The sequence below is a fragment of the Euwallacea similis genome, chromosome 25, assembly GCF_039881205.1.
Source record: "Euwallacea similis isolate ESF13 chromosome 25, ESF131.1, whole genome shotgun sequence".
Lineage (NCBI taxonomy): Eukaryota > Metazoa > Arthropoda > Insecta > Coleoptera > Curculionidae > Euwallacea > Euwallacea similis.
In genome coordinates this window covers 327,241-471,419 of record NC_089633.1, presented here as the reverse complement: position 1 = coordinate 471,419, position 144,179 = coordinate 327,241, and the positions used below count along the sequence as shown (strand labels likewise).

At 34.9% G+C, this 144,179-nt stretch overlaps 3 protein-coding genes, 1 long non-coding RNA gene and 3 pseudogenes across 4 annotated transcripts; 5 read left to right on the top strand and 2 right to left on the bottom strand.

Moving 5' to 3' along the window:
• The first annotated feature begins 36,909 nt into the window (after positions 1–36,909).
• Positions 36,910–37,930, top strand: LOC136416949 (histone-lysine N-methyltransferase SETMAR-like; annotated as a pseudogene).
• An 18,796-nt stretch (positions 37,931–56,726) lies between these two features.
• LOC136416796 (uncharacterized) lies at positions 56,727–57,659 on the top strand. The gene has a single exon (XM_066402154.1). The coding sequence runs from the start codon at positions 56,727–56,729 to the stop codon at positions 57,657–57,659; it is 933 nt and encodes a 310-aa protein (XP_066258251.1).
• Positions 57,660–60,318: 2,659 nt separating this feature from the next.
• Positions 60,319–112,917, top strand: LOC136416950 (uncharacterized). The gene is made up of 2 exons (XR_010752752.1): positions 60,319–60,385; positions 112,759–112,917. It is a non-coding gene; the product is annotated as an uncharacterized lncRNA (long non-coding RNA).
• Positions 60,577–63,116, bottom strand: LOC136416938 (piggyBac transposable element-derived protein 3-like). Its single transcript, XM_066402382.1, has 2 exons — positions 62,754–63,116; positions 60,577–62,642 (listed from the first exon to the last, which is right to left on the bottom strand). Exons 1-2 carry the CDS (start codon positions 62,839–62,841, stop codon positions 60,922–60,924), a joined length of 1,809 nt encoding a protein of 602 aa, XP_066258479.1. The 5' UTR covers positions 62,842–63,116; the 3' UTR covers positions 60,577–60,921.
• LOC136416782 (piggyBac transposable element-derived protein 3-like) lies at positions 70,854–71,928 on the top strand (annotated as a pseudogene).
• Positions 76,903–77,920, top strand: LOC136416920 (histone-lysine N-methyltransferase SETMAR-like; annotated as a pseudogene).
• Positions 112,918–120,905: 7,988 nt separating the features above from the next.
• On the bottom strand, positions 120,906–125,397 carry LOC136416795 (uncharacterized). Its single transcript, XM_066402152.1, has 5 exons — positions 125,303–125,397; positions 122,927–125,031; positions 122,769–122,857; positions 122,037–122,366; positions 120,906–121,541 (listed from the first exon to the last, which is right to left on the bottom strand). The coding sequence occupies exons 1-5, from the start codon at positions 125,395–125,397 to the stop codon at positions 120,906–120,908; spliced, it is 3,255 nt and encodes a 1,084-aa protein (XP_066258249.1).
• Positions 125,398–144,179: the final 18,782 nt, after the last annotated feature.

The window sequence follows — 144,179 nt, the reverse complement described above, 5'->3', positions numbered from 1 at the left end:
GCAGCACGATAATGCTCGACCCCATGTTGCGCAAGTGGTCAAGAAATACTTGGAAACATTGAAATGGGAAGTCCTACCCCACCCGCCATATTCTCCTGACCTAGCTCCTTCTGATTATCACTTGTTTCGATCCATGGCACATGGGCTAGCTGACCAACACTTCCGGTCTTATGAAGAAGTAAGAAATTGGATAGAATCGTGGATCGCTTCAAAAGATGTCCAATTTTTTCAACACGGGATTCGTATGCTGCCCGAAAGATGGGAGAAAGTAGTGGCCAGCGATGGACAATACTTTGGATCCTAAAGGTATAATTAGTTTTTTACAATAAAATCGCGAAATTCGGAAAAAAAACGGCGGAAGCAAAGTTGTACACCTAATAATTTTTTAAAGAAACTTTCACATCCTGTATTTCCGCAAGGAACCATTTTTGGGATATAGTTTATATAACAAAATTACCTTTCTTTTTGCTGTAGAATACGTTCCCGAAGTTATGTACCGTACTTAGGAAATACCCTGTATAATACAGGGTGTCTGTAAAAGGTCTGTACAAAGTCCTACCACATATTCCTGGGGTGAGAACATGATGATTTAACCTAATTTGTCTAATCCAAAATTAGACGGTTTTCGAAATAAAAGGCGTCATAGTTAAGATTAAAAAAGCGTAAAAAATTAATTACTTCCTTTGTAATGCTACTATCTGAACAAAATTTCGTATCGGGGGGTTTTTGGGGGCGAGAAATTAGAATCCGTTAACATTTTCGATGCACATTGTAGAGGGCGCTGTCAATGCTAGATGAACTCTCTTTAAAAGGGCATAACTTTCTTATACCCGGTATAAAATTTATTTTTTACTAAATTTGTGTTTTCCTACATGTTTTAGGGAAAAAAGGTCTCTTAGTAGAAGTCTCTACAAGCACTCATTCTTGAGATATTTGATTTTTTAAGTTTGCCGCATCTCTAGTGCAGCAACTATTCGTACAGTTGAATACCTCGTGAAGTATTTGAAAATGCGGGTTTATAACACATTAGGTCAACTCAGAAGAATGTTTTTTTTTTTTTGTTCAGGATGCTTCCTTATCACCGTTAGAAGTCATCTAGGTGAAGAAAAATCGAATTTTTCTAAAAAAAATTTTTGAAAAAATTACTCGGAAAAGTGAATTTTACACTAATTTCAATACTAAAGTGTCTTACGGGACTATAGAGCAAAAAGGGGTGCTGGGTGAGGCAGCTAAAACGGGGTTTTGATGTATTTTTAGAAGTTTTCCAAAAGATGACATTACTTGCATGGCCCCTGCGCAAGGAACATATTTAATACAAGTGATGTCACCCTTTGAAAAACTTCTAAAAATACATCAAAACTAACCTGAACTACTCTAAAAATACATCAAAACTCCGTTTTAGCTGCCTCACCCAGCACCCCTTTTCGTTCCACGGTCTCGTAAGACACTTTAGTATAGAAATTAGTGTAAAATTCACTTTTCCGAGTAATTTTTTCAAAAATTTTTTTTAGAAAAATTCGATTTTTCTTCGCCTAGATGACTTCTAACGGTGATAAGGAAGCATCCTGAACAAAAAAAAAAACATTCTTCTGAGTTGACCTAATGTGTTATAAACCCGCATTTTCAAATACTTCACGAGGTATTCAACTGTACGAATAGTTGCTGCACTAGAGATGCGGCAAACTTAAAAAATCAAATATCTCAAGAATGAGTGCTTGTAGAGACTTCTACCAAGAGACCTTTTTTCCCTAAAACATGTAGGAAAACACAAATTTAGTAAAAAATAAATTTTATACCGGGTATAAGAAAGTTATGCCCTTTTAAAGAGAGTTCATCTAGCATTGACAGCGCCCTCTACAATGTGCATCGAAAATGTTAACGGATTCTAATTTCTCGCCCCCAAAAACCCCCCGATACGAAATTTTGTTCAGATAGTAGCATTACAAAGGAAGTAATTAATTTTTTACGCTTTTTTAATCTTAACTATGACGCCTTTTATTTCGAAAACCGTCTACTTTTGGATTAGACAAATTAGGTTAAATCATCATGTTCTCACCCCAGGAATAAGTGGTAGGATTTTGTATAGACCTTTTACAGACACCCTGTATATCTAAAAGAAGGTTAATGGGAACGGCAATGAAAGGAAAACAAGAAATCGTTTCGAAAAGGCTGAAACCCCTATAGACCTATTAGACAACAAAATCAAAATCAAAAATAAAATATACCATAAGAACTATCTTAAACCCCAACGGTTTATTTCAGGAAAACAAGAAAATGAAGATTCTTCAGGTAGTTGTGATTCTGACAATCCCCTAGGTGAATACCTTAAAAACAAAACCTGTAGGAAATCCCGTTCTTCCCGTCCTCGAGAGACAAAACTAAAATCATAGTATCACAACAAAATTTTTATATAACATTAACACTACAAACATTCTAAATATCCTTAGTCAAAGTAGACTTTTAATTAACCATATTACTAACCACCTTAAGACAAATAGCTCCGTAGTTACTAATATGCTAACCTTCAGTCAAAAACTTAGTCAATGTAACTTTCTATTGATCACCTTAATCGACAAATCAGTATTTTTAACAATTCTAAAGAATCCCGTAAAGAAAGACGTGATCTATTTAACATTATAGGAAAAACTTCCAAATGACTTTTTGGCATTTTAGATTGTGAAGACAAGATTTATTTCGAAAAATAAATGAATAATCTCAAAGAAAACGATTAACATATTAGACTCCAACTTTAACAAACAACAAACATTGCTAAAACAAATGTCCGCTAGCTATGAAAGTAAGTTCCAACTGTTCATTATAACCAACAACAATTAATTGCTGAAATAAAGACTACATCTCGCAAAATAGATGTTGAGCAAAGTACTCCTGTTCTTTTCAACCTAATTGATACCATTTTAGTCAACTGCTAAACATTCAACACCTACTTGACAACATAGAAAGTGTAATTTCATTCGCTAAAGCAAACATACTACACATATAAATTTGATCTTTAAAATATTTACATAACATTTTGAATACACTTAGTAAAATCTATGAAGCTAACAAAATTATAGAATTTAAGAATAAATTTAGTTATTGCAATTTTTTCGGTACTCAAGTAGAAATAAATAATCATATCTTATTATTCAAAATTCATATTCCTATCACTATGTTTCACTATAATTATTTCAAAGTATATCCTATCCCAATCCAAAATCGCACAATTATCCTAAACCAGGCATATCTACTGCTCAACAGTGAAGATTTTTGGACAATTTCCGAAAAATGTTTCTGCCATCAAAGGTCTCTAACTAAGGATCAGTAATGCCTAGCCGACCTTATCTGCTACGTAAAATCCATCTCCCTTGGGAACATATTTCCTTGGAAGAAACAATAGTCCAACAACTTAACGGAAATGAACTCTTAGTCTTGTAGAGATAATGAACTCGTAAGAATATCCTAACCAATCACCATAATTTTAGAACAATGTACGGTTCTAAGAAATGGGAAGAGTTATCACAAGGAACCAACCACCAACGAAGAATATGTGATTAATCTACCAGATATTGAAGCCCAAGGTATCCCAACCGGATCACCGTCAATATACCTCAAGAATGTGAAATTAAACGACCTAAAACACTTTAAACAACTAACAGATGGTCTTCAATTAAAGAAACTGTCTCAGAAGAGTCAACTAACACACTAATGGACAAAATCGTTCCTAATTATCCTCTTCTAGTTATGTCAGCCTACATTATTAAGAAACATCAAGATAATCCTGTAACGCGTCAGAAAATCTGCGAGCCCTCATTTTCTGAACTTAGGGAGGGAGGAATCATATAGCCCATACAGCCCTATCTAATAACTTTGTCAACATAAACCATTGAACACTCAATCGAACCCATTAAGGATCCAGCGATAATCAATAATATAAAGGCCATCCTTAAATAGTCAAGGAGATCATTCTTCTCCATAATTTTCTGTTAAGCAGTTATGCTGCAAGTTTGAACACTTTGCATCTTTCCTTAGAATAATAAAGTAGTTGTTTAACAAAAAGTAAATTCTTAAGAAAGAAAATATAATTCACGACAAGATCAGATTATTATTGGAAAAGTAACCATAGGATGTAATTATCCTTAATATACAGGGTGGCCCATCGAAAACAGTCCAGCAAACTTTACTTCTTTGTATGTGAAAATTTAAAAAAAGCCTCGGATCCGTATACTTTTGTTTTCAGGGGGACAAATTTCCACATTAATTCTATCACTGTAACTTCAACCCCTTAGCGGGGACGGCATCCACCCTTATTTTTTCAAATAGAAAGGGGTATGTTGTGATACATCTTTTGAAAGGGCATTAAATTGTCTTTCAAATGGCGTTTCGTTTTTTATATTTGAGCTACGCGTCGCCGATAAATATTAATTTAACTTTATTGATTAGTATTTACATGTTATCTTATTAAGTGTTGAAAATGTCCCCCGTTCACCTCCATACAATAGTACAGCAACTGTTCAAAGTGTTCCCGGACATTTTGAAGAATATCTGGTGTAATTTGTTGACATTCATTAGTGATGCGATTCCGTAAATCTTCTAAGGATTCAGGCTGGGTGGCATAAATTTTCGATTTCAAATGTCCCCACAAAAAAAAATCAAGAGGAGATAAATCGGTGATCTCGCGGGCCATTCGACAGCACCCCTTCTCCCAATCCATTTATCAGGAAACATTTCATCCAGAAACTGCCGTACAGGTATTGCATAATGGAGAAGAGCTCCGTCTTGTTGAAATATCGGATTTTCTTCATCGTAACGTTGGTCGTTTTCCATAATTTCGATCAGCGCTGGGTTGACGGCATTCTCCAACAAGTCTAAGTAAGTATCTCCAGTTAAATTTCCCGGTAAGAAAAATGGTCCAATTATGTGATCACCAAAAATATCAGTTCAAACGTTTAATTTTTGAGGATGTTGAATATGGACCTCATGGTAGATCCTTGCATTCGTGTCGAACCAGTAACGACAATTATGTCGATTGACTGTGCCATTGAGAAAAAATGTACATTCGTCTGAGAAGCAAACATTAAAAAGGTAGTTGGGATTATTTATAATTTTTTTGGACATTATTTCACAAAATTGTAAACGGCGGTCATTATCATCTTCATTCAATTTTTGTAGAAGTTGAATTTTATATGGGTACCATTTATTATGTTTCAGAATCCTTTATACAGTGGTCCTTGAAACTCGCGTTACATCAGAAAGTTTTCTGGTACTTAATGTAGGGTCCATACTAACTTGGCCCAGAACAGCTACTTGTACTGCCTCATTTCTCATCGGATTTTCAATATTCCATTTTTTATTTGTCACTGAACCAGTTTGCCGGAATTTTGCTACTAATTATCGGATGTAACCATGATGTATATGTCTATCTGCATGCCTTTCATTAAACAAAGTTGCCGTTACTCTTGCGCATTGATTGTTTATAAAATACAATTCAATAATTTCGACTCTCTCCGCAACAGAATAAACCATTTTTATCCAACCGAAAGAAAAGAATAGCACGGCAACAACGAACTACCCACATCAACTACTTTACTGAAGATAAAGTCGAATTGTCCACCGATATTTGTTAGTTTACAAAAAATTTTTATTCACAAACTTATTTGTAAATAAGAAGTCTAGTAAAATGTTTAAAATTCCATTTTTCGGCGACGGGTAGCTCAAATGTAAAAAACGAAACACCATTTGAAAGACAATTTAATGCCCTTTCAAAAGATGTATCTCAACATACCCCTTTCCATTTGAAAAAATAAGGGTGAATGCCGCCCCCGCTAAGGGGTTGAAGTTACAGTGATAGAATTAATGTGGAAATTTGTCCCCCTGAAAACAAAAGTATACGGGTCCGAGGCTTTTTTTTAATTTTCACATACGAAGCAGTAAAGTTTGCTGGACTGTTTTCGATGGGCCACCCTGTATGTACTTTTGTATCAATTAAATATTCGTTTTTAAAAATGGTTTTGCCATATCTGGAAAGTTAACTAATGAAAAATTTCAACTATGATCCTTTTGAAATTTTGTCAAAAATTGTCATTCTTCAGCCATTGTGAAGAGAAATTTCAGTTACTATTTGTTTTCAACACAGCACTCACTACCAGGTATGCTACTCGACAATAGTGCAACTTTGCAAACACAAAGGCAAAGGAGACGCTATTCCCGGAATTAGTAAATAAAATCCTATTTTAAAAGTGTCATTTTTACCTGTTTTCAATCGAACACTAATTATGTTTCTATTTAATTAATCTTCAAATCCGCATTCCAAATTTTTTGCACCTTTTTAGTTGAAGTTTGATAATTTTCGCGTGCGCCACGGGAGGAAACGCAGGTCGTCATCAACGCTGACAGCTAAAGACAGTTATGCTTTTGTGTCCAAAACTTTCTTAACCTAAAGCGTCACTTCTTGGTGGCGTTGTATCGCAAAACTACATGTCGATTTATTTGTGCTGAAAAATCTACGAGTATATTATAACGAGCGACCCTTCAGCAAATAAAAATGGCCTGGAAAGAGATCTTCTCAAGTTTAGAAATTTAGTATTTGACAATAAAAATTCGATAAAATCAGTTGTTTCTTTTATAAGTTGCAGTCTAATTGTGCATATTGTTTCACCCAGAGGGAGAAATATGCCTTAAGAGAAAAAAGTCAGTTTTTCGAACAAAAGTATACCAGATTTTTAGTTTATTCCATATTACGAAAATAATATAGAACGGTAATCGAATTGTATTCTTTAAGGCATCGCAACGCTTTTATATGAACCGTTTTCCTCAATCACTAGTTCTTTACGACCTGAAGGTGAGTATCGCTTCATCTTATAACTCTGTGTATTAAACAAAGCTACATGCGAGAGTTTCCGATGACGGTAAGAATTCGGGAAATGTCGCCTTATTTTTGGATTTTTCTAATATCATTAGTTTCTAAGACCGTTGAACCAATTTTAATTCTAAAAATTTCTCTCAGGCGAAAATTTCTTATCATTTAAAATAATCGTCGTTTCCTACAATCAATATTAATTAAAATTTCAAGTCATTTTTAAAATTTGATATAATCTCACTGCAATCAACTTTAATTATTTCTTTATTGAATATTCAGTCTTTTCGATTATGCAATTACCTTATTAAACCAATTTAAATACTTAAATATATTTGTGTTATTTAAATTAAATAAATTAAAATAAAAAAGATCTTCTGATGTAAACAGTAATGTATCCCATCCGCAAGGGTATACCCTTCTATGGGAGCCTTTTAGTTTTAGGCTTATGGAGGGCTTACCCGTTAAAGGATCAAAACAAAAAGCAGTTTTATATAATTTTATTCTTCTGGACATTCTTATGGAATGGTATATTCTTAACGAATAGCATAGCTGGAGTCACAGTCAGCTTGAGCAGTAAGCAACACTTAATACATAGCAGAGTCTAAAATTCACCATAATTATGCATTGATTATGTCAATTAATTAATATGTCTAGTAAAGCACCTCCGATTAGTTCTTTTAATTGATTACATATACAATTAATTTCTAAAAAAAACATCTCAAATGGAGAAGTCAATTATGGTTAAATCCAGCAATCAGGGAGACAATTTAAAATACCCTCATAATTATGGACGAAAGGTGTGTTGTCAATATCTTGTAACAGTTCTTTATCTAATAAATGTTGATTTTTTTATTGTATAACGAATTTATTTATGACAGAAAAAAGTTGTCGCGTATAATCTTTGTTTGTCAAGGAGTACCACCTAAGTTTTTCTAAAAGGTCCCTTAACAGTACTTTTGCAGCTTAACCTGGGAAACTTTGGAAATTAACCAGATTACAAGAAAGAAAATTCTCTCTAGGGCACTCTACAACCTAAGTCTAATTGTACAATGCCGTTCTTATGCTAGATAAACCACAATTAACCTATGTGTCTCTTCTCTGTTGCCGGATATAGCACTAACACTCCCGAACTCACTGTTTTACGGCGTGTCGACTGTGACCTTTCGAAGAATCCGTCGTGAGACCAGCCAGTCGGGATCAGATACTTCCTCCGGGAACCACTTCACACATTCATTTACGGGAAGCACCTTTTAACGAGTAAGAGGACACGTGAGTCGGTAGTTGAGAATCAAGAGCAAGGTCCTAAGGTGCGGGGGTACAAAATTTCAAGAGAGCGCTATCCCATGATGCAAATTCTTAAATACCCCATCAACTGGAGAACGACTATAGACGTACTTAGACTATAGGGTAGCTATTGGTCCAATAACTACTGGCCGCGTTAAAGCGTAACACTTGGGAGACATGATTTGGCCTTTTTTGGGTCTTTTGGTAATCGTGATTGCACCATAGTACTAGTTCCGACAGAGAAGCCGCTGGAAATTCCACCACTTAGTTCATCCATTATTCAAAGATAATGAGTGAAAAAACCCTGTGCTTGGCGGGAGTTACTCTCGAACTAGTGACGCTCATAGGCGTATCATGAAGATGCTGGACTCGACAATTGCACGTTTTAATTCTAAATTATCCTATCTGTAACTACCTTAAATTAACAAGAATTTACACTAAAATTCTGAAAAACACTAGACGGTACCCTGTAGCGAGCATTTTTCTTTAGCCTTCCATTAAAGTTACGATTATTTAAGACCTATAGATTCTGTGGCAGGCATATCCAGAACAATCCATGTACAAATCTAGGTTCGACTCGTTAACCCTGGCCTAGGTCTAGGTTCAAAAGAAAGTGACTGACAAAGAAACCTGACTGCACACGAACCTCTTTACTAAAAACGTAATGCAGCAGAACGTGTGTTCCATTCTCGGTTCTAATACAGGATGTCCCAGAAATAAGTGCCATAATTTGAATCAATAATAGAACTCGTAAAAAGGAACATTTTTTTCAAGTACATTTTTTGCGTAAGAGATATAGTTTTCTAGTTCAATTAATTAAAAGACTTATTACAATTCCGTTACCCGCCTATGGCATATAAAATTGTTTATCCTATTTCGGATTCTTCGCATAAATACCTACCAAATTTTTTGCCTTCTTTCTGATGTGCATGTCTTTTTTGCGAATAGTCAATAAACGCGTACAGCTAAGTAGGAGTTACTGGTTATTAGGGTTTTACGTTATTTACTGTTAAAATAATTTCAATTTTTGACTTACCTACAAAAGAGTCAAACTTCAAAATGTATTCCATTATTCTCAAAGCATAATTGTATTCGACATTGGAAATTTTCTTCTACCCTCAGTAATGTTTACCTATCATTTCGAATCATTTTGGCGGCATTTTCAATGCGTCCTCGTAGTTCCTCAATTGTATCAACTGGAGTAGAAATACACTATTTGTTTCATATGGCCCCATAAATAAAAATTGCAAGGATTTAAATCCGGGGATCGAACGGACCATGCAACAGGACCATTTCGACCAATCCACCTACTGGAAAAGTGTTCATTTAGCTATTCTCGTACATTTCGGGCATTATGGGAAGGAACACCGTCATGAAAATACCACATGTTTTTTCACGAATTTTCAGCAAAATATCTTCCAATAAATGATTTAGCTCGTTATTTAAAAACTGTAAATAACTTCTACCATCTAATCGATCTGGTAAAAAGTAAGGGCCGATGATCCGACTGTTTATTATTCCAGCCCATACATTTATTGAAAATCTCTCTTGAAAATTGCGAGGCCTTATACCAAGAGGATTTTCATGTGTCCAAATGTGTTGTGCATATTAAATACTCCTTCCCGGTGGCTAATACATGTTAGCGCGCGTCGCTCCAAAATCACCCAAAACCACAGTGGCGTGCGCCGCCTGTCTCATAGAAACTAACCCCTTAAGTCTTTGGGGAAGCAGAGGGATAACCCTGAGAAGGTGGCAAGCCAGTAGTTTTTCGAGAACAAAAGAAAAAGGAATATCGGGTCGGTCGAGAACAAAAAGTACGGGTGTCAGTGTTACAATAAAGCAGATTGTTACCGATAGTTTTTATTTTAATTGAAAACAGAAGGTCTCTCAGATACCTTCATTATATCATACATAGCTAAGAAAGTTTGGAACCCGTCTTAGTTTTCTTAAAACCCAGTTGTAGAAACGCTGTCGATGATAATCCTCTAGTTGTAAACACTGAACTTTTTGTACATGGTATGGGTATAATTATTGTTGTTTTAAAGTCCTCCAAACTGAACTTTTTAACACATTGTGCTCTATTGCCAGTCTACGAGTGCTAGTCCCAGGATTATTTTCAACACTTTCCAAAATTGAATTTTCAACATTTGCAAAACGATTACGCCGTTGTCTGCCGTGATCTTGATATGCACCTGCAAAAGTTCCACTATTTCGAAGTCCTTGAATAACACGAACAAACGTGCGCCTATTGGGTGTAGGACGATCCGGGAAACGATGTGTATAAATCCTACAAGCCCGATTAAAATTTCCACGAGCTTCCCTATAAGCTAACACCATATCAATGTATTCATTATTTGTAAAACGCGGCATTTCACACGAAAATTTCTTAATACTTTCAAACGCTAACACAATAACAGAAACGACACGTATCAATCGTAAACAATATAAGCCTTGCGGTGCATCGAGCTTGACTCACGGTTAGTAAAAAACTTTACGATGAGAAAACATCAACAAAACATCCAGTGTGTATTTGGATTTTTTTAAAAATCCATAATCGGTGCCATAGAGTGGTTTTAATAGGTAAAAATACCGGAAGTAAATGTGACTTAAAAAAAAACTTCTTTGACAAAAGTTGTTACTATTGATGAGTTCTGTTACTTGTTGAAATTATGGCACTTATTTCTGGGACACTCTGTATAATCCGTATTTAAGGGCATAAAAACATTAATAATTCAATATTATATCAATAATTTATCGCCTGTTTAAATTTATTCTTTTTGTTTTAGGGCATGATTACTTTTTGGCCACAACCGCTTTACCAGTGGCCATAGGAACCTTAGTTTTATCGGCAACAAATCTAGTTTTCTCAATGAATCACGATTTATGGGCTAAGCTCCTGAAAGATACTGCAGATTGCAGTAAATTTGGAACATCCCCAAACTTCGATTCTCTAAAACGGCAAGGAGACAAGATTGGGATTGTGTATATGGTTTTCATAGTTTCGGTAGTGGCTATTAGTGCAATTTATGAGCTTATCAAGGAAAAATCCTGCATGGCAGTAAGTCTTATCATTATTAATGAGAACTTTTTTTCTCCTTTTTTTTAAGGAAAGTGGTAGAAATGAAGTATGTGGATTAATTGCGGCAGCTTGGTTCCCACCATGGTTTGAAAATTCTTTAATTTATAAGCGCTTGCTGCTGCTATACCAATTTTTATGTGTAATAGTAATAGCTACATTTGCTATCGTGGCAGCATTACAGTACCAAGTTTGTCAGTTCATCGAAGACAAAAGTGAACATCTCTCGATTCTCTTCAATGAAATGAATATTACTGGAAATATGAACCTTCAAAAGAGAAAATTTGTAGTTTGCGTCGAATATCATCAGTATATGCTCTAGTAAGTAGAATATTAGTAAAATATTAAAATATTATAAGAATTCTAAACATTGTCGCCTAAAATGGTACCGGTACCAGCATACCTTCAGAAAAATATCTTAACTTGACACTTACTCATGCGCAATTGAGATTCGCGCCACCTAAGGGTAGACTGCAGCGCTAATTATTCTCAGGTATCAGTCAATTTGTAAACGAAAAAATTAAGTGAGAAGCATAGCTCAGAATTTTTCACATTTGTAGATACATTTTCAGCAGGCATTTCACTGGACATTTTAACCTATTGAGCACCTGCCCCGCGATAATGCGGATTTTTTATTGGTATGGATGTCTTACATATCGACAAAAACGAATAAAATACACTAAAAAACCAAACAAGAAATTGTAAAACCGCATTCCGTCATACACTATAACAAATATACAGGGTTATTCACATCATGCTACAGGGAATATTGCGGCTAAAGTATTTAATATTTCGAATTTTTCTTTTTTGCGATGTGTAGAACTCATATAGGTATATTCTAAAATTATTTTATTTTTATACAGGGGGTTGTAAATAAGTGAAAAATGTCAAAGTTATGTTTTTTTAAATGGAACACTCAATATATTAGTACCGTTTTAGATTCCTTGAGAAAAATAAATGTAAGTTTGATTAAGGTTTACCTACCCTAAACCTTAAGGATTTTGAAATAATTGAGATTTTGTAAAAATATATTGCAAATTTAAAAACTTTGCTTTAAAGGAAGTTTAAACTGAAGTAAGCCGAAATTCACATCATGTCTCAAACATGAGGCATATTTCATGCCATAGTCATGAAAATTTAGATATCTTATACATTGTGTCCAAAAAATAAATTTAAAAATGTATTTACTTTGAAGTGTATTAACTTAATTTAAATGGAACACCCTATATTTTATTACTCCAACTATCGGATTGAAATATTACTGATCGAAAACTATTATACTTTCCTATACCTAAGTGTACAAGTTTTTCTTGAAAATTAAGATTTTTAAAGAAAGTAGAAAATCCTATTACTTTTTGTATCAGTTGCCACAGTGACATCTAAAATGTCAATATAAAGAGTCATATTTATGCATTCTTTTTTCGGATAATTCTCTATTTATGATATTTGCAATATTACTTGCGTAACTTACAAGATAACTTTTATATTTAATCAAATCTCCGAATTAAACTTCCTTTAAAGCAATGTTTTTAAATTTGCGCTACATTTTTACAAAATCTCAATTATTTCAAAATCCTTAAGGTTTAGGTAGGTAAATCTTAATCAAACTTACATTTATTTCTTTCAAGAAATCTAAAACGGTACTAATATATTGAGTGTTCCATTTAAAAAAACATAACTGACATTTTTCACTTATTTACAACCCCTTGTATAAAAGTAAAATAATTTTAGAATGTACCTCTATATGAGTTCTACACATCGCAAAAAAGAAAAATTCGAAATATTAAATACTATAGCCGCAATATTCCGTGTAGCATGACGTGAATAACCCTGTATGATGGGTGTAGATTTGGCTGAACAATATTTATCATGTTATTCCATCATGAGAAAAACAGTAAAGTAGACAAAGAAGATAGAATTGTTTCTTTTAAATTGCGCAATGTTTAGTGCATTTAAATTATATATTGAGTTGAATGGCAACATTATAAAATATAAAAAAAATTTACATGCTGTTGAACATTGTTGTATCGAAATTATACTTCTAGTACTTTTGATTCAAATACTTCAAGTACTTCTCTACTTCTTTCTACACCTTAAACACCAAAATTTAATTGCCCCCAGAGACTTTTGGGTGATACGAAGAAACACAAAGTTACCAGAATTGTTGGATCAGGGAAAACAAACAGATATGCATAACGTCTGTGTAAAGTTTGCTCTGTTAGTAAAAAAAGAAACGAGAGTAGCTTTATGTGTGCTGAATGCTTAGTACTCTTACATCTTGGACAATGTTTCCAGAAATACCGTACTTGCCTTAAATATTAATATTTTTGTTTTCTATTTACAGCCTTGGCCAAAATTATTTGCCACACCTCTCAATTCTTAGACATTTTTTTTTTGACTCTGAGCAATTATTTTGTATTTTATTATTAATCGGTGCGATCACCTGAATAACGTAAATAAAGCATCCCATCATAAACATGCGAGAACAAATCGCGACACGATTACAGCAATGAACTTGAATTATACTTATAGATATTCATTTTACTCGGTCACTCGTAGTGTGCACATCGATTGACAATTATTAGCTTATAGTCGTTTTTTTAAAGTTAGCATTTTTTAAAGTTGGCATTTAAAAATTGCCAAACCTCGCGATGATAATGAGGCGGAGCTCCATCCAATTGAAGCTACATGGTGGTTCTAATAGTTAAAGGGACTTTTTCTAATAATACTGAAAATTGGTGTAAGAGGAAATTTAGAAACATCACACCATTTAAAGGTCCTTCAAAAAAATACGGTCCAATTAAATATGGGCCCAGTATAAAAACTGACAAATTAAATAAATTATCTGACATTTTGAAATATCATAGGCAACTAGATGTTATACATTGGAATTTTGAACTAAATAATACCAAATGGCGCAAAGAACAATTATTTAGCGTATTCTGTAAAAACGCGAAGACTTAGTTATGATACCTAATACCATTCAATTGTCTTTTGAAGATTTTTTACCTCGTAAAAAAAAATACCATTCAATAGGTAATTAAAAATTACATATCCTGGTAAGTTAAAAAATATAGCTTTTGTCCTTTTGGTTAAAAGATGTTGACGATTGCGAATGTAGTAAAGAACTGTTTTTATTTCATCTTGACAACTACTTAAATAAACTAATTTGACAAAAAGTAACTAATCGCAAATACTCTAAAAAATAATAATAATTGGTGGTTTGCCAGACCTATCTATGACAACAACCAAATTATAATACACCTGTGGTGCACGTAATTTAGTTCAGGTGCTAATTGTTAGTACCTGTTTTACGTTATTAATAATTAGTTCATTATAGGTGTATTATAATCTGGTTGTTGTCATAGGTAGGTCTGGCAAACCACCAATTATTATTATTTTTTAGAGTATTTTGTGAATAGTTACTTTTTGTCAAATTAGTTTATTTAAGTAGTTGTCAAGATTAAAATAAAAGAGTTCCTTACAACATTCGCGATCATCAACATCTTTTAACCACACAAGGACAATTGGTGACCCCGATTCCGAACTCAACACATCAACCCTCTAGAACACAAGCTATCTCATCCAATCATGCCACGTTCTAGAACCATTCAGCCAGAAGCTAACATCATCGAACCCTCTGTAGACCAAGAAGCTCGAATCTTCATTAAAGCTCCACCATTTAGTAGAACAGATCCAGAATTGTGGTTTTCTCAATTGGAATCACAATTTTTTATCAATGGAGTGACTTCAGACGACTTGAAATTCCACACTACTATCGGAATTATGGACACAGAAAGTTTGATTTGTGTTAGAGATCTAATTATTAAACCTCCCATGAACAACAAGTTCCAAACCCTTCGTCAAAAGGTATTGGATGCCCTCGTAGAATCACAAGAAAAAAAGTATAAGAAACTTTTTTCGCAACTTCAACTTGGAGACAAAAAACCTTCCATACTTCTATCCGAAATGAACAGTTTGGGAGGCTCTTCACTTCAAGAAGAGATGTTGAAAACCCTTTGGATGCAGAGATTACCTCACAATATGCAGACCATTTTAACGGCATGTTCCTTGCCATTATCAGAAGTGGCGAATATAGCAGATAAAATTGCTGATATAGAGTTTTCCCAAGTTTCCCAAATCAAATCAGAGATATGCACAAGCAGTCCCACAGAAATCAACAAAAATACATCTTCAGAAGAATTCAAACACATCACTAAACGTTTGGATAAATTAGAGAGGCAAATCAGATCCCATTCAAAATTAAGATCTTCTAAATTTCGACGCAATTCACCCAGCAGAGATCGTCAAAATTCTTCATGATGCTGGTACCATCAAAATTACCAAGAAAAAGCTCGCAAGTGTGTGTCTCCTTATGATTACAAGAAGGAAAACTAACGATCGCGTCGTCGTGGGCAGCAGACGGCGCGGGTACAAAGGACTGCCAAGTGAAGATCTCCACGAACACCAACGAAGATAGACAAAAAAACATTAATATAATTAGTCACAGGTTAGTTATCAAAGACCCTTTAACTGGTATTCATTTCCTTATAGATACTGGTTCTGATGTTTCGTTGTTACCCAAATCTTTTCAAATACAACAAAATCAATCTCAATACACCTTATTTGCGGCCAACAACACATGTATTTCCACCTTCGGAACCAAGACTCTTACAGTTAGTTTAGGTCTCCGAAGAACGTTTACATGGAATTTTATTGTGGCACAAACAAATCATGCGATTATTGGAATTGATTTTCTTCACTATTTTAACATAATACTAGATTTGGGCAGTAAACGAATTATCGACAGCACAACTAATCTGACAAACAATGGTAAAATTTCTTGTCTTTCTACATCATCAGTTCATGCAATTCCTTCTTCATGCAAATATTTTGACATTTTGGTTCAATTTCCAGAAATTACAAAATTCTCATCTACTCCCTTATCACTAAAACATAGCACCTCTCACACTATTTTCACAGAAGGTTTTCCTATTTCTTCCAAACCTAGACGCCTTTCAGCAGAAAAGCTTAAATTGGCAAAACAAGAAATTCAACACCTCATTAACTTAGGTATTTGTCGTCCTTCAAATAGTCCTTGGGCCAGCCCTCTACATATGGTTCCCAAGAAAAACTCTTCCGATTGGCGACCGGTTGGAGACTATCGCAGACTCAATTCAATTACTGTGGTAGACAAATACCCAGTCCCCAATTTACATGACTTTTCTTATTTTCTCGAAGGAAAAACAATTTTTTCCACGATTGACCTCATCAGAGCTTATCATCAAATCCCAGTTGAAGAGGAATCCATTCCAAAAACAGCCATAATCACACCTTTTGGATTGTTCGAATTTACAAGGATGCAATTTGGATTGAAAAACGCAGCACAATCATTCCAACGCTTCATCAATGAAGTACTTGGAGATTTGGATTTTTGTTTTTCTTATATAGATGATATCCTAATTGCATCAACAAACGAAGCTCAGCACAAAGAGCATCTCAAAACAATTTTCGAACGTCTCCACCAATATGGGTTGACAATAAACCTAAACAAATGTGTTTTTGGCGAACATAAAGTTCAATTTCTCGGATACCAAGTTTCTGAAAAAGGTTCTTCTCCTCTTCCCGAAAAGGTATCCACCATTTCAAACTATCCTCTTCCTAAATCAATTTCAGATCTCAGACGTTTTCTAGGAATGCTCAATTTTTATCGTAAATGCTTACCTCACGCTGCACATCATCAAAGTGTTCTTCATGACTTACACAAAAACTGTAAGAAAAATGACAAAACACCAATCAAGTGGACTGACGAAACTGTGAATGCTTTCAATGAATGTAAACACGACTTAGCAAACGCTGCTACATTAAATCACCCCAGTTCATCAGCCCCACTTTCTTTAACAGTGGATGCATCAGATTTTGCTATGGGAGCAGTTGTAGAACAAATGGTAAATTCCTCATGGAAACCCTTAAGCTTCTTCTCCAAGAAATTTTCAAAAACTCAATGTAATTACAGTACTTACGATCGCGAATTACTTGCACTGTATTCAGCAATCAAATATTTTCGTCATTTTCTTGAAGGAAGACCTTTCACAATTTACACAGACCACAAACCGCTCATTTATGCATTCATTCAAAAATCTGATAAAGCATCTCCTAAACAAATGAGACATTTAGATTTCATTTCACAATTCTCAACCAACATACTTCACATAAGTGGCAAAAACAACATTGTAGCAGATACTCTATCTAGAATTCAAACCATTTCTTTTCCGAATTCCATAGATTACGATGAAATAGCAAAAGCTCAAACAACAGACCCAGAATTTCAACACATTTTTAGAAATCCTCAACTTACATCACTTACCTTAAAACAATTTCAAGTTCCTAATACACAAAATTTGATTTACTGCGACGATAGTAACTCTAGAATTCGCCCATTCATACCGAAACATTTTCGACAAGCTATATTTAATAAATTTCATAATCTTTCTCATCCAGGTATTAAAGGTACAACAAAACTTATTTCATCCCGTTTTGTTTGGCCTTCAATGAATAAAAATATCCGAGAATGGACTCGTTGTTGTATTAACTGTCAAAAAGCCAAAATTCATAAACACACTGTTACCCCATTCAAACAAATTCAAATTCCGGATTCCAGATTCTATGATATTCACATTGATATAATAGGTCCTTTACCTCCCTCAAACGGTTTCACTTATTGTCTCACAATTATTGATAGATTTTCTTGTTGGGCAGAGGCTTATCCCATGACCAATATATCATCAGAAACCGTTGCCAATTGCTTTTATAGCAATTGGATTTGTCGTTTTGGCACCCCTATTAAAATTTTTACAGATCAAGGTCGTCAATTCGAAAGCTCTCTTTTCCAATCCTTAACCCAAATTTTAGGCTGTAAACGTGCCCGTTCTTCTCCTTACCATCCGAATACAAATGGCAAAGTAGAGAGATGGCATCGAACATTAAAAGCAGCTATCAAAGCTTATGCAACTGAACGCTGGACAGAAATCTTACCTACTATCTTACTCGGAATACGTTCTACCTTACGAGAAGAGATAGGAGTTTCTCCTGCTGAAATGTTGTACGGTACAACGTTAAGACTACCAGGTGAATTTTTTCAAGACAGCAATATCGTTGACCATCCTTCTTCTTTTATACAAACCCTCAAACAAAAAATGCAATCTCTTCAACCAGTTCCAACTACTCATCATTCTAACAGAAAAATTTTTATAACTCCTGAATTAAACACTTGTACACATGTTTTTCTTCGGAATGATACCATAAAGAGATCTCTTCAACCTCCGTATGAAGGTCCCTTTCTTGTTAAAAAACGTGAAGACAAATATTTTACAATTGTTGTCAGAGATAAGGAAGTGAATATTTCCATGGATAGGTTAAAACCTGCATTTTTAATCTCACAAGATCCAAAAATTAATAATCAATTCGATTCTCTTATCAACCAACCAATCATCCATCACCATACAAAGAAGAAAGATAAAACCGTACGTTTTGCTAAAGTATAAATTATTAATCATAATTAAATTATATTTTTATATTGTAACGATTAATACCCTTAACATTATACCTCCGTTATTGGGGGGGGAGTATTGTGGTGCACGTAATTTAGTTCAGGTGCTAATTGTTAGTACCTGTTTTACGTTATTAATAATTAGTTCATTATAGGTGTATTATAATCTGGTTGTTGTCATAGGTAGGTCTGGCAAACCACCAATTATTATTATTTTTTAGAGTATTTTGTGAATAGTTACTTTTTGTCAAATTAGTTTATTTAAGTAGTTGTCAAGATTAAAATAAAAGAGTTCCTTACAACATTCGCGATCATCAACATCTTTTAACCACACAAGGACACACCTATAAATAAACTAATTATTATCAATTAAAAAGGAACAAGTAAGGAAGTAAATTAGGTACTCACAATCAGCACCTGACCTAAATTACGTGCACCACACTTTGTTTTTAAATTAATCAAGTTATAGTCACTTAAAGTTCTTATTTGATTGGTTTTAATTTTTGCACATCCTGTATAAAATGGGAAGTTTATCATGATTGGGATATAAAATATGATCTATTGTTACACTACACTGTAAATTACACTTGCATAACTTAAATACTACTTAAATGTTTAAAACATAAAAATTAGGTCAAATTTTGATAAAATTCAAATTATTTAAAAAAGCTTAAGTTTTAGGTATAGTAAACCTTATTAAAACACACACTTATTTTGATCGGAGAATCCAAAAATGCAATAATATACAGAGGGTTCCATTAAAAAAAACACAACTTTGATACTTTTAGGGCTTTTGGGACACCCTGTATAATATGAAAATAATTTTAAAAAGTAGCCATAATAGATCCCCATATAGCCCAAAAGTGAAACCTTTTGAAAGCCTCGTATTTTAGCCACAATATTCCGCGCTGTATAGCGTGAATAACCCTGTATATATATAACTTCAGCCTTCGAGATCTAAGGCACTCGAATATTTCTGAATACAGTCGTAGAATGCATGAATGTCCATATTACGACTGGGAAGTTTTCGCATGACTATTGGTTATTATTTATATATGTATGTAGGATCGCGTCCCTTGTAGATAGGCGTTACTTTTAAGCTGGATATATGTTAGATAGTAGGAATTAACTTTAAGATTGATATACCCCTGAGGTACAACCCTGGTAGGTATTAGTGAGAGCATAGGAATTTCTCACACTATGCCTTGTCGGCATTGGAAATCCCCACAATAAACTTGATTGGCATTTAAATTGCCCATGATAGATTCCGTTGGCCCTATAGTTGCAGTTCCAATTCCCAGCTTAAGACGTAACGGTTTGATGCGGCGGGTGGTGCAGATGGCACCCTAGCCAGGGTACGCCCATGGTTTGTCACCATGGGTTTTAGTATTTAAGATTTAGCAGGGCATGTACAAGCTCTCTTTTCTTCTGGGTTCGGTTGTCGTTATTAACTCAGAAGTCGCGTCCGCGCTCGCTAAACTCACAAGTTATTTTATACTCTCTTTTGTTCACTTTACATTAATAAACGCATACTTATAGTCCTTTCCTATCTGTGATTTTATTATAAGATATAAACACCATCCTATATCTACAGTAGTATCAAAACCCGATACTACTTTGGGGGCTCGTCCGGGATCACAGTAATAGAAAAGGCATAGATTTGCGCGAAGTCGTATCGGAAGTGCGTGTAGAAGTGTTAATCGAGTACAAAGTAGTGAAGCATGGAAGGTATAATCGACTAGGTTGCAAGAGGTGTCGCTGCGGTAGAGCTGGAAGACGGCCAGCTTCCGCGAATGAGGATTTCGGAGCTCAGAGAGGAGCTCAGGCGACGGAACCTAAGGGTAACAGGTCGAAAACCAGAATTGTTGACGAGGCTAAGAGCGGCACTTCTACTTGAGCGGGACCGCATGGCCGACCACGAAGAAGGAGCAGACCCCGAGGACGACGAAGGGGAAAACGATGAAGACGCCGAAGCTGTCAATAGTTTCAGAGGGAAAGATGCAGATAATAGGCACAAAGACGCACGTGTCCAGAATCCTGCGATTGGCGGCCGAGGAAATTACGACGACGAAGATGATGATGACACTGACGACGAACATGCCCGTTATACACCAGTGACACAAAGACGAAATATGTCACAGCCGGTATTGTTAACCTTCAAAGACGTTGAAGGATCTCTGGAAAAGTTCAGCGGCGATGGCCACTCGAATATACAACAATGGTTGGATGACTTCGAGGAGATGGCTGTGCTGTGTGGATGGAATGAAGTACAGAAGATTGCGTACTGCAAACAGTTGCTAGAAGGATCAGCCAAATTGTTTGTGGACTACGAGCGATGCGCAAAAACTTGGGTAAAATTAAAGAAGGCGTTAAAAGACGAGTTTGAAGAAGTGGTAGACAGCTTACAGGTGCATAGAGATCAGACCAAGAGGAAAAAGAAGCCTGACGAAACGCTCCAGCAATATGCATATAAAATGCTACAGATTGCGGCGCCAGCAAATCTGGAGACGCGAGCGGTCATTCAGTATGTGATAGAAGGTATTCCTGACGACGCTGTAAACAAAGCAGTATTATATGGCGCGAAGGATATCAAACAGTTAAAGGAAAGGTTTGTCCAGTATGAAAGGATGAAGCAGGAGATGACGAAATCCAAGACGCGACAAACTGAGAAAGTAGTTGATATGACAAGCTGTACAGACAACCAAAGCAGAACGAACCATAGGATTCCAGTGGATGCCGCGAAGAAGCGCTGTTTCAACTGCGGCTCAGAAGACCATGTGAGTGCAATGTGCTATGTATCTTTTGCTAAATTGGGCCATGAAAAATGTTGGAACTGTGAAATATTTTTTCTTCATGAAAAGAAATCTTCACATGATAAATATAATTTGGAAGCTAATTGTAACCTCTGTCAAAAATGGGAGAAACACCAACATAAATATAAACATGCCAGGATTGAATATTTGAAAGATGCTGAGACAAATGATATCATAAATTCTGCAAATTTACAAAAAGTATTCATTATAAAGCCGATAATTGAGTAATTTGATTAATCGGTTTTTTGTTTTATGTTGTAATGTTACCAAGATGTGACACATTCAAAGAAATTATCTTTGTCAAAAGAACCATTGTATTTAATGAATCTTTTGTTATTTAGAAGAAAATGTGGGTTCAAATGTTTGCAATAATTTTGCATGAAGGCGTAACAGGAAGAAAAAAACAAGATTGGATCTCGAGCTTCTGTTCTTATTTTCTTCAACCGCAAATTCGTGATTATAATAAGGTCACATTTTAGTTGGACAACTGCGCTGTTTAAAATAAAAATTGGACTCTTTTTTTCTTTTTTTATATACTTGGTAAACTGTTCACTAACTAATTTATCAACACTAGAAATTAAATATTTTGAACCGGGGCATACTTTTATGTGAACGGATTCTTTCCATCATCAAGAGAAACTGGAAGTTAAGAAAAAAATTTGTACAATTTTAATGATTTTAAAAAGTGCGCTAAAGATACTGTATTGAAGACTGAAACAGTTGAATTAACAATTGAAAATATATTTGAGTTAAAGAATTTTACTTTATAGTAAAAATTAAATTTCTTAAATCGGAGATCGCATTTCACTGATATGGTTCATGTAAAATTTGAACGTGGAAAACGAGCCTCGCAATTAAAAAAATATTTTGGCTCAGATTTTGACGAACTCAACGTTTTGATAGCAAGATATAGCAACTTTAAAAGAAAACTTCTAGACCCCTTTAAAAAAACTAAAACGATGGGTATTTTTATTGAACGGAAAGTGTCTGTTAAAAACTCTATCAGTCATCCTCTTAATAAATCGGCTTAATTTTTGGAAAGAATTGCCTGTCAGCAGTTGTGAAGTCCCAAATAAAATTTAATTGCAAGTGGTTTTCAGTTCATTGATCATTATCTAGTTCTAATGGGTCTCGTCAAATATTACCTATTTGTTAATAAAAAAAATCTATATATATCTAACGTAATTTCAATTATTATCAAACACCTCCTGAGAAACCCAAGTTAATACAATTTAATAAGCGTTTTATAAAAGGATAATTTAAATAAGAGGGTAACATCTTAACAGTATTAGAATGTCATTAGTTCATTAGTTTAATGAAGTTTTGGCAGTTACGTTGTTTTTGCTAAGTAAATAGTATAATTTTATTACTTCCATATGGCGTAAGAATCCCTAACGGCGCATTAGCTGATTTATATTAATTTTCTATCAGGGGGTGATGAATTACTTATTATTTCGCTCTACAACATGTGGTTACTGAATTTTTTATACAAAGTTATAAAAAAAATCATCCTAAGATAAAACAAAAAACGCTGAAATCTTGGAAAATATATTTTTGGAATTACGTGCTTTTGGCTAAGCAGGGCAGAATAGATATAAATATATGAGCATTCCTTGCTTATGTTAAGATTATCGAGTAATACCATGTGAGAATGATATGGGGGTTAGTTGTAAATTACTTCTAAGATAAGCGTGAGAAAACGATAGAGGGTTGTTTATGAATTCCTTAACCCTAGAATACTAATACTCGTAAAATTTACGACGCCCAATTATTTTCTCTCAAATTTGGCAACAACGGAAAATTTTGTAGATATGGGTTTTCCAGTAGCTTCCTCATTTTTGCTGTACTAAACGTTGGTCGATACGCTTCAATTAAATTTTGTGCACAACTTTGTGAATCACCCATCTCGTCGTAAATATTACGACGCTTTAGTGTTATCGTCTTGTCGGCAATAAGACAAACAGGAGAATTGTTTCGATCATATGAAATTACGTTTCTTACGGTTCTAGTTGCAATATATATTAAATAATAGAGTAAAGCTAAGCTTTTTTTTATTTTGTATATTGCAAAATGTCAAATAAGCCACTTACTCCATTGCAAATGCAACAAGAAATAGAAAGGATTATGAATGGAGAAGATGACTACAATGAACCATACGAAGATAGTGGAAGTGATTGGGAGGAAGACCACTTAGAGAAGGAATTGCTGCATTCTGACAGCAGTTTAGATGAATCTGACGTCATTGAGGAAGAATATCTCGTTCCAATAGAAGAACCTCAAAATGAAGCTTCATCGTCATCATCAGACTATCAACCTTTTTATACCGGGCAACAAAGGCGAATCTCGTAACTGTTCTTCTATAAAGGAATGCTTTTTGCATTTCTTCCATGATAATATCCTTGAAATAATTATTCGTCACACCAACGAAGAGATTGTCAGACAGAGTTCCAAATACGCTACCAGTTCCGCGACTGTGACAAACATTTGCAAAGATGAGTTACTAGCCTTACTTGGAATACTGATTTTTTCTGCGGCCAAAAAAGACAATCATCTAAATACTAAACACATGTTTGAAGGGACGGTTTCGGGAACTTTCTATCGTGCCTGTATGAGTAGAGAACGTTTTGCGTTTCTAGTAAACTGTCTCAGATTTGACGATAAAATTACCAGAGAGGAACGAAAGAAAAGCGACTCCTTCACTCATATTCATCAGATATGGAATATGCTTATGGAGCAGAAACTCCTATACTCCAGCATCTTATCTGACGATAGATGAACAACTGTTAGGATTCAGAGGAAGGTGTCCATTTCGAATGTATATACCCAACAAGCCATCAAAGTACGGCATCAAGATAGTCATGTTATGCGATTCGTCATCGAAATATATGATTGATGCCTATCCATACTTGGGAAAAAGCACCAATACTGGTGGTCTGCCTCTTGCTAATTTTTATGTGAAAGAATTAACAAAATCGATCCATGGTAGTAATCGTAATATTACCATGGATAACTGGTTTACGTCAGTTCCTCTGGCGGATGAACTTCTGGAACAGCCGTATAAATTAACAATTATAGGGACTCTTAGAAAAAATAAAAAAGAAATCCCACCAGAACTACTGAACACTGACAATAGACCACGAGGAACATCCATGTTTTGCTTTGATAAAAACAAAACATTAGTTTCTTATTTACCAAAACCTAATAAAATAGTGATGTTACTTTCTGCAATGCATGAAGGTACCACAATTAGTGAAAATGGAAAACCGGACATAATTATAAATTATAATGAAACAAAGGCGGGAGTAGATACTTTCGATCAGTTATGCAGTAATATGAACTGCTCCAGAAAGACACGAAGATGGCCACTTTGTGTTTTTTATGGAATGATTAACATAGCTACTATCAACTCATTTGTTATATACTGTGATAATTCATACAAAGCTAATAACAAACCCGTTTCTCGATTCCAGTATATGTTTGAATTGAGAAAAATTTTTGCTGAACCATTGATGCGTCAAAGATTAGATATATCTAATTTACGTCGCAATATTCGGGAGAATATACATGAAATCTTGGACATAAAACCTGTTCCTGAATCCTATTGAATTGAATCGAAATTGGTTGATCCTATTGAAAAGAAACGAACCGTATGTTTCTTTTGCCCTAGTCGTCTGAGAAAAATGACAACAAATTTTTGTGTACAATGTAAACGAGCAATTTGCAGAACACACAACAGAAATTGTTGCCCGGAATGTCCATTTTCTTAATATTTAAAACTTTTTTTGAACTATATGTATTTTGTTATAGCAGAATTTTGTTAATCTCTATTGGAAAATAAATTTTCTTTTTGAAAGTTGTACATTATTGTGAAGTCGTAAATTTTACGACGTATTAGTATTACAGTATATACAAAACATATTAGTATTCTAGGGTTAACATAGGCGAGAGAAAAATTGATGATGGTTCTGGGAATCGTGGCAAAAAGCCTGGAATGTGGCTTATCAATGCTCTTAAAAAAAGAGGGATGCGCTCGGGGGTGAATAAGACATGTGAATCGGGGGGTCATTCTGGCCTTGGTTCTTCACAAGTAAAGGAATACCTCAAAACTTGCCTTGTTTTATTTTCTCATAACCATACCGAAATCTTACATATACATACATACACTACCGCTCATAGAAGTATGGACACTTGATGAAAAGTATACTTAAAGATTTTCAAGTAACAAAAACATTTAATAAGGAAAATATTGTTATATAATGCGTAAAAGGAAACACAAATGAATAAGAGTAATAGAAAAAATTACCATAAATATTAAACTTTTTTTCGTCAAAAAAAACACCTTTTCCATTTATTACTGCTTTTACGACCTTAGGCATTCTTTCAATTAATTTTCTTAACTTATAATGCTGCAAATTTCTCTAAGCCTCTTGAAGAAGGCTCCACAAATATTGTTTGGACGTGAGATGCTCCTTTCTAATTATTCGGTTAAGCTCATCCTATAGAAACTCAATGGGATTGAGATTTAAAGTCTGCGGTGGTCATACCATCATTTTAAGCATTATTTGTTCTTCTTGATGTGCTAAATAGTAGTTGCAAAGTTTTGAAGAATGTTTAGGATTGTTGTCTTTCATTATTTCGAATCCCTGTCCGATTAATCGCAGCCCAGATGGTATGGCGTTTCTTGTTAAAATGTTTTTATAACCTTCTTTTTTCATAATGCCTTCAATTTTTACTAAGCCTCCAACACTAGTCAAAGAGAAGTAGCACCATGCTAAAACAGCCACCTCTGTGCTTGACTATCAGAACAATGCAGTCTCAGATTATTTTTCCAGTCTTAGACCGACATACGAAAATTCTTCGTTTCTGACTGAAAATTTGAAAGATGGTTTCATCGGTTCATAATACATTTTGCCAGTGTTTAATTGTACAGAAATTATATTTTTTTGCTCATTGAAGCCGTTTAGCCCTATTACCATGTCGTAGCAGTGTTTTTTTGGTCGCAATTCGATCATGAATATCACCCTCTTGTGGGCGTCCCTTTATGGTGCTAACTGGCATTGGTTTATAACGACCCCGATTAAACTCTGCAGCAATATCTGGACCGGTCAATTTTTTATTTCGTTTACTTGTTAGTCTAATGAACTGATCCTGTGCATTAGATGTTATTTGCAATAGTCCAGGGCGATGATGATCCTTAAGACTGCCCGCCTCTTTGTACCGTTATAAAGTAAGATTTACTGTTGAAGCACAAACTTTTTATTTTTTCGTAATATTATGCACTGATAAGTTTTCACGGTGTAAAGTGAAAATAGCTGAACACGTTTCTATGGAGAGGGGCTTATCATGAGCTATTTGTAGCAACAATTTAAAGTTAAGATGTTAAAAAACCCAGAATGAACAGTACAAGATCAACAGTCGAATTAACGAGTAAATGTAAACAAATCTCTGTATAACCATGGATACAGACAAAAAACAAAAAAATTCTAAGTGTTACATGACGATTGAAAAACGTAAAAGCGTTAAATCTTCTTTTCTTATTTTTTTGTCATAACAAGTAATTATAAAAAATAAACTAAAAATGACTGATTATGCTGATTCAAAACAATATTGTCTAAGAAAATGGTACAGAGTTATATTAAATCAAATTTTGTTGGATAATGCTTTTTTTCATAAGACAAAATTTATGAAAGTATCACTTCCATCAGACACATAAATTATTTTTCGATAGATATGTTTGATCTAGTCCCTCCAGGATTAAATATATAAACACACAGGTTCGATGTATGGGTGCCTGGAGCGATGCTTGATAAATTTATTCTTTTTCTACTCTTGATATAATAAGACACTCTTTTAAAATCTATCGGACCGCGCATATCAGAAAATAGAAAATCATTAGTAATTAGTGTGTTTTCTTTTTATCCTCATAACCCAATAAATTTAATATGAAAAACGAAATTATTTATTGCATAGTGGAATTTTAAGCAGGTGTCCATACTTTCATGAGCGGTAGTGTATATCCTGCGCCTGCGCAAAACGCAAAAAATAAAAATTACGAATATACAAGGTTATCCAATTGCAAAATTTACGGGGATCCAGTTAGTACCAGTTACTTACGAAAAAATCCGTTATTTTCGGAAAGAGTTTTTATTTTTTCTTGAACTCTTATGAAGATATTTCGCCATAAAAATGCTTTATAATTTTTTTACCAACAATTTTAGATTTCATTGAGTACCTGAGAACTAATAGCGCAGCCGCTTAAAAATCCAATTCTTTCGCAATACATAAAAATGCCTCTGTGCAATACATAAAAAATGCCTTTATGCTATACTGTTGAAATAAATAATACTCCAAACGCTACTTCAATAGCCGTTAATTTTTTGTTTATTTCTTTTTTAATTATTTATGAAGGCAACGAGCGATATACCGAGAGGCCATAATGTAAACAATTAGCTCATGCTTTCGTAAGATGATAATAGTCAATTAAAAAGTTAGTCACCTTCTTGCCTTTTAAAATTTCAGTCGCCGCGTTTCTATTTTATCCCTTTTCTTTGTTTTTACTTATTCCTTTATTACATAATTTTTATTTACTCTTCAACTGTGTTTCATCAAAATCCGCTGATAAAAACAACAAATACATTAAAATACCATTGCGCAAATACTGCTTCTTTTTACATACATTTTCCAGTTTATGCAAGAAGCTAGACCACATATGCAAAAGGACTTTCGGACACGTAACCTTGTCGACATCAGTAGTGCTCTCTTTTCTGTTATATCATGGAATGAACGTAAATTGCGTACAAAGTATATGCTGCTTATAACAGACTAAAACTTGCATTTTCAGGGCAACTATAAATTTTTCATTTACGCTCCTGCGTATGTTCTAAACCTCTGGTTTATGTGCCACACTGGACAAAAGCTGGAAGATGCGGTATCATTTATTTGGCTTTAGACATATTTGTGGTATCAATGGAAATTATTTTCAGATGGCCAAAGTAGGAGATTTCTTGTATTTAAGTCATTGGTATGAATGCTGCAATAATGTCAAATATCTAATACCTTTGGTCATTCAAAGATCACAAATTTCCATCGGATTACAGGCGGTACCAATCGGCAGACTAAACTACGTCCTATTTGCCATGGTAATTTATATTTTTTTATTTGCTAGCGTAACACTACTTTCTAAAGTGTTTGGGGCATCAAAATTTCGAACTTTTAAAATGTTAAAGTTTTAACGCTTCGCGAAGCTGTAACTGTCAAATACTTGGGTTGAGTTGAAATGAAATGCCAAGAAAGTTAAATTGACAGCTATTAAAATGTAAATTATGTTGATAATGTATATTTTGATATTGATAAAAAACAGTATTCCTATTTTTTAATATAATTAAATACCCACTTAATTTTTTTAGGTCGTCAAAACTACGTATACCTATTTAAATCTATTAACTCATAGTTCACAAACATAATACGTGAGATCACATTCCTTTCTTCTATTTTATATACCACAAATTTAAGACAATAGATAGATGTGCGGCTTCAAAAAAATGCTTTTTAATCTCCAGTAGCCGATTAATATAGAACAGGTTGGTAGTCTTGCAGCAACCTTTGTCCAGATGAGGCGTGAGTAGAAAAAATGCAACAAAACGTTTTATCGCTTCGAGTTCATACAACTAAAAAATATTACGTAGTACCAGTTGCCTTTAAGAAAAAAGACCAACATTAGATTAACTAAAATTTCAAAGTGTTTTATCACTTTGAAAATACACAGGGTAATTCCATCTCAAACGAGCCACCCCGTATATTTCTTATACCGTAACAATTGGAAAAATTTCTCGAAATACGTCGATTGATTTTGTTTGGGGGACATGTTTTGACGCACATTTGAGGCTTGAACGAGCAACTTCCCAAGAAAGGGAGCTTCAACCCCTCGATATTGAATAGGGAAGAGGGATCGAGCGATACCTCATTTGAAAGATCTTGGAAACTTCTTTATAACGGTAAATGGGACATGAATTAACGTATCGTTTTCGCAAAAAATCTACTCTTTATTTCAAACTAAAAGCAAAACAAAAATAAATAAAAACATTTCTTTAGTTTATGTTAATTTTTTGTTTCTAGAAGCAAGGTGTTTACCTGATATGTACGTTTGTTCGATCGTTTGATGCATTATCAAAGAATCTGTCAAGTTGCTTCTTTACTGATTTAGTTAAAATTTTAAAAATTAATTATGGTGTACACATTGCAAGAACATGTTCAGCTGGTAAGCCTTTGTTACCAAAATCAAAAGTGTGTCCGAGCGGCTGCAAGGATATTCAATTAAAATCATCACGAACGTAACGTTCGCCATAAGTACGTAATAGAATTGATTTCAAAATTTTGAGACGGATTTTAAAAAAAGAAAACCAATAGTTAAAAAAAAGAGCACCCATTGGAATTGTGAATGATGAAGGAGCAGCTTTGACAGTATTGGGACATGTCCACCTTATGCCAAATCCTCAATCTGTACGGCAAATTGCTGCAGATTCCGGTATTGGCCAATCTAACGTGTTTAGAATTTTACGTAAGTACAAGTTCCATTCGAACAAAATTAAATTAATTCATGAATTAAAAAATGATGATTTCTATCGAAGGCAAGACTTTTGCGAAATTATGTCCTAGCGTATCAACCATAACCCGAACTTTTTATACAAGTTTGATTTTCTTGTGTATGCACTTTTTCACTTCATGGGGAGATTAACCGACATAACTGTAGATTTTGGAGCGTCACAAATCCTCATGTATTCCGAGAAGTTCATACTCGATATCCGGAAAAGCTAATTGTTTGGGTAGGAATTTTGGGAGACAATCTAATTGGACCTCTGTTTATTCCTGATAATTTAAACGGTGAAATATATCTTGATATGTTGGAAAATGTGATAGATCCGTTGATAGCAAAAAATTAGAAAATGATCCTCTGCTACTTGAACAGCAATTGCATTTTTAACAACACAGAGCTCCTCCTCACCATGCCGCAGCAGTTCGCCAATACCTTAATTTGCAATACCCTGGTCTTTGGATTGAAAGAAAAGGTCCTATGGAGTGCCTGCCCGATCTCATAATCTAACCCTTCTGGACTTTTTCTTGTGGGGACATCTTAAGTCGAAAATTTTTGTGACTCAGTCTGAAAATTTAGACGAACTACGCCAACGAATTGTAGATTAGTGTTGTCAAATAACTCCAATTATGCTGAACCAATGAAATGTTAGAGACAGTTTTAAGTCAAAGTTTGGCACGAGAAGCTTCAATATAAGTTAAACATGCTGTTTCCACATAAGTATGCCCAAATACTGAAGCTATACATTTCCGAAAGATACTTCAAAATAAAACAAGATGAAACATGTACCGAGCTGAAGTAAATTAGAGCAGGAGCGCCACAGGACAGTGTCTTGGAGCCTATTTTGTACTTGATATACAGGGTGTCCCAGAATATTTGGGCAATCTCTCGGATCCAAATAGTAGACGTAAAAATAAGTATGCTAGTTGATGTAAATTTTTTTACAAAGTCGATATTGAAAAAGTTACAGGGTGTGAAACTTCCATTTCTAAATTCGTTTTTTTAACATGTCGTAAACTAATTAATAGATTTTGTTGAAATTCGGTACAGGCATGTTTTTTCAATGAAAAATCATAATATGCTATCGCTTTTACGATATCTCATAGAGAGCGCTGAGTGCTCTTTGATCATTCAATCTCATTTTTTTTTTGCTCGTAAATATTTGACATTTTGAATAGTAAATGTTAATCTCTATTCAATTTTATGGAAAAAATATATTCTTGTTTAAAGTCGTTAGAATTAACGCTTTTCAAGAAAAAATGCAAATTATACCAAACTTCAAATAATAACAGACAAAACGATAGAATGGTTCTACAAATGGAGATTAACACTGAACGCTACAAAGAATCAATTATTACTACCACACCATCGAATTAAGGATAACTCCCCAACAATTCTAATGGACGGACACAGAACGGCACCAAAACAAGACGTAAAATACTTAGGAATAACAATAGACCAAAAACTGAAATTACACAACAGGTACAGAACATAACAGAAATCATTAAAAGAACTAAACACTTCAGAGCACTTACGTTCAAAGACGGAGGAATAAGTACTGGAACAGCAATCAAAATATACAAATCCATTTGTAGACCGCTACTCGTCTACGGACATATTTTGAGGGTAAATGCTTCTAACAAGACGAAAAATCACATACAGACCACAGAACAAATTGCACTTCGACTAATAACAAAAATTAGACACCCCCTTAACCTTCTTCATAATCGTTCAAACGAATACCTGTACGAAAAGACACAAATGACACAAATAACTGAGAAACTGACGATACTACAAACAAAATGGAAAAACAATTCATACAACTGGACCATACTGAGTTCTCTTTCACTCATAAGATCAGATCGACAATCCCGATACACCTTCCCAAAATCCATATTACTGGAACATCTTAATAATTAAAGGAATCCACTCCTTCTGTTTCGTCTCTTTTCTTATGCTGATATTGGCTAAATTAAGAGTACTCATGGTGACACAGATTGTGACAAGCATGTAGCATAGGTATAGGTATAATTAAGCTATACAGGGTGTTACAAATTAGTAGGCCAATCCGCTAACCACGGATTCTTTGAGCGAAAATAAGTAGACTTTCCTTATGCGACTTTTTTCTTTAGCGTTTTATACTCACTATACAGAGTGTTAAAGTTATTAAAAAATTAATTTATTTGGTTAATAACTTCGTTACTTCTTATCGTATTTTAATGAAATTTTGTAGTGATGCACAGTTCGATGAGGCGTTCTTTTCCTATAATTTAGGTAAAAAAAATTTAAACCGGAGAAGGGAAATTGGGGGTCACGGACACGTCCCCCCCCCAATACTTTTTTTTTGCGCGCGCCAATGGTGAACGTGTTTAATTTTTTAAACTTAATTTTCTTTTATCTTAATTTTTTCATTCTTCTAAAATTTTGATTTACCGCTTACTTTAGAAGATATTCCAGCATATTGCCTTTCAATACACCGTAACTATTTTCGTTTAGTATATCGGAAACATGTCTTTAAATACACGATATATTGTCACATGCCTATCTTAAATGTTATAAGTAAAACAGACCTTTTCCTAAGTATTTCTTCTATTAGGTGTACAACTTTGCTTCCGCCGTTTTTGAATAGATGTATGTAGGGGTAAGTAATGATCGAAATAAATAACCCCATGTGGGCATGCAGGAGCCTTGGGCACCTGTTAACATAACCTCATAAAAATATTAGTCTATTTGTGTCTTCATCATAAAGTTATTCGCAATTGAAAATGTCAGTGTACGAGCCAAATTCTCGTCATTTGCGGGAGGTTTTACTTTTCTGCTTCAATATGAAGAAATCTGCTGCTGAGGCTCATCGAATGCTCTCAGATACTTATGGGGAAGCCACTATTAGTGAAAGGACATGTCGTGAGTGGTTTCAGCGCTTCAAGAACGGTGATTTTCACGTCGAAGACCAACATAGCGGTGGAAGAAAGAAGGTTTTCCAAGATGCGAACTTGGAAGCATTACTTGACGAAGACTCGTGTCAAAGTCAACAAGAATTGGCACAATCATTGGGAGTGACTCAACAAACAATCTCAAAACGCCTCAAAGACATGGGAATGATTCAGAAGCAAGGATATTGGGTGCCGTACGAGTTGAAACCAAGAGATATTGACAGGCGTCTGTTCGCTTGTGAACAGTTGCTTGCAAGGCAAAGACGGAAGGGATTTCTGCATCGTATTGTGACTGGGGACGAGAAATGGGTTCATTACGATAATCCCAAACGCAAAAAGACTTGGGGATATCCCGGCCATGCTTCCACGTCGACGGCCAAACCGTCTATTCATGGTTCCAAAATCATGCTCTGTATTTGGTGGGATCAACTCGGCGTAATATATTATGAGCTGTTACAACCAACTGAAACAATCACAGGTGCTCTTTATCGAACCCAATTAATGCGTTTGAGCCGAGCATTGAAAAAGAAACGGCTGCAATACAACGAGAGACATGATAAAGTGATTTTGCAGCACGATAATGCTCGACCCCATGTTGCGCAAGTGGTCAAGAAATACTTGGAAACATTGAAATGGGAAGTCCTACCCCACCCGCCATATTCTCCTGACCTAGCTCCTTCTGATTATCACTTGTTTCGATCCATGGCACATGGGCTAGCTGACCAACACTTCCGGTCTTATGAAGAAGTAAGAAATTGGATAGAATCGTGGATCGCTTCAAAAGATGTCCAATTTTTTCAACACGGGATTCGTATGCTGCCCGAAAGATGGGAGAAAGTAGTGGCCAGCGATGGACAATACTTTGGATCCTAAAGGTATAATTAGTTTTTTACAATAAAATCGCGAAATTCGGAAAAAAAACGGCGGAAGCAAAGTTGTACACCTAATAGATTTTATTCAATTTTATGTAAATTGGGAAATTTCAGCAAAGGGACAACAATTTTGGAAAATTAAAAATAAATAATAATACTACAACTAAATGGACTGAACGAATCTAAATTAAATGTTCAATATAATTGCCCTCTTCTTCAATACACATCCGAGCTCTTTTTATTACTGAGATACGAATATTTTGAAAAATTTGTGGTTTTAACTTAAATTGTTCTGCGCCTTCTATGATTCTTTCTCATAAATGTTGTTCATTTAGTATCGGAACGATATAAACGAAATCTTTCATAAATCCCCAAAAACAAAAATCTAATGGATTGAGATCGGGAGAATGAGCTGGCCAATGAATAGGTGTTTGTCCCCGGCCAATCCAGCGATTATTAAAAACCTTGTTTAGATGGTTCCTAACATTTCGACCGTAATGTGGTGGAGCACCATCCAACTGAAACCACATATTTTGACGCACATTTAAGGGCAAATCATCTAGTAAATCTCTAAATGAATTTCTTAAAAAAAATAGAAATTTTTCAGCACTTAATCGCGGAGGCATGAAAACCGGACCTAAGAGAAAATTGTCAACTATTCCTGCCCAGATGTTTAAACGAAAATTTACTTGATGATTTCTCTCTACAATAGTTTTTGGATTATCTTCTGCCCATACGTGGGTATTGTGCATATTCGTAAATCCATTACGCGTAAATGTGGCTTCATCCGAAAATAAAATAAATCTAAGAAACCTAACGTCATGGTTATTCTGCTGGCAAAGCCAATTACAAAAAGTAACTCTTGCTAAAAAGTCTGGTGGTAGAAGCGCATGGACTTTCTGAACATGATATGGGTATAATAAATTTTGTCTTAAAACTCTATGGATATCAACAAAGTTAACGTGTACATTTTCGTTCATCCGATTTATTTCTGTAGCCATTAGTCTAGTACTTTTGCTCGGGATTGCTTCCGCTATTTGAAGAATATGTTCTTCTTGATTTGGTTGTAGCTTACGAGGTCGTCCACATTGCCCTGTCATCTGTTGCTTAAGTTTTCCCGATTCCCTCAAACGATTAACTAAATTGGAGAAGAATTTTCTTTTTGGATGGTACCGATTAGGAAATGTATCTGCATAACATCTAGCCGCTAAACTAGCATTAGAACTGCATTTTCCTATAAATGAAATATCGTTTACCATTATATCAAAAATTATTATTATTGCTAATTTTATTGTGTTGTCTACATACCCATTATTAAGACCATATCGGTCATTTCCGAAAATGATAAAAATCCTTCCCGATTAGCCATTTGCCTTTGTAACGTTAGTATAAATGTAAGAATATAAATTTATTTTCAAGAAAGATTAAAAGTTACTCTGGATATTGTTTAATAAATAAAAGCTAATCGTTGCTTTGGAACCTGACTCATCATCACAGATATCTACTAGATTTTTCAATAGTAACGCAACGTACATTTTGTACCGGAATAAATGATCGATACGTTCCCGATATACTATAATACATAAATCAAAAATGGGTACCATGTATTGAGAGGTAATATGCTGGAATATCTTCTAAAGTAAGCAGTAAATCAAAATTTTACAAGAATGAAAAAATTAAAATAAAAGAATATTTAGTTTAAAAAATTAAACACGTTCACCATTGGCGCGCGCAAAAAAAGTTTGGGGGGGGGGGGGGGACGTGTCCGTGACCCCCAATTTCCCTTCTCCGGTTTAAATTTTTTTTACCTAAATCATAGGAAAAGAACCCCTCATCGAACTGTGCATCACTACAAAATTTCATTAAAATACGATAAGAAGTACCGAAGTTATTAACCAAATAAATTAATTTTTTAATAACTTTAACACTCTGTATAGTGAGTATAAAACGCCAAAGAAAAAAGTCGCATAAGGAAAGTCGACTTATTTTCGCTCAAAGAATCTGTGGTTAGCAGATTGGCCTACTAATTTGTAACACCCTGTATAATACAATTAATTATGAAATTAATCTATTACACAGGCGGAAAGACTACAACGGTCGATAGCCTGTTTCATAATGAAATAAAGATGTTATACAGGGTGTTTCACAACTTCATCAGGAAACACTAATGAGTGATTCTACACATGAAAATAATGGTAACATGTCCTGTAACAAAAGTTCGAATCCCAATATTTATCAAGTTATGACGTATCAAAGGTGAACATTTTTATTCTTTTTTTCAAGTTTGTGTCGCCATTTCATAATCGATTAAAGAGATATTTGGAATGAGGCACAAGCTTAATGAATATTAAATTTCTATAACAAAAATGTTTTTAAAATGTGTCACCAGAGGGAACTTTTCCTACATCCAAATTTTAACTTTTCTCTATTTTTTTTGTTTCTTCAATTATAGCAAAATAAAGTGTGTCATTTTAAAGATATGAGCATATTCCTATAAAAAGGTACTCTTCATTCAAACCAATAAATTGAACGGTTTAGGGGTAATTCAACATTGAAACTCTTACTGATTTTAAATTGAGTAAAGTAATTTTTACCACACTTGTACATTTAAAACAATTACAACAAAATTTTCGATGCCATTCATAGACTTGAACAGCTTTTTACAAAACATTTGCCTTTTGACAGATCGTGTCACGATTTTCTTTTGTTTTAACGCTATTCCGGTTATTTACGGGTCAGGAGATGTATTATTAGGTTGATGCAAAAGAAATTGCGGTTTTTATGTTGTACATTTAATTTGTCGAAATTCTTAGTAAAATCTTAAATAAATATTTACATACTGCATACCATTTTAAAGGTCAGGTTTTATTCTTTACTTTGGTTAAAATAATTTTGTGCTTGTGTTTAATTAAAACTGTATTTTCTTTAATTTCAACATGTTAGAAAAAAAGCAATTTCGAGCTATTTTTTTGTATGAGTTTAAGCTTGGTCGAAAAGCGACTGAAGCGGCCCGCAATATTAACACAGCATTTGGACAATACTACTAGTGAACGTACGGTACAATGGTGGTTTGCTCGATTCCGTAGTGGCAATGAAAGCCTCCAAGATGAAGAGCACGGCAGTCGACCATCAGAACTTGATGACGACCAATTAAAGACTTTAATTGAAGCTGACTCGAGTAAAACCACACGAGAAGTTGCAGAATAACTCCATGTAGACCAGTCAACTGTCGTTCGCCATCTAAAACAAATTGGAAAGGTAAAGAAACTCGATAAATGGATACCGCACGAACTGAATGAAACTCAAGAAAATCGTCGTTTCGACGTATCGTCGGGGCTTCTTCTACGCAACAAGAACGACCCATTTCTCAATTGTATTGTGACGTGTGATGAAAAATGGATCCTATACGATAACCGGAGACGTTCGGCTCAGTGGTTGGATCAAGATGAGGCTCCAAAGCACTTTCCTAAGCGAAACATGCATGTGAAGAAGGTCATGGTTACTGTTTGGTGGTCTATGGAGGGTTTGATCCACCATAGCTTCTTGGATCCGGGAGAAACTATTACAGCTCAGAAATATTGCCAACAAATCGACGAGATGCACCAGAAACTTCGACAAAAACAACCGGCATTGGTCAATCGAAAAGGTCCAATTTTGCTACACGACAATGCTCGACCACATTTATCTTTGATCACGCGACAAAAGCTTCATGAATTGGGTTACGAGACTCTTGACCACCCACCTTATTCTCCCGACCTTTCTTCTACAGATTACCACTTTTTTAAACATCTGGACAATTTCTTGCGGGAGAGATGCTTTAGAAATCAAGGGGATGCAGAAACGGCCTTCAATGAGTTTGTCGATTCCAGAACCACAGACTTCTATGCTAGAGGCATAAATAAACTTTCATCTCGTTGGAAGAGTTGTATTGATGCTAATGGTGCTTATTTTGATTAATAAAATATTTCATAAGAAAAATTATGATCATTTAAAATTAACGGTCAGAAACCGCAATTTCTTTTGCATCAACCTAATAGTATTATGGCCTACGAATATTCAAACCGTGAATTGTGTGATATTCATTTTTGCTACAGAAGAGCAAATGGAAATGCTAAAGAAGCTCGATGACTTTATCAGGAACATTATTCTAATAGAGTAACGCCATGTACTAAAACATTTAGAAAGCTACATGCCAGATTGAGTGAAACCGGTAGTTTTAAACATAATCCGGAAGTTCATGGTTGACCTCCCGTTTTATTGTGCTTATTCGGATGATTGCTGGAACCGGACTGGCTTGTGATGCCGTTTTGCTTAATAATCATTTCACCGAAAAATAATCAAACAACAACCGCTTTAGATATGCCGAAATAAATAACCGAACTGAGTTGTTTTAACACAGTAATCAAAAAACTTATTTTAAGTATAATAACCTTAAATCTAATTGTCGTTAGAGTTGTTTTATTCAACATAAAGTCTCCAATAATGATTGCATGCCTGTACAGGCATACTTTGATCAGTATGTTTTGTTTAATGTTGAAATGAGGATATACGTACACTAGGAATATAGGGATAAAATCGCTTAAATAAGGAGTTGTAAAGTGGAGACGGTCGTTTAAGGGTTTATTCAGACAAGGAGGGTTTGCTTTCCCCAATTTTATGTTAGGTTTGAGTAATACCGTTGCTCTACCCCTGGCATTGTTATTCGTGTTGCCATGTGTACAAATATACTGCCAGTCTCTGTAAGACGGTGTTTGTTCAAGATTAGTCTTAGTTTCGACGAACATGCAACAATTGGTTTGATTTCATTCAATGTATAATAGCTATACAGGTTGGCCCATTAGTATGTGTACGGCAAATAACTTAAAAATTGTTAGAAATAGAGAAAAACTTTTTCCATAAAAATTGTACAGTTTTCAGAGATACACAATCGGAAAATATTAATAAGTATACAGGGTCGTCTAAAAGCATGTGACATACCGAACATATAATTTTTTAAATGCAACACCCTATATATTTTCATATTTTTAAATTCGGCTTTTTCTCCTGATACTAAAAATATAAGGGTGTTATACTTTATATCAGATGGTTTAATAGCTATGACCATTTTTTAATAGAAATAAAGGTTAATTTAGCTAATTACAGTTTAAATAATAAAAAAAACAAGAGTTCCTATTATGTAACAAAATAGTACATATGCTCTATTTATCAAAATGACTTTCAAATTTTTTAGATACCTTTATTTTTTTATACAGAGTGGACAATAATATCTATTTTCAAATTTTTCAAAAGGAACACCCTGTATATTATTACATTTTTTAAATCAGCTGTCTTTCGTAGTTCTAAAAATGTAAACATTTGATAATTTGTATCGAAGGATTTAGAAGTTATGCCATTATTTTATGGAAATGGTGATTAATTGAATATTAATACATGTTAAATTGTTCTCAAAGTTTTAAACAGAGTTCCTTGTGAGCGTGTAAAAAATCGGTGAAATATGTCTGAAAGAGACAAGAATCTCAAATCAGCTTTTTTTAAAAATTTATTGAAAGATAAAATAATTAATATTGCATTTAAGTCAATGCGTGAACTAAAATAAATCAATTAGAATAGTAAGCCTTGGACAGCCATATTGGAAAACATTAAAACAAAATAAAATTTAATAACGTCTGTCACTTTAGTTCATGGCATTTAAAATTCGTCCTTTAGGTTTCTTAGTTAGTTAGATAGTTAAGTTTGATAGAAAAATGGAGTTTGATTAAAATGATTTAATTGACATGATTTTTATACTTGGTGAGTGTCAGAAAAAATGTTTATTAGCCAGCAGAGTTTATAAGGAGAGATTTTCCAATAAACTAAGACATTCAAGAAAAGAGTCGTCTAGAAACCTTTTGAAACGTTTTGAACGAACTGGAAATGTGAGCTACGAAAAATATGAAAGAGTAAAACCTGTGACAAATGAAGAAAATGAATTGATGATTATAACGGCAATTGTTGAAAATCCGCACACAAATAGTCGTTAATTAAGTATTGATCTTGATATCTCTTGTAACTCAATTCAAAGAATAATAATTTAAAAAAATTTCACCCCTACCATATATAACTTTACCAGGAAATTTTGGATGCTGATTATCAAAAAACAATAACGTTTAACCAGTAGATACAAGACCAGCTTGCCGGTTCAGTGCCAGTTCATCAGATTAATTTTTTATAAAAAGTAATGATTTCCAATAAAGCGACATTCCATAAAACTGGAACTGTAAATAAGCATAATTTTCATTATTACTCCTACCGTAACCCACATATTATGATGACAATAGGCAGCCAACATAAATGGTCTTTCAATATATGGACTGGAATTTTAGATGAATACTTTATTGGGCCCTATCTTTTTGAAAATGATTTAAATGGGCTCTTACTATGAGTTTTTAAGTACTCAACTTTTTGCTCTTTTTCAACATGTTCCAGTGCATATTGTCGAAGAAATGTGGTATCAGCAAGATGGTGCCCTCCCTCATTTTGCTAGAAACATTAAAAAATGGCCGAATCAACAATTTCCTGGGAGGTGGATATGTCAAAGAAGTGCTATAAACGGGCCAGCATGCTCTTCAGATTTTACACCACTGGATTTCTTTTTATGGGGATACGTGAAAGAAATTGTTTACAAAGAAATCCCAACAACAAAAGATGATATAAAAATGCGCATTCGTAATGCATTCGCATCAATAACGCCAGCTGTGTTTCATCGTCAAGGAACCCTTTTCTAAACGCTTAAAATAAATGTTTGGTACAACGCGGAAGACGTTTTGAATACTTACTTCAGTAGTTATAAGTACACCCAATTTTTTGCTATTCCTTTTTCAATCTTTTTTATTATTTGCTAACTAGTACTTAATTTGGATTAGTTCAATTTGTCATTTAAACTTGATTTGTGGAACAAAAGTTTATTTTAGTATTAATTTTAACTTTAATTTATGGTGTGAGGTTTCATTTTGGATTCAATTTGTTTATTACAATTAAAGTCGGTTTCATTCAGACTTGTTTCACCAATTTTTTACGTGCACACAAGGAACTCTGTTTAAAACTTTGAGAACAATTTAACATGTATTAATATTCAATTAATAATCGTTTTCATAAGATAATGGCATAACTTCTAAATTCTTCGATATAAATTATCAAATGCATACATTTTTAGAATCACGAAAGATAGCTGATCTCAAATATGTAATAATATACAGAGTGTTCCATTTGAAAAAATTGAAAAATTTGAAAATAAATATTCTTGTCCACTCTGTATAAAAAATAAAGGTATCTCAAAAATTTGAAAGTAATTTTAAAAAATAGAGTATATGTACTATTTTGTTACATAATAGGAACTCTTGTTTTTTTTATTGATTAACCTATAATTAGCTAAATTATCCTTTATTTTTATTAAAAAATGGTCATAGCTATTAAACCATCCGATATAAAGTGGCCTTGAAATATGTCAAAAAGATCGCCTAAATACCTTTATTACTTTAAACTCAAATATCTCAGGAACTAAAAGAGATACAAAATTGAATCAAAAACGAGATTATAACTGTGAATTTGAAGAATATTTACGTATTTTTTATAATTTTTAGAGGGCCGCAATATTTTCAAAAACTTTTAAAAAAACTTTTAAGTGCTATTTTTTCATTTCGGTTTTTGAGTAATAATCGCAAATTTAATATATACAGTAAACACTCGATACTGTGAACATCGGATAACGTAAACCTCCGGATAACGTGAATCATCTTTTTATCACATTAACCATCGTATAACGTGAACAAATGATTTCCGTTACCGGGGGAACTACTTCTGGGGATTCCCGGGCAGTCGTGCTTAATACGGGGTTGCCCGACCCCGGGTCGTGCCCGGTATTTCCCCAGTTTTACTTTGTAGTTTACTGAGGATCCCCTATTGTTTCATTTTTGCATTGCAACATTTGCCTGTTGCTTTTGAACGGTTGTCGAAAGGTTTAGTGAATACGTGTTGTTATATGTAATGTCGCTAAAAAAACTAAAGTGTTTAACTCTCCATGAAAAATCTCTTGTAATTCAGGAGCTAAGTAAAGGTGCAAGTGTTTCAAATTTGTCCAGAAAATACAATATAGCTAAATCTACGATTTGCAAAATAAAGCAAAGAAAAGAAACCATTTTAAGAGTAATAACAGATACATATGTTGGATCAAGTAAAAGAAAAATACTTAAAGGGTCTGGATTACCACAAATGGAAAAACAGCTATACAAATGGTTTCTAAATCAACGAAATAAAAATTTTGTTGTAAGCGGAGAAATGATAAAGCAAAAAGTCAAATCCATACATTCTGAAATAAAGGAAACTGATAAGGAATTTACGGCTAGTGAGGGATAGCTACAGAGGTTTAAAAAAAGATTTGAAATTCGGTTTTTAAAAATTTCCGAGGAAAAACTTTCTTCCCAACCGGAACTTATTGACCCTTTTAAAAAGCAGTTAAAAAATAAAATGCAGAAACTTGGAATTACATTAGATCAACTTTATAATGCTGACGAAACGGGCTTATACTGGAAACTTCTACCGGACAAAACATTTGTTTCATCTGCAGAAAAAACAGCGCCGGGTCTAAAGACTGAAAAACAACGAATAACAACGAATAACAACAGTTTGCACAAATGCTACTGGAAGACATAAAGCAAAACCATTAGTTATCGGTAAGGCTGCCAATCCAAGGTCATTTAAAAACTTTATTTGCCCTCTTGATTAAGAACACTCCAAGACAACGTGGATGACTGCATACATTTTAAAAAAATGGTTCCATCGTTCTTTGTACCTCAGGTAAATTTTGTTGTGTATTTTTCTTGAAATCATAGCATAAATTTACGTATTCCTTTACAGGTTACACGTTTTTTGTCAAATAAAGGGTTCCCGATAAAAGCCTTACTTCTGCTAGATAACGCGCCATCTCATTCAAACGAAGAAGAATTAAAGAGTGAAGATGGACAGATGGTAACAATGTTTCTTCCACCTAACGTTACGTCGCTTATCCAACCTATGGATCAAAATGTTATTAGGCTTACAAAATTATATTACAGGAATAGCCTTCTTGCCGATGTTATAGCAAGTAATTCAAACATAACTGATACATTGAAAAACTTGACTATTAAAGAAGCTGTTGTCAACTTAATGGCTGCATGGAATCGATTGGATTCACAAATTATTGCAAAATGTTGGAGAAATATTTTAGAGAACACTGAAATGTCCGAGGATGACGATGATGAATTACCTCTTTCTGTTTTAAAACGTCGATGGGACGATGATAAGGCAGGCTTAATCTCCAAATCCTGTGATCTTCTAAATACACTAGCACCACAAGTAAGGGATTTATCTTTACAATTTAAATCTGTTATTACATATGTAATTTATGTATATTTGTAGGCCACATTCAAGGAAGCTGATGTATTGGAATGGAATGATGCTGACAAAGAATGTGAAAACGACCAAGAAGAATCTGAAGTTCATGTAGTCGAGAATTTTCAATAAATGTCAAGTAAAGTGTCACTGGACAGCGCTATAACTGCATTAAATACTGCAATTCAGTGGGCAGAATATAGTGGTGTGGACTTCACAGACCTCACAGTTTTAAAAAGACTAAGAGAAACGCCCTTGTGCAAAAAATTACAAATCCTAAGAAGGAAACTAAAATTTCAGACTTTTTTGTCACCCAATAATCTGTTTTCCACTTTATTTAGATTAACCCCCGATTACATAAATAAATCGCTAACGTGAACGTGCGTTGTTTTATTTTGTTCACGGTATCGAGTGTCTACTGTATTATAATATGATCCAAATTTCATCTCCTGTAAAAGTTTCAATTTTTTAAAATTTTCGCAACACATGCATATAAATAAAAAACGAAGAGCGCGTCACCAATTATTTATACTCATTAATGTTACGAGTATAAAATAGAAACTAATAATAACTTACACAAATACAAATAAAAAATAATAAATTATAACTAATAACTAATACAAGATATTATTCTATTCTATAATTTAATCAACTATGAACAATCAGTCTTCATCACTATCTTCATTAATAACCACCGGAGTCTTACTTTTTTCAAAAATTGAAGATAAAATTGGGGCTGGTTTTAAAATACGAAATAGATATCGTCCATAAGGCAAATAGTAAATAATGGCCGCCACATGGGAACAACATCCTACAGTGCGGCTGCCATTAGGACAATCACAGCAATAATGCCTTATACTGGTATGCTCCATCTGGAACATAATCAATGTAAATAAGATAAATTTTTCTGTTTATGTGTAGTGATTTAACTTCTGGTTTTAGTATGTTAGGTGCTTCTTTTAAGTAGTTTATTGATAAATTATCATTATCCATCAACTCGGTTAAATAAGAATCAGCTAATGTAAATTGATATGAGCCAGTAAAAAACACTTTCAATTGGTCTTCACTTAAGCGAGAAAAATCAAGGTCATTTGCATTCAGCTTGTTAGGTCCAAATTTGGCGCGTGTACGTGGTTGGGTCGATTCACCCCTTTCGATACGATAACCGTGAACTACGTAGATCGTGGACTGGATTGATCGATTATGAAGGACCACCCTGAGTTCGCAGTCTCAGAGACACTGTTTTCGCGTATAAAAGAAACTAAACCTGAACTTAACAAAGGTTTATTGGTAACATTAACAACTATACAATATCGAGAAATGCGTTATTTAAAGAATGTTGACGAGAGTTTAACGCGTACGAGTTCGTGATGAAGTGGCGAGAAAAGAGAGCTTCTTCAGTTTCGCACCCTCCTTAAGTATTGATACGGAGGTGTAACGCCCATAGACGTACCCCCGATAGGGCCCCATTAGCGGCTTCTAGGCTACCTTGTTACGTTAAAGTGTAGCACTTAGAGGCACGATCGCTGGGCTTTTATTGGAGCCCAGCCATTGTATTCGTTTGGCGGTACCTTTAATTTAAATTCGCAATGTTAGTCCGACAAAGAATAGTGCTGGAAATCCCAATCATAAAATAACTTCCCTCAGCCGAAGATGGGTGTTAAGCGCTGGGAATTCCAACAGTATTACCCAATGGCTGGGGTTGTCCATGGGCGTAACATCAGTTTGTTAAACTAACTTTTAATCCGTGATAAAACAATACGTCGCAAGTCCTAACAGCTGTTTGAGTTTAGATTTTCTGCGATTCCATTTTTCTACTGAAACTTCTTGACTCAATATATTAGGCATGTTTAATCTGTTATCTATATTATATTGCACTATAATGTCATCCAATTCACCGTCTAAACCTAATTTTTTATTATATTTATTATGCAGAAAACCAACTTCTTGGAGCTTTAACATCAACTGTGGTACAGATCTTGCAGACATCTTGCAAGCGCTTCTTCATTTCGTGCCATAGTATCTCAATTAGAGACATGTCAGGACTACTTGATATCCATTTTAACAATGGTATATTGTGGTCAGCAAGCCATTTCAAATATGCCTTTGAAATATGGCAAGCAGCTTCATCTTGTTGAAACGTCAAATTTTGGCCAAACTCCAATGCTTCATCTCTTGTCGGGAGAAGAGATTGTTCCAAAATGCTAACGTATTTTCTGGAGTTGACGATATCATTAATAAAATGTAGTTTTCCAACACCCCTTGGAAACATTGAGCCCTATACCATTACAGACGACGGAAACTTTTTTTTTTTTGAGACAATCTGATTGATATGCCTCATTTTTTTGTCGAATGACCCTTCTATGGCCATCACCCAAGCACAAATATCAAAACTTCAAAACGGGACTCATCACTCCAGTGAATCTTACTCTATGTTACCAAATATCAGTTCGTATGCTCTTTTGCCCATTTCAACATTGCTTTTTTTTGTTTCACCGTTAATAAAGGTTTCTCTTTGACCTAATCAAAGCGAATAATTTTTGTAAACGTTGAAGTTTTTATTAACTTTACCTTGTATGTTTTAAAACCTAGTTTTCTGGCATGTCTAAAACAAGTACTGCGTGATACTTTCCTTCCGACAACATCGCTCCAGAGAACACTTAATTGACCGTAGTTAACACGCCTGTTATACTTAATAATTCTTTTCAATGCCCGTTTATCCGCATCTATTATCGTACTTTTGTTTATATATCGCTGCTTGAGTTTGATCGAACCATTTGTTTTGTATTCTCTAACAATATTTCTCACAATGTATTGTGATAAATCCAATAAGCAGTCAATTTTTAAGTTAGATTTGCCAGCTTCAGATAATCTAACGATAATCGACCTAATTTTCTTATCAATAACAGTACCTTTGCCCATTTTTTAATAAAATGATTAACTATTATGTTTATGATACTTATACGAAGTTATATTGAAAGTAGGCGGCCTTTGTTTTTTATAGCAACCTTTGTACTACATAGCCACCATGATTTACTGGACTTTTAAAATAAACTTAAAATTTCAATAATTCTCATATTTTTCAATGTTGTTAGTTCATTATTTAAAATCATATATTACCTATCATGTATTTTTTTAAAAGTGTTTAGAAATAACTATACAACTTCAAAATAATCATTTTAGTAAGTAAAATATATTTTATTTGGGTTGTAAATGGAACAAGTTGAAAAATTCAACCTGGGCCAATTGAAGTGAGACGAAACTCGTATATTGTAGATGTTGTTTGTGTTGAACGATGTTGAAATGTGAGATGTTGAATGTGATTGTATATTAATAATTTATCATTATTGTAGCGTTTTTCAAATAACTCCCATGATCTGTTATAATTATTAGACGAGGACTCTATACTTGATATTAACTGGATGAGTTCATTACGTACAGAAGCTCTCAAATAATGAAAACGCTGAATATCTCATAATGATTCATTTTTATGAATGAGAGACTCAAAAATATACCTTAATTCAAGTCAGTTTTGTAAAGATCCACCAAATGTAGGCAAATATACAGGATGATCCTTCGGAAAGTCCCTTGATCGATTGCGGGAAAACCATAATTAGGAAAAATATGAAATCGGGGGATATACCTATGTCTTTGGGGGACACACGTTAAAAATATTTTCAAGATGGTAGTACGTCCGATTATACCGGAAGTAGATGTTGACTCCCTTATTTTAAATGGAACGCTCTATATTTTATTGTATTTTTGGACTCTGCGATGAATTTTTAACACCTTTTACGCTTATCCTTAACTGTTTTGGAGATATTTTTTATATTTACATTTAAAGATGAAATTTGACAGTTGCAGTCCTTGATTCATTTGGTGATATTATGAAAAGGGAAAGTTGTATCGTTGTAATTTTTTGAAGTATTGCTAATAAAGCACTACTTTAACCGCGTATGCAGTAAAACTCTTCGTCTGATATGAGAGAAAAATTCGGCTGATTTCTCTGCTTTTTTAGCTTCGTTAGCACACAGTGGACACAAATCTTTTTTGGGTTTAAAGAAAAACAAATTATACGGCATGTAAAATACACGTCAATAAATAATATGAGACACAAATTTCTTACTTTTTGTCGTCTGAGAGTTTTTGTAGAGTTCATATATTTTAAGTATTGAAAGGGTAGGATCAAGATACTTGTGTTGGGATTGGCGTCGACAATAGTGTGATTCCATTACAGGCAACAATTCAATATGCAGTTTTACATCGTCTAGAAGGTGTGCTTCAGTTTTGTTGCCAGGGGAATTTTTACCTCTTCTGTCTTCTTTTGAATGACATACTCCACTTTTACCTTTATTTAAAACAGCAGAGTCAACAAGTCCATGCCTTATCGAAAGAATTTTCAAATAAAAACTTTTACAAACCCTTCTTTTCTCTTCATTTAACTCACCTTCTTTGGCACAGAGAAGTTAAAACTGTATTAATTAAATAATCTTTCCGTCTGTTATATGATAATTTGTGAAACTCTTTGCATAACGTTTGTCTATCGTTTTCAGAAAAGATGTGCGTGCATTTATACCAACAATTATTGCAATCAACATTTTTTGGAGTTTTCCAGGCATCGCCTTACCCTTAGTGTTGACATAGGGCATAATGATTTTTTAAATATTCTATTTCTATCGCATTTTGTGCCGGAAGGCTTTTTAGTACTTCACCTACTTTTTTTATTGTTTGTTCTTCGGTTTGTTCACAATTTTCTTCAGTATCAGAATCACTTGAGGAGTCTAGAAGATCGTTCAGAATTTCTTGTACATTTTTGTAATATGTAGTTATTGGAACTACTCATTTTATTACTAAAATAAAGAAAACATCGTATTTGTTTTTTTAAGTTTAAGCACAATACCTAGTAGCAATTTTTTTAGAATTACATATGTTACATGCTTTAATTTGTTTGCAATCCAGTGATCTCTGTTTCGGCAATGTTCATTGGTAGGGGTTGATATTCTCACGATAGCGTAAGATGTTCAAGACAGTATATCACGTCCAGTTTCGTACCGTCATATAGTTTCTTTGAAGATACCGATTGTTGTCCTATTCACGCTATTGTTACGAAGGTGAATTGGGGACAGATGTGCGTCTAATTACAAGAGGTCCGCCTTTTTTGATTTACGACCAAAATTTCCAATGTCGAGTCCAATAAACCTCCCTCCCGATCCTTTCATCGACAGGGTCGAAGGGATGGGACAAGTCGTTTTTTCGCGTTTTCTCCACGAACTTTCGGACGGTACACATCGCGATCGGACACTCAGAACATCTTATTTACACTCACTAATGCTATAAGTACTTACATTATAGTGATTCGAATATATCATATGTTAGATCTAATGTTATAATAAGTAATAATTAATAAATAGTGTTAACCAACATTGTGAATTGATTGAACAACTAATATCATCTCGTTTACAACCATACGGGAAAAACAACATACTTACGAAACACACAATAATAATTTTAAACAAGTTAGAATGAATTATTACAGTTTAATGACAACGTTATTATTAATATGTAATTATTTAAACAACGATTTTTAATTATTTAATGATTTAAATAACATGGAAACGTCCGAAATAGTTATATCGACTGATACTGACTGTTTATGTTTGCCTGATTCTACTTTTTTTTAACTATGGCAGGCTTGATAGTTATGATTAATTCATTGCGTTAGTAATATTTAACTGCAGCATTCGTTTTGTGGCACAATATAATATTATGGAAAATCATTAAGTGGACTTAGACATTTTCTCCTGTATTTTCTTTTAACATATGGATTTGATCAATTCTGAATTTTTGAAAATAACATTACAATTTGACGATAGGACTTAACAATTTTTTTCATTTAAAATTACATAATATTTTACATATTCCGGTGCTAAAAAGTCAAATTTTTAAAAATTTGGACTTAGTTACTTTCTCCTGTATACCAACAATATGCCACAGAAACCCCGTAAACATGACATTAAAATCCTCGTTCTCAACGATGCCCGAAGTTAATATTTTTTGAACAGATTTGTCTATACAGGCTTAAGTAGTGATGGTAAAATTTTGTCAGAAGGAGACAAAAAATTGAGGGGAAAACCTGCCCAATCAGTTCTTCGTCTAGTAAAGAGCCTGGAAGAAAGTAATCGAAACGTGACAGTAAACAATTGGTACCATTCATACAAAATCGTCTAAGAACTACAAACCAGAGGACTAACTTATGTTGGAATGATAAAAAAGAACAAAAGAGAAATTCCCCTATCATTTTTGCCTTCAAAAACCAAAGTAACTGGTTTCTCTCTGTGTAGCTTCGGGAATAACGTAACGTTAGTCTCATTTGTCCCAAAACCACGAAAAGCAATTTTATCGATATCTTCGATGCATTTCACTAAAAATGTTGATGTTACAAAGAAGCCCGAAATCATCCAGTTTTATAACTGCACCAAAGGAGGTGTAGATGCACTCAATGAAAAGTATACGGTATACTCCACTAACAGACGGAGTCAAAGATTGTCGATTCCCACTTTTTTTTACCATCTTGAACATTTTATCAGTAAATGCATTTGTATTTTATTCAAATCTTCCAGGAAATCCTAATAAGTCTAGATATGACTTCCTAAAGTCTTTGGCATCTCAGCTCGTTGAAGAGCATTTGGAGAAAAGAGTTGCAAATATGTATCTTCCAAAAGAGTTAAGGTAGAATATAGCTAGAATTCTAAATAGATAGATATCTGAAAACACACAGTAAAATATGGAAAAAAGAACGAGATGCGTAAAGTATCTCCCTGCAAAGTATCCCAACGAGCAATTTGTGAAGATTGTCTATAATGACCCGTTGCAATTTTTATGCATTCTATGTTACAATCTAGATTCTGTTTTTAATTTATTTTTCAAATAGGAATATGTAGTTTTATGTTTTTATTTAATATGTAGTAGTTTTAATATTTGTTACATTTTTCAAGGATACACAGTGAGACTATTCTTTTATTTGGTTTGGTATGCAGTAATTTAATATTTGCTGTATTATCAAGGACAAACGGGATCGTTATACGTTCATTTTGGTTTTTATGTACTTAAAACTACTTAAACTTTATCTAAAAAAAAATGTTAAATAAACTTTTTCATTTTGTTTTCCAAAAGTTAAAACAAAACTCGGACCTCGCCACACCACATACAGGGTGGCGCAATAGTGTGACAAAGTACCATATCTTCCTTATTTTATAAAATTTAAAAAAAAACTGTTTATATAAAAATTATATGTGAACATGCGGCCTACATTTAAAAAATATTTTTTACCATATAGGGTGTTGCATAAAGACGGGCCAAAATATTTATTTATTTTATTTAACAGAAAACTCTATACAGGGTGTTAGTGAAATAACTTTCGTAAATTTAACCAGTGATTAAGAACATAATTTTGAATAAAAAAGTTCCTTACAATAAGGGTCGAAAACCTAATAGTTTAAAAAAAAAATGTCAAAGTTGGTAACCGAAAAGCTATAATAAGCTTTAAAATTTAAATAAAATGTGGAAAAATATACTTGACACATATTGGTTGTTTGACATATGACAAAAAAACTTAAATTTATTCAACAATAACATTGCTAAAAGCAATTGAAAACTTAATTAATAATTTAAGCGGTAAAAAAAATGTAAGTGGCAACGCCGCACTGAAAGTGACCGAGGAAGAAAAGTTTGTTTTTGTTATAGTTGTTTTTTATAGTAAAAAATTGGCAAAGACGCTTGGCTCTATGGACGTGTGGAGCCCATTAGGGACCATCGAGAAGGGACAAGACAAAAACCACTCTTATTTTTCAAATTTTTCATATGGTCCTTCTATACTTTTAATATTTTAGTGTGATTTCGGTCTCGTTGAATGCATCTTCTGTCGGTACACGCAACAGATCATCCAGAAAGTTAATTTAGGCGAGCTTTAAGTGATTTTATTCCTACTTATTAATAGTACCTACGTGACAATCTATTCTGTACGCGAGAATCATGACAGCTTTTGATCTATAGAGAGGCGTCACAAAATTCTGAAGAAGTTAGGCGCATTTACGGTGATCGTTATCCATAAAGAAAACTTCCAGCAAGACAAACATTTGTGCAAGTTTCCCAAAGGCTTTTGGATACAGGTAGCGTTATTTCTATGTATAAAGGACGAAGCCGACAGCGAGAAGTTGGTTCTGAAACCGAAGAACAAATTATAAACTTTGTGAAAGAGGATTCAACAAGGAGTACCCGGAGTGTTGCTCGCTATGTAGGTGTTTCTAATTGGACTGTTCATAGAACGTTAAAGGAGCAATTGCTCTATCCATTCCACATACAGAGAGTTCAAGGACTTTTACCCACTGATTTTGCATCGAAGCAACAATTTTGTGAATGGTTTATTGAACAACAAAGGAATCAAAATTTCTTATCTATCATTTTATCAACGCATGAAGCTTCTTTCACAAGGAATGGAATTTGGAATTTTCACAATTGTCATAACTGGGTAGATAAAAATCCTCACGTCATTTCTTCAAAAAAATTCCAACATGAATTTTTAATAAATTTGTGGGCTGGAATAGTAGGAGATCAGTTTATTGGCCTTTTTGTATTACCTTCAAGGTTAAATGGACCCCTCTATTTAGAATTTTTAACAAATGATTTGCTAAGTTTATTAGAAAATGTGCCTTTTCAATTGCGTGCCATGATGTGGTATTTGCATGATGGAGCTCCTGCACACATAAGCCGTCCAGTTGTGGAACATTTACATAATAAGTTTGAAAACAGATGGATAGGAAGAAATGGCCCTAATCATTGGCCTGCCAGATCTCCGGATCTTAATACTTTAGATTTTTTCTTTTAGGGTTTCATGAAAAATTTGGTCTACACCGCGGAAATAAAAAACGAAAACCAGTTACGGCAACATATTTTTGCTGCTGCCGATCATATTAAGAATACACCAAGAAGTTTTCATCGTGTACGTGAAAATTGGTTAAAACGCTATCGTGCATGCATGGACTCAAACGGTAGACATTTCGAACATTTGATATAGTAAAAACAATTATAAATTTGTATTTTGATTGAGATATTAGTGGTGTAAAATGTGTAATGTAACATGTTATGCCAATAAGAGAAGACAACAATGATTTAAAGGTAAGTAGCTTTTCAAAATAATAAAATAAGAATCATATAATTTTTAAATTTCATAAATTTAGTGTATTTTGTTAATTATGTACTGTAAAACCTATCAGACCAAAAAAAACGTGTAAAAAAGCAGACCCACTTCATAGGGTTACTTAGGTAGATACGGAAATGAAAGTAAAAGTAGGTAGATGTGAAAATGAAATAAATACGAGGCGACGTTGTCAAGTCTCACAAAATGCTTTTTTGATTTTTCGGGGAAATGGTTGTATTTACGACCCCTGTTGTAAGGAACTTTTTTGTTCAAAATGATGTTCTTAATCACTGGTTAAATTTACGAAAGTTATCCCTGTATATTACTGCATATTTGGATTCCTTGTAAAATTCTCTCCATGGTGGAGTAATTAATTTTAAATTAAATTGGAACATTGTCTGCTTATGTCAAAAAATGTTTAAATTTAAAGAAAAACATGGTTCCATAATATGCGCTATAATTTTCAAAGCATGTTAATTATTTTAACAAAAACTGACACAACAGAAGACAAAGGGGTGCTTAAGTGCCTCGTTGGACGCATAAGTCGGTTTCTTATACAGGATGCTTTCTACAGACCCTGCAACTTGGGAATATTCAAATTCATTTTTTTTTTAATTTTTAAACGGGACACTCTGTATTTATGTATCCTATATTCTTTAGATTTTAATCCTCTTCAACTTTTGTTGAGGTATCATTATACTAATTTCCTTTAGTTTTGGCGGAATACTAATTTCTTTAATACATTTGCAAAAAAACATGCTACGTTTATTGATAGTTTAATTTAAATTTATTAATACACTGTGTAATATAGAGATTTACGTAATTAAATGTTCAAAGTGTCTGCCATTTTCTCAAATACAAAGTTCAAGACGTTTCTCAAAAGCATCACTTAAATTTCGACACATTTCAACAGTTATACTGCGAAAACAATTTCTTATTCGAATTTTCATGTCTTCTCTTATAGTCAAGGGTATTTTGTAAACTTGTTCTTTAACAAATTCCCATATGGAAAAATCTATTTTTGTTAAATCTGGCGACCTAAGCGGCCAAGCAATAGGTCTTCCCTTCCAATCCAACAGTCGTGGTATGTTGCAGTTAAAAAATTGATGATGACCTTATATGATGGAGCGGGTCCCTATCATGAAGAAACCACATTTTTTGTGGAAATTCAATTGCTCTTTGAGCAAAGAGGTCAAGCAGATGATTCTGCAAAAAGTCCAAATACACTTCTCTTGTTACTCTTTGCTCAAAAAAGTATGGACTAATTACGTTATCACCGATAACTCCTCCCCAAACATTTAAGGGCCACCGGTTTTGGGTATTATATCTACAAAAATGTGGATTTTCTGTTGCATAATAATGAAAGTTATGCCTGTTAACATTGCCGTTTCGGTGAAAAGCAGCCTCATCTTGAAACAACACTAAATGAGCAAAATTTCTTTGTATCCGAATTTTATTTTGAGCCCACAGACAAAATTCTAGCCTTCTTTGGTAGTCATCAGCATGTAATTCTTGAAGTAGTTGTATATCGTAGGGATGCATTTTATTGATTTTCAGGATGCGCTGAACGGTTTTTCGATCAATATCGACCTGCTGCGGTAGCTGCCTTTGACTAATATGCGGGTTTTTAGTCACTGCTAAAAGAACATTTAGTTCATTTTCTTCGGTTCTTGATCATTTTTGTCTATTAACTTTGTTGTATGCCACACTTTCAGTCCTCTCAAAACGTTCCATAAGGTTTTCAAATGCCCTTTTCTCAAGTTGTCTTCTCTCGGGATATCGTTCTTGATACAATCTTTTAGCCAATGTGCCAAATTAGCCAGAATAGTGCATTTTTATCACTAGCACCTAACACGAGAATCATGTCAACCATGTCGGATTGTGAAAAGTTCATATTTAAATTTATTACAACCTTATTACAAGTGATAGCTAAATCAATAAATAATAAATTTGACGTTTAAATGAATTAAATGTTCTCTTGGCAATGACCGACATCAAAAAAAAAATTTTCATTCGTCAATAGCTTTCATGGCAAACTAGAAAATTAAACTATCAATAGGAGTAGCATGTTTTTTTTGTAAATGTATTAAAGATATGAGTATTCCATCAAAACTAAAGGAAATGAGTACAATGATACCTTAACAAAAGTTGAAGTGGATTAAAATCTCAATAATATAGGATACGTAAATACAGGGTGTCCCATTAAAAAAAAATGAATATTCCCAAGTTGCAGGGTCTGTAGAAAGCATCCTGTATAAGAAACCGACTTATGAGTCCAACGAGGCACTTAAGCACCATTTTGTCTTCTATTGTGTCAGTTTTTGTTAAAATAATTAAAATGCTTTGAAAGTTATAGCGTATGTTATTGAACCATGTTTTTCTTCAAATTTAAACATTTTTCGACACAAGCAAACAATGTTCCAATTTAATTTAAAATTATAGTAATTACTCCACCATGGAGAGAATTTTACAAGGAATCCAAATATGCAGTAATATATAGGATGTTCCGTTAAATAAAATAAATAAATATTTTGGCCCGTCGTTATGTAACACCCTATATGGTAAAAAATACTTTTAAAATGTAGGTCGCATGTTCACATACAACTTTTATATAAACAGTTTTTTTTAAATTTTATAAAATAAGGAAGATATGGTACTTTGTCACACTATTGCGCCACCCTGTATGTACGTCCCAAACAAGAACCTCACCAGTTACGGGTTAACTGATGGACATAAATAAGGGGTGGTTATCCCTTTCATTGACTTCGAAAACTATAATGTCGTCTTATAACAAAACTAATTTGAAAATTAATTTCTCACGAGTGGATACGTTCTCGGAAAATTTAATCAAACCCTTCATAAAATGCGGAAGGTCTGAAAGGAGACTAAAAACTGTTGTTTTTCGTCCAAAAAGTAGAGTTTTTGATAGTTGGGCTGCATCAAATCCGACATTTGTTTTCTTTAAAATAGATTTCATTTTATTAACAGATCAAGTTGAAATTTGTAAGATAGTAGTTAGATGCTATTGAGCTTCAAAGAGTGAGAAAGTTTCAGCTCCTTCCAATGTTAAACTTAGGAGAATTTTCTAATTAAGTCATTCAGTTCTCTGCCTCGCGACGGGCAAATATCGTATTTTATTTCAATAACAGGGATTTCTCCTTTGGCATAATGGTTTATGATTTTCTTCTATTTTCCTAAGAATAACAAATAATAGCTAGTTTCAAAAGTCTTTCAACAACCACATTGTTCCCCTTTTTTTAACGACTAAGGGCAAGGCACATTCACAACATTCGTTGCCACATGAATGTTCTTCCGATTCACTCATGACAAATTTTTAAAGAAAAACGTATTTGAAATTACTTTTGAATATTATTAACGAGAATTGACTTATTGTCTGTAAAGGAGTTTTTTGCTCACGATGCACTCGCCAATATGAAAACGCTTTCAAGTATCTGATTACTTAAAAGATTAGCTGCAAATATGACAACAAATTATGTGTTGACTAGTGGTAGTCTACAATTTTGACAAAAAGCTTCAAAAATAAAAATTAATTATTTAAATACGAGGGATCGTCAATATCTATTGAGAAATAGAAAAAATAGTTTTTACTTTTTCCCAGATTTTTCTTTTTAATATTTAAGCGATTGCATTTCCTCTGCTGGGGATAAAATCAACAATCATTTTTATTTGGGTCAAAAAATTTTCAGTTAATAAATAATTGCATGAAACAATTTGGTTTCGCTTATAATAATATCTCAAACTAATTTCATAACTTCGTTGCCAAATATTTGATCAGACCTGTTTGTAACAGCAATGTTTGTAATTTATGCCAAAATTATGGAATTATTTATTAAAACTGGCGTAGTCAGAATTTCATTTAGGGGAACTGAATGTCAAGAATCTACTTTTACGTCATTATAATACATATCTGTCCCAATATTGGTAAGCACGACCTTGCTGTCTGCTCAGCTGTTTACATCTTGACGTGCAGTTGACGCTGATGGCGAATTATATTATTAAAACCGTTATATGATTAATATATTGTTCCATTTAAATTAGACGCATACAATACTAATTCTCCGCTTCAGGTGGTAACATTAGATTCTGCTAGAGTTGCATCTGTGGGGGAATCTGATGAAACTTAGGGAGGACATGATAGGGGAAGACGAAGTGGCAATTCACCAGGTAGATGGGATGAAGGTTGGGAACCTACGGAAAATGGTAGAGGTAGTGTTAGAAGGGAAGAAAACAAAAGTAACTATTTACATAAAAAAGCAAAAGGAAAATGAAAACAAAAAGGAAGAAACAAGAGAAAAAAGGAAAACGTACGCGCTGATAGTGGACAGACAACCAGGAATACAATTGGGAGAAAATATAGACAGAATCAAGAACTCAATAAAGGAGGAGGAGGGGAATAAGGAGATAAGAGGACTCAGAACAACAAGAGATGGGAAAATCTTGATAACTATGGGGAGACAGGAAGATAGTGCAAGGGAGATCAAGAAGAGAATACAGGATGGTACAGTGACGAGGGTGAGACTGGTGGGACCTAACACTAAAAGAGTGGCAATACATCTGAGAGGCATGGATGCAACAACAAATAGAGCAGAGGTGCAGCAGGCTGTGATGGAAAGGATACCGGATATGAAGGAGTCGGAATTCACGGTGGGGGAATTGCGGTCAAACAGAGGGGACACTCAAGCGGTGACGGTGATGTTGGAAGAAAGGAGAGTGGAGGAATTGATGAAAGATCCAAGGATAAGGATTGGATATGTTGTGTGTAGGATGGAAAGGAGATTGGAGGTGGGAAGATGTTACCGCTGTTGGGGACTAGAACACGAGGCCAAGGACTGCAGGGGAGAGGATAAGACGGGATGTTGTTTCGCCTGTGGGGAGAGAGGCCATAGGAGAAGAGAATGCAAAGGAGAGGAAAGATGCTGCAACTGTGGAAAAACTGGACACAGGACAGGATCTGGAGGGTGTGAGGTGTTCAGGAAAGCCTTGGCAAAAGCCCGGGAACTGGAGAGAGGGAGCAGGAGGAGGAGTGAGGCAGCGTCTCGCCCCAGGGAAAGAGAAGGGGCGTAGACTCTAAGAATTCCACCCCCCCCCTGAAGTAATGCCTAACGGCGGTTCCGGGGGGGATCCGGGTGAAGAGAGGAAGGGGGTTTTAGTGGGTAGTCGGCATTTCGCTGTTCACCGGAGCACCACACAGCCAGGTCGATCTACCAACAGAACATCAACGGCTTGGCGGAAGTGCGTAAATGCATTTCCCCTACCTCTATAAAAAAAAAAAAAAAAAAAAAAAAGAAAAAAAAGAGTTGCATCTGATAATATATAAAAGTAGAAGCAGATCTTCCCGAACTATTCTTTTGCTTTCTAACCTTAGTAGTAACAATAGATTCATCCGGTTTTGTAATTCAAGTTAATAAATTTTTTTTTTTACTTGTTTACTTAAACCCGGAATTTAACTTGCGCATACGCGGCGGTTGCGGCGTTGCCAATGGCACCATGAGACGTATTCTCAGTTGAAGTGTGATTGAATTGGATAATTTTGTAGGTTATAGATTAACAGATTAACATCTAAACTAATAAGTGCATTAATCAAAACCATTAATTATCAAAACGTTAATACAGTTAAGATTATTAATCGCCCAGCAATAAGCAAGCTAGAAACAATATTTTTCACCTACTGCAGGTATTGGTAATGATTTTTGATGATTTTTAATGACTTTTGGCAATGATTCAAAGCAATTGAAAAATTTAGCGTTAAAGTGGATTATTACTGATTGATTTTGCATACATGAAACCAACGTGCTGCTAGCCAGTCGATCGAAAAATCCTGCTCAAGAAACAATCAGTAATCAGGAAATTCATATTTTATTATGAGAATTGAAACAAAGGACAACATTCATTGAAGGTTGGTTGGGGGGTGATGGGAATGCATTGATGTGCTCAGGTCTTCTTACCAATATTTAAATAAAATATTTTGCAGAAAATCACGTACTAAATAAAATTGAAATTCACGTTGAAATTAATGTATGTTATCAGTCTAATTGAATACAGCGCTTGAATGGATGAAATGGCACGTTTAAACCATCCTCGAAGACATAAAAAAAACTAAACAGTAAATACTACTTAGAGTAATCATTGTCATAGAAGATCAAATTAAAATAAGACAGGTTGAATTAAGTGGAATGGTCAAACACATTAATTTAAAATTGATGAAATTTGAAAGCAAAAATGTTGGAATCCGCGAAATTATTAGATCGTATAGTATGAAATGAGTAGACTTGAATTGAAACTTTAGTCATTTTTTTTTCATATGAAATGTTTTTATTGTCAATCGAAATATGCACCACCATTATCAATACACTTTTGCCATTTAACGGGAAGTTCATTGATTCCCCTGCTGTAAAAGCCTGCAGGCCGGGAGTCGATAAACTCTTGGACGGCAGCTTTGACAGCCTGGTCGGAGTTGAATGTTTTCCCTACCAAGAAGTTATCCAAATTTTGAAAGAAGTGGTAATCAGTGGGTGCTAAGTCGGGTGAATACGGTGGATTACGAAGAGTTTCCAATTCCAACTCCTGTAGCTTGGCCAAGGTGACTTGTGCGGTGTGTGGCCGAGCGTTGTCGTGCAACAATAGAGATGCACTTCGATTGACTAATCTTGGCTGCTTAACCGTCAGTTGCCTCATCATTTCGGTCAGTTGTCGGCAGTAGACAGCAGCCGTAATCGATTCACCAGGTTTCATGAAGCTGTGATGGATGACACCTGCGTTGGACCACCAAACGGACACCATAAACTTCTTTTGATGAAGATTTTTTTTCGCACAATGTTTTGGTGGTTCATCTTGATCCAACCATTTCGATGAACGTCTGGTATTGTCACATAGGATCCATTTCTCATTACAAGTAACAATCCGATTCAAAAATGGATCGTTATTATAACGGCACAACAAAGAAACACAAGCTTCGAGACGTCGTTCTTTCTGTATGTCGCGCAACTCATGCGGTACCCACTTGTCCAGCTTTTCACCTTACTAATTTCAGCCAAATGAGTCAATATTGTTTTTTTGGTTACACTGAATATTAATGATAATTCGCTTGCACTTTGACGTGGATTCGCTTCCACCACGGCTTTCAGATAATCGTTATCCACTTGAGTTTCAGGTCGTCCACGTGGCTCATTTGTTAGGTCAAAATTGCCAGAACGAAATTTCATGAACCAACGAGATACTGTTTGCTGTGAAGTGACTTCAGTACCAAATACATTGCGAGCCGTCTGAGCTGTTGTGGTTCCACGGTGGAACTCATATTTCATTAACACACGAATTTCACTATTTTTCATGGCTGCACAAAAATTTTTATAAAAATAAAAGTTTTCAATAATTTTTAACACTTTAAACTCTGATCGAAAAAGGAAGAATGTGCCTTTTCCACATAAAAAAGTCAAGTCCAAATATAGATTTAGAGTGAAGTTATTCGCAGTTGAATGTGGCATTTCGAGAATCTACTCATTTCATACTACACGACCTAATATAACGATTAGAAATCACACCACTAAAAATTTAATTTCAAAAGTGGACCGAAATTACAAAGCTGTCAAGCAATCGATAGTATATTTAATAAACTAGATTGATCGATACAGTATATTGATGTTTTACCGTATATCGATATCGTGGCCGTGGCTCGTATTGAAATATCTCTGCAATTTGTCATTTGTCTCCTTCTAGTGATTGCCGACATAGTGTGAGGGTTAAAATGGTGGCATCCTAAATTGTGTTAACTATGCAATGTGAGAGATTTCAAGGTAATTATTACAAACCAATTAACTACTAATTACTTACAAACTGTTGTTAAAATTGGTAAAAGTTTTCTCTCCAGGCATCACTTGAATACAAAGTTTTTATTTTTGTGCTCGAAATGATCCACTTTAATTACCTCAATGTTGTAACTACTTTCTTGACTCCACATGAAATGAGAATTAATAATATATTAACCCATCTTGTCCCAAGCATCGAAAAATTAAAAAAAACGAATTTTTTGTTTGTAAATATTTATTTTGTTACATTTAAGAATATATTACACATGTCAAAAAAACTGGAAAAAAATTATGTACAAAAAAAAAATACTGGTGCGTAAACGAACCATTGAGAATATATATGAAATACTGTTTTGGGACACATAAGGATACTACTAATAATTTTAACGAAAATTTATACCATAATGTTACAATCTTACATAAAATAACTAAAATTGAATTATTTTGTACATAAAACTTTATTTCATATAAAAAACAGCATAATATTTCATGGTGCATTAACGCACCATTGGTAACAGACGGTTTCATTTTTGATGATACTGTGCAAAGCACGAATTATGTAAATGTACATTGCACTTATTACAAATATAAATTGTGTGACTATGGCAAATTCTACACCTCCTTCGTACTTTATTAGTATGGGGAATTATGAGATGACCTTTATTATCATAACGTAATTCGTCTATGGGAAGAGCAAGATTTCTTTGAATTATTGTTTTATCTGTTTTTAAAAGCCGCAGGGCCACATAAGATTTAAAATCTACTTGAGAAATTTTTTTTTCATTTACAACATTATATAGTTTCCATGCGTTGACGACTAAACTATCCAATGAGTTACAAAATAAAGGCCACCACCATTTTTTCCCAAATACTTGGCATCTATAATTAGCAATTCCGTTGTCATGTAAATCTACCCCACCCATATATTCATTGTATTGGGCAATTACATAAGGTTGGGGTATATATATATCTTTTCGTTGTTTTCTACTATAGCGTTTAACATTTTGGACAGGGTCTACGCTATAAACATTACTTGCTACCGTTACAACCGAATTATCATGCCAACGCACAATAGAAACTTTTGATTCAGATTCATATGCTGAAATATAGGATCCGCGGACTTTTTTACCGAATGATTTGGAATTCTCAATTGGACACTTATTTGTTCTATTTTCTCGGATAGTACCGGTAGCGAAATAACCATTATTTTTTAAATGTACCAAGAGTTTGAATGATGAAAAAAAATTATCAAAAAAAATTTGGTGATTCACTGGCTTATCTACAACAGAAAGTAAACTCATGACAACGTCACCGCCAAGCCCAAGGCTAGAATGAGTTTGATTTTGAGCACCACTATATGGAAGTGAATAAAATAGGTACCCATCAGATGAACAAAGGCACCAAAGTTTGAATCCAAAACGAACTGGCTTACCTTTTATAAACATTTTACAGGTATGGCGTCCAAAGTAAGGTACCATTTGTTCATCTATGGATAAGTTATGTGAAAATATTCCAAACTGTATATTTTTTTGGTTTATTGCATTAAAAAAGGGTCTAACTTTGGCAAATTTATCATTTTTATCCAACAGATTATTGTTCGATAAATGCAAGTTCTGCTTTATGAATTGAAATCTATTACGGCTCATACATTTTTTTATAAGATTAATTCCTTTGTCTTCATCAGTAGACCAATAATGTTGAATATGTGGTAATGAATGGTAACCAGAAAAAAGTAAAATTCCTATAAAATTTAAAAATTCGTTTTTTGATAATAAAAATTCATGGCGGTTATTGTCTTGAGCATATTTTACCGAAAAATTTAAAACCAAGTCAATCACTTCGTCATCAAAAAACATAAAAAATATTTCAAGGAGAGTTTTCCCCGAGAGCCTATTTTTTAGTTTCTCGCGTGATTGAAATTCATCGGATATAGGTGCGTGAGTATATTCAATCTGACCTTTCTTCCATTTGACTGTAGAAGCAAGCCTTTCATTTGCCGAAAGCAAACGTCTCCTTTTGGACTCCAAAGTTTCATCATCCGATGAATCCCATTGAGCTTCATTGGTCAACAAAGTACAGGACTGATTCGTACACGACTGATTTGTATATTCCGGTAGATGCAATTCGAAAGTTCCAACTATATCAGTTGGTTCCTCAAACTCTTGTAGATTATTTTCATAGTTTATATCTTCTTCATCGGTCAAAGTATCCACGTCGGGTGGAATATAAACAGCGTCAATATGTTCTGAAAATATTATCTTTTTTTACTTTTAGCTTAAATTCGCAAAAAACTTAATATTACTACATTGCATCTAATATATACATATAAAAATATGTAAATACAAGTAATACTTACGACTTTCATCATTATTCTGCAAATCCGTCACGATCTCCTCCAAGGCTGCTTCTAATTCTTTTTGAGTAAAATACTTCGAAAACGACATATGGATTTTTTTTATTGTAATTAAATATCAAATGAACGGACTACAGCTTATATGGCGCTGAACCGATACAAAAAAAACACTGGATGAATACACGGTCACTCAACAAAACTACACTGTATAGTTACTGAAATTCTAATAGGCACCTGGGTTATAGAGAGATGTGAGTTTTGTTCGCTTAGAGAGACTCAAACCAACTAATTCGTTTTTTCTTCATCGTGAGATCATAGCCACAAAAAAGAGTATTGAGTCAATAAAAATCCAAATGATTTTCTCATGAGGATCAGTTTTCAAACCTATAAATTGATTGGAAATTTATGCCTATATCAACATTATCGGTAATTACCTTATTTAGTCTAAGCAATAATTTGGGTAGATTTTGTGAGTAATGACATTATTTAGTCTGAGCAATAAATTGGGCAGATAGATGGGTTTATTTATTCTAGAATAGTGTTGGGTATTTTCCCAACACAAGAAACAAATGAATACTAAACAAAACACTAATCGGCGACTATTCACTCTGAATGCACACACTTTTCGAAAATTGCAATAACTTGATTTTATTTCATATATAAAACCAGTGGTGCGTTTAGGCACCGGTATTATTTACACAAAATAAGTGATAATTTATATGACAATTCAAATGCACTTTTTCTACTATGTAATCTACATATTATAGACTTATCAAAAATGATTATACTTTGCAAAAATAAATTACCTTACTATATTTGAATCACTTCAACATTTGACACAAAATTATGCAGCGTTTTCCATGACTCTAAGATGTCATAATTTTTTTGTTTTAAAACAAAAATCAACAGTATGTACGATACTAAGTTCTATAATACTAATAGTAATAAAATTTCTAAATAGATATGAAAAAATATATATTGGATTTAGCAAAAAAAAATCATAAAATGTGTGGTTCGATAATGCACCACTGGGACAAAATGGGTTAATAAAATCTCATTATTTTTTTATAAGTACTATATCATATATTCTGAACATTGAAATCTTCATTTTTCTTGTATCTATCTTTAGGATTTCCATGTATCGAGATTTTGCTGAAAATGTTTTGGTTTTTATAAAACCCCAAAATGTTCATTCAGAAGTGACAATAATATCCAAAAATCCAACCAAAATAAAAATGTGAGAATTAATGCTTTATTTGACAGAGATCACAATTGTGCAGTGCTGACTTTTTCTAAATGATATATTACCCTTTCCTTTGGTTAAATAATTACAACTGTTATTAAAATGCTACTTATGCTACTTGCAGTAAGGAAACAATTTTTAGTCCTAAGTAACATTAAAATTGGTAAATGTTTACTATCCAAGTACTTATGTTTCATATATTGTGTTTGAAACACATTTATCTTTATTACTCCAAGCTATAACCTTATTTTCGATACACCATATGAAATAAAAGTTAATAATGTGTCATTAAGTAGAATGTGTGATGTAGTGATTCACAAATCTCATCACTTTCTCATAAGTACTATATTATGTATCCAAAGCACCGAAATCTTTATTTGTCTTTTATACAACAAGAATTTCTATATATCCTGATTTTTCCACAAATGTTTGGATTTTTAGTAAATCCCAGGAGGTTCAGCCAGAAATGAAAATAATATCTAGGGATATAAGGAAAATAAAAATATAATTGTTAATGCTTGATTCTAGAGAGCCAATAATTTATTATATATTTAAATAGTTGAGATTTTTTGTGAATTACATGTATGCTACCAGTTCTTTTAGGTCGGAAAATTTTTTTTTTCCTCTAAACAGTTGTATAGTCATTTAATAAGTAATGGATACCTTTTTTTTTTAGTATTTAAAAAACTGAAAATAGTTATTTTATATATTGGTTCTTGTAGAATTTGACAGTAATGTTAAAAAAGTGATGGAACAAAATCCAAAGAACTAATTTATAAAATGTTCAAGTTTGTAATAGAACATTCATCCATATTTTATTCTTGTATTAGATGGGCTTCTTCATTTTGATTTCAAAATGATCAAGTTTTGTAATGTTGATGTGGAATATTTGATTGTAAACAATGTTATCTTGGTAACAGTAATTTTGATAATTTTACATTGCAAATTTTTATATTGATAATTTTCAAAGCATTTAAATGGAAATGAAACTCATGGGCAGTCACAATGACTTATTAAGCATTGTTATGGTTTTAGGTGCTTTTTGCTTTGAATTGATGAAAAACAGATTAATGTAAAAAAACTTGGCATTAATTAGCTGTATAATGTATAACTTCATTTTTAGTTTCACTTAAATTTAAAATTTGAAATATTTAATTATTAGTGGGGTGACCGGATTAAGGGATTGGCGCTTTAATTAACCATTTTTTACTATTCTCTGCTTGCAGCTTCTATGAAAACTGATCTCTTCTGTTCAACTGAACACTGACACTATTTTTTTATTCATGCTATTTATTTACATACTACTATTACATAATACGAGCCCTAACAACTAAATGTTAGGACAAGCTCTGATGTTGGAAATAATACTCTGGCTTATTCAAATGATTCAAGTATTTTATTTTTTTACTTAAACATTGATAGAATTATACAGGGTGTTCCAGTTTATAGTAGCAGGACTTTAACAGTCAATAGAAGACCTTTTCTTAAGATGAAAATGTTATATAAATGTATATATTGAAAACGGCTCAGTTTTTTAGATGCAGGGTGGCAAACTTGACTTTTTTTTCATTTTTTTAAAATAATTCACTCAAATATTAATACACAGCCATGAAATTTGATATTTTGGGATTTTTCGCAGTGCCGAATTTATATTTGTTAAAATTTTTGTCAAATTTACAGAGGGCGCCATATGTAACATACTAGTAAATATTTAAATTATGATCATTTTTTTGTGCTTCCTTGTAGCAACTTTTTTTAAATCAAAATGGATTCGCCGTTCATTTTTTTCTAAAAAAGGTATTCTTGTTATAAATTGCTAAATGTCAATGTTTTCGAGATATTTTGAATTTGGTCCTTAGCAGTATGATTGGCTTCCACAAGGGAGTTGTGATTTGATAGTAAATCATTTATTTTGTCAATTTTTATATGTTTAATAAATACTAAAATATTTTTTAAAGTCATTTATCAACGTTATTAATATTATGACTATTACATTTAATATTATTTAGTTATTAACATTTTAATATTTTGGAAAAAAATTAATACTAAACACTTTTTAATTGTTAATTAATACAAAACAAAGAAGTAATCATAATCCAACTAATCTAAAAATTACTGGAACGTCGTCCCACATTTTTGAAATTGAAATAAATGGAATTAACACATTAAAACCTCTAAATGAAATAAACATATAAACACCGAAAATGACAACTAAGATTATTGAAGCGAGATTTGAACTGGTTGCCAAGCAACTGTCATAACTAGCAACAATAACACTAATAATAATGTCATTTATGAAAACTAAGATGATTATTACTATTATTGTTTATTTCATTTAGAAGTTTTAACGTGTTAATTTAATTTTTTTCAATTTCAAAAATGCCATTTTATTTCTTGCCTCAAAAACAAGCCCATATCCATTTCGTTTATGGGTTCGAAAATGGAAATTCAGCATTAGCAGTTAGAGAATACAGAAAAAGATTTCTAAATAGACCACATCCCCATCCTTTTGTTTTCGTTCAAATTCATAACCGATTTGTGAATCAAGATTTAAGGATTCTACCGAAAGATTTACCTAATCATATTTAAGCAGAAAGGACAGCTAGACAAATATTACAAGAATTTGACAGAGACCCCACAACAAGCATTAAACGAGTGTCTATTATCAATGGTACATCCCAAACAAAAATTTTTTGGGTATTAAAAGGAGACTATAGGCATGCCTACCATCGGCAACCAGTTCAAGGATTACACCATGGTAATGAAATACTTAGTTAGACTGAACTTTTGTCAGTGAATTCTAAACTCTTTAGACAACAACAGGGATTTTTTATCTTGTATTTTATGGACCAACGAATCCTGCTTTACACGACGTGTGGAGTGGTTAATTTCTACAATCAACATATCTGGGCGCAAGAAAATTCGCATTCTACTAGACCTAGAAATTTTCGACGGGAATTTAGTGTAAACATTTGGGTGGGAATTTTCCAAAATAATTTATTTGGACCCTATTTTTTGCCAGATCGATTGAATTCTGTAAATCTTTTGGAATTTCTGGAAACCGAGCATGATAATATGTGGGACGATGTTCCAGTAATTTTTAGAAAACAGCCTTGGTTACAATTGGATGGTTGTCCAGCGCATTTTGGAAGAAATGTAAGAGCTTGATTGAATACGAATTACCCCGGAAAATGGATAGGACGTGGTGGTCCGGTTTTGTGGCCTCCACGTTCACCGGACCTCACACCCTTAGACTTCTTCGTGTGGGGCTTCCTAAAAGAAAGAGTTTATGCTACTCCTGTGCTAAGTATCGAAGATCTGAAATTACGGATAAGAAACGCTTGTCAAGAGATACGAGTCAACCATTTAATTGAAATACGAAGGTCTATTGAACGTCGTTGTCAACTTTGCATTAGGCTAAACGGTTTTCATTTTGAACATTTACTTTAAATTAGAGCCAAATTAGTTTCAGATTAGTTAGAATATGATTACTTCTTTGTTTTGTATTGATTCACAATTAAAAAGTGTTTGGTATTAATTTATTTCCAAAATATTAAAATGTTAATAACTAAATAATATTAAATGTAATAGTCATAATATTAATGACGTTGATAAATTAATTAAAAAAATATTTTAGCATTTATTAAACATATAAAAATTGACAAAATAAATGATTTACTATCAAATCACAACTCCCTTGTGGAAGCCAGTCATACTGCTAAGGACCAAATTCAAAATATCTCGAAAACCTTGACATTTAGCAATTTATAACAAGAGTACCTTTTTTAGAAAAAAATGAACGGCGAATCCATTTTGATTTAAAAAAAGTTGCTACAAGGAGGCATAAAAAAATTATTATAATTTAAATATTCACTAGTATGTTACATATGGCGCCCTCTGTAAGTTTAACAAAAATTTTAGCAAATATAAATTCGGCACTGCGAAAAATCCCAACATATCAAATTTCATGGCTGTGTCTTAATATTTGAGTGAATTATTTTAAAAACATGAAAAAAAAAAGTCAAATTTGCCACCTTGTATCTCAAAAACCGAGCCGTTTTCAATATATATTTATATAACATTTTCATCTTAAGAAAAGGTCTTCTATCGACTGTTAAAGTCCTGCTATTATAAACTGGAACACCCTGTATATTACAAATTATTTTTAAAAAATTTCACACCCTAATACGGCAAACACTAATTACAGAATATTTTGTGTCACAACACGCAAATTCCCTGATAACTAAAAATATTGGGACAAATAAGGAAAAATTCAAATTTAGTAGGGGATCATATCACCCTTCACCTTAATAACTGCCCGAATTTTAGCAGGCATTGTATTGACTAGAGATTGACACATTTCGGAAGAAACATTGTTCCAAATCTTTTGTAGTTTAATTTTTAAATCTGAAATAGTGCTTGTTGTGGATTATTCCTTAAATGTTGTTTCATTTTATGACACATATTTTCTATTACATTCAGATCTGAACTATTTGACAGGTGAAGTAAAACTTTTATATTATTATCTCCAAATCATTTTTTTGTAGGTTTTGCTGTGTAGCATGATGCTCCATCTTGTTGAAAAATAAAATATTTTTTGAGGAATAATCGTTCTGCACTAGGCAAAAGTGAATTTTCAAGAATTTCTTGTTATTTTTGGGCATTTATAGTGCCATCTATAAATTGTAAAGAGCCCAAGCCACTCACTGATATACATCCCCAAACCGTAAGTTCTTTGGGAAATTTATCAACCCTTTTTAAGCAGTCCTTATGGAAGGTTTCTTTCTTATTTCTTATTCGTTTGCGATGGTCTCCGACACATACATCAAATTTCGCCTCATCGCTAAATATAATTTTGTTCCACTCATTTTCTTTCCATAACAGTTTAGATTTGTCCCAATGGTACCGGTTTTTTTTCCTGACCTTCTGTCAGAAAGGGCTTTTCTTTAGCTTAAACATGAACTAATGCCAATTTGGTGAATCACGCAAGACTTTACTTACCTTGTAAAATCTTATTTATGCATGTATTGGCGGCAGCATTCTTTATAAAGATCTAATCCAGAGGCTTCGTTCCATTGAACTGTAATTTTTCTCAAAGTACTTCTCCTAGAAGACTTACAAATTTGAACTAAATTTCTTAAATTTCTTTGAGAAACAACTTTCGGTCTTCCTGAACTTTGCCGCGTACATTTATTTTGGCAGATTCACCGTATTTTTTTAATATATGTCGAAGATTTATTAGTCTTTAAGTTTTGTAAAAGTAGCATTAGGATAGACAATAAGATGAAGGGCAAGCTAACAGGGCCATCTGAAGACAAAGCATTGTCGAACGAGGTCACTATTACCACGACGCGCTTAAATGGCCATGTGTGTTAATTAGTTGGGTGACATTAAACTATTGGTCCCTTTGTAATAGGGACTAGCAGGTACTTTTCCCACGGTTCTGAAGGACTCACCAGAACTGGGAAAGTTAAGACAACAGGGACAAAGAACAGGCAGTTAATAGATTGATGGGAAGAAGAGCAGTCGTGGAATAGTGAACTGGTTTGTCTGTCTCTTCTATCTTTCTTTTCTCTATTAATAAACGATCTACAAAATATAAAGACATGGAGAATACTTCAAAGGTTATTTCGACATGTATTATATCCTCTTCAGTCCAGGAGTGCAGCCGGCTGGACATTTTTAAGCGGCGTTTTTGAAGTATTCATAAAATTAATCCTGACTTGCGATCCGTCTGATCCATTCTGCTGATGTTGCATTTACACGCGATAAAATATTGAGTCTAAAATTCTTATGCGTATTCTTTCACCAGCTTTTGGTACGTAACGAAACTTTAGTTTTTGAGTCGGGTAAACAGAAATATAGTAAGTTGGTGGTTTGAACAAATTATTTTTGAGTCTAGAATGTTGTAATATGAATGTTAATATATGGAAATCACATTGGATTACTAAATTTTTAATTAATAACTGCATAATCCCCTCCATTTTCCAGTGTTCAGCATTTTGGACATTAGGACTTTAGTTTGTTCTAGTACACATAATGAATATTTTCAGAAAAGTGTTAGGTTTTTCTAGTTTTCAATAAAGTTAATGAGTTTTTTCCTTAATTGTAGACGCTAAATTTCTTAGCGATATTGAACTTGAGGAAATATTTAACCAAAGTGATTTCATGGTAAGTGATGACGAAGAAATAGAGGAACATGAAGAAGATGAAGGTGGTGGAATTATTTTGGATAACGATCCATATGAGCATCAACAAGATATTTTACTTACAAGACTGGAAGATGGAGTTGAAAGTAACAATGTATCAGATGATGCGGACTCTGACGATGATATTCCTTTGTCAGTGATTAGAAAACAACTTGATGCGGCTCAAAAATGGAACTGCGGAATTTTTGAAGAAAAAGAAGTTGTCTCTTTGGATTCAGAATGGGAGTTGAAAGAAAGCCATGAGTTCTGGACACCTCTGGACTATTTTTCGCAGTATTTCTCCAACAATTTATGGGAAAATATGTCGGTTCAAAGTAACATTCGAGCAATGCAAGCTAATAAAATAAGACAATTAAAATCAACAGCTCAAGAATACCGCATGCTCACGATAATTCATATTCTAATGGGAATTTTACGACTTCCAAGACTGAGACTGTATTTCACAAAAGGGATTGAAATACCAGCAATAACACAAATTCCTAGGGACCGGATCTTCAAATTAAGAAATTTTTACATGTTGTTAACAACCTAGATGTAGCGGATGAAGTAAAAAAGTCAAATACGTTGTGAAAAGTACAATCGATAATTGACTCAGTTCGGCAGAAGTGCATTACTTTGCCAAGAAGTAAAGAACTGTCAATTGACAAACAAATGATACCATTTTCAGGTACTATTACTCTAATTCAGTATGTCAAAAATAAACCAAACCCTGTTGGACTAAAGAATTTTGTTTTGGCACCACCTTCGGGATTAGTTTTGGACTTTTTTATTTATCAAGAAGCCAAAACTTGGGCCAATGGTACATCTGATAAGAGTCTTGGAATTGGAGGAACGGTTGTAAAAAAACTGTCAGATAATTTGTCTGCTGGTCACATTCTCTATTTTGATCGCTACTTCACATCAGTTAATATTCTAGAATATCTATTAAGTAAAGGAATATTGGTAGTAGGGACAATTATGAACAATTGGATTCCCCGGACCGTCAGATATCGCATCAAAAATGACAAAAATCTATTGTCTGAAAGAAGAGCCTCTAACGAATGGATTAGGGTTGATAATAAAATAACCCTGCTTAAGTGGATGGACAACCGTTCTGTTACAATGGCATCACTAGCTTCAGGATCTACACCTGTAACAAATGTCAGAAGATGGGATAAAAAAAATTCGAAATATATTTTTACCTTGTCCTAACTTGATAATTAGCTACAATCGTTCAATGGGTGGAGTCGATCTTTGTGATCGACTAATTTCCTACTACCGGATTTCCATGCGTACTACAAAATGGCCAGTAAGAGTATTTTGGCACTTTGTTGACTTGGCAATGATCAATGCTTGGATTGAATACCTCCAAGATTATAATGCTCGGGGCGACAGAAAGAGTTCTACAATGGATTTACTTAAATTCAAACTTTATGTTAGCAAATCTCTTGCTCAAGGCGGTCGAACCAAGAGAGTATCCCAAGGCGCTCACGACGATCTCCGTGAGGGATTGGATAATGATGGAAAATCATTGGTAAAACGTAAAAAAGTAACGGAAATTCCTTCGAAGGTTGTTAGAAACTTCGGAAATGATCATTTGCCAATTAGCAGTGTTAATGACAGAAATTTGTATATGCGATGCCGCAATCCAGGTTGTACAAAGAAGACTAGATTTTACTGTGTTAAATGCAACGTGTATTTGTGTATTTCTCCAGAGAGGCAATGTTTTTTCGAATTTTATACTTAACTATATTCTACTAGTTTAAGTCCCAATGTCCAAAATACTGGACAATTCATAATTCATTTCTAATTAAATATTATTTAAGTTTTTTTTTCCATTATTTTTAAATAATTTTTCAAGAAATACCACAAAATATTCCAAAAACCAATCCTTGGGACTGAAGAGGGTATACAGTACTCTTCGGAATTGCTAATTCAGTTGCAATTTCACGAATTGTCTTGCTGCAGTGATATTGTTGGATAATTATTTCGTATAATTTTGCTTCAGTCGCTTTCCCACGACCTATTATTTAAATTTAATTACTTAAAAAGTAATTATTTTACTAGATCTACTACGCAACTTGGGTATTTTACTTAAAACTGCCAGTGAATAAGTAATATAATTTTTTTTAAAGTTTAGTCCAAAGCCATCTAGATTTTTTAATATAATGATCCCTTTTTCTTGTTTGTCCCAACGTTTAGTTGTCAATGAATTTGGGTGTTGTGACTCAAAATATGCTGTAATTATTAATGTTTGCTGTATTAGGCCGTGAATTTTTTAAAAAATAGTCTAGTTAAAATAGTCTTTAATATACAGGGTGGTCCCTAAGTACCTTCCGATATTTAAGGAAGTGATTATCTGGATCAAGATAAGAATGAAACTTCATATAAACATAGGTCCCAAAGTGTTCCGGTTGTAAACTACAGTGTATTAAAGTTATAGAAAAAAATGGTGTTTTGATGATATTTTGAAAATTCAGCGAGCTACTTTCGTGGTACCTGGTACGTCTAATAAATGAGAAAAGTGTTACATTTTGCAACTATTCAAATGTTTTTAAGTCGACCACGGCCATACATACAGGCAGCCACGTGCAGCATTTTTAGGAAATCGATGGTACGCCACTATTTATTCCTCTAGTTTTAGTTTTTTCTGATATCAGCAATTTATTTAACACAAAAACGATTTCCTGTTTTTTTTTATACGATGAACGGTTTTTGAGAAAAAACTAAAAGTTCACTTTCCTACACGCTGCTTGATTGGAATTTAACCCGCCATTACCCGCGTATAAGATTAGATCACTGTTATTCGCATATGAGCGCGACGCTCATTTATACTATTAACCAATGCTTACGCGTTTAAAGGTAAGGAATATACACTCACTTTCACATGAAATGCACCACCCAGTAATAATAATTAAGTCTTGTAATTTTGGCAAAATAATGTTTCATAATAGAGTATCAAATGATCAGACTTTCAGTAAAAAAGAAAGAATGCTAGTGGTTTTTTTGTCATCGACTTATTAGATTTTTTATTCAATTGTAAATAAATAAAATAATATTTACATGGAAATATCAGTTTATTTTGTTGTTGAACTGTGAACAAGACATCTCAAAATGCCCCCAGTGAGACAGCGTCGAAATTTTTCCCACGTTTCGGATTTTGATAGAGGGCGAATTATCGGCATGAAGGAAGGTGGACTTTCTTTTCGTGAGATTGCCCGAAGAATAAATCGGAACCACACCACGATTGCGAGAATATGGTCTTCGTGGTCTGAAGAAAGGGTTCAGCGACATCGTCCAGCTGGACGTCCTCCCCGTAGCAGTAACGCACGTGAAGATCGACTTCTTAGACGGATGGCCATTGGTGATTGATTTCAAACAACAATGTCTGTTGCAGTAGATTGGATGGGAGCTCTAAATCGTTGGGTATCGATGGCAACAGTTTACAGAAGAATTTCGTCTTTTGGCCTGCATTTATACCGCCCAATCTACGACTGCCACTAACCGCCCAACACCAAGCTTCCAGATTGGCCTGGTGTCAAGAACGAATTGATTGGAATCATGAGTGGAACAATATCGTCTTCAGTGACGAGTCGCGATTTTGTTTGTGGATCAATGATGGTCGTAGAAGTCAGACGGTACCAAGGTGAAAGAAGAAATTTGCAATTTTTGTGTGGCTCGTCGGTGTTATTTACCTCAGAATCTGAGGACGTATCAGATTCGGGGATATCTCCGGATTTATAGCCACGTATCGCATCCGCTGCAACCACTGCGGAGTACCTCGGATAACCTTTTATCCCTTTCAGAGACACAATTTCGTAACGATCATTTTCTAGAACTTTCGATATTTTATATGGCCCTCCATATTTTATTCCTGTTTTACGGCTTGCGACTTTGGAGTCTTTTTTAGCTCCCCGCCATAGAACCAAGTCGTCTATAATGTATTTAGTACTTTCTTTTCGTTTTTTATCGAATTGTTTTTTCATTTTTTTACTTTGTAAATCCATTCTACTTTTTGCATTTTGTGCAACTTGTTCTCTATTTTCAACCATTAAATCGTCTTGACTTAAATTTCCAAAACGATCATTATTAAAGCTAAACATTAACGTATGAGGGGTGTAACCTGTGCTTTCATTGATAGTGTTATTCATGCCCCAAACAACAGCTGGTAGTTTTTCATACCACTCATTCTCGTTTTGTATACTTGTGTTTATGCCATCCAAAAGAGTACGGTTATAACGTTCAACTTGACCATTTGAGCGTGGTGAAGCTACTGCATTCAGAATCAACTTAATTTTTGATTCTTCGCAGAATTCTTTAAATGTTTTAGATTTGAAAGCTTTTGCGTGATCTGCGATAATGCGTTTTGGTGTTCCAAAGATGCTAAATAAATCTTGTAAACAATAAATTACTTCTCTTGAGTTTGTTGTTTTAGTTGGTCTTGCAAATAAGTATTTAGAAAATGAATCGACAATCATAAAAATATAAGTGTAATTTTTACCTGACTTGTAAAAAGGTCCTAAGTGGTCAATATGCCATGTGTGGAGGGGTTCCTTCGACTTAGGTATCGGGTGGAGAAAGCCTTCTTTTTTTGCATATTGGCTTTTCTTATACGCACAATCAATACATGCATGGACGTATTTTTTATAAATCGTGTTATTTTAGGAAACCAGAATTTGCTTTTTATTAAAGCTTCGAACCTTTTCAACCCAATATGGCCGATTTCGTCGTGATATTTTCTCATTATATTGAATCTACATATTTTTGGAATTACAAGTCTCACTTCACCATTTAATATTTTTCTGTATACTCTGTTATTTTTAAGACAATATGTGGATTTTATTTCTTTGTCCGCAGTGCCTGATTTTAGTTTTTCGCGGATTATTTGGATTTGTTCGTCTTGCATTTGCACCGTAATTGCCCAATCGTCGATTTCTAACATAAAAACATTTTCCGTATTTCTGCTTAAGGCGTCTACGTGTGACATTTTGTACCCTGGCCAGTGTTCAATTTCAAAATCGTATTCTTGTATAGCTAACCACCAACGAGCTATTCTCGCCACTAGTTCTTTCTTTACGAATCTGCTTCGTACTGCGCTACAGTCTGTCATTATCTTAAAATGAGTACCATAAAGGTAAATTCGAAAACGTTTTATGGCCTCAACTACTGCTAATGTTTCTAAATCATACGAATGGTAAAAAGACTCATCCGCAGTTGTTGTCTGACTATAATAAGCTATTGGTTTCAATCCGTTTTCTGTTTCTTGGAAAAGAATTCCCGCGATGCCTTTTGAACTAGCATCCGTGTGTAGTTCTTTTTTTGATTCCGAATTGTAGATTGTTAAAATAGGTTCACTTACTAATATAGATTTTATTCTCGGAATTGTTTCGTTTTGTTTTTCGCTCCATTCCCAGTTTACATCTTTTCTTAATAATTTTGTTAATGGAGACACTATTTCGGCGTGATTTTTAATAAATTTTCTAAAGTACGAGCTAAGACCTAAAAATTGGCGTACTTCATGCACATTAGAAGGGGTTTTAAAGTCTTGAATAGCTTTTACCTTCTTGGAGCCGGGTTTTATCTGATTTTCACTAATTTCATACCTTAGAAAATCAATTTTAGTTTTGAAAAAATAAAATTTTTCTAAATTTAGCTTTAAATTATTTTCTTCACATATATTCAAAATGGTGTTGAGTTTTTCCATGCCCTGAGATATAGATTTAGAAGGGATTAAAATATCATCTAGATATACTAGGATTTCTGAATGACGCAACGGACCCATAATGCTATTTACCCATCTTTGAAAAGTCGCTGGCGCGTTACATAAACCAAATGGTAGCCGGAGGAATTCGTATTGACCGTCCGGTGTTATAAATGCGATTTTATCAATAGACTCTTTATTTAATGGGATTTGATAATACCCTTGCTTCATGTCTAAACTAGAAAAATATTTATATCCGCCCAATTGGTTGATTAGGTCTTCGATATTTCATAATGGATATCAGTCTTTTACCGTGATGGCATTTAGTTTTCTATAATCGATGCAGAGCCTATGGTCCCCATTGGGTTTTTTAACCAAAATTTCAGGGCTAACGAATGACGAATGAGAGGCTTGTACTATTCCGGCGTTCAGAAACTCATTTATTTGCTCATGCATAATTTCCTTTTCTTTTTCTGATAGTCTGTATGGCTTATAACATATAGATTGTTTTGAAGTTAAAGTTATAGAAAATTCAGTACCATTTATTGTGCCCAATTCGGCAGGCGATTGTGCAAAGCATGATTGTTTTAGTTTTAGTAACTCGAATAATTGATTAAGGTCTTTCTCCACCAGATTGCCGTATTTTATCTGGGATGTTTCTATATAATTTAGTTGTTTGGCTTGCCGGTTACGCCTTTGCTCATACTTTGACAAAGTTACCTGATTAGGTTTAATTTCTACTATTATGTTTGGTTGATTTAGTATAGGTTGTCCTATGATAATATCAATATCTTTCATTTGTGTGTTTACTATTGTTATCTCTGTATGTATTAGGTCGTGTAGTATGAAATGAGTAGATTCTCGAAATGCCACATTCAACTGCGAATAACTTTACTCTAAATTTTTTTTTTGGACTTGACTTTTTTATGTGGAAAAGGCACATTCTTCCTCTTTCGATTAGAGTTTAAAGTGTTAAAAATTATTGAAAACTTTTATTTTTATAAAAATGTTTGTGCAGCCATGCAAAATAGTGAAATTCTTGTGTTAATGAAATATGAGTTCCACCGTGGAACCACAACAGCTCAGACGGCTCGCAATATTAATGATGTGTTTGGTACTGAAGTCACTTCACAGCAAACAGTATCTCGTTGGTTCGTGAAATTTCGTTCTGGCAATTTTGACCTAACAAATGAACCACGTGGACGACCTGAAACTCAAGTGGATAACGATTATCTGAAAGCCGTGGTGGAAGCGAATCCACGTCAAAGTGCAAGCGAATTATCGTTAATATTCAGTGTAACCAAAAAAACAATATTGACTCATTTGGCTGAAATTGGTAAAGTGAAAAAACTGGACAAGTGGGTACCGCATGAGTTGAGCGACATACAGAAAGAACGACGTCTCGAAGCTTGTTCTTTGTTGTTCTTTGTTGTGCCGGTATAATAACGATCCATTTTTGAATCGGATTGTTACTTGTGATGAGAAATGGATCCTATATGACAATACCAGACGTTCATCGCAGTGGTTGGATCAAGATGAACCACCAAAACATTGTGCGAAAAAAAATCTTCATCAAAAGAAGTTTATGGTGTCCGTTTGGTGGTCCAACGTAGGTGTCATCCATCACAGCTTCATGAAACCTGGTGAATCGATTACGGCTGATGTCTACTGCCGACAACTGACCGAAATGATGAGGCAACTGACGGTTAAGCAGCCAAGATTAGTCAATCGAAGTGCACCTCTATTGTTGCACGAAAACGCTCGGCCACACACCGCACAAGTCACCTTGGCCAAGCTACAGGAGTTGGAATTGGAAACTCTTCGTCATACACCGTATTCACCCGACTTAGCACCCACTGATTACCACTTCTTTCAAAATTTGGATAACTTCTTGGTAGGGAAAACATTCAACTCCGACGAGGCTGTCAAAGCTGCCGTCCAAGAGTTTATCGACTCCCGGCCTGCAGGTTTTTACAGCAGGGGAATCAATGAACTTCCCGTTAAATGGCAGAAGTGTATTGATAATGGTGGTGCATATTTCGATTGACAATAAAACATTTCATATGAAAAAAAAATTACTAAAGTTTCAATTCAATTCTACTCATTTCATACTACATGACCTAATATCTCGATTTTATTTATTAAAATATTGGCTTTAATTATGCCTTTTGGGATCACCATTGACCCGCCCAAACTTTTAATAACCGTATTAGAGGGCATTAATTGTAGTTTTGTTTTATTTAATACATTTATATTTGCAACATTTATTGTACTTCCCGTATCTAAATACCCTCTAAACGGAATATTATTTATTACAACTTCTACTTTGTATAAATTATTTTGTACTTGCCCTACAATATTTGTCTCTTCAATGTTTTTTGTTTTATACCAGCAACTTTCTTCCCGGTGTCCCGGTTTTTTGCATACACTACATCGCCTTGGTTCTAGAGTTTGGGACAGTCCCGATTTTCTTCTGCGGCAGTCCTTCGTGGCATGGTTGGTGAGCCGGCACAACGCACATCTTGCGGGTCCTGCTGACTTCGAGGTGGATGGCCCGCTCCTCTTCCAGCAGTCCTTGGCGTAGTGGCCTAGTTTTCCACAAACATAGCATTCTACCCTGGACTTTTTTGCGGGATTGTTCTGAACCAAGTTCTTCTGGGGACTTTGGTAATTGTCTATGGGGCGATAAAACCTGCATATAGCTGACCCGGGTGGTGCATTAGAACGCCCGTGTATTTGACTGCAGCTCTTGGGGTAGCCCCCGAATTATGCAGGATATCGTTGCCTCATTGTTGGGTTAAATTTAATTTAGCATGGTAGTAGTGGGTCATGCTTTCTTCGGAGTTCTTTTTTCGAGCCACTAACTCTTCCAGCGAGAGAGCGTAATCAACGCATCTAGGGAACGCCCTAGATAAGACCGTCTTCCATTCCGTCCAGGTTTTGTCGTAGTTCTCCTGCCGGAAAAACCACTCACGTGCCGACCCCTTGAGTTTCATCTGCATGTAAGCAGATTTCTCATAGTCGGTCCATCCGTGGATATGAGTTAGCTGCTCTATCTTGCTCAGCCAAGACACCACGGTGTGATGGCGGTCATCGGGGTCGAATGGGGGAATAATGTCACCCTTAACAACCACTTTTGGAGAGTGAGCGTCCATATCGGTGGGTTCACTCCCATCTAGGTTTAAATCTCCAAAATCCGGGGCGTTTGTTGGTCTTGGGTTGACCTCGAATTTCCTTTTTAGGGCGGCGATGATCTGTTTTTGTAGGTGTTTTTCGAGCAGATCGTCAAACACTTGTTCTTGTTGCACTCCCTCCTCAAATTCGTGATTTTCACCCATGTTGTCCATTCTCACTTTACTTAAATTTAATTGTTCACAAACACAAACTAATATATACACTAACATAACGAAAAAAACATTTTTTTTAATAATAAAATAGTCTTGTGGATCCCACTTCTGAACTGTTAAGAGGGTGGGTTTTATTTTAATAAAATGCCTGCACGTGTTCTTAAACAACTTTATTCTATCCTTTTCGGGAATCGAATGACCCACCATACCAAAAATGCATCAGAGTCACCCCCGAATGCATCTGTTTATCTTTAAAAGAATTAACACATACCATTCTACCTTCTTCCCACGCTCACAACCCTCAATCATTCTCTTCACACTTATATTAAAACAGACCGATAGGTGAATCGTTTTCTGCATTTTATGTTCCAGCTAAGATGATAAACAGACTCTATCTTTTACGACAAGTGGTTTATTCTAATTTAGTACAGGGCTAAACAATAAAGGGCACATGTGTGTTTGATTATGGGGACTAGTTATAATAAAATACATTTTCAGTATCATCCGATTTGGCAGAAACTTCAGAGTCCGTATCATGATCTAATAATTCACAATAATCTTCGCTGTCGTCATCATCTTGTAAAGTGACCTTATCTTCTTCAGATTCTATCTTTGACGACCACCTCAATTTTTTTTTCTTTCTTTGCATCCATATTTAATTTATAAAATGCGTAAACACATGAAATAATAGACGAAATAATTAAAATAACAAAATCAATACTATATGTGGGTCTATGATACTTTAGGTACCTTTTAATTTTTATAAAAAAAAAACAATATTTTTGGCATTCTGACGACATTGTTTAACGAAATAAATGTGGGTCTTGTTCATCTTTTCATTTTTTCAACACTTCCTTGTTTTACGGGACCGTGGAGTGAAAAGGGGTGGGATAAGACAATGGAAGTAAGATAAGGTGGGTAAGTCCGGTAAACATGGTAAGGTGATATGGGGGTTATAACACATTAGGTCAACTCAGATGAATATTTTTTTTAATTCAGGATGCTTCCTTATCACCGTTAGAAGTCATCTAGGTGAGGAAAAATCGAATTATTCCAAAAACAGTTTTTGAAAAAATTACTCGGAAAATTGAATTTTACACTAATTTCAATACTTTTTCTCAATACTAAAGTGTCTTACGGGACCGTGGAGCGAAAAGGGGTGCTGGGTGGGGCAGCTAAAACGGGGTTTTGATGTATTTTTTGGGTAGTTCAGGTTAGTTTTGATGTATTTTTAGAAGTTTTCCAATCCTTTCCAATCCATCACTTGTATAAAATATTTTTCTTGCGCAGGGGCCACGCTAATAAGATAAGATAAGAAAAGGTAAAGTAAGTGATGTCACCCTTTGGAAAACTTCTAAAAATACATCAAAACTAACCTGAATTACCCTAAAAATACATCATAACCCCGTTTTAGCTACCCCACCCAGCACCTCTTTTCACTTCACGGTCCCATAAAACAGGTAAGTGTTGAAAAAATGAAAAGATGAACAAGACCCACATTTATTTCGTTAGACAATGTTCTCAGAATGCCAAAAATATTGTTTTTTTTATTGTAGTTTATTGTAGTGCCAGCAAAAAATGTGGTAAGGAGAAGCAAAGACATGCTTTGAAGGTTACCTATAAAATTTACATTCTATATACTATTATTGAAAAATATAATAAAACCCAATATCATGTTTAAATTTTTTTTTAAATAGTGCATTTTAAATCGTGAAATGAGCGCACAGCTCAGTACACGAGCAATGGCGGGTTAAAGAGCAATTATTTCATTTTTTGTTTAAATTTAACCATAACCACAAAACTGTAATATTATTTAAATAATTAAAATAAATAAATTTCATATGTTGTAATATTTTTATTTAATTATTAGGTGTACAACTTTGCTTCCGCCGTTTTTGAATAGATGTATGTAGCGGTAAGTAATGATCGAAATAAATAACCCCATGTGGGCATGCAGGAGCCTTGGGCACCTGTTAACATAACCTCATAAAAATATTAGTCTATTTGTGTCTTCATCATAAAGTTATTCGCAATTGAAAATGTCAGTGTACGAGCCAAATTCTCGTCATTTGCGGGAGGTTTTACTTTTCTGCTTCAATATGAAGAAATCTGCTGCTGAGGCTCATCGAATGCTCTCAGATACTTATGGGGAAGCCACTATTAGTGAAAGGACATGTCGTGAGTGGTTTCAGCGCTTCAAGAACGGTGATTTTCACGTCGAAGACCAACATAGCGGTGGAAGAAAGAAGGTTTTCCAAGATGCGAACTTGGAAGCATTACTTGACGAAGACTCGTGTCAAAGTCAACAAGAATTGGCACAATCATTGGGAGTGACTCAACAAACAATCTCAAAACGCCTCAAAGACATGGGAATGATTCAGAAGCAAGGATATTGGGTGCCGTACGAGTTGAAACCAAGAGATATTGACAGGCGTCTGTTCGCTTGTGAACAGTTGCTTGCAAGGCAAAGACGGAAGGGATTTCTGCATCGTATTGTGACTGGGGACGAGAAATGGGTTCATTACGATAATCCCAAACGCAAAAAGACTTGGGGATATCCCGGCCATGCTTCCACGTCGACGGCCAAACCGTCTATTCATGGTTCCAAAATCATGCTCTGTATTTGGTGGGATCAACTCGGCGTAATATATTATGAGCTGTTACAACCAACTGAAACAATCACAGGTGCTCTTTATCGAACCCAATTAATGCGTTTGAGCCGAGCATTGAAAAAGAAACGGCTGCAATACAACGAGAGACATGATAAAGTGATTTTGCAGCACGATAATGCTCGACCCCATGTTGCGCAAGTGGTCAAGAAATACTTGGAAACATTGAAATGGGAAGTCCTACCCCACCCGCCATATTCTCCTGACCTAGCTCCTTCTGATTATCACTTGTTTCGATCCATGGCACATGGGCTAGCTGACCAACACTTCCGGTCTTATGAAGAAGTAAGAAATTGGATAGAATCGTGGATCGCTTCAAAAGATGTCCAATTTTTTCAACACGGGATTCGTATGCTGCCCGAAAGATGGGAGAAAGTAGTGGCCAGCGATGGACAATACTTTGGATCCTAAAGGTATAATTAGTTTTTTACAATAAAATCGCGAAATTCGGAAAAAAAACGGCGGAAGCAAAGTTGTACACCTAATAAATAATGAAAATAATAAATAATAAAATAAGTTCTCTTTAAATTCCAATCAAGCAGTGTGTAGCAAAATGAATTTTTAGTTTTTTCTCAAAAACCGTTCATTGTATCAAAAAAAAGGAGATCTTTTTTGTGTTAAATAAGTTGCTGATATCCAAGAAAATAAAAATATAGGAATAAACAGTGGCGTACCGTCGATTTCCTAAAAATACTGCACGTGACTGCCTGTATGTATGGCCGTGGTCGACTTAAAAACATTTGAATAGTTGCAAAATGTAACACTTTACTCATTTATTAGACGTACCAGGTACTACGGAAGTAGCTCGCTGAATTTTCAAAATATCATCAAAACACCATTTTTTTTTCTGTAACTTTAATACACTGTAGTTTACAACCGGAGCACTTTGGGACCTATGTTTATATGAAGTTTCATTCTTATCTTGATCCAGATAATCACTTCCTTAAATATCGGAACGTATTTAGGGACCACCCTGTATAATTTTATCAATATTTAAGTAAAAAAATAAAATACTTGAGTCGTTTGAATAAGCCAGAGTTTTATTTCCAACATCAGAGCTTGTCCCAACCTTTAATTTGTTAGGGCTCGTATAACATGGAAAAACTGATTACTTATTAAAAAATACATGACCAAAAAAATTCACACGTGATTCTAAATATAATTAGAAATAAAAATCTATGTATGCGAAGTCAAATAACTTATGTATTTCCAACAATATCACAAAATTATTGGTAAATTACCGCAGAAAAAAAATTAAAATTACAGGTAAGCTTCAATCACTATTTACAGTATTTTTTATTTCTGATTATTTAATTATGATAAAATGAACAAAAAAAATTTTGAGACGTTCATATTACCGAAATTGTTCATACTAGTGAAGGTCAGGGGAATTATAAATTAACCCTAGAACCACACGGTGGGAGAAATTTAACAATTTTCACACAGTGGGATCAAATGTGACCCCAAGTAATTTTACGCTTGTAAGTTAGTACAAAAAGACAATTTATTTAATATTTTGTAACATATCATAAAATTCTTTATTAAACATTATTTAAATGAACAGCTACTTAAAAACATCAAAAAATTCTGCTGATATCAGCAAGTAACTGAAAATCACTGTAACAACTGTAATGAGATAATCTACTCCTACTAATGTCGTAAGGAACACAGTTTAGGACACAAAGTCTTCGCAAATGTCGAGGGAATGCTGAGCACACAATTTCTTTTTGCAGCTTACACACTCATGCCGGCCTTTTCTGTCAGAAATACGAGGACAAATGGCACATCTGCCAGAACTTCGCGGCGTAGGTTCTGGACGTTGTTTCTCAGGCAACTTAAGATATTCTCTAATCGTGGATCTCAGTGTCCTTGGAATTCTATCAGTTGTCAATCTATTCCTCACATGTCCTTCAACTAGTGAATGTGCCAGATTTTTTAGGAATTGTGCTCTGGATAAATTGTTATTGACTCTATTGAAGCGATATATAACCAAAGAGTTTATTCCAGCTGTATCTAACATTCCGTAAAACATACGTAGCGGCCATCTACGTGTTTTCCTAGAAATAGTTTTAGAGTAGCCCAGCTGGTCGAAAGTGTCAACACCACCTTTTGTGCTATTGTAAAAGAGAACGATTTTTGGTTTGCTGCTGCCTTCGTCCACTGTAGGAAGAAAGTGCATTGTGCTCAGAAACAGAACGCACTTATTTCTCTTGGGTGCAAAAGACACGAGGATCATATCTCTGTTGAAAGCAAATACTGATGAGGGTATCTGAAATCGTTTTGGTTTAAGAAAGGCTGCAGGAACTTTCCTCTTATTTTTGCGGAGAGTTTCAACCATAGTCAGTTATAAATCGGATTTATGAAAATTCGATTGAAAAAAAAATTTATTGTCTATTCCCAAGCGAAAGCTAAATTACAACTGCCACTACTACTAAACAAATTTGAACGAATTAAACTTCTATCAAGGATGAATGCGGGTTCCCAGGAAAATGCATGGTAGCAGTTTTATGGGAACTGCTGCTTTGAGACAAATCTTGGAATTAATTTGTGGAATGTGATTACACTGCATTTGCCTGAGAATGTAACTCTTCCTCGCTTAAATGGAATCACACAGTTAAAATGAAGGGTGATTCCATAAAAACGGGTAATTATGATTATTACAATGAAATTCGTTGGTTAGATGTAAACAATAATAATATAATTGAAAAAATAAGTTGCATTTTAAGAGCTAATATTTTGAGCGAGATAAAATTAATCAATTGTTGCAATAATGAGTAGTTCTTTAAAATATCTCTTCACTTTGAATGTTTTTGGGTTCTTTAGGGGTTTTGCGCATCTTTGAGCACTTACTTATTGCTAGGTACGTAATGCTAACAATGCTTAAAATGTAAAGTACAATTGTCCAAACACTAATATGATTCACATACACATTACTGGATATGTCTTTGATTCCTTGCTTCTGCTTTTCTAACTCATTTTCAAGATCTAAAGTGGCTTGGAGGTTGATGGCGTCTAGTTCTATTGAAGGCGGTGAGTAGTTCTCCTTTGGGCGGTTATAACGTATCTGGGAAAAATTCAGTTTGGGCAGCAAGGCTTCTTTGAAGGGAAACTTGCTTGGCTTAAAGGTTTCTAAGGTTATGGCCTGAACTTGTAATGTGCAGAATTCTGGAATTTCCACTAAGTAAGATCCAAATAAGGGGATGGCTTCCTTGCCATTTGGACAGCTACTAGTGCTCACTAATTGAGCAGGGGTTGTGAGCATCCATTTGTCATCGAAAATTTGGACTGTTTGAGGCTTCTTTAAATAAATTTTGAATGGGTGACAGGTTGTAATGTTCGTTTTGTGTATTAAAAGTTGTATTTCGCAAGGCGGGTCGTTATCCATCGGTCTGACGTAGGTATTAGGACACAGGTATTCGTTCGGTATCGTCTCTTGGCATTTTGTTTCCATGAAAGCGTATTTGGCTTCACTTACTGCTAGATATGGTTTATATGGAATGTTGACGTAGAATGATCCATTACTTGGTGTTGGGAGTGGATAGATATTAAAGTATTGATACACTTCTTGTTCGACAAGGGGAAGCTCTAGTATAAATATGATATTCAAATCTTTTTGAAAACACTTGATTGTGACAATTCTCTCGAGCGCTAGAATGGTTTCACTTTCAATAGCTAAAGGAAATTTGTAAGTTCCAAGTTTGTTTTCTAATTTTTCCATTTCGTAGAGAAGTTCCCTTGGATTTATTAATGAGTTATGTAACGTGTTTAATTTGGCAAATGTTACCGCGATTTCTACGTTGTTAAGAACGCTATAAATTGATTGATACATTAATGTAATTTGATTGATAATAGTAAAAGTTAGAAAATACGCCTGTAAGTCTTGTCCTGCGGTAAAACCAGCTGATTTAAGAGCTTGCTCTATTTGGATAATTCGTGATTTTAAAAGTAACTCGTTGTGGGTGATATTTGCCACTATTTTCTGAAACTTGTCGATTGTAGATTCGATAATTGAAATTTGATGAATCGAGCTTATCTTTATTTTATTTTGATTGGTTTGTAGCATTTTTATTTTAGAGAGAATTTCTTCAGCATCTGTTTGATCTAAATTTCCAGTAATGCTTTTAATGAATGAACCAAGCGGATTGAAAAGTCCTCTTTTTCCTTTGCGTGATTCGTAAAGGTACGGAGCTATCTGGGTTAATAAATTTTCTATCCGTTTTTCTAAGGCGTGTAATGAAACGAGGGAATTTGTGTATTCTGCACAAAATGCGCTATCATTAATAGTCTGAGATAGGTTATTCGTATTTCTTTTTAGTGAATAGTACTGATTGATTATTTCGGACAAATTGAACGGTTGAATAAAGGACCAATGGCTGGATGTCACTTTTGCAATTCCCATTTTAAACGGGAGTGTACCGGGGTAGCTGTTCAGGTCATGGATCTTTATATTTGTCCCGAAGGTCCAGCACCATCTGTAACAATGGGCTTTATTTTAGTTTCTTTCACATGAATTATTTCTTTAGATTTTGTTTTGGGGTTTTCTATGCGGATTTTGTTGTTTTCTAAAATTTCGACAAGAGTAAATGGGCCTAGGTATTTACTTTTGATTTTACTTGCTCGATTACTAGATTTCTTGTATACTTGGGATCCTATAATTAATTTTTGGGGCGTTTTAGTTTCGTTTAATTTATTAATAATTTTCTCCTTTAGTTCTGCGGTGTCGCTAGATACCTTGTTATAAAGAGCTTGAGTATTGGCTTTATGACTGTTTATGTATTCGGTATAAACATGAGATGGTATGAGGTTCATAGGATCACGCGAATCTGTGTGTCCTAATACTAATTCGAAAGGCGTATAATGGGTGTTTGAATGTATTGTGCTGTTATATGCAATAATGGCGTATGGCATTAGTTTGGTTACGTCTGAATTAGGGTCGGATTCCTTTAAAATTCGAATATGTTCTATTAGTGTCGAGTGTAACCTTTCAACTGGTGAATTGGAATCATGGTGATAAGGAGTAGTAAAATGAACGTTTATATTATGTGCATTTAAGAGTCCCTTAATTATTTCGTTTTTGAATTCTGACCCATTATCTGAGACAATTTGTTGTGGGACGCCGAAAAATTGGAAAAAGTGGATCATTTGATCCGCACATGAAGTTGCATTGCCTGAGTATGGTAATGCTTGAGCAATTTTTGAAAATTTGTCTAAGAAAGTTAAGAATCTTTGCCTATCTATAGTGAAGGTATCGACATGAATTATCTCAAAGGGTTTTTTTAGGGTTTCGGTGAGAACTAAGGGTTGATTTGGCGGGTTTCTGTCATATTTTAAGCGCTGACATATCGGACAGTTGTTAATATAATTGGTGAGGTCGGTTTTTAGTGATTTCCAATAATAGTTAGTCTTTAAAAAGTTATAAGTTTCGTCGATTCCTCGATGATTTGTCTTTCCTTCGTGGCGATGTTTCATTATCATCTCTCTTTCTTCAGGTTGAACATTATTAATTAACTTTGAACATTCTATAAGTTTTAGGTTCTAGAAATGTTTGTCCATACAGTGTCGGAAATAGTCTCTTAATTCTTTAGAATAGAAGTAGATATGTGTTGTTTTTCGAGTTAGGTATTCTTTGAGGAATTTCGTAATTATTTCGCAGTTTGATGGTAGTGTAGCGTGTACTATGAAGTTTCCGTCGAAGGTTTCGGTATTGGTTTTTAAGTATTTCTCGTGTGGTGATCTTTTGACTAAAATTTGAAAACGTTTATTATTAATAATTTCATCTAACATAGTCATATTGGTGGCATTATTTTCGGCATTTGTGCTGTGTACAGTTTCGGATGGATTATCAATCTCGGAGTTCGTCGACTCTTGGTCTAATGGTGGTATTTGAATGTCGCTGTGTACGTTTATTTGAGGATAGTTTTGAAAACAATCTTGCTCGATTTCCTTTATTGTTTCTTGTACCATTTCATTTCCTATCGCACTGGGGTTAAGATTATCGTTTAAGAATTGACTAATATCATTGTCGATATTTCCGGGGGAGTTTATTACCGAATCGGTTTCTATGGCATTGAGGGGTATTCGGGAAAGGGCATCGGCATTAGTATTTAAAGTACCTTTTTTATATATTATCTCGTAATCGTATTCTTCAAGGCGTAGTCTCCAACGAACTAGTTTCGAGTTTGGTTCTTTTAAGTTGAAAAGCCAAACTAAAGGGCGGTGGTCAGTGTAAATTTGAAATTTTCGGCCATAAAGATAGGGACGAAAGTATTTGCATGCCCAGACAATTCCTAATAGTTCTTTCTCTATAGTCGAGTATTTTTGCTCTGTTTCGTTAAGGGTCCTGGAGGCATAAGCAACAGGTTGATCGCGGAACGGCTGGCCTTGTGATAAGACAGCGCCAAGGGCTGTATTTGAAGCATCAGTTGTGAGTATAAATGATTTTGTGAAGTCAGGATATTTCAGAATGGGGGCATTTATGAGGAGCTCCTTTAAAATTTGAAATGATTGGGTGAAGGCTTCTGTATGTTCGACCTTTGCTCCTTTCTTCAAGCATAGAGTCAAGGGTTTAGCTACTTTGGCAAAGTTTTGTATAAATCGTCTGTAGTATCCCGCTAAACCTAAAAAAGATTTTATTTCCTTTCGTGTTCGTGGTATTGGAAAATTTTTGACTGCTTCTACCTTGTCCGGGTTGGGTTTTACTCCTTGTTCGGTGATTTTGTGTCCTAAGTAATCCACTTCTTTATGAAGGAATTCGGACTTATCCAATTGAACTTTAAAATTGGATTGTTTCAGTCTTTCAAAGACTTGTCTTAGCCTTGCGATATGTTCCTGAAGTGAAGTACTAAATATTATTATATCGTCGAGATATACTAGGCATGTTTCATTTTGTAGGCCCCTTAGTACGTTATTCATGACCCTCTGAAACGTAGAAGGGGCATTCTTAAGTCCGAAGGGCATCCTCTTAAATTCATAGTGTCCTGTATCCGTTGAAAATGCTGCTGTCGGCGTATCGATGGCTTCTAGTTCGATCTGATGAAATCTATTCGCTAGGTCAAGGGTTGTGAAATAATGGGCTTTGCCTAATTTATCCAGGATTTCAGTAATATTAGGTAATGGGAATTTGTCATCCACTGTCTTTTCGTTTAGCTTTCTGTAGTCGATGACTATCCTCCATTTCCTTTTTCCTGACGCGTCTGGTTTCTTAGGCACAATCCAAATGGGACTGCTCCAAGGGGAGTTCGAGTGCTGTATTATGCCGTTGTCTAGCATATTTTTTACTTGAGATGCGACTTCCATTTTGTGTACTTCTGGGTATCGATATGTCTTTGTAAAGATTGGTGTTTCATCTGTTAGTTCGATCTTGTGCTTTATACAGTTGGTAAAGGTCAGTGGTGCACCTTCACAATAAAATATATCACGATACTGATAACACAAATCGTGAATTGCTCTATACTCTTCTGCGTTGCAATGGGAAAGTCTTAGGTTTTTCAAATTTTGTTTTAGTTCCTCATCAGGGTATTTTCCTATCTCCGTGTCAATTTCCATATTCTCATAAAAATGTATTTCCGTTTCGTTAATCAGTTCGACCTTTAAGGGTTTATATAAGGATATTTTGACAGGGTTGTCGCAAGGATTTAGTACGGTGGTTAATGCGTGGGAATCTATAATTTCTACTAATGCGTCGGGCATTTCTGCTTTCCCGAAGTCCGTGTGATTTAAAATGCCTAATCCGTTAGCAGCATTGACGGGAAATTTTACCTTTTGACAAGTTTTTGCAGGAATAATGATTTCAAATGTTTCGGGACTTGATGTCGTCTGAATCTTATCTTGATAATAAAGTGGTAGGGTTGTGTTGGGTGTTTCTAGCAAACTATTTTCAAGATTAATCTTGGAGCCTATCTTCGAGAGAAAGTCAATACCTAGTAGTCCATCAAATTTAGGGGAAAAATCAAACAGATGAAATTTATGTTGGCCATTGCTTTTAAACGTTGGAAATATGGGTACCTCTACGACTTTGTCATGCCGTGAAGTTCCGTGGGCTGTTTTTACGAGAAACATTTCATTAGTTATTAAGCTTGAATAAAATTCGGAGGCCAAATCAGGTTTAATAAAACTTCTGCCACTACCTGTATCTATTAAAAATTTTGCATTTATTTCTGGGATGTGTACAACAGGCAGAGTGGAGTGAGTGTAATTATTAAGGCAGATTAAGTTATTTCGTTGAATTGCGGGTTTGATTGAAAATTTAGATCATCTACGAAAGATGGGGATGGATCATTGATCTTGCCATTGGAATACTGTTGTTGATATTTCTCATTTAAAAGGTTGTTATTAGGAAAATACGTTCCTTCAGAAGGGGGGTACGCGTAATATGGGGGTTCAATTTGAACATTATACCCGTCGGGACTGGCTTCGAAGTTGTCTAAATCTTCGTACAAATTTGTATCAAGTTTCGGTTGGAAATCGTTATTAAATGGTTCAACACATTGATTAAATAATTCCTCAGAAACAAAATTTTGTCGTGGGGCTTGGGGTTGTTGCCGAATGCTTCTAAAAGTGTTTCCCGAGGACGTGTCCATTGGTTCTACACGTTGTCGACTTTGGGTTGAAAAGTTAGGTTTGGGTCGAAATTGACTTGACGGTGTCCTGTTTGGGAAAGATGGACCATTTGCGAAGTTTGGGTTTCTCTGAGCGAATTGAGATCTTTGGGGATAATTAGGTCTGAACTGTCCAAATCCTACAAATTGGGTGTTTGTATTAGGATATCGGAAGTTATTATAATTATTATAATTTCGCTGTTGGTCTAGATAAGTATTTGAGCGAATGTTAAAGGGGTTGAGATTATTTTGAGGGCGATACATGGGCGTTACGTTACTAAAGTTATACCGAACTCTATCAATATGTGAACTATGAGATGTAGTGATTTTGTTCGTAATATTTTGCCTTTGTCGGTAATTTAGGAAATTTTCCTCCTCCTGAGCGAAAGAAATTGCTTCTTCTAGGGTGTGAGGATTTTTCAATCTTACAACTAATTGCATGTGGTAATTTAAACCATTAATGAAAGTTTTCATCGTCATACTACCATATTCTGTTATTTTAAGTAACTTAGTTGGTCGTGGTTCCCCAGATGCATTGACCTTTGAAAATAGTAAACTACGCGCATCTTGTAACCGGACGCCGAACTGAAGTGAACTCTCATTTTTATCAGGTTTCATTGTTATTATATCTTGAACAATACAATCGACAGATCTTTGGTCAGAAAATGTGTTTTGTATCGCTTCCCTCACTAATTCCCAGGTACTAAGTTCTATCCTAGACGCAATTAAATCTGCGGCCCTTCCTACCAATTTATTCATAATGGTATCAAAGAGCGCAATATTTATAGGTGCTGCATGGTTAGCATTATCTCTATGTGCATCGAGAAAATTATTACAAGCAGTAATAAATCGGTTAACCTGTTTAGGATTACCATCAAAAGTTGGGATATTGTCGGCTTGATATCTAATAAGCTGTTAGTTGGCCATTTTGCTTAGAAAGATATTAAAAATATGAAAGATAGATTGCTTCCTCTTATCTACTAAATCTATGCATGCAATAAATCAATATACTCCACTTACAGTGTCCCAAAAATTATTGCCTTGTTGATCATTCCTTAAATTTAGCCCAATAGGAGTATTTTTATCTTCTCCCTGGAATTACTTATGAGTTGCTGGACGATTCTTGTTCCCTCAAACTCGCACCAATAGGATTGAGCCGATCTTGATACTCGTTCCGTGGCCTGGGGTGAGTTGCAGTAGTTTCTTTAGGGATGGACTCGAATCTGCTACAAATCGTTGAAACGAACCGGCACCTTCTCTTATGTACGATACACACGAAGAACCGTCAACAAATCTTACCGACTGCGCCAGTTATAAGTCGGATTTATGAAAATTCGATTTAAAAAAAAATTTATTGTCTATTCCCAAGCGAAAGCTAAATTACAACTGCCACTACTACTAAACAAATTTGAACGAACTAAACTTCTATCAAGGATGAATGCGGGTTCCCAGGAAAATGCATGGTAGCAGTTTTATGGGAACTGCTGCTTTGAGACAAATCTTGGAATTAATTTGTGGAATGTGATTACACTGCATTTGCCTGAGAATGTAACTAGTCAACGTTTTTTCGAGCAGTTTTTCGGCTATTTCTATAGAGGCGAGTTATCCATTCGTTACGTTGTGGTTTGTGTTGTAAATCTTCTCTGTTAGCTTCAGAACATATCTCGTTCAAATCGAGAGTCTCTGGTCTTCATTATCATATTATTGTTTTCCGACATATGGGATAGCGGAGTACATATACGAAGTTTTGGCATCACACATCATTATAACTTTTATGCCGTATTTGTCGGGTTTGCTTGGTAAATACATTTTGGATGGGCACCTACCTCTAAAACTTAGTAACTGTTCGTCAATTGTAACGTACTCTGATGGTGTAAAGTTATTAGCACAGTTTTGAATAAAAATATCCCATATACCCCTAATTGGAGCAAGTTTGTCTTGAGCTTTTCTCTGGACACGTGTATTTTTATCGTCAAAGTGCAAGTAGTTCAGTGAAAATTCAATTCGGTTCTTACTCATTGTATGTACATCTAAATATAGCAATTCCAAACTTCCGTGACCACATTTCTTTCAAGGAAAGATGTGTTTTTTTCACGACACCAGCAAAATATAACAATCCGAATAGTGCTAAAATCTCCACTTTATCGGTTTCGTGCAAATAACTTTGGTCCGTCCCATATTTTTGGCGTTGAATGACTATTTCTTTATTTGTATTGAGCAGGACTTCATCTAGAATATCATTATTGAAGAACAGTTTCCAAATTTCCTGAATGGATGTATTGCCTTTTGCCATGCGCTTAGGTCCTGTTAATTGTAGAACCAAGTTCTTCTTGGACGTTCTTGTTGCTTTCGCATGAAATGGTTGGTTATACCATATATAGCCATTACGCCCAAATACTCTTGCTGATAGTTTGGAAACTTGAGTAACTACATTTTGGTCAACATCATCCTCTAGTAGTAGTTCTGTGCAATCTATTCCATCTTCTTCCTGGTCATTAAGCTTCACTTAGTCGTCTTCCTTTCTGGTTTCATCTTCATTTATAGGATATTCTTCTTCAGAGTTGCTAGGGTCATCCACTATACGCTGAGCAATCTCCTCGAGTTCTTTTTTAGTCAAAGGACGATCACCGTGATCCATTTCTATCTATTTATAGTCTATACAAAGTTACTTGTGGTATAGTCAAAATTCTGCAGCACGCATTGAAATAAAATAACAAAAAATATATAAAGTATTAAAACACGTTTTAAAAATAAAAAAGTGCACCCCTATGGTCCACAAAGAAAAGACCGCCTATTAGACGGACTTTAGTTTTCATGCTATTCCAAGTGACTTCATATAGACTATACGTACCTAAGGTTAGCAAAACAGAACTAAGAAATTTACTCACAAAATTTTGTAACATAAACCACACCATGGGGTCATATATGATCCAAAACACAAATTATCTCTATTCTGTTGCTTTTATCGGGGTGACGTGTACTTACCCTTTGAGGCAACTACAAATCCTGAAGCTACTAAGAATTTCACGCACATAGGTGCTTGTTGTGCAGATTTAGTTACTTAAATGTAAATGCTCGGGTCGCTTGCGACCCCACAGTGTGGTTCTAGGTTTAACCATATATATCATATATTTTATACGTAATCCAAAACATCTAATTGTAAGTACATAATAATATACATGTTAACACGTTAACCGCCCACCGTACATTTGAATTTTTAGTCGATGGGGCCCAAAACGAAACTTTGTTTTAAAATGATTTTTTGATTACATTACTGTCATATATATTTGACTTTTATTATAAAAATTCCAAAAATCAGTAAAATCACACTTTGAAAATGAAAACCAGCGTATGGGTTTCGGAGCCGATTTGACAGAAAAAGTGAAACCCATGGTTTGGGCTTCGTGGCGGTTAACGTGTTAAACCGGTTCAAGTAGAAACATAGGAGTTTGCCAGTGGGAGAAACACTGCATTAGGTTTACAATGTCTATGACAAAGATCAACGAAATGGGTTGCGAGGTTGGCGGCTGACGTGGGCGGAGTCGTTCCGGTATTTGCCGGATCTCTTAGTTTCTGAATTTTTATTTATTTATAAATTATTGCAAATTTCACCATTATAGTATCACATCGTTACGTTACTAATAAATATGATGATCTGAATTCACTAATATTAGGATATTTGTTTATGATCTTTTGGTAAGTGGAAAACTTAGCCGACAGTTTTTTTTCGTTTAAAACGATGTTCAATACTGATCGAATGTCGCATGAGAAATGTTAAGGGAGGCATTAGTTAATTCTCAGAAAATCATTAATTATTTTTTTCCTATAACCGATGCAGATACGAAAAAACTACAAGAGACCAAAAAATTTCTAAACAAAATAAAAAAGACATTTTGTGTTATAGAATTTACCAGCGGTGAAAAACTTCACATAAACATAGGTTCGAAAGTGTTTGCTTTTTAAGATGCAGGGTGTTAAAAATATTTTAAAAAATCGTTTTTTTTGTTATTACGTCTTCACCTTTGGAATTATTTCAATTAAAATTGGTAACATGATATCAACCAATGAGCTGCTTTATTAAGTGGTAATAATACGTTTTACGTGCTACCAGTGGTGGCGTTGTGGGGTTGCACCACCATGAATTAAAACAGAAAAGTTAGGCGGGACTGCTTAAAATAAAATTGCGTATTTTTTCTACACCATCAGTTCAACCTTTTCAAAAAAGATCTCTTGATTCTTCTTCGTATCTCCCTATTACAGAAGAAATTGGTATTTTAGTTAACAAATACAATCATATGACAAAACTAATTTATTGATAAAATATACTTAAAGCAGTTGTTAAATATTAGATACTTAAAGTAAATGTTCAAAATAAGAACCATTTTGCTCAACATATCAATTCACACCGTCTGACGGATTTCCTAGCATCAACCAGGTGGCAAACTCGTATTTCTGGACACGCGATTGTAATTCACTGGATAAGTTCGTTACTGGTTGCTACAGGAGTAGCATAGACCTTTTCTTTCAAGTATCTTCAAACCAAAAAATTTAGCGGCGTTAAATCCGGGGAATGTGCAAGCCAAGCAACGGGTCCACTTCGTCCAATTCATCTTTGCTGAAAATGAGCGTTCAACCAGGTTCTCACATTTCTGTGATTATGCGCGTGGCAACCATCTAATTGGAACCATGCCACCAACTGCGAATTCAAATCAATATCATCAAACTAATTTTTCATTCAAAAATTGCAAAAAAATGTCCTCATTCACACGGTCCAGCAAAAAATATGGATCAAACACGCTTTTATTAAATGCAGCCTTGGCCAAAAGTATTTGCTACTTATGTTAAAACTCAATAATTTTAAATTGTTTTATGTTCGAGATAAAAGGAAAATACCAGTTGATCAAAATAGGAATATTTATTTAAATAAAATATTAAACATTAATATTTAGTAGAAAACCCTTAAACTTTAATAACAGCGGCGATTCTTTTGGGCAAATTTGACACTAAACGTCGGGATTCTTGTGGAGTAATATTATGCCACTCCTGAATCAAAACATTTTGTAGTGATTTCTTTGATGTAATAGAGTGTTCTCTAATTTTGCGCTTCAGTATCGCCCAAAGATGTTCAAAGGTGTTGAGGTCCGGTGAATGAAGAGGCCAATGTATGACCTCAATCCCATTATCCGAGAACCACTTCATTGTCGTTCGCGATTTGACATGGCACGTTGTCTTACTGAAAACGAACGTCATCCATGTTGGTGTCACCAAACATTTTATTGAAAGACGGTTCTAGTGCCGTTTCCAGTACTTGAATATATTTTTTTGAATCCATTCGGCCCTCACACACAACGATTTCGCCCACCCCGTATGCCGACATGCCCCTTACCATTATACTTCCTCCTCCGTGTTTTATGGTTGATACGATATATTCTGGCTTGTATTCTCCTATTCTGCGTCTAACAACGATTGTGCCCGCAGTACTAAAAACCTTAAATTATTACAAAAATCATTGAATATTTAAAGGATTACTAATAGGAATTTTACTTGTTCCTCCATTATTATAATGTAATTGAAATAAATTTAGAATTCATAAAATAAATATACCTCGAAGTTACGTTCGTCCAACCACACGATATTTGACCAATCCTCTTCAATGAAATTTTTATGTTGAATACACCACTGAAAGAGTTTTTTAAATTATTTTCTGACAGCCACGGTTTTTTCCTTGCTTTACAACCTTTGAGCTCGGCATATTGAAGCCGTCTCCTGACTGTTCTGGCAGAAACTTTTTTCTTAGTGTCCCCGAATAATTTTACAGCCAACTTAGAAGATGTGTCTTTCCGATTTTGTAAAGAAGTGTATACCAATTGCCGATCTTCTCTTGCACTTGTACGTTTTCTTCCACTTCTTTTTAAATTTTCATGACTTTGATTTTTTATAACGTTTTAATGTATATCTGACAGTACTATGAGGACACTTAACTATTTTTGCGATTTGTGTTTTATTTTTACCTTCCTTAAAAAGTAATTTAATTTTTATACGTTTTGCTAAATCTAATTCTTTCGTTTTTGGCATTTTTGTCAAAAAATAAGAGTTTTCTATAGAATAACCGACTATAAGTTAATAATTGTTAATCGATGTGCACATTACGAGTGACCAAGTAAAATGAATACTTATAAGTAAAATTTAAGTTTGTTGATGTAATCGAGTCGCGACTTGTTCTCGCATGTTTATAATGGGATGTTTTATTTACGTTATTCAGGTGATCGCACCGATTAATAATAAAATACAAAATAATTGCTTGGAGTCAAAAAAAAAAAAATTTCTAAGAATTGAGAGAGGTGGCAAATAATTTTGGCCAAGGCTGTATTCCCAGCCAAACATTCATGCTAAACTCAATTAGGAACTTTCTTGGAAGAATTGCATTCTCTCTGTAATTGAGCATTATCCTCTGCCCACACATGCTGATTGTGCAAATTGACAATACCGCGGGGAGTAAAGCGCGACTCATCGATCTACAGAATATTGTTTAAAAAATGATTGTTTTGTTCTAGGGATCTTAACATCCAACGGCAAAAAACCAACCGTTTTTCCTCATCGCATGGATGTAAACCTTGTACAGTCTGCAAATGATATGCATGCCTCTTGTTCTTTTTTAGTATACTTTGGACTTTAGATTTTGATTCATTGAGAATGGAAGAAACTTTTCGGATAATGCAAGTGGAATCTCTATCGAACGCATGAAGAATTTTATTTTTCAATCTTACTGGTTGTTCGTTGTTTCTGGGAATTGGGTCATTACGGCCTTTTATTTCATAATTACTAAAGTTTCTGTGGATGTTAACAAATACAGAGGGATGAGGTTGACGTCTTTGAGCAAATCTTCGCCTGTACGAGCCCTAACCACTATATGTTGAGACAGGCTGCATTTTTTCAAACATGTTTTCTGTGAATTGGTTCATTCCATTAAGTTTAAATTTAAAGTACTTATGTATATGTCGGGGTAACATTAGGAACGTTTTCCATGTTTAACGTTATAATCTTTTAGAAAATAAAAGTAGAAAGGCAAACTAACGAATTCACTACTACTCGACCGCCCTTCTGCCCTTCTATCTCTTAACTGCCTGTTCCTTTCTTCTTCTTAACTTTCCCCGATCGGGTGGTCCTTCAGACCCAAAGGGAGTACCTGCTAGTCCCTGTTTCGCGTGGACAAATCCCACATGTGGGCACTTAATTATGTCGGTAGTAGTGACCTCGTTTGACAATGCTTTATCTTCAAGATGGCTTTGTCAGTCTGCCCCTCATCTATTATCGGTTCTAATGGTACAATTCTAACTTAAGGACTAATAAATCTCCGACACGGCCTTCCTGACATTTCACTCGTCCTCGGGTGATTCTAAAAATTCGAATAACGAAAAATCAGTTTAATTCGAATGATTTTTTTTTTTTTTTTTTTTTTTTTTGTCAGACAAACCCCTTTCCAAAACACACCCCTTTTTTTTTCTCTCTTTTTTTTTTTTTTTTTTACATTAACATAAAAGAGAGAGCAGATCCTTTGGTAATGTCCACTTGACTACTCATTCTGACACATAACTCCTTCACATTGCCTTCTACACACTACGCCGTAAACAACACTCAATTGTTGTTGCAGCTATAGTTAGACATATGTAAGTTCACTTTAGTGTCTTCCAACCACAACGTCTCTTGCAACGTTTTATTCGCTAACGTCTCTTTCAACGTTTTACTCATTAACGTCTCTTTCAACGTTTTATTCGCTAACGTCTCTTTCAACGTTTTACTCATTAACGTCTCTTTCAACGTTTTACTCACTAACGTCTCTTTCAACGTTTTCGAGGTCCATATGAACATTACTTTCAGGCATCCTTCTCAAACTTTCATGTGCGTATTTGTATGTTCGATTATTATTTAGCGACTTCAAAATATACCGATCGCCCTCCAATACTTCAACTATAAGGAAGGGTCCTTTGAATTTTGGATCGAGTTTTGTCTGATGTCTTTCCTCGTTCTTGAGTAACACGTAATCCCCAACCTTGTACTTAATTACTTTAGCCCTTGTTCGGTCAAATCTTAACTTATCATAATCGGCCACTTCCTGCATAGCTCCTATTGCCCTATTCCTAAGTTCCTCAATGTTACAAGTTAAATTATCGTTGTCTACACTATCTACTACTAACCCCAACGGTCGAGCAACCCTTCCAACTAATAATTCTAAGGGAGTAGCCTTTACAGAACGATTGACCGTGCAATTCAAAGCCAACTGGATATCCTTCAGTGCATCTTGCCAAGATCTATCACTAGTTTCAACAGCTGTCATCATATTTTTAAGCGTACTCATAACCCTTTCCACTTGTCCATTAGCCCTACTAGTACCAGTTGCTATCAAATGTAATTTTATATTTTGTAGAGAACAAAATTCACGAAACTCCTTGCTCGCAAAACACCTTCCTTGGTCAGCAATTATTCGCGCAGGTACACCAAACAAAGAAATAGCGAATTTTATGGCTTTGATAGAATTGCTAGAATCAATATTTAGGGTGTGATACAAAAGGGTGTATTTGGTAAAAGCATCTACTAAAACTATCACATATTCTTTCAAATCACTCTTCCCGCTTAATTTTCCCGTTATATCTACGTGAATAGTATGCCAGGGAATTGCTACCTTTGGGATAGGGTGAAGTTCTGACTGAATTTTACCTGAACTTGACTTTGACAATTTACACGTGACACAGTTATCGACGAATTTACGAACATACTTCGCCATATGTTCAAACCAGTAATGTTCATAGATTTTGTCTAAAGTTTTGTCCCAACCCAAATGCATAATTGATTCGTGTACCTGGTTAATTACAGACCATCTAAAAGCGCGAGGAACAATAAGCAGACACTTAGTCCTTCCGTTTCGTTGAATTTTCCTATGTAATATTCCAGCCCTCACCTCATATGTTTTCGCAACATTTTCAGGTAATTCATTATTTTGAATCTTAGCCACCAACGAGACTAGTTCTTCATCTTTGCGCTGTTCCGCTAACAACCAATTACTTGAGATTTCGGCAAGGTTTATCCGTTTTTCTACTACTCTACTATAAGATCTCTCCGGGTGGTTCTGACTTATCGGAATTTGGTTTCGCGAAAAGAAATCGGCATGAGCCATTCGTTTTCCCTCCCTATATTCAATATCAAAATCATAGGCTTGCAAAAATGCCCACCACCTATGTACTCTAGGTGTTAAATCAAGCTTATTTCGCGAAGATTTTAGTGAGTTACAATCAGTAAATACTGTAAATCTTCGACCTTGCAAATAATGCCTGAAGTATTTAATAGCATTCACCACAGCTAGAGTCTCCAATTCATAGGAATGGTATTTGGATTCCGTGGCTGAGGTTCTTTTACTAAAATACTCTACAACTCGCGGTAAACTATCTACTCTTTGTATAAGTATTGCTCCATAACCCTCTGCACTAGCATCCGTATACAATTCAATAGGAAATTGTGGATCAAATATCATCAAAACGGGCTCATTAGTCAATAATGAAATCACTTGTTTGCGAACAGACTCGTGTTCAGGCTTCCACTGAAAGACCTTTTTACACGAAGTCATCGGATAAAGAGATTTCATTATATGTGAGAATCTAGGAATAAATTTTCTAAAATATGAAGATAATCCGATGAATTGTCTTAACTGGGTAACGGTTTGTGGAGGTGGTAAGGAGATTAATGCTTCAATTTTTCTCGCATTTGGTCGGACTTCGCCGTTGCTGACTTCATAACCAAGATATTGGACGGTACTTTTGAGGAAGGAACATTTCTTTATATTGAAAGAAAACCCGGCTTTTGTGAATCGTTCTAATACCGTTTTCATTCGCTCAATTGATTCATTCACAGTCGTTCCTAAAATCATGATATCATTCATGTACACTACGACGTATGAATATGCGAGCTCTCCCAAGGCGTTTATCACTGCTCGTTGAAAAACAGCCGGTGCATTTTTTAAGCCAAAAGGCATAGCTAACCACTCATACTGGCCCTCTGGAGTGACAAAAGCTGTTCGCTCAATTGAATCTTCATGCACAGGAATTTGATGAAATCCACTTGCCATGTCCAGACATGTAAAGTATTTTGAACCAGATAACCTAGCGATTTGATCAGAAATAAGCGGCAAGGGGAATTTATCAGAAACCGTATTTGCATTTAATTCGCGATAATCTACACATAAACGATGTGAGCCATCTTTCTTTTTGACGAGCAACATTGGACTTGAGAATGGGGAACAGCTAGACCGAATCACACCTGCACCTAACAGTTCCTTAATTTTATCCCTAACCATTTGTTTCTCATCTGGACTAAGGCGATACGCCCTTCTTTGAACCGTTTTGTTCTCATCAATAAGCCGAATTTTCAACTCACCAGTCGAAACTCGCGTACGTGGAATTTGCCTAATAAAATAATCAGAAAATTCAGATAATACGCTCGTTAAAAGAGATCTTTCTTCGCCAACCACATCGGTTTCTATCATGTTCAAATCGAATTTGTCATCATTTTCTTCCGCTCTACATGCATTAACAGTTAAAGATTTAAAAATATCGACTTTATCTTTTGTTATATTAACGTTAAAACCTTGGCTAAGAATTTCACGACCAATCATTATATTGTAGTTTAAATAAGCGTCTGGTATTACATAGAACAAAATCTCAATTAAGGTTCCGTTTATAGTAACTTCGGATAGGATTTGAATGGTACTAAACACAGTAGCATTACCTATGCCTTTCAATGTTACTATTTTCTCGAATCTTTTACCAGCGAATTTACCAGCTACTTTTTCTACAATCAATGAACAATCTGCCCCAGAATTAAAATAGAAATGGTACTTCTCACCCGAATGAGTCAAAATTCCAGTTGGTCCGGAGACATGGCAAATATTGATCCGCTTCACATTGGCCTCCTTCTTTCCAGAAGACGTTGATGCAGTCACTTCACGGTTAGCACATCTCGTTGAAATGTGTCCAACCTCGCCACATTTGAAGCAGGTTACTGAATCTTTATGTCTGAAGTCTGTCGATGTTCGCGTAGCTGAGCCACTCCTTTCTTGTCTTTTAAAACGACAATCGGCAATTTTATGGCCAAGTTTTCCACAGCGATGGCACTTGACGTTCCATAATCTTGCTTTTTTTGAATCCAATTCTGCCGTAAGTTCTGGTATCTTCCTCTTTCCATACGAAAAGGCTTTCAATTCTTGTTGCAACTGCGTTCTTGTCGTAATTTTTGTGGTAAATAACGTACGTTGCAATCGACCATCGAACTTTGCAATATGAGCCAAAACTGTGGCTATTGCAATTTCTTCGGCCTTCATGGATTTCCATTTAGCCATTAGCGAATTCATCAAACGTGTACCGTATATCGATAAACATTCTCCTTCTTTCGGTTTACTGTTCAGGATAGCCGTTAACGTTGCAGCCGGTGTTTCAACGCCTTCAAAACGTTCGATGAATAGGTCCTTGAATTGTGACCAAGTGATACCCGAAAAACATATTTCAGGGAGCCATTGCGACGCACTTCCTTCCAAGGCCTTACTAAGTGCGATAATTAGTTCGCTTCCTTCCAATGGATTTTCTCCCATACACATATCCGCTGCTGCACACCAGGATAATGGTTCGGCTTCAGATTTTTCCGGGTTAAACTTGGGTAGAGCCACATTCATATTTTTCGCGGGTTGCGCGGCTTTCATCGCGTTAATTAACTGCAACGTATTTTCTCTTTGTATGTCCAATAAGCTACGCCACTGTTCTTGTGAAATCACTAATTGCGCATCCGATCCCACTTCTGATGTCGGGGTAACATTAGGAACGTTTTCCATGTTTAACGTTATAATCTTTTAGAAAATAAAAGTAGAAAGGCAAACTAACGAATTCACTACTACTCGACCGCCCTTCTGCCCTTCTATCTCTTAACTGCCTGTTCCTTTCTTCTTCTTAACTTTCCCCGATCGGGTGGTCCTTCAGACCCAAAGGGAGTACCTGCTAGTCCCTGTTTCGCGTGGACAAATCCCACATGTGGGCACTTAATTATGTCGGTAGTAGTGACCTCGTTTGACAATGCTTTATCTTCAAGATGGCTTTGTCAGTCTGCCCCTCATCTATTATCGGTTCTAATGGTACAATTCTAACTTAAGGACTAATAAATCTCCGACATATACATATTAATAACATATGATTTAGTCATTTAAAGCAAAGGAAAGGCTGCAGTATTCGCAATAAACAATTTTAATTAACTTCATACATAAATATGCTGACCACTATACAGGGTGTCCTGAGAATTAATGTGAAAAATAGTATCAAGAGATTATTTGGGTCAAAACATTAAGATTTAGGTTAAAAGTTATTTGAAGAAAGTTTCTCGTTTAGATGCTATTGGCGGTCAAAATTCTTGAAAAAAAACATACTTTTTGCTATATCTCGAGAATGCTTTAATGGATTTTAATGAATCCTATTGTGCATTTATTCATTAGTACAGGGATTATTTTCATGCAACATTCATGTCTCTTCGCAATGTGAAAGTGGTAAATTCTTAGCCATCTTCGTACAAAAAGTATCAGAACTTTTCATTGGGTAGCTGCATCGTGTCGTTTTTTTTTTTGATGATACATTAGCCTTTACTCCAACTTTTCTATCTCTTGGAAATTTCTCGTACGGTTAACATTTCACGTCGAAAAAAATTATTTTCTTTTCTCATGCAGAACACCAACTTGCCATTCCTTCAATAATTATCGACACTTGTTGATGTGAACGCTGACGTCACTTATGGAAAATGTCATAAAAATTAATCAAGAGACTGAACTCATAAAAAACAATTTAAATGAACTATAAAAAACGATAAATATGAAAAATACAATAATTAACAAAATCATAGCAAATGTTCAAAGTGACCCCCATTTTCTTGAATGCATAATTGGACTCTTCGTCGGAAATTAAATTGGACCCTTCTTAATACCTCTGGATTATTCTTCAAGGTGGTAAATTCGTGAATAATCCAATGACTTAATTCATTTTCAGTGTTTACGGGATTCGCATAGAACTTTACAAATTCAAAAGGTCTTAAAATTAATTTTTTCTAATTACTTATCTTACATTACCTTGCTCTTTAATGTACCCCACAAAAATAAAATCCATGGGTGTCAGATCAGGAGATCCGGCTGGCCATTCCACTGGAACATTTCTGCCTCTTCTTCCTCTCCACCTTTGTGGAAATGCACGGTGCAGAAATTAGCACACGCCCACGGTGTAGTGCGGAGGAGCACCGTCGTGCATGAACCACTTGTTAGCCCTCTGAAGAAGGGGCACATCTTCCATTAAGCCTGGCAACGTGTTTTCCTGAAAATCCAAGTAATTTTTCCTATTTAATCTACGCAGTAAAATAAAGGGTCCCAGAAGAAAATCATCGATAATTCCAGCCCAGACATTAATACGAAATTCTTGTTGGAAATATTTGACTCTTCGTGCATTGGGATTTTCCTCTGCGTATTGATGGAAATTATGAAAGTTGAACATACCAGAACGCGTAAAACCCGCTTCATCGGTAAATAAAATGTTTCTGGTGAAGCCATTATTAATAACTCGAGTGCTCTGGATGAAATGGCAAAAGTTCAGTCTTTTCTCAAAATCAAGAGGTAGGATTTCTTGTACTTTTGTGGCATGATGGGGGTGAAGGCCTTGTCGCCTCAGAATTCGATTAACAGAATTTTTATTAACACCGAATTCCAGCGCCAAACGCCGAATGCTAACGTTTGGGGCTCCATCTACTCTATCAAAGATTTGTTCTTCCAGTGCAGCTTGTGTTAGTAAAGGATGACCACGGTTAACAGCTGGAGAAGCAAATTGTCCTGTTTCCCGCAAGGACTTAACCACTCGCGCAAATGTTTGGCGATCGAGTTTCCGACGATTTGGAAAGAGCGCCGCATAAACTGAAATACTAGATGTTAAATTATCTTCGCAAAAACCCATAATTTTAACCATATCAGTCATTTCTTCATTAGAAAAGGCCATTATTATATTTAAAAGAAACAACTCAAAAGAAATGTCAAAAAATTTGGATTAATTTTTATGACATTTTCCATAAGTGACGTCAGCGTTCACATCGACAAGTGTCGATAATTATTGAAGGAATGGCAAGTTGGTGTTCTGCATGAGAAAAGAAAATTTTTTTTTTCGACGTGAAATGTTAACCGTACGAGGAATTTCCAAGAGATAGAAAAGTTGGAGAAAAGGCTAATGTATCATCAGAAAAAAAAACGACACGATGCAGCTACCCAATGAAAAGTTCTGATACTTTTTGTACGAAGATGGCTAAGAATTTACCACTTTCACATTGCGAAAAGACATGAATATTACATGAAAATAATTCCTGTACTAATGATTAAATGCACAATAGGATTCATTAAAATCCATTAAAGCATTCTCGAGATATAGCAAAAAGTATGTTTTTTTTAAAGAACTTTGACCGCCAATAGCATCTAAACGAGAAACTTTCTTCAAATAACTTTTGACCTAAATCTTAATGTTTTGACCCAAATAATCTCGTGATACCATTTTTGACATTGATTTTCAGGACACCCTGTATGTTGGGACAAGTAATCTTTACACCAAGAAAAGTAAATTTTGTAACTAATCACATCGCCTTTAGCTTTTAAAACAGCACGAACTCTAGCAGGCAGAGAATATACAATAGAACGGCAACACTCGGGTGTGAAACTGTTCCATATTTCTTGAAGTTTCGCACGTAATTCTGGGATGGTTCGCTGAGGATGATTTCTCAATTGCTGTTTCATTTATGCCAGAACGTTTTGATAACATTCAGGTCTGGACTACTGGCAGGATGCGACAAAACCTTTACATTATGTTCTCCAAACCATTTTTTGGTGAATTTTGCTGTATGACATAATGCGCCATCCTGCTGAAATATGCAGTCAGTCGTGGGGTATAGTTTATTAATACTCGGTAGTAACGAGTTATGGAGGATATCGTGATATTTAACGGCATTTACAGTGCCATTTATAAAAGTTAAAGTTCCCAACTCGTTAGCGGACATACATCCCCACACCATAATACTTTGTGGAAACTTGACAGTTCGTTTGAGGCAGTCCTTATGAAACGCTTCTGCCTTTGTCCGAATAACCCGTTTTCGATAATCTCCCACACAAACGTCGAATTTTGACTCATCGCTAAACATTATTTTACTCCAATCTCTTTCCGTCCAAGATTGCTTTGATTTTGCCCAAACTAATCTTTTTTTTGGTACACATATTAGTAATGGTTTTTCTTTTGCCTAAAATTAACTCACTTATTTTAACATTTATACTAGGAGTAGCAAACAAACTTTATAGAAACTCATGCCACATTTATGGATATATTGTCGGCAGCATTCTCGACCAATTTTAAGACCTGTTTGTGCATTCCACAATGTAATGATTTCTCTAAGGGTGTTTCTCCGCCCAGATTTGCAAATTTTTACTAACATTCTAAAATGTCGTTCCAAAACTAGTTTCGGTCTTCCAGAACTTTTTCCACGTATTTCAATATTGCAGGTTTCGCCATATTTTTTAATAATGTTATAAACAGTACTTCTTGCTATACTTAATTCTTCACCAATATCTCTCATTGGTATACCATGATGGTATTTTTGGACTATAATTTCACGAATTTTTAGATTTGTAGCTTTTCCTCGACCCATTTTGCAATAAGTTCACTTATTAAACCACCAGTTGTAACAATACAAATAAATAAGCTGTAACCTATTATAATAAACTGTTAGTAGCTGTCAAACTAACGTATTGCATTTGTTACAACGCCTACTTTGATGATCCCCGTACTCATGTATAAAAATAAATTGTACCTGTCCCAACATATTTGTGCAGAAAATGTATTAAAATGGTATATGCAAGAAAGTTAGGGCATTTTGATTTTGTAAAAACCTAAATAATATGTTGCTTATGTGTATAAACAAGTACCTGAAATCTTAAATTAATTGAATAACCTATTCAATAGTAAACGTATATTATTTGAAAATATGAGGCTTGTCCCAACATATAGTGGTTAGGGCTCGTATTTCTTTGCAGCTTTAGCAGAATTCCCATTAGCAACTTCATGGCAGAAATGGATATCAGCTTGTTCCTAATTTGAATATTTAAATAGTATTTTATGGCAACGGTTACTTATTAGAACTTCTAAGTAAGTTGAGTAAAACGAATGATATTGTCAAACATTTCTTTGGTAACCAGATAAAAATTAAAAGCATTTATTCAGCGAATTATTATATTAGATACGATTTTTGGCCTAAGAACGCAGTTTTGTGAGCAGATAATTGAGATTTATAATCAAAACTTTGATTTCATCCGAAAGATTATTTTTATGATGAGGCTACTTTTGTTTTAAATGGACACGTAAATAGACAAAACTGCAAGTATTGGGCAACTGAAAATCCTCGTTGGACACAAGTCTGTCACACACAGCATCGTCAAAAAATAAACGTTTGGGCAGGTATTGTTGAAAATCGTATTCTTGGACCTTATTTTTTTGAAGAAAATTTAAATAGGAAATGCTACTTAGACTTTCTTCAGTTTGAACTCATCGCCGCTTTAGTTATTGTTTCCTAATCCATAAAATCCAGATATTCCTTATGACGACATATGGTTTTAACATGATGAGGCACTTCCTCACTTTACAATTGCAGTTGTTCGACAGTTTCTTGACTTAACTTTTCCTAATAAATAGATTGAACGCAGAGGTCTTCCTGAGTGGTCACCAAGATCACTGAATTTATCACCATTAGATTTTTTCTTATGGGGTTATTTGAAATGTAAAGTTTATGTGAATAGATCAAATAATCTTGATGACCTAAAACAGAGAATATACCAGGAAATAAGATTTATTCCACTAGAGGTAATTGAAAACGTTCAACGGGAGACAATCCTTCGTCTATAAAAATGTATTGAAATTAACGGAGAAAACATTCAAAATTTATTATAAAATTTTTATTATTACATTGTCAAACGAATTTGTTTCTTTCATCATAAATGCACTTAGAATACTTGTAAGGTGTACAAATAAGTTTCCGCCGTTTGACAAAACATAGCCCCACCAGAAGATTATTTTGAAATTGTTAGATGTAAAACGTACTATCGCAAGTTTGATCATCTAGTAACAACATAACCTTGACATATTAGTGACTCCTTATCAGCAATACATAATTTGTTTTGTTCATTAATGTCAAGTTTTGCACCGAATAAGCGTCATTTGCGGGAACTTTTAATTTACTTCTTTAATTTGACGAAATCTGCACGTTGCAGACGTGCATCTATTGCTTGTAGAAGTATATGGTGAGGCTGTTTAAAGTGAGAGAAGTTGTCGCGAGTGGTTTCACAAATTTAAAAACGGTGAATTTGACGTGGAAGACAAAGAACGCACTGGAATACCTAAAGTGTACGAAGATACGGAATCGGATATATTATTGGAGGAAGATTCATCCCAAGCGCAAAAGGAACTTGCACTTACATGAGAAGTGACTCAACAAGCAATTTCGCATCGTTTAAAAGTATTAGGAATGATTTAAAAACAGGGAAATTAGGTCACTTATGAATTGAAGCCGAGAGACGTTGAACGCCGATTTTGAATGAGTGAAATGCTGTTTTTCAGGCATCAAAAAAGTTTTTTTTGCATCAAGTAATCACTGGCGATGAAAAATTGATCCATTACGATAACCCAAAGAAGAGAAAATCATGGGTACCACCTGTCCATGCTTCAACATCGACAGCCAAACTAAATATTCATGGAAAAACTCATGTTATGTATTTGGTGGGATTAGCTTGGTGTCATATATTACAAGTTGTTCAAACCGAACACAACCATTATTGGAACTCTCTACCGAACACAATTAATGAAATTGAGCCGAGCACTCAAGCAAAATCGCGCCCATTACTATTCCAGACATGACAAAATTATTTTCCTACATGACAATGCTCGTCCGCATATCATCAACATCATCAAAACATATTTGGAAACACTTAATTGGGAAGTCCTACCTCACCTATCATATTTACCAGACCTTGCCCCATCGAGCTATCACTTATTCCAGTTGATGGTAGATGACGCTGCTCAGACAGAGCAGCGCTTTACATCATATGAATATACCAAAGATTGGGTCGATTCATGGATAACTTCAAAAGATGAAGAGTTCTTCCGACATGGTATTTGAATGCTGCCAGAAAGATAACGAAGAAAGCCAGAAAGAAAAAGTAGTGGCTAGCGATGGACAATATTTTGAATAAAACATATTGCACCGTTATTTCACACAATTTTTTCAGTTTTCACAATAAATTCCTAATTTTTAATATCAAATGGCGGAAACTTATTTGTACCCCTTATATACAGTGGGTAAAATAAGTATTTGCACACCCATGATTTTTGGATTATTTCAATGTATTAATAAAAATTTGATTTTAACAGTATACCAATAGATGCTTTATAAATAATTAACTAATCATATGATAATAGAGCCCAAAAAATATTGTTATTGACTAATATAACATTAAATAATATCAAATATCGGACAAAAAAGTATTTGCACACTATGTCGAACTCAGAAAAATGCAGTCGTTGATCATGTCTTTATGGAACGAAAATTTATTTTATAACAACACAAGCAAGTCAAAACTTGTGTGATGCGTATATAATCGTGTATTAGTCGACAAAGGTTTATTTGTAAAAATGTCTCCGAAGATATCTGAATTATATTGCGATCTCAACAAAAAAGACTCAGGGAAATAGGCGATTTGCTGAAAATTGGGTTTTTTACAGTGCGGTACATGATAAAAAAAATATGAAGAGACAGGTTCTACCGAAAATAAACCGTGATCAGGACGACCAACTGTCCTCACTACCAGAGAACGGAGGCAAGTTTTAAAAGTAATCTTCAAAAATCCATTTTTTTCTGCTCAAAGTCTGACCAATAATATCGCTACAACATCTAACGAAATTGTCAGTGCTCAAACTATAAGGAATATTCTGCATGGCTCCCAGGTATTTGGTAGATCTCCTAAAAAGAAGCCCTTTATTAGTGAAGCAAATCGCCAGAAACATTTAACATTTGCTAAAAAATACATCAATGAACCAATAGAATTTTGGAAGAATGTTATATTTTCCGATGAATCAAAATTTAATCTATTTGGTTCCGACGGAAAAAACATTTGTATGGCGTAAACCAAACAAAGAATTGGATATCAAGAATTTACATCCTACTGTCAAGCATGGCGGAGGAAACGTTATGCTTTGGGGATGCATGGTATACAGGAGAATTGGTAAAATTGAATTTATTGAGGACAAAATGAATGCTGTACACTATATAGGCGTGTTGCGTCGTAACTTGTTATCAAGCGCAGCAAAATTGGGCATTACTGAAACCAAAAGATTTCAGCAAGACAATGACCCAAAGCATACAGCTAGAAAAACTAAAGAATGGCTGTTGTATAATGCAAGACGACTTCTCACACCCTCACAATCACCAGACGTCAACCCTATAGAAAATTAGGGGCATCATTTAAATACTCAACTTCGAAAAAAAAAGTTACCAACAAAACAAGTTTGAAGAATATGATAACTGAAGAGTGGGACAAAATACCCGAGAATCTTACTAAAAAATTGGTGGAATCCATGCCCAGAAGGTTACAAGCAATTATTGATGCAAATGGATTACATACCAAATATTAAATTAATATTATTATGCTTTTTTAAATATTTTTTTGACATTCACTTTGCTTAAGCTACCTACTGTGCAAATACTTTTTTTGTTGGATATTTAATATTTTTTAATGTTATAGTTAATTGTTATATTTTTCCAATGTTGTTGTACGATTAATAGATTATATATAAATAATTTATTGATATAATATTAAAACTGAAGTATTCAAGATTAATTTAAATGGTCACAAAATCATGGGTTTGCAAATACTTATTTTACCTACTGTACAGGGTGGCGCACTTCACCTCCCGTCTCCTATAACTCGGTTATCATTGACAGTAGGATTTCGATATTTTGTATACTTTACCTGTGTCTTAGGACGTACTCCAGGAAAATATTTCTAATTATACAGGGTGTCCCAAAAAAGTGTGACGATACCGAACTTTTTTTTTTTAATGGAACACCCTTTTTTTTCACAATTTAAATGCTTTCTATGATTGTCTACATATTCCTAAAATTTTGTTGAGATCGGTTAAATAATACTGGCGAAAAAAATTAAAAACTGAAAAAAATTACATTTGCGCCTCTAGCTTGAAAAAATAATAAAAAATAGAGATAATGTCTATGTAAAGAAACTACTCAAGATGCTTATTAAGCATGGTTTAATAGTTTTATTAAAAAAGTTTCGATGATCGATATTGTACAGGGTCTCCAAAATTTAGCGTCACATTTTTCAAACTTCAAAGTGTTTTATTTTTCTTATTTTAAATTGGGACCCCCGTATATTTTAATTTAGTTCGATGCAGAATTCAAAAACAAACATTTTTCGAATTACATGTCTGTTGCAATTCTTAACACTTCGAGAGTTGTTCGCGGAAAACCATTCCAATAGTAATTAAATTGATTAAAAAACTACGGTTGCTATGACAAACGAATTATTTATAGGACTTATTTTATAATTACAATTATCTTACAACCATTACACATCTAAAGTATGTGTTAGAAATGTCCTCCGTTCTGTTGAAGACACAAATTAAGACGACTATGGAAGGTCTTGTAACCTTCTGCAATTCATAAAAAAATCGAGGGTGGCTTTAAACAAATTCGAAAAAAAATTTCGAACACATACTTTAGATGTGTAATGGTTGTAAGATAATTGTAATTATAAAATAAGTCCTATAAATAATTCGTTTGTCATAGCAACCGTAGTTTTTTAATCAATTTAATTACTATTGGAATGGTTTTCCGCGAACAACTCTCGAAGTGTTTAGAATTGCGACAGACATGTAATTCGAAAAAGTTTGTTTTTGAATTCTGCATCGAACTAAATTAAAATATACGGGGGTCCCAATTTAAAATAAGAAAAATAAAACACTTTGAAGTTTGAAAAATGTGACGCTAAATTTTGGAGACCCTGTACAATATCGATCATCGAAACTTTTTTAATAAAACTATTAAACCATGCTTAATAAGCATCTTGAGTAGTTTCTTTACATAGACATTATCTCTATTTTTTATTATTTTTTCAAGCTAGAGGCGCAAATGTAATTTTTTTCAGTTTTTAATTTTTTTCGCCAGTATTATTTAACCGATCTCAAGAAAATTTGAGGAATATGTAGACAATCATAGAAAGCATTTAAATTGTGAAAAAAAAAGGGTGTTCCATTAAAAAAAAAGTTCGGTATCGTCACACTTTTTTGGGACACCCTATATAATTAGAAATATTTTCCTGGAGTACGTCCTAAGACACAGGTAAAGTATACAAAATATCGAAATCCTACTGTCAATGATAACCGAGCTATAGGAGACGGGAGGTGAAGTGCGCCACCCTGTATATTCCAAACTTAAGCTAAATAACGTCGTGTTATAAAGGAAAAATGAAAACCAAAAATTTAATTTTCATACTTTACGCTTCCGAAACGAAGCGTTTGTAGATATATGTTTATGTGAACTTCTTGCTTTATTATTTTTGGTGGAAAAATATGCTATTAAAATAATGTAATTTAATTTCGGTCACTGCACATTGTGGTAAACATCAAAACTCCAATTTTCTCTATTTTTTCCTTGTAAGATTCTTTTAATAGTGACAATTCAAAATAAAAATGTCGTGATTTCTATGTTATTTCCACAAATAGAATATGAACGATATCGAAAATATTTATGTCTCCAAAAAGTTTCTAAATTGAAGAAAATCTTTTTCACAAAAGCGGTCAGTGGTACACTTATCATAAAAAAGTTTATAACTTTAAAAGAATATTTGACTTCAGGAACATTATCATCTTGCAAATTTTGCTGATGAACTGAAAAGTCTCATAATATAGATTATAAAGTGGCAGCATAGGCTAAATGTTTTAGTGAAATTAAAGTTATAAATAAAAAACAAAACACAAGTTGTGTGTTTGTCCCTTGATTTTGGTAACAAAACTTAAACATGTATAAGTTCCGATGAACATTTCGGTTTAACTTTTGGAGTTTTATTGAAATTACAAACGTGATTTAGTGTTACTTTTATGTTTTCAGAGACGAGCCCTTTCATTCATGAATGAGAAGCATTTAGCCAGTATATTAGTTGATATGAGAAATACGACGAATTTTCAAGGTTGTAAGTTGCAATACTCAATAAAATGAATGATATACTTGTTTTGTATTGATAAATTACGAATAAAGGAGCAGTATTTGTTAGTTGTTTTATTAACTAATACCCTATTTTTAAAGGAGTTATGGGGAAGTGTCTTTTATTTTTTGTAAATTAGGAAGTGTCGAAAAGATGGTAAATATGCCTAGTTATTCTACAGGTATCTACATAGTAATTCAAACATGCTCGATTCCATGGTTGAAAAATTGTAAATAATCATCAGTTAAAGAAAATGGAGATTGGTGTTGGTGTCATTCTACAAGTGTCAATGGAGTGCGAGGTGAACTGAGTAGCTTTGCAGAAGTTGACACTCGGAGTGAACGAAGAAATATCATAACTTTAAGTTAGCTAAAGAAGGCTATAGTTGAAGAAAACTAAGTAAAATTATTTTTAGTCATATTTCGAGCATTTAGAGTGTGGATAAATAAATCCGATTTTTAATTCTTATTTCGGTTATAGGTCTTTTTTGAAAGTACTATGAGGGCCGTTTGATAAGTCAGTGACTTTTTGAAATTCTCACGTAATAACTTTAAATGTAACACTATGCCCGTCAACTGTTATCTGTTAGTAGACTACTGTCAAATTTTGAGCAACTTACGTCATTTAGTTTTTGTTCAACAGTCATTGAAAGTAGACAACCTCGCGAATTTCGACAAAAATGGAGAAAAGTGAATTTCGTCTGCTGATCAAGCATTATTTTTTACATAAAGAAACACCATTACGAAAACCAAGCAAAGGCTTGATAAATATTATGGGGACTCTCCACCATCAATTTTAATGGTTAAAAAGTGGTTTACTGAGTTTCGTTGTGGTCGTACCAGCACAAGTGACGCAGAACATTCAAGTCAAAAGAGGTCCTCATGCCAGAAATTGTCGATAAAATTTATGAAACGATACTGGACGTTCGGAGAATGAAAGTGCGTGAGGTGGCTGAGGGTGTAGGCATCTCAACTGAGCGGGTACATTACATTTTACATGAATATTTGCGTATGAAAAAACTATCTGCGCGATGGGTGCAGCGATTGTTCACACTGGATTATAAGCGCTCCAGTGTGACCATTTCAAAAGAGTATTTAGCGATGTTCAGCCGCAATTCGAACGAGTTTTTGCGCCTTTTTGTAACCTTTGACGAAACGTGGATCCATCACAACACACCAGAGAACAAGGAACAATCAAAACAGTAGGTTTCTCCAGGTGAACGTGTACCAAATAAGGCCAAGATGGGTTTGTCGACCAACAAGGTGATGGCCATAGGTTTTTTGGATGCACGCGGTGTCATTCACATTGTTTACCTTGAAAAGGTTAAAACGATCACTGGTGAATATTATTCAGAGCTTTTGGACAGATTCGATATTGAATTGAAGCAAAAACGATCGCATTTGGCGAAAAAAAAGTGCTGTTCCATCAAGACAATGCATGGGTGCACACGGGTGTAGTCGCCATGACAAAGATCCATAAATTAGGCTCCCAACTGCTACCCCACCTACAGTCAGTCAAAGTGAAACGCGTACACTGAAATTATTCCCATTAATTTGTCCCCATGTTCAGAAATTAACATAAAATTATTGTTTATTTATTCATTTTATTAAATAGACCTGGTAAATATGCAGGAATTCCAATAATGTTGCAATTTTCAACAAATATTTTGATAAAAACAATTCTTCACATCAAAGTTAAACTCGTACAGACTCGTTATTTAGTAGCAAATATCACTTTAGAAGGTTTTCATGCTAAATTATCGTGTTTCCCAATTAATATAAACAGTGTTTATTTAGTTCTATTGTTATTATTATTATTATTATTATATAATGGGTCGTCAAAGGGGACAAGCCAGCGTCAGTGAAAGGAAACTTATAGTTCAACATTATGAGTGCGGAAAATCATACCGTCAAATCGGAAAAATGGTCAATAGAAGTCACACAACAGTATAAAGTATCATAGATAGATACAAAAAAACAAGATCTTTGAAAACAAATCTAGGAAGAGCCCTAGAAAAATTTTTAATGATCATGATGAGAGGTGGATTTTAAGAAAAGTGCAAGAAAATCCTAAAATATCTGCTCCTAAACTGGCGAAGATGGTAGAAGAATATTTAAATAAAGTTGTAAATCCACAAACCATCCGGAATTTACTACATAGACATGAGCTAAAGGGTAGAGCAGCCAGGAAGAAACCGTGGATCAGCAAAGCTAATAAAGCAAAGCGTTTACAATTTGCTCAAGAATACCAAGCAAAAGATTTTAACTTCTGGAAGGAGGTAATTTTTGCAGACGAGAGCAAATTTAACATTTTTGGTTCAGATGGACAACAATTAGTTTGGAGAAAACCCAATGAAGCGTTGAATAAAAAAAATTTAAGGGTGACAGTGAAACACGGAGGAGGATCCGTTATGGTCTGGGGCTGCATGTCGGCTAAAGGCCCTGAAAATCTCCATTTCATTGAAGGTATCATGGACCAAAATATGTATTTGGATATTCTAAAGCAAAATTTAAAACAAAGTACACAGAAATTTGAAATAGAAAAATCATTTAAGTTTTATCAAGATAACGACCCAAAGTACAAAGCAGCAAAAATCAAACACTGGTTGCTGTATAATTGTTCCAAAGTTATTGAAACACCTACTCAGAGTCCAGATCTTAACGTAATTGAAAATTTGTGGAGCCAATTGAAAGTAGCTGTTAGAAAACATGACATTTCTAATAAAGAACAATTGAAAACGATATTAAGGGAAGAATGGGCAAAAATTTCGGCAAACTACTGTGAAAAATTAGTGAAATCTATACCTGACCGTTTAAAAGACGTAATAAAAAATAAAGGACTTTCAACCAAGTATTAAATTGCTATTAAATACATTTTCGAGCTAAAATTTGCAAAGTGTACGAGTTTCATTTTGAGATGTAAAAGTGGTTTTCTTTCAAAAAGGGTGGATGTTAATAAATTAGAATAATTTTTGATTTTTGATTGTATTCAATACAGAATTTCATTTGCGGTAAATATATATTATTTCCCAATTTTTACTTATAATGAAAATTATCCCAAATAAAGCTAATGTACGAGTTTCATTTTGACTGACTGTAGTATATTCTTCAGATTTAGTCCCCTGCGACTATTTCCTTTTATAACCTGTGTTCCTGTTGTTTCCTCTGTAAACCTGAAGAAATGGCTCGGCGGAAAGAGATTTGAGTCGAATGAAGAGGTCATCACTGAAACAAACGCCTATTTTGAGGGCCTCGATAAAACTATTATTTGGAAGGGATAAAAAAATTGGAAAAACGCTGGACTAAATGTATCGAGCTGAAAGGAGACTACAGTGAAATCCCTCTTAAGCGGATACTGACGGTACTAGAAATTTTATCCGTTCAAGAGAAGTATCCGCTCAAAGGGAAAAAGTTCAGACATAACGGATTTTTTTTTATCATATAAAATCGTCAAAGAAAATATGTATTTAAATGTAGGAATTGTTTATGTAAAGAAAAACCAAACATGTATACACATTTAAAAAATAATTAAGACAAAAATTCATCTAACATAGTTTGACGAGTTTTTCTCTTCAAAAAGGTTTCTTGAAAGTGCATTTCCAAATTTAACAAAAAATTTAAAGCTTTGGTGTTCCTTGGTGTAAAGAAAAGTCTCTCAATGCCTTTACTGAATTAATTGCTTCATTGTAGGTGTTAATAATACTGCATTCTATTTCTCCTGCGCATTCTTGGTCACCATCGAACTCATCTGACTTACTTTTTTGAACATCCATATTTTTTTAAATTGAATCTGAAACAGATTCCTCTTGCGTTTCTTCCACAAATAAATCCTGATCTATAATAAAATATTCTTCAAGGGTCTCTTCCGTTATACCTAAAGATTTTTTTTGTCTTATACAGTGTGTCCGGGTTAAGGATTTAACACTTTCGTAAAACCTTTATTTCTTAATCGATTTTGACGTTTTTTTTTTTGTTAATTAGATATTCAAAATGCGCATTCGTCTAGTGGATACGATCCCTCTTTATCCATAATCATAACCAATTACGTGCATTTTTATGGGATCAAATTTCGGAAAATACTATTAGGGCTTTTTTTGGGATAAAAACGAAAACAGATTCTTAATTAGAATGACCTAAAACTTACCTGTTCCGATTTTCATTTTTCTACTGTACAGGATTTTCGAGAAAATCAATAAAACATGTTTTTTACGTAAACAAATTTTAAAATTGGCAAAAAAATTTATTTTAACAATAATTAACTAAATTTTGATATTTTCAATCAACCCCCCAAATTCTCGTATACATTTTTCAATACGTCGACGATTATTTCTCAGTACTTTACTTAGTTGTTGTGGAGTTATGCTCTGACAAGCTTCTCTACTAGTAATACGAGCACAAAACGTAAGATTTTTTTTATTCCAGAATACAAGTTGTTGAAGAACATTGCAATTTTGTTCTTTCATTTATGCCAAAGTGTTTTAAACATTAGACAGATATTTTTAATTCATTACTTTGCTTCCTTTTTCCTTTGCTACCTGCAATGTATGCGGTATCCACAAGTTAAGTGTGCTGTGAAAACGAACAATATATTGCTATGGTTACGAACTGTTAGGTACTAACTGTTGGTTTGCTGTTCGTAACATAATCAACTTCACAGAAGTAAAAAGTTCGAAAAATGTCTTATTCGCTGCAAGAAAAAGTAGAAATAATAAGATTAGTTGGTGATGGGACGCGTACTTTTCGTGAAGCAGCAAATGAATTTAATCGACGACATCCAGAACGCAATATTAGTCATGTAACAGTCGCAAATATCAACAGACGTTTTAACCGTTATGGGACAATTGTAAAACTACCGGAGCAGCAACGTAATCGCGAGCCTCAAGCAAACCAAATAATTTTAGATTACTTTAATACCAATCCGCATTCAAGTCTGAGGGATGCTAGCAGAAATTTAAACATTTCTAAAACTCATATCTGGGAATGTTTAAAAAGAAGTGGTAAGAAACCTTTTAAACCAAAATTTCTTCATTCACTTGAAGCTGGAGACCAAAATCTAAGAATGGAGTTCTGTTTATGGCTCCAGAGTATGTATCAAGATGATCCTAACTTTTTAAAAAACATCCTATACACCGATGAAGCTACGTTTACGACAAATGGTGTAGTATCGACACAAAATTGTAGAATATGGAGTGATCAGAACCCGAATTGGATAATCGAATGTAAACGACAATACTCCTCAAAAGTAAACGTTTTCTGTGGTATCTTAAATCAAAAGATTATTGGGCCATATTTTTTCAACGAAAATTTGAATGCTGCTCGTTTCCTGAGGTTCTTACAAAATGAGTTTAGTGACGCACTTGATGAGCTTCCCCTGAGTTATCACTACAATTTACATTTACAACTTGATGGAGCGCCCATTCATAATGCGGTTAATGTGAGAAATTGTTTAAATGATAATTTTACCAATCGCTGGATCGGACGAAATAGTCCTATTATTCGTTGGCCACCACGATCTCCGGATATCACACCCATGGATTTTTTCGTTTGGGGAACAATAAAAAATAAAGTTTATGCCACAAGACCCCGGACACGAGAAGAGCTTTGTGCGCGTATTAGAGAGACTTGTCAGAGCATAACTCCACAACAACTAAGTAAAGTACTGAGAAATAATCGTCGACGTATTGAAAAATGTATACGAGAATTTGGGGGGTTGATTGAAAATATCAAAATTTAGTTAATTATTGTTAAAATAAATTTTTTTGCCAATTTTAAAATTTGTTTACGTAAAAAACATGTTTTATTGATTTTCTCGAAAATCCTGTACAGTAGAAAAATGAAAATCGGAACAGGTAAGTTTTAGATCATTCTAATTAAGAATCTGTTTTCGTTTTTATCCCAAAAAAAGCCCTAATAGTATTTTCCGAAATTTGATCCCATAAAAATGCACGTAATTGGTTATGATTATGGATAAAGAGGGATCGTATCCACTAGACGAATGCGCATTTTGAATATCTAATTAACAAAAAAAAAACGTCAAAATCGATTAAGAAATAAAGGTTTTACGAAAGTGTTAAATCCTTAACCCGGACACACTGTATATCTCCACTGGTAGGGATAGAGGAAGTTCTTCTTCCGCATCGTACTGTTCTAAGATTGGGTTTTCAGTGTGAAATGCTTTGTTAAAACAATTTGTTAACGTAACGCTAGTTACTTCACTCCATGCTTTATTTGCATAGAATATTGCATCAAATAAAGTTAGTTATTTTTTTGACTAAATCCCGTGCAGAATTTGCATCATCGATATTTACCAGTAAGTGTTTCAATAATAAAGTCCTTTATAATGAAATTTGAAATTCTTGATAATACCTTGGTCCAGCAGTTGGCACACACTTGTGCAATTTGGAGAAAGAAAGCATAATTTTATATTTCTAAGATTCGTTTCTTTGGGATGCGAACAAGCGTTGTCCAAATATAATAGAATCTGTCGTTTTTAAGCACCCATTTTTCGGTCAAAGTCTCTTAGCCATTCAGTCATTATATCAGCGGTCATCCAAGCTTTAGTGCTAAATTTCCATATCACTGGAAGTTTGTTTAAGTCAATATTTTTAAACGCTCTCGGCCTAGCAGCTTTTCCAATTATCAGGAGTGATTATTTTTCACCATTCATATTAACATAATGTAAGATAGTGATTCTATCTTTGGAAAGTTTTCCATCAAAACATCTTTCTTTTTTTAGAGCTAAGGTTTTATTTGGCAAAGCTCTAAAGAAAAGCTTTGTTTCGTCAATATTGTAAATATTTCTTGGTGGGTACTTCTCTATTAATAAGGGTAATTTTTCCAAAAAAGTTTTCACATCCTCAGGATTCACTGAAGCAGACTCCCCTGATACTGTTTTAAATGTTATATTGTGACGAGTTCTAAATCTATTAAGCCAACCAGTAGAAGCACTAAAATTTTTGTTTCCTAACGTTTCTGAAATTTCCTTTGCTTTTGCTTGTACCAATCGATCTTAGTAGAAATAATAACGATTAACGAAGTTAACGAATTGGAAGAATTTGGTATTTGTACGTACCTGTTAATGGAATCCCTTTATTCCGAGACTACAAACCACTTGTAGCATAACTGATCAATTTTTAGACCTTGAGACTTTAAAAAACATATTTTTTCGCCGACGTTAGTATTGGAATACCATTTCTTCATAAGATTTTTTCTTTTTTTTATAATTTCTGCCACCTGTATTTTGCCTATTTTAAAACGTACTGCTAATTGCCGAATACTTAACTTTTCTTGTTCATGTACTTCAAAAACTTTAATTTTTTGTTGCAATGATAAAAATTGTTTTTGTACTTTTGGCGCCATATTTAGAAATTGTTAAAGAACGGGTAGGTTTTATTTTAATAAAATACACGCACGTGTCCTCAAACAACTTTATTCTATCCTTTTCGGGAATCGAATGTCCCACATACCAAAGATGCATCAGGGTCACCCCCGAGTGCATCTGTTTATCTTCAAAAGAATTAGCACATACCATTCCACCTTCTTCCCACGCTCGCAACCCTCAATCATTCTATTCACACTTATATTAGGACAAAACTGATATTTGAGCCGTTCTCTGCATTTCATGTTTTAGCCAAGATGATAAACAGACTCTCCATATTTACGACTAATGGTTTAACCTAATTTAATGTAGGGTTAAACAATAGAGGGTATATACATATGTATTCAATTATGGAAACTAGTTATAATATTCGGCCATCCTGATCTGCTGCGCGCCCTCGCGGAGTCCTGGTCGTTGCGCTGCTATTTTGGTTTAATGCTGAAATATAAACACATATAAATTTTTTTTTTATAAAAGTCTATACACGCCAGAAATCTCTCTCTTTCTCTTTTTTTTTTTTTTTTTTTTGTAGGCTATGGTGTTCCAATTTTAAGTTTGTCATTGTATTTATGGTGTTCCATTTTTTTTTTTGTTTTTTTTTTTGTTTTTTTTTTTGTTTTTTTTACGGCATGGTGTTCCATTTTATTATATGTTTTTACTACTATTGTTAATATTTTTACGACTCTAGCAAGTCAATTAGCTCGTCGGTGCTATTTACCTCAGAATCTGAGGACGTATCAGATTCGGGGATAGCTCCGGATTTATAGCCACGTATCGTATTCGCTGCAACCACTGCAGAGTACCTCGGATAACCTTTTATCCCTTTCAGAGACACGATTTCGTAACGATCATTTTCTAGAACTTTAGATATTTTATATGGCCCTCCATATTTTACTCCTGTTTTACGGCTGGCGACTTTGGAGTCTTTTTTAGCTCCCCGCCATAGAACCAAGTCGTCTACAATGTATTTAGTGCTTTCTTTTCGCTTTTTATCGAATTGTTTTTTCATTTTTTTACTTTGTAGATCCATTCTACTTTTTGCATTTTGTGCAACTTGTTCCCTATTTTCAACCATTAAATCGTCTTGACTTAAATTTCCAAAACGGTCTTTATTAAAGCCAAACATTAACGTATGAGGGGTGTAACCTGTGCTTTCATTGATAGTGTTGTTCATGCCCCAAACAACAGCAGGTAGTTTTTCATACCACTCATTCTCGTTTTGTATACTTGTGTTTATGCCGTCCAAAAGAGTACGGTTATAACGTTCAACTTGACCATTTGAGCGTGGTGAAGCTACTGCATTCAGGATCAACTTAATTTTTGATTCATCGCAGAATTCTTTAAATGTTTTAGATTTGAAAGCTTTTCCACGATCTGCGATAATGCGTTTTGGTGTTCCAAACATGCTAAATAAATCTTTTAGACAATAAATTACTTCTCTTGAGTTTGTTGTTTTAGTTGGTCTTGCAAATAAGTATTTAGAAAATGAATCGACAATCATAAAAATATAAGTGTAATTTTTACCTGACTTGCAAAAAGGTCCTAAGTGGTCAATATGCCATGTGTGGAGGGGTTCCTTCGACTTAGGTATCGGGTGGAGAAAGCCTTCTTTTTTCCCATATTGGCTTTTTTTATATGCACAATCAATACATGCATGAACGTATTTTTTTATAAATCGCGTCATTTTAGGAAACCAGAATTTGCTTTTTATTAAAGCTTCGCATCTTTTTAACCCAATGTGGCCGATTTCGTCATGATATTTTCTCATTATGTTGAATCTACATATTTTTGGAATTACGAGTCTCACTTCACCATTTAATATTTTTCTGTATACTCTGTTATTTTTAAGACAATATGTGGATTTTATCTCTTTGTCCGCGGTGCCTGCTTTTAGTTTTTCGCGGATTATTCGGATTTGTTCGTCTTGCATTTGCACCGTAATTGCCCAATCGTCTATTTCTAACATAAAAACATTTTCCGTATTTCTGCTTAAGGCGTCTACGTGTGACATTTTGTACCCTGGACGGTGTTCAATTTCAAAGTCGTATTCTTGTATAGCTAACCACCAACGAGCTATTCTTGCCACTAGTTCTTTCTTTACGAATGTGCTTCGTACTGCGCTACAGTCTGTCACTATCTTAAAATGAGTACCATGAAGGTAAATTCGAAAACGTTTTATAGACTCAACTACCGCTAATGTTTCTAGCTCATATGAATGGTAAAAAGACTCATCCGCAGTTGTTGTTCGACTATAATAAGCTATTGGTTTCAATCCGCTCTCTGATTCTTGGAAAAGAATTCCCGCGATGCCTTTTGAACTAGCATCCGTGTGTAGTTCTTTTTTTGATTCCGAATTGTAGATTGTTAAAATAGGTTCACTTACTAATATAGATTTTATTCTCGGAATTGTTTCGTTTTGTTTTCCGCTCCATTCCCAGTTTACATCTTTTCTTAATAATTTTGTTAATGGAGACACTATTTCGGCATGGTTTTTAATAAATTTTCTAAAGTACGAGCTGAGACCTAAAAATTGGCGTACCTCATGCACATTTGAAGGGGTTTTAAAGTCTTGAATAGCTTTTACCTTCTTGGAGCCGGGTTTTATCTGATTTTCACTAATTTCGTACCCTAGAAAATCAATTTTAGTTTTGAAAAAATAACATTTTTCTAAATTTAGCTTTAAATTATTTTCTTCACATATATTCAAAATGGTGTTGAGTTTTTCCATGCCCTGAGATATAGATTTAGAAGGGATTAAAATATCATCTAGATATACTAGGATTTCTGAGTGACGCAACGAACCCATAATGCTATTTACCCATCTTTGAAAAGTCGCTGGCGCGTTACATAAACCAAATGGAAGCCGGAGGAATTCGTATTGACCGTCCGGTGTTATAAATGCGGTTTTATCAATAGACTCTTTATTTAATGGGATTTGATAATACCCTTGCTTCATGTCTAGACTAGAAAAATATTTATATCCGCCTAATTGGTTGATCAGATCTTCGATATTTGGTAATGGATATCGGTCTTTTACCGTGATGGCATTTAGTTTTCTATAATCGATGCAGAGCCTATGGTCCCCATTGGGTTTTTTTACCAGAATTGCAGGGCTAGCGAATGACGAATGAGAGGCTTGTACTATACCGGCGTTCAGTAATTCGTTTATTTGCTCACGCATAATTTCCTTTTCTTTTTCTGATAGTCTGTATGGCTTATAATATATAGATTGTTTTGAAGTTAAAGTTATAGAAAATTCAGTACCATTTATTGTGCCCAGTTCGGCAGGTGATTGTGCAAAGCATGATTGTTTTAGTTTTAATAACTCGAATAATTGATTAAGGTCTTTCTCCACCAGATTGCCGTGTTTTATCTGGGATGTTTCTATATAATTTAGTTGTTTGGCTTGCCGGTTACCCCTTTGCTCATACTTTGACAAAGTTACCTGATTAGGTTTAATTTCTAACATTATGTTTTGTTGATTTAGTATAGGTTGTCCTATGATAATATCAATATCGTTCATTTGTGTGTTTACTATTGTTATCTCTGTATGTATCTCGATTTTATTTATTAAAATATTGGCTTTAATTATGCCTTTTGGGATCACCATTGACCCGCCAAAACTTTTAATAACCGTATTAGAGGGCATTAATTGTAGTTTTGTTTTATTTAATACATTTATATTTGCAACGTTTATTGTACTTCCCGTATCTAAATACCCTCTAAACGGAACATTATTTATTACAACTTCTACTTTGTATAAGTCATTTTGTACTTGCCCTACAATGTTTGTTTCTTCAATGTTTTTTGCCTTATACCAGCAACTTTCTTCTCGGTGTCCCGGTTTTTTGCATACACTGCATCTTCTCGGTTCTAGAGTTTGGGACAGTCCCGATCTTCTTCTGCGGCAGTCCTTCGTGACATGGTTGGTGAGCCGACATAATCCACATCGTGAAGGTCCTGCTGACTTCGAGGTGGATGGCCCGCTCCTCTTCCAGCAGTCCTTGGCGTAGTGGCCTAATTTTCCACAAACATAACATTCTATTCTGGACCTTTTTTCGGGGTGACCCTGAACCAAGTTTTTCTGAGGACTTTGGTAATTGTCCATAGGGGCGATGAAACCTGCATATAATTCATCGGGGGTGGTGCACTGGAATGCACGGGCGTTCGGTTGCAGCTCCTGAGGTAGACCCCGAATTATGCATGACATCGTGGCTTCATTGTCAAGTCGGCACTGCTGTGTAAGATTTAACTTGGCGTGGTAATAATGAGTCATGCTTTCATCGGATTCTTTCCTTCTAGCAACTAGCTCCTCCAATAAAACAGCGTAATCAACGCATCGGGGAAATGCCCGGGATAAGGCCATTTTCCACTCTGCCCAGGTCTTGTCATAATTTTCTTGGCGGAAAAACCACTCACGTGCAGCCCCTTTCAGTTTCATCTGCATGTAAGCGGATTTTTCGTAGTCGGTCCATCCATGAATGTGGGATAATTGCTCTATTTTATTTAGCCAAGACATTACGGTGTGGTGACGATCGTCGGGATCAAATGGAGGAATTATGTCGCCTTTGACAGTTAATTTTGTGGCGCTTGTCTCCATGTCGCTGGGCCTATCTTCACTCGGGTTCAAGTCTTCCAGATCTGTGGCAATCAACGGTCTCGGGTTGGCTCCAAATTTCCTTTTTAGGGCGGCGGTGATCTGTTTTTGCAAGTGTTTTTCGAGCAAATCGTCAAACACTTGCTCTTGTTGCATTCCTTCCTCAAATTCCTGGTTTTCACTCATGTTATCCATTCTCACTTCGCTTAAATTTAATTGTTCACAGACACAAACTAATATATACACTAACTTAACGAAAAAAAGTTTTTTTTTTTTTTTTTAATAATAAAATAGTCTTGTGGATCCCACTTCTGAACTGTTAAAGAACGGGTAGGTTTTATTTTAATAAAATACACGCACGTGTCCTCAAACAACTTTATTCTATCCTTTTCGGGAATCCAATGTCCCACATACCAAAGATGCATCAGGGTCACCCCCGAGTGCATCTGTTTATCTTCAAAAGAATTAGCACATACCATTCCACCTTCTTCCCACGCTCGCAACCCTCAATCATTCTATTCACACTTATATTAGGACAAAACTGATATTTGAGCCGTTCTCTGCATTTCATGTTTTAGCCAAGATGATAAACAGACTCTCCATATTTACGACTAATGGTTTAACCTAATTTAATGTAGGGCTAAACAATAGAGGGTATATACATATGTATTCAATTATGGAAACTAGTTATAATAAAATATAAAACGATCAAATGGTGAACAACTCTTGATATACACTGTTCTATCAGACGCCCTTTTCTGCCTTTCATATATGTAATAAAGCAAGGGTTGCTAAATTCTCAATAATATTTCAAATGATAAATCTGTCCCTTTTGAATAGACGCCGACACCGATGCCGATAATATATCAAAGAGACCGCCAAAGTGCCGAATCGTCATATAAATGAAATTTACCGATCATTTTTAAAGAAAATTACCAATCTTTGTTTGCTGTTTAAATTTTTATGGTCAAGCGAGATTTTTTTTCTCAACGTTCTAAAAACGACTGTCCTTGTCCGGACAAGAGGGAGTCGTTGCAATGCTTTTTTAATGGAAGGTATTTGGGACCAGACAAAGTGTCCGTTCAAGAGGGGTGTCCGCTTAAGAGAGATGTTCGTTATGAGAGATTTCACTGTATATTGAGAAATAAAACGTTTTTTCGCCGAAAAATATATCTTTAATTCAAAAAGTCACTGAATTGTCAAACAGCCCTTGTATTCGATTGCTGATAGTTCTGACGACAGGAAGTTATACCAAGAACAAATTTGAAATATCAACGTAGATAGTGAAGTTAATACCAGGTGTGATGCATAACTACCTTGTGGATTAATGACGCTGGATAACATACAGTTTTTACTTTCCACGTAAAACGTCTTTATTTTTGTAAATTAAAATTCTTGATTAATTTAAAAAATAATTGTCCTTTTTACCAATCAGCGTCTGTTTATTGAAAATCAGTTGAAATAACATAATATAAGCTAATATGTTGACAAACCTCGTCACATGCTCAATAACAAGATTCGTCTGAGGTACGAATTTTTTTTTCTTTTTTTGGGGACGCGACACCGGGGATAAAAAATTTTGTCGGTAAGACGGTACTGAAGTCCGTACTTCCAGCCTGTGTGGGGTTTCACTCACTAAAAAACCCCGTGTTTGCAGAGGAATTCTAGCCCGTGTCCGAAGTCCTCTGTCGCGCTTTTTGGCCGCTTTTGGTGTTTAGCATGAGGAAACAGAGTCAAGTGGGACTATCGCTTTTTACTCTGCCATCGCTCTTGGCCTTTTTCGTGCCTTTCTCGGTAGGTGAGTCTGGTCACCGCCTGGATCTTTGGCGTGAGTCACCCCGCCGACAGGGGGTTCTTCTGCCCTCTTCTGTTCTTCTGGACGCTTCTTTCTTCGTCGGCTGTCTCCCTCGTTGGTTGCTGGTTCGCAATGATGTGTCTGAAGTACCAGAAAGGCTATCTGGTCTTTTTCCTTCCATCATTGCGAGGTTGCCTTTTGGCTGTTTTTCTGCTTTCCTTTCAAGTCTTTCTACTTGCTTGGTCCTGTGTGGGTTGGTTCCCTTCATCATCCGTTGTCCAGCAACTGATGTCTTGGTCTCTTGTGCGGTATGGCATTTTCCAGACTGTAGTCCGTTGCCCTCCTGATCAGCTTATTCGGATGGGTTTCCGTTGTTTGGAATATCTTGATTGCATGGTCCTTGATGACGTCCGTCATTGTTCTGTAATTCGTATCTCTCTTTATCGTTTCATTGCTAACTAACCAAAGCGTACCCAGAGCCGTCCTCAGAGCAATATTTTCCACTGCTTGAAGACTTTTCAGATGCGTCCTGGCTGCATAACCCCATGCTATTGATGCATACGTTAGCTGTGGTTGTATAACTGTTTTGATGAGCGTGATCTTGTTCCTAAGGGGCAGTTTGGACTTCCACCTTAGCATCGGGTACAGTTTTGCCCTTGTCATTTTTGCCTTGTTCCTTGTTTTTGCTACGTGTTGCTGCCACGTAAGCCTTTCTTCCATGTCCACACCCAGGTACGTGACCTTGTTGTTCCACGGTATCTGTTCGTTTTTGATCACCAGTTAGTTTTCGGTCCTGATTTTTCTTCTTCATTTGAAGACTATGGCCTGGGTATTTTCCGGATTTATGTCTATTTTCCATTTCGAAAACTATTTCTCTAAATCTGTGATCTTCTGTTGCAGATGCCTGACGAGCGTTGTCCCATTCCAGGATCTAGCCAGTATAGCCGTATCGTCCGCGTATAGTGCCAGTTGTGTGTGTTCTGTCCTAGGAGGGTCTGACACGTAAATATTGTACAGGAACGGGGATAGTACCGCTCTTTGAGATACTCCCGCTTCTATTGCCCTGTACAGGGTGTCCCATTTTCGTTGTAATCGTGGGATATCTCGATTATTAGTAAAGATAGAGGGATGCGATTTTCGCGAACCTGTATCACTTTTTAGTGAAACTAATGATGACTTTAACAGAATTGATCCAGTTATCTTAGTTTTTGCACTACAGGGCTTTTTTAAAAATATTGTATTTTGGGATCCCCCCTATAGTTTGAATATGCGTTGAGTTATTGAAAATGTATAAACGATGTCGGATAGAAATTTTTACGAAGAATCCAGTGGCATACTCAGATTTTATTTATAATTCTTAGTTTTCGAGATATGGACCAAACTTATGTTTTTTTTAATGGGACACTATGTATATTTTTACCTATTTTGATTCCCCTAATTTTCCCCATTCCAAAGATACTAAACTCGATATGGTTATTTCAAATAATAATGTCACTAATTGACATTTTCTGAAAGAGGATAGTTTCTAGAGACGGCCATATGTAAAACAAAATAATTAGGGACAATTATAATTGTCAATCATTATATTAATAGTTAATATCTAATTAACAATATGAATTATGAAAGGGCTCAACGTATAATTGTATTTTTGGAACATGAATATATCACTAACAAAACAAATTTACCATTTTTTTTTAACTGCATAATAATGTAAATGAAAGCAAATGTTCAAATTGATTTCCGTTCACGTCTAAGCATTTTTGACATAGTTTGGATATTCTGTTTAAGGCGTTTAAAACTATTACCGGGTGTGTTTCTAGGCATTGGAAAGCTTCCTCTGTAGCAATGCGTAAACTAATCATATTTTCGTGTTATCTTCGATAAATCCTGTTTTATAAATACCCCCATAAAAATCTAAGACTGAATGATCAGGTGATCTGGGTAGCCAAAGCACAGGTCTATGTGTCCTTATCTATTTTTCAGGAAAGTATTAATCTAAAAGCGCTTTTGTGTACCGTGAGTTGTGAGGTGGGGCTCCATCTTGCTGATAAAATATACCATCTCGTTGAGCTAAAGGGGTATCCTCTAACAACTCAGGTAATATGCCTTGTAATATTTCTACATATCGTATTGCAGTTAGTGTTGTTTCAAAGATTTCATATTTGACCCTAGTTCCCGGTATGAAGCACGCCACACTATATCCAAATCGTCCTTGCTGCTCTCGAAGTAGCATTACATAATTATTTTGACGTGTCCAGTGTCTGTTATTATGGATATTAAATATTCCAGCACTAGATATGTAGTATCGGGTTTTGATACTACTGTAGATATAGGATGGTGTTTATATCTTATAATAAAATCACAGATAGGAAAGGACTATAAGTATGCGTTTATTAATGTAAAGTAAACAAAAAAAGAGTATAAAGTAACTTGTGAGTTTAGCGAGCGCGGACGCGACTTCTGAGTTACCAACGACAACCGAACCCAGAAGAAAAAAGAGCTTGTATATGCCCTGCAAAATCTTAAATACTAAAACCCATGGCGATAAACCATGGGCGTACCCTGGCTAGGGTGTCGTCTATACCACCCGCCGCATTAAACCGTTACATCTTAAGCTGGGAATTGGAACTGCCACTATAGGACCAACGAAACTTATCAAGGGCAATTCAAATGCCGACAAAGTATATTACAAGCAGTTCCAATGCCGACCCGGTTTATTGCGGGGATTTCCAATACCGACAAGGCATGGCATGGGAAGTTCCCATGCCCCAACTAATGCCCACCAGAGTCGTACCCCAGGGGTATAACAATCTTACAGTTAATTCCTACTATCTAATATGTATCCCATTTAACAGTAACACCTATCTACAAGGGGCGCGATCCTACAGATATATAAGATTCTTCGCTCCATATAATTTGGCGACACAAATTTGGATCAACATTGGTTCTTTCTAAATAATACCGGCAGAATCTAATGCGTTTCTCGCGATCTCCAAGATGCAGATTCTGAACTACTCTACATTTGTATGGTTTAAATTTATGTTTACTTAAAATTTTTTGCATTCTAGTTTTTGAGACTCCAATTTGGGATTCAATTTTCCTGCATGAAGTTCCTTCTTCAAAATTGACACTGGCCAAGACGTTAATTTCTATTTTCTTTATTCTATAAAATTTTTCAGGGTTTCTTAAAAGATTCGAAGTTTATTAAATTTTGCCGTAATCTCGAAAAAATTATTTTATTTGGTTGGCGCCTTTCTAGATACCTAATTTTAGACAATGAAAGTATATAAATGTCGGTTAATAAATAAATCAATTAGTATTTTCCTGTTAAAATAAAGTTCAGATGCTTCATTGAAAATCTCTTGACAAATTGCAAAAACTAGGAGTATATCATAATATTCATAGTTTTCAAATTGCTGATTATCATTCATATTGGCTGACATAATATAAATACAAAGGTAACTTTAACACAACTGCAATTATATTATTAAATTCTGACAACCGCAAATGACAATAGATAAGTTAAGTATTCTATTGTTTTAAATATGGTTGACTCTTGATCATGGCACACTACGTAATATTCTCTTTCAGAAAATGTCAATTAGTGACATTATTATTTGAAATAACCATATCGAGTTTAGTATCTTTGGAATGGGGAAAATTAAGGGAATCAAAATAGGTAAAAATATACAGGGTGTCCCATTAAAAAAACATAAGATTGGTCCATATCTCGAAAACTAAGAATTTTAAATAAAATCTGAGTATGCGACTGGATTCTTCGTAAAAATCTCTATCCGCACCGTTTATACATTTTCAATAACTTAACGCATATTCAAACTATAGGGGGGATCCCAAAATACAATATTTTTAAAAAAGCCCTGTAGTGCAAAAACTAAGATAACTGGATCAATTCTGTTAAAGTCATCATTAGTTTCACTAAAAAGTGATACAGGTTCGCGAAAATCGCATCCCTCTATCTTTACTAATAATCGAGATATCCCACGATTACAACGAAAATGGGACATCCTGTACATCGAATGATGTCGATCTAGTTTGGTCCGGAATATTCTATTTCGGAGACAAGTTCAGACGAATTTGACCAGCGAGATTTTGAATCCCACGTCTATCATCTTTACCAATAGGCCGTTGTGCCAAACTCTATCGAATGCCTTTGCTATGTCCAACAGTATTGCTTCTGCAGCCTGTTTCCTGTTGAAGCTCTCCGTGATGAATTCCGTCATTCTCAGCACCTGAAGTTCTGTAGAATGTTGCTTTCTGAACCCAAACTGTTCGTCGGGGATGGTTTTTAAGCCTTCCTTGCATTCTCTTAGCCTTTTCAAAATGACTCGTTCCACGACTTTTCCCATGTGTGGCAGGAGACTTATTGGTCTGTAGTTCTGTAGAAGGAGGTGATTTTTTCCTGGTTTGGGCAGCAGGATGATATCAGCCTTATTCCAGTTCTCCGGGAAGTGCCGTAACCTCAGAACCGCATTCGCGACGTTCACCAATGCGGCTACTCCTCGTACTGGCAACTTCTTAAGGATCTGGTTTCCAATCTGATTGCATCTAGGTGCTTTTCTTACTTTCATGTGCCGTATGATTTCCTTTATTTCGTTTGGAGTTACGTGTCTGATGATTTTCTGGTCCTCCGTGTTTTCCATTTGACTAACGCATCTATCGACTTCTTCTTCCCAGTCTTTGGCGTCGTCGTCCTCTATTTCGTTTTCTCAAAATTGTTTTTCCAAGTTATCAGCAAACGTCTCTGATTTATCTTCTGTAGTGTACACGATTCCCCGTTCTCCTTGGATGGGAGGAATCGATTTCCTCTTTGATTTAATCGCCTTGAGCGTTTTCCACATGCTCCACTTATAATTCTTCACTCGTTGGGAGCAATAAAAAAAAAATTGATTTATTCTTAAAATTATACAAGTACGAAATTACGTTACACTATCAGTTACAAGCTTCAATCACGATAATTACACAAAGAATGCCGTTAACTTAAATCTACGCCTTTTATATAAAATAAAGTTTATAGTCAGCACTATTGTATCCGGGCTTTGCTCTTCCCGCGGTGGTTCGTGGAATCCGTGGATGGTAATTTCTCCCCCCTAAGAGTGAACTTTGATGACATCATGGAAGTTGCACGACCCGCCCTGTTGTTTCGGTGGGTGAATCCTGGTTTCTCTTTAATCTCTTCTGTCTCCATTTCCAAAGGGTTGATAGGCAACAGAAGGCTGCGAGGGCGTATAGTAGGATGGTCCACATGCTGGGGTAGGTGACAAGTTCCGTGTAGGTGATTGGTTGAAGCGGGCTGTTTATGGCGATCTTTTCTTCTAATTCGTGGAGGTCATCTAGCTTCAAGTCTGGTAGGTGTAGGCTTAAGTTTAGATATGGCAGTTGTGCTTCTTTTTCGGCTAAGTCCGGAAATAGTATTGGCTCAGGGGTGATTTTCGTAACTTTTTCTTTGTTTTCGGCAATAACTTTTCTTGCTGTGATCCGGCATCCTGGAGGATTTCGGCAGATGAAAGTACCCATCAAGTTGCGCTTTTCGTTTTGCGAATTGGGGCAAAACATTTAGACAGCTTCCCTTTTTGGCAACACCATGATCCACTGATGCGTCTCGTCTAGTCGATTGAGGATTGGTTCCGTGACTTTGGCCTCTATTTGGTGGCAATTTGAGGTCTCTCCATCTCTCTGGAGTACCTGGACTTCGCATGGCGAGTTGCTTCCTATTTCCTCTAACCGAGAATTTGGACAAAGGTATCTTTCTGGCATTAGTTTTTGGCAGTTTTCCCTGGTGTACATGTAGTACAATCTGTCTGTGATCAGATACTTATTTCGGAACATTATAAACTTGAACTGACCTTGGTGTTGGACTGGGACTGCGTATAGATGAAAAATGTCAAAGGATCGGTTGTGGGCGATGGGAACATGTAATATATGGATGATTTGTAGTTGCGACATGAAACTTTCTGGTTTAATGGTTTTGGCTATTATTGGTATGTTACTTTGTATGGCCTCTAAGGGTAATTGACCTTCATCCAACTGGTTTTGTAATAATGGTAAATCAGTATAAAGTTCTTGATTCGTAATTATGGCTGGATGTAGGACTCCCAATTGAGAAAATACCATTGAATTTTCGATGTCTTGCAAAATCGAGTCAACTACTTCATACATGTTTATAAAATCATTATTAAGTTCCACAAATAACATAAAGGTCCTCCCTGAGTTTATTTCGTTTAAATAAGGCTGTATTTGATTAATTTTTTCTCCGATTATTTTGTCATTTTTATAGAGTTGATGTAGGGTTTGATTAAATCGCTCGATCACTGATTTCGATAGTGTCCCTTGATTCGTTACTTTTGTCTGGAGTATTTGTTGGTTTGTCTCTAAGGTTTTTATCAGGTTATTGTATCGGTCTCCGTCGGCTGAATCCAAATTTCCCGAGATTAGTTTAAATGCTGTACCTAACACATTTACTAATCCTCGTTTTTGTCTAGAATTTTGGGGTAGGATAATTTTGTTTAATCGTCTTTCAACCTTTTCTCTTAGGAATTTTAACATTTCAAGAGAGTTTCGGATTTTAATGGTATATTTTTCAGAGGGTTCCGATACGTTAGCGTGAGTCAGGAGATTAGCTGTCTGTAAGTGGAGTTGTTTTACCTGGTTTACTATTAGTTGCATATCGTAGTAGTGAATCAAGGTATGTGCGTGATGAATACCTGAAGCTTTCCCTATCCTTATCGGGATTATACCAGGGTTGTCCGTTAGTTCTCTTGTTTCGATTGTTTCTGGAGATGCTAGCATGCTCATGCTGCTACTGAAATCAATAAAAAATTCTTTTATCGGCCGTTCGTATACACACATATTCTTAAAACTATATCTATTTCTATATGTTAACCTATAATTTATACACATTTTTACTTAGTTTTTATCTTTAGTTTTGTTAAAACTATAACGTTTCCGGAGGGGTCTTTTCAGGTTACTCATATGAACCTTGCCCTGGTTCTGTATTGAAACTACCTTCTTATCTTTGTTTATTGTATCTATTTTCACGGGGCCTTTAAATGGATCCCGTAACTTTTCTCTTCCTTGAGTCGCTACGTAAACTGAGGTTTCTTCTTCAAATATGTTGGGTTCTTCCAAATTTTCATTTAGTTTACCAGTTCTCTTTTCTTTTTCATCGCTAAGCGTTTGATTTAGTTTTTTGTATAAAATTTTGGTTCTGTCTTTATGTTCGGCGACGTAATTCGTCATTAATGCTTGGTCCAAGTCGATGTTGAAGGGGTCTTCTTCATTAAGGTGTCCTGTGATTACGTCGATTGGTTTGAATTTGGTAACTGAGTGTATCGTGTGGTTATACGCCATTATTGCTTGCTTGTCCTTTCTTGTTATTGGTGAATCCTTTTGCCCTTGGTTGTTTAGTAGTCGAACGTGTTCTGTCAATGTCGAATGTAGCCTTTCCACCGTTCCATTAGATTGAGGGTGTTCCGGTGAGCAAAAATGAATGTCCACCTTGTGGAGTTGCAGTAACTCCGTTACGACTGTGTTTTGGAATTCTGTTCCATTGTCCGTGATTACTTTTGTGGGGATTCCATGATGTGAAAAGAACGTGATTAAATTGTCTGCTATTTCCGGAGCAGTTGTTGAATTTAATGGGTAGGCTTGAGCATATTTAGAAAAACTATCAATGATCGTCAAAAATTTTGTTTTTTCTAGGGTGTAAGTGTCCAAATGGATGATTTCGAACGGTCTGCTGGCCGTGGGTGTGATGTTCATTTTTACTTTAATTGGATTTCGGGCATATTTGCTCTTTTGGCATATTTCGCAGTGGTTAATGTACTATCGGCCACAAAAGTGGTCGATCAGTTTCAAATCAAAATCGCTTGCGGTACTGTGGGTCGGATACCTTTTTTTGTCACACTTGACCTATATTACTTTTTGTTGGATCCTCCTTTTTGTGTATATACATCAATATTTTGCGCAAAAACATGTATTGCTGGCCCAATTCATTGAGACAATTTTATTTTTTGGTATTTTCTTAGTTTATCGTTAAGGCGCAATGGCTCCGAATTTGGGCAAAGATATTAAAACTAATATAGTACTTTTGTACGAACAAGGGTGCAATATTTCCGAAATTAGTCGTGAGTTGAATATTACGGTACGTAATCACATTGTCCTTTTTCAATTATGGTAACTTTATCACTGGCTTAAATTTAGGGACGTTTTTTTGTTTATATTATTACTTCTGGCAAGAAATTCATCTTGAGTTGAGCGAAAAGTCTGTGAGATGTCGGCTGTGTTATACAAGGTGTTCCAAATTCGATGTGCTATTATTGCTATCTCTTAAACGGGAAGAGTTACAGGGTGGGTTAAATTGGAAGAAATGTACCAAATTTAATACTCTTCTAAGAATCGAAAACAATGTTGCCGAATGATTGTTAGTTTCTGAGTTACTGTGAGAAAACTAAAATTAGGTCGAATTTAATTTTCTAAATGAATCGATAACTAAAGGTTTTTCATCAAAACGTTTGATACAAGAACTTCGTAGTTTTCTTATGTGTACAAACCAGTAAATTTCAACATTTTAAATGTTCCTTAGCTTTTGAGATAATGAGACAACAACTTGAGTTTTTCAAATACGGACCCGTGCATGTTTCGGCGGTTTTTAAAAGTTCTTAATAACCCCTTTACAACAGTGTATCACAAGATAGAATTTTTAATGTCTTAGTTTAAAAGAAGTAATTCTGCATTTTTCTCTCAATAAGCTAGGCCGCTCTTGGAGTGCCAAGCAAAAAATGCAATTATTATGCTTCAAAAATTTATAATCATATAGCTTGATTGATAATTCATTTGCCTGCATAACATGTTTTGAAACAAGGGCGAATTCTATTGAGTACGTTCGGATGCTCGACGAAGCTATGCTTCTTTCTGTTCGTACTTTATATCCTGTGGCAGAAATGCCTGTCATCAATTATGCTGATGACAACTCTAGGATACATCGCGCAAACATCGTGAGGGACTGGTATCACGAGCATCCAGACATAAACAATCTTCCCTGGCCTGCATATTCACCGGATCTAAACCCCATAGAAAATTTATGGGGCCTAATGGTTCAAAGGTGGCACAATAACAATGAACGTACTACCGAAGATTTGGTGGCACATTGCAACCAAATCTGGAATGGGGTTAGAGGTTCACTCTTGTGCCAAAACCTTGTGGGTTCAATGGGCCGGAGGCTACAAAATGTTATCGACGCCAATGGGGGAGTAATCCGCTATTAGAATTGTTTATTTTTTATTTTGTCATTTATTTATATAAATTTTAAGTTTATTTCCTCTCGATCGTACTGTATTTCCGAAAAAAATGTGTCTTGAAATTTTCCCTTTTAACGTACGCATTACGAAAAACGCCGTTTATGTCATCTTTTGTCTAAAGAACTTTTGCGACATAGAAATCACTTGATTGTTAAGTGAGAGGTAGGAAACAGTCGGACTAGTTAATTCCTAATTCCCAGCAAAATATTATTTTTAAGAAAAATCTTGAAGTTGTTCTACAGTGTTTTGTAAATTGTTGGTCTTGTTTATAATTGAATTTAACATGTATTTTTTTCGTTTTCATCTTAAACAATTATATAGCCATATCAACTTTTGCAATTTACAAAATTCAATGTTAATATAGTGATGTTTTCACACAATTACTAGCAGAAATGATTTATTTGAAATTATCATCCTGAAAATATTCCGGCAAGCTTGGTATTAGTTATATGATCATTTCCAATACAAAGGTAATAACACATGTCCCACGTGTGTCAACAAAAACAATAACATGCTCCAGATTGTTCAAACTCAGCACCTTTTTATTATAAAAGCTCAGGACAATTAGTAGTAGATAGTCATATTTTAATCGTCCTCTATGAGATAGTGTAAACGTGTACGAATTAATAAATACTTGTATTTCGTTTACTTCTGTTTTTAAAAAGTAAATTCCAAAAGGACCTAACGTAACTTATTCGATGTAAAATTCTAAATTTATTCGCTAGACACGTTTTTGTTGTGGATCATTTTTTGTGAACTGATAAGGTACAATTTTACTTCTGATCGTGAAATGAGCGTTTTAAAAATAATAAAACTTTATTCATTAGAGCGATACAAGATTCTTTTAGATAACTACATCTAGTTTGAATGCCAACTTATAACTAACTGTTGGCTTACATGGTTTCGCCTTTTATAGTAATTAGTTGCTGATATGGCTAAACTTAGTATTCGTCATTTTGACACGTACAATAGATGGTGAATCATATCTAAATTTTACAATGTAACGTGAAATAGCCATATAACTGTACCTTCGCTCGGAATACGCGTCAAGCGATTTTGAACCTTAGCGTGGTCGACCACTTTTGTGGCCGATAGTACATTTGTATGGAGGTTTTAATATTAGGCCAATAATATTTGTTCTTTATCCTTTGTTCTGTTTCATCTATGCCTCTGTGGTTGGTCTTCCCTTCGTGATATGCCTGTATTGTTTCTTGCATTTTTGTTTCGTCTATTACATCAATTAATTTGGTTATGCAGCGCTTAAATTTCAGTGAGGGGTGCTTGAAATTTTTCGTTATTATCTTACTGAACTCAGGGTATAGGTTTGGATCTTCAAAGTACACGGAGTACAATTTTTGTGGGTCCACTATTCCTTAATAAATTTCATTATGTCGTACTCTAGATTGTTCTCGGATAACTGTAACAGAAACCTTTTCTTTTTTCCAAATAATGTTATTTGTTTCGTTTTAGCTGGCGAGTGGTAAACACGTGATATTACAACTTGATGGGCGCCGTAATTTAGCGCTGTCTCTTGCACTGGTATTCCCACGACGGGGTGTTGTTCGTCGTTGGAATGTACGGTATTACGATCGTCAGCATTTCCGGCGTTCATCACCTCTGGAATTTCATTATTGTCACGTTCCGTGTCTGGCTGGGCTATAACTGAAACCTGATCTACATCCATTTCCTCTGGTTGTGCTCGACTCGTGGATTCCTCGAATTTACTTGTTCTTAGTGATTCGTTGAATTCTTCCATGTATTGTACAAGGTTGCTGATATCGTCTGTTTCCTTCACGTGTATCTCGACTCGACTTAAGGCGTCAGCGTTCGTATTTAGTTTCCCTTTCTTATAAACGATTTCGTAGTCGAATTCCTCTAGTTTGATAAGGAGTTTTGACGACGGGTCCTTCAGATTAAACAGCCATTGGAGAGGTTTATGATCTGTTATTATCCGGAATTTTCTACCATAGGTATGGTCTAAAATATTTGGTCGCCCATACCAAGCATAAGCACTCCTTTTCAATGGTGGAATAGTTTTGTTCCGACTCATTGAGCGTTCTAGATGCGTACGCTATTGGCAAGTCCTGCCCTATTGGTCCCTGTGATAGTACAGCGCCAAGGGTAATATTGCTTGCGTCGCATGTTAAATTAAAGGGTTTATCTAAATTAGGATATTGCAGTATTGGTTCATTAGTCAGCAAATATTTACACAGTTCGAAGCATTCTATAAATTCTTTGTTGTGTTCGATCTTTGCTCCTTTTTTCAGACACTTAGTTAATGGTTTGGTCACTTTAGCAAAGTTCTTTATGAATTTCCTGTAATATCCCAATAGTCCTAGAAAACCTTTAATTTGTTTGGTGGTTGTTGGTATGGGGTATTTCCTTATGGCTTTGATCTTGTCCGGGTTTGGTTTCACTCCCTCTGGCGTCACGATGGGCCCTAGGTAAGCAACCTCCCTTCTGAGGAATTCGCTCTTATCGAGTTGGATTTTAAAGTTAGTCTCTCTAAGTCTTTTGAATACTGCCCTTAGTCTCTCCATGTGCTCTTGTAGAGATGTGGAAAAGATGATTATATCGTCCAGGTACACAAGACATTTCTCGTTTTGAATGCCCCTTAAAATGTTATCCATTACGCGCTGGAAGGTAGCTGGAGCATTTTTCAACCCAAACGGCATTCGGGTGTATTCAAAGTGCCCATGTTCCGTGCTGAAAGCGGTCTTCTGGACGTCTTCTTCCATCTCGATTTGGTGGAATCCACTAGCTATGTCCAGGGTTGTGAAGTATTGGCACTTCCCAAGCTTATCTAGTAGATCTGTTATATTTGGGAGTGGGTATCTGTCATCGATGGTATTTTCGTTCAGCTTTCTGAAGTCTACACATACTCTCCACTTTTGTTTTCCCGAAGCATCCTGTTTCTTTGGTACGACCTAAATCGGGGCTGACCACGGTGAGTTGCTGGGTCGAATAATATTCTGTTCGAGCATTTTATCGATCTGATTTTTTACTTCTTGCTTGTGAACAAATGGATAACGATATGTCTTTGTATACACTGGCTGTTCGTTCCTTGTATTAATTTTATGTTTAATTTTATTAGAAAAAGTCAGAGGTTTTCCCTCTTTATAGAAAATATCAGAGAATTCGTTGCATAGCTCTATTATTTTCTCTTTTTCTTCTTGGTTCATATGTTCCTTTCTGATTAGAGATGAAACGGGCAAGTCCGTTAATTCGTTATTACTTTCTATGTGAATAATACTAATTTCTGTTAGATTACTAAATTTTTCAACCGCGATTGGTTCTAAAATATCTAAAGTAATCGGTTCGCACGTATTATTTAATATTGTGGTGATGGCTTCACCATTTCTAGCTACGGATATCGAATTTGGTATCTCGCAGCTACCTATCCTAGTATAAGGGATTATTATTTCACCCTTTTTAATATTTGTTCTTATCCTTATAACTTGTTCGGTACGCGGACTTACAGTAACAAAATTAGTTTGTGGTTTTACCTTATAATATTTTAAGGGTATGTATGCATACGGGGTAATTAAGTATCCCGTATCGTAATCCAATTTTGCCTGTAATAATTTCAAATTATCTATCCCGATCAGCCCATCAAAGATGTGATGGAACTTGAAGAGATAGAATTTCATTAGTGATTCTTCCGGTAGATTGAAAATTTTTGATGCCGGTACATTAGTACTGTACTTATGGGCTGATTGCTGAAATACCGTTGATACGATGAATGGTTCTGGTTTATTGAAATTTTGAAAATATTTATTTGCTAACTCTGGGTCGATGAATGATCTAGTTGAACCACTATCGATCAAAAATTTTAAATTGAATTCCGGGAATATTATATAAGATAATTCACTGGCTGCTAAATTATTTAATTGAATTGTTTCCGGTGTTATTTGCCGTCGCCGTCGAGGCTCGTCGCATAAAAATTTCCGTCCACATCCTCCGTGAAGGAATGTGTTGACGCTGCATTCTCGAAGTTGCGAGAACTATGCGGCGAACATTCGCACGGAAGTGTCATGTTACAACGGCGTGTGCGGTTCATCGCTCTGACGTTGGTGTCGTCTTCACATTCTTCCGTTGTGTGATATAATTCTTCAACTACAAAGTTTGGATTGCGATTCGAGTTAAATGGCCTTTGTTGAACATTTGATTTGGGTTGAAAATGTTTAGATGTATTACGGGTTGACACGCTCATAGGGGTAGGCTTTGGCAATGGCCTATTTTGGTTGGGTCTAAATACGTTTGTGGGTGGTCTTTGCGTAGAATTTTGGGCATTGGCGAAATTGTTAGCGCTGAATGGGGGTGATTGTTGGCTTTTAAAGCTAGTGGGTCTGAATGGGGATTGTTGTGGGAATGAAAAATTGTTTGGTCTAGAAAAAGGTTGCTGTTGGAAATTTGAAAAATTATTTGAATTGAAATTAGAATGATTGTTTTGAGATCTCCTAGAGGTTTGGTTATTTTGTCCCCTGGGATATTGGGGTCTTGTATGGGTCTGAAAATAGTGGATGTTGTCCTCTTCGGTTACGAATTGTAAAGCCGTAGGGAGATTTGGGGGTCGCATACACCTAATTGTGGTACCTAAGGGTTCCTTAAGTCCCGATAGAAATGTCTTCAGTGCCAATTCATTATATAGATCCCTTTTCAGATTTTTCCCTGTTTCAGTTAATTCATGCGAGTTACATATTCAACCTCTACAACGACAAAGGATGGGAACCTGTAACGAAAATCCCTTCCCACGAGAGTGCAAAACAACTATTTCCTAGGAATCGGCAGAGTCAGCAAACCTACGATATAAATTATAGGAATCACGGAAAAAAGTGGCTTTTTAGTATTCAGAATTAGAATAGTTAGTTGAATGCTCTTTGTGTTTTTTTAAAAATCCCTTTTTCTGGAAATAAAATCTAACTTGCGCACTGACGTAAGAGCAAAGTAGATTTAATATATGCAAAATTCTGTCATAAAATTGACTCGGCGATTCGGAATTTAGTTGGCGGAGCATAACCAAATCCCTGTTCAAACATGCCTCATCTCTCTGGTCGGCAAAGTGCCTGCTTAAGATATTTTTTAATTCTGCCCAGTTCGATACCTTCTGGGTTCTCAACACTAATTTTGCATTACCCGTGAGTTTGCCAATTATGCAATTTAGAAGATACACATTTTGGAAGTGATTTGGTTGCTGAGCCAAGTAAAATGAGTCAATGACCGAATCACATATCGATAGATATCTTCCTAAATCATTGGGGTTACCATCAAATTCAGGGATGCACTTCAAATATTCGGGTTTGAAATCGGCCATAACTGAACGCACACTTATGTTAGATTTTAATGTACGTGATACTTTGGAATTGTCGGGATTAGAGTCAGTTAAAGTTTCTACTAAGGTCAGGGTTTCCAACTGATTAAGTAACTGATCTACACTTGACATCGATTGTACTTACAGTATCAGGATGATGCCTCTCAGGAACATATGGTTGCTTTCTATGCCTTGATTGGATCTGGTTCTGGTCCACTGGTCCAAGCTTCTTCTTCTAATTTCTTTCTTCTTCACTGGTTCGGTAGTTCGCGGTTAGTTCATTAACGTTGATTCGTTAATAAGCCTGAAAATTTATCCGTTACGACTGCGCCACTTATAGTTCTTCACTCGTTGGGAGCAATAAAAAAAATATTTATTTATTCTTAAAATTATACAAGTACGAAATTACGCTACACTATCAGTTACAAGCTTCAATCACGACAATTACACAAAGAATGCCGTTAACTTAAATCTACGCCTTTTATATAAAATAAAGTTTATAGTCAGCACTATTGTATCCGGGCTTTGCGCTTCCCGCGGTGGTTCGTGGAATCCGTGGATGGTAATTCTCCTGTCCTGTGGGTTAAGGGATTCTAGGTGCTTCTGTCACGGTTTTTCCCTGACCTCCTGCAAAGTTGCCTTAATTCTTCTGTTCAGTTGATTCAGAGCATTTTTTTGTCGGCCGGGGCATTTGTCCTAAATGCCTTTTTCTTGGTTCGTTTCCTTTGCTGAATCAGCTGTTTGGTTTCCTCCGAGATTTTGTCCAAGTATTCCCTTATCCTCCGTTTCATGGTGATTTTCGAGCTTGCGTTTAGGGCTGTTCTTATGTCTCTCTCCAGAGTTGAAACGGCCTCCTCGATTTCAACTACATTTTCAATTCTGTTAATAATAGATATATTTCTTTGCAATGTTGTTTTGAACAGGCCCCAATTTGTCCTTTTGAGCTCGATCGTGTCCTCTACCGGTGGTCCGTTTCCAAATAGAACTAGGATTGGATTGTGATCGGAGGATCCTAACTGTAGAACTTCCATCTCTACTCCCATGATTAGATCCCTGACTAGCATGATCTCCAATACGTCGTTCGTCCCCATAATTGCCATATGTGGAGGCTCTTCCGTTGCCATTACGTTCACGTCTTCTCTCTGTTCTAGAAAGTATTCTAGCTGCTTTCCGTTTCGATTTCTGACTCTGCTATGCCAATCTGAAGATTTCGCATTAAAATCCCCGATGGCTATGTGTTGTCCTCTATGTTTTTAACCTTACGGTGAATGGCTTTCAAAATATACTTTAATAAATGCCCTGGGTCTGTGAGACCCATATTTCGGGATCTTGTCCAAAATTGAAAAAAATTGTTTTATTTTTTAATAGGAGAATTGCAATAAACATTAAAAATTTATTTATTTACGTACGGGTAATAAAAAAATCTTTAACATTGTTTTTTAAAATTATATAAGAATGCAAAAATGAAACATTTTTCAGAATGTAGAATCTTCATTTTTTTTTTTTTTGGTATTCAGAGTATGTCTATAATGCAGTTATTACATATAAATTTGGAGTGTTCCAAGCAAAGATAGGTATTACATTTCTCACAAAAATACTTGGTTTTTCTCTTTGCAAGATTTGCAACGTCCTCTTTTGTTATTTTCAGAACGGGCCTTTTGAACTTCTTCTAGAGGCATGCCTAAAAATTGTCTTGCATCTTCTCGAGTTTTTTGAGGAAGAAATTTGTTGTCAACTCTGCTTGCCTATTATTCTCGTATCAGCTGGAACCAAAAACTTTTTAAAAATTCTTTTCGTTTCATACCTTCTGTATCCTGTTTGTTAGTACGGTGGATAACGATTGCATTGATATCTTAAAAATATAATTTATTTTTACAAAAAAAAACAAAAATAACAGAATATACCTGCAATATTCAGTACACCATATAGAACAACCATCAACTACCTACGAGTATTTCTTGCTAAATTATATTTGCTGCACAGTTGATCTGCACTATCAACTCCCCCTTTGGTGATATTATAAAATATAATAATTTCCGGCTTCTTTTTTCTCCAGTTTCCTGATCCAAGTTGTTATCATGGTGAAGGGTTGATAACATTAGTACGCATTTTCCTCTTTTTGGAACATATGACGCCAAAGTAATATCTTTAGTAAACCCAAACATTGTGCTAAATAATTCTGTTTTTTATTTGTACAAATTCGGCAGGAATTTGTCTTTTATTTTTACGGACTGTTCCAACCATTGTTAATTTATGTTCACTAAGCAGTCTTTTGGCAACCTCTACACTGGTAAACCAATTGTCCATGGTTATGTTACGACTGGTTCCATGCAGTGGGCTTGTGATGCGCATGACTAAGTCATTGGTATTATTGCTCAATTGCATAAGGACCCTCTTTTTGTAAACCTGCATCTCCATATTTACCGTATAATATGTTCTGGAATCTATTAACGCAAAGATTTTAAGGCCATACTTGGCAGACTTATTTGCAATGTACATTCTGCCCACAACATTGCCACAACATTGCAACAAATGCCCACAACATTTCATCAAGTGTGGCATATTCCCCGATTACGTAACTATTTTTGCAATTGCTCACAAAATCATCGAAAAAATTTCTTACTGCTGCTAATTTGTCACCTTTACGCCGTTCTTCTCTTTTATGAATGTTGTCTAATCGAATAGAAACTAACAGAAAACGAAAACGATTTACGCACATCGTAGCGAGAAATATCGTACAGCCGGTCCCATCGGTAGTCCAATATTCTTCTAAATTCATTCGTCCACCGTGTAAAACACCTGCTATATATAACAAACCAAAAACTCCCTTGATTTCTGTAGCAGTTGCACCTTTTGTTTTATAAGTGGGTATTTCATTTTTGCGTATTTTGGCTATGTAGATGTTTGTATTTAGCACTATCAAATTTATC

Excerpts from the sequence above, each read along its gene's own strand:
- LOC136416795 (XM_066402152.1), bottom strand. The coding sequence starts at position 125,397 with ATGAAATGCAGAGAACGGCTCAAATATCAGTTTTGTCCTAATATAAGT. Across the intron at positions 125,032-125,302 it reads CGTGGGAAGAAGGTGGAATG|CGAAGTGAGAATGGATAACA; the intron begins GTATGTGCTAAT and ends ATTAAATTTAAG. Across the intron at positions 122,858-122,926 it reads CAACACCATTTTGAATATAT|GGTACGAAATTAGTGAAAAT; the intron begins GTGAAGAAAATA and ends TTGATTTTCTAG.
- LOC136416796 (XM_066402154.1), top strand. The coding sequence starts at position 56,727 with ATGATAGGGGAAGACGAAGTGGCAATTCACCAGGTAGATGGGATGAAG.
- LOC136416938 (XM_066402382.1), bottom strand. The coding sequence starts at position 62,841 with ATGTCGTTTTCGAAGTATTTTACTCAAAAAGAATTAGAAGCAGCCTTG. Across the intron at positions 62,643-62,753 it reads GCAGAATAATGATGAAAGTC|AACATATTGACGCTGTTTAT; the intron begins GTAAGTATTACT and ends TAATATTTTCAG.